At 37.9% G+C, this 124,814-nt stretch overlaps 3 protein-coding genes across 9 annotated transcripts; 1 reads left to right on the plus strand and 2 right to left on the minus strand.

The window, feature by feature from the left end:
• Window positions 1-25,923: 25,923 nt before the first annotated feature.
• Window positions 25,924-74,226, plus strand: bmal1b (basic helix-loop-helix ARNT like 1b). Of its 6 annotated transcripts, XM_077201764.1 has the most exons (21): window positions 25,958-26,065; window positions 37,725-37,789; window positions 51,955-52,019; window positions 52,726-52,873; window positions 53,231-53,251; window positions 53,560-53,628; window positions 57,937-57,975; window positions 59,180-59,206; window positions 59,325-59,482; window positions 59,995-60,074; window positions 60,165-60,257; window positions 60,350-60,467; window positions 60,941-61,090; window positions 61,182-61,428; window positions 65,495-65,601; window positions 65,681-65,831; window positions 65,914-66,002; window positions 68,057-68,153; window positions 68,249-68,345; window positions 72,526-72,610; window positions 73,406-74,226. In XM_077201764.1, the coding sequence occupies exons 4-21, from the start codon at window positions 52,734-52,736 to the stop codon at window positions 73,564-73,566; spliced, it is 1,929 nt and encodes a 642-aa protein (XP_077057879.1). In that variant the 5' UTR covers window positions 25,958-26,065; window positions 37,725-37,789; window positions 51,955-52,019; window positions 52,726-52,733; the 3' UTR covers window positions 73,567-74,226. The 6 variants fall into 6 exon arrangements, with proteins under 6 accessions (XP_077057880.1, XP_077057876.1, XP_077057877.1 ...); XM_077201765.1 differs by lacking the exon at window positions 53,560-53,628 and having other exon boundaries at window positions 25,924-26,065; XM_077201761.1 differs by lacking the exon at window positions 37,725-37,789 and having other exon boundaries at window positions 25,945-26,065.
• Window positions 74,227-74,454: 228 nt separating this feature from the next.
• btbd10b (BTB (POZ) domain containing 10b) lies at window positions 74,455-88,899 on the minus strand. 2 transcript variants are annotated; one of them, XM_077201768.1, is made up of 8 exons: window positions 88,705-88,899; window positions 84,064-84,261; window positions 83,698-83,974; window positions 82,453-82,555; window positions 77,522-77,642; window positions 76,448-76,645; window positions 75,989-76,099; window positions 74,455-75,355 (listed from the first exon to the last, which is right to left on the minus strand). In XM_077201768.1, the coding sequence occupies exons 2-8, from the start codon at window positions 84,215-84,217 to the stop codon at window positions 75,036-75,038; spliced, it is 1,284 nt and encodes a 427-aa protein (XP_077057883.1). In that variant the 5' UTR covers window positions 84,218-84,261; window positions 88,705-88,899; the 3' UTR covers window positions 74,455-75,035. The 2 variants fall into 2 exon arrangements, with proteins under 2 accessions (XP_077057883.1, XP_077057882.1); XM_077201767.1 differs by having other exon boundaries at window positions 83,668-83,974; window positions 88,705-88,874.
• A 578-nt stretch (window positions 88,900-89,477) lies between these two features.
• pth1b (parathyroid hormone 1b) lies at window positions 89,478-90,031 on the minus strand. The gene is made up of 3 exons (XM_077202057.1): window positions 89,975-90,031; window positions 89,788-89,887; window positions 89,478-89,685 (listed from the first exon to the last, which is right to left on the minus strand). Exons 2-3 carry the CDS (start codon window positions 89,877-89,879, stop codon window positions 89,478-89,480), a joined length of 300 nt encoding a protein of 99 aa, XP_077058172.1. The 5' UTR covers window positions 89,880-89,887; window positions 89,975-90,031.
• Between the last annotated feature and the right edge of the window lie 34,783 nt (window positions 90,032-124,814).

Below are 124,814 nucleotides of genomic sequence, written 5' to 3' on the forward strand. Positions count from 1 at the left end.
TTACATTCAATTAGACATTGCATTCAAAAGTAATTGTTGCAATTGTTTTGATGTACTTACCTAAAGGTAAGAAATTGTTTCATTAAATAAAATAAAAAAGTAATGCAATTATAAACTGCCTCATAAGGCACAAAATATATTTGTTAAAATTAATTTAGAGTTATGTTTTAAGTTCTAAGAAACATGGAGCACAAAAACACAAATAAACAGTTGTAGTCAAGTCAAGTCACCTTTATTTATATAGCACTTTTTACAATACAAATTGTTTCAAAGCAGCTTTACAGCGATAACAGGAAAGTAAAGTTGTAATAGTATTGTTAAATTCAAAATTAAATGTTAAATGTCCCCAACTAAGCAAGCCAAAAGCCAATGGCGAATAAAGGCAAAAAAAGGCGACAGTGGCAAGGAACCAAAACTCCATCAGGTGAACGAGTGGAGAAAAAAACCTTGGGAGAACCCAGGCTCAGTCGGGGGGCCAGTTCTCCTCTGGCCAACAAACGAACAGTGTATGATTATCATTTAGGCGGCATAATAGGTCAGAAGTCAGATTGGATCAGAACTTTCACAATATTTATTCAGTTCATCTGATTAGTGGTCGGAGTCATCATGCTGGTATGGAGATGAGTTTGTTGAAGTGTCCATGAGGCCTTCACAGTGTTGATGAGGCTGGCACTTCAAGGATGCGTTGTCATCGTGTCCATCTGATCGTCCTTCTTCAGATCTGTATACGGCCTGGATCTTTCAGTTTGCGGTAAACCTTGGGATAAACAGAGAGACTAATATTAGCGTAGACGCCATCCTTCTTATGATGTACTAAGTATGTACCCGACAGGCTTATTATGACCCCGACATGAAGCGGAGCTTGAATCAGCCTGAAGGGGTTGTATTCGCTATAACAATCGCCTCGCAATATCCTGCTTATTACATGGCTACCTACCAAATAAATCAATAATTTGACACAAAATATTGATTTAAAAAGGAGTTTATTGATTTAAAAACGATTGTATTGCTTCCGCTAAAGAAAATAGTCTGTTCCGTATCTACGGTTAGAATCCTGCGTCCATGGCAACGCTCTGTTTTTCATGGCAACGGTGTGTTATACTTAGCAGCGGTCTGTTATCAAGAAATAACATATCACATTCTACATTAGAATTCAACCAAGCCATGTAATAAGGTGCAGTAACAATGAAAGTATGGACATCTGTTTATCAATATAAATATATATTATTATATTTTTTATTATTTATATTATTATAATTATAATATAGAGCTTCTGCAATTGCCATGTATTGTGGTAAATGACCTACATTTAAAATGTCCTTTTACTACTATGTGTCATTTAAAAAGTAATAAGTTAAAGTTTATTATAAAGGAATAAAGTCTCAACCAACCGTCATTTTATTTAATGGGCATGTGGTGATCTGAAAAGTGTTATGTAACTCAACTCTCTATTGTAATAACTTATCTTATTGAGTAGTTATCTTTTTTAACTTTTAATCTTTATTTTAACACTTTGTAGTATTTTAAATTCACACTGTAGTTGGGATAGCCCCATAGTGTTTATATCTATGGGATAGCCCAAGTAAACATTTGCGCTACAATGTAGGCCTTTATATAACACAGCATACCTTCTTCCTGTAAGTGACTGCGATACTGGATGGATGGACCAGGCTTCCGCTGCCTCTTGAAGCCGAGCGCGGCGGTTAATATCGGAAAATATTAATAACTTTCCCAAAAAGTATTGGAAAGAACATAGAAAGTTAGGAAGAGTATCACAACTGAGTAGGCTACTAAGAAATTGGCTGGCTATATGGCCATATTGGTGTCGTTAGTCGCAGATAGTGGACAAAAAGCAGTCATACACGGGAGATATAAACATAAAAATAATTGGCCGAACATTTAGAACGAAAAATGGCAATAATACTATGTAAGAGCTTAAAGTCATGTTATAACGAAAAAAATAATAATAACATAGGCTACAATATGCATACTGTGTAGTCTAATATTAACTCACCCGTGTAACGTTATCTTCTGTAAGCTGTGGTGGTCAACCGTTGAAATTTGAATTTCAACCTAACGGGCTGCGTTGTTATAGAAACAACCCAATAAATGTTCCGAATAACCCAACAGAACGACCCACTATTTTAAATCCCAGCTATTAGGTACACAAAATAACCCAACGTTTTTTAGAGTTATATATGGGTGAGATTGTAGACTCAGGAAGAAATATGGGATGAAATATGCATCAGAGGGAAATGTAGACGTCATAAGCAGTTTCAAATTGTCATTAAATCCCAAGTGGTACATATCTAATATTGTGACACTCTGAACATCACAATCCAAAACTGCTGTATAACCTTCAAAGCCTGCAGGTACTTCAATTAATTTTATAATTTATTACTTAGAGATTTTACAAAGTGCAGCTCTGAATTTATTAGCATTCTTCATAATATATCACATGTGTGGGAACTTGCCGTCGGCTGTCTTCTGTCTTAAAAGCACTTTCAGTGTTTATACCACACTACTCCTTGTTTGCTATGACATATGATGCCTGTAGGAGAAAGGTTAAATGGGGAAATCATTCACAACTGAAAAAGACTGAAAAAAGAAACAAGGATACATTTCCAATGGTTTATTAACAAATGCATAATTCCAGTACCTCACAGGCAATATTTGATAATTTAACAAATCCACATGGTAAACTTCTGTTTAATATGTCCCTGCTTTGTGTTCAGTCACATTATTTAATAAAAGAATTTGTCCTACTAAAATGGTGACATTTAATACAAATCTATTGTGATAGGAAACAAAATTACCACCATGAGCTTATAAAGCGCGGGACTGCAGCAATTGTTTGTATGTGGGATACTATGGGACGGGCCCCAGGGACTATCCATTTACTTTTATAGAGGGACCGATAATTCAAGAAGCTCCAGCAACACCCAGACATTCTTATGTTGCTCTTTTACAACTGACACCAAAATCATGCGTGGACTCCTCTGAGTGCATAAGAAATAGGCTATAGGCAGAGACAATTGCTCCTATACGCTCATCTGTAAAAGCTCATCTTCCTTCAGACAGTGGGTGTGGTAGTGAATCTAATCTGTCCTTGTAAGCATGTCTAGCGTTATCTCATCTTCAAATTGTCTCATTATCTTGTACCTGACATTATCTCATCAAAGATGAGATAGATATAATAATGTTTACATCAATAAACATTTCACCCCAAACATTTCTTTGTGAAATCTGGAGATGACCTTGTCTTGATTGTAAATGTCACTGCTTTGTGTTGTGGTTGCATAAAAACATCCTCTCCTTTGCACTGTGGAGAGATTTTTTGCATTTTGTTCACCCAACAATGAAAATCCTGTCATCATTTACTCACCCTCAAGTTGTTCATAGCCTGTATGAATTTATTTCTTCTGTTGAACACAAAAGAAGATATTTTGAAGAATGTCAGTAACCAAACAGTTGATATGGGCTCCACTGACTTCCATAATATTTTTTCCTCTTAAAGGGACTTATTGGGACTTTAGCTTATTCACCGTATCCCCCAGAGTTAGATAAGTCCATACATCGCAACCACCGCTAGCCTAGCTTAGCACAAAAACGGGAAGTAAATGGCTCCAGCTAGCATACAGCTCCCAATAAGTGACAAAATAACGCCAACATTTTCCTATTTATAACAAGATCACATGAGACACAGCCATCTTTTAACCGTATATATACTTGGAACTATATTCTCAGAAGGCGAAGTACTGCTACTTGGGCGGAGTGATTAGCGCAACACTCTGAGTGAACTCTCTGCTCCTCACCACGGGGCTTCTCAGGTGCTGCGAGCAAATCACTCCGCCCAAGTAGCAGTGCTTCGCCTTCTGAGAATATAGTTCCCAGTATGTATACAGTTAGACGATGCCTTTGTCTCATATGACTTTGTTATTTGTACACACTGTGACTGTGCAAATCACAACATAAAAATAGGAAAATGTTGGCGTTATTTTGTCACTTATTGGGAGCAGTATGCTAGCTGGAGCCATTTACTTCCAGTCTTTGTGCTAAGCTAGGCTAGCGGTGGGTGCGTCAGACAGAGTTACTCTGGGGGATACGGTGAATAAGCTAGTGTTCCTTTAAGTCAATGTTTGGTTACTGACATCCTTCAAAATATCTTCTTTTGTGTTCAGCAGAATAAAGAAATTCATACCGGCTTTGAACAACTTGAGGGTGAGTAAATGATGACAGGATTTTCATTTTTGGGTAAACTATCCCTTTAAGTATCACTTCAATTATCTGAAATCACCACATTCACTACATTATATCTGAGTATAATATTGTATCTACACTGTAAAATCCAACAGTTGTTCTAACTGACGACTGGCAAAGTTGGCAGCGAGCAATTGCATGCCTTTTTTAGTTAATTTAGTTTTTAGCAATTTCCTTTAGCAATTTCCTTCACTTCATTTCACTTCACTTCTGTTGCTAGTTGCATTCACTCATTTGCCAAAGTCATCTTGAATGTTCTTTTGACAATCCAACTGAAAAATGTGAGAGAACCTCACATAAGCTGACTTCATAAATTGACATTGGTTTTCCTAAAATATTTTTGTTTGAACTCATCATTATGGTGATCATTGGGTCGGGCACTTGGAACTTCATTTATATTATTTTAATTCCCTTTCTAGTGATGCAGCAATGTAAGAAATCACAGTTATTTGGTTTCAAAGGAAGGGAAGTAATTATTATTTTAAAAGGTGACCTTACTTCTAACTAAATCATTAACTTTTCATGTCAAATAAGGATCTTTTAAAATGTTATTGCAAACACTTATGTCAAATACCTTCTGACAATTTAATTGGGTTGATATAATCCCTCTATATTTGTGCAATTGACCATACTTGAGTCACACACAGACTTCAACATTCAGCATGTAAAACACAACAATGTAATTCAATTATGTATTTGCATTCAACTTTTTGTTGTGCTACTACTGACACAAGATACAGTAGCAAATAAAATTGGCAAATAAAACAAATATATATATATATATATATATTAGCAATAGCATAATTTATTCATGCCACAATGCATATGTCAAGTCAAGAGTAAACCTAAAGTAAATTATCGTACTCTCTACAGTTCTTTTGTAGTTACTAGAACTATTGTGTAAGTGAACTATACTAACCAAGGATTTGTCATGACAACATACTATTCCTATTTTACTTTACTTTTTTTAGTTTGCATGCCTTTTTAAAAGTAGCCTAATTCTAATTAATTCGATTTCACAGTGTAAAGATCCACAGCATATTCTTCCTGTTCCTGTTTAGTTTTTTTTTCCAATATATATATATATATATATATATAGAAAAAAATGATATTTATTTATTTATTTATTTATTTATGCACAATGAACATTATTAGTTGGTGATTAATTTAGATTCAATATTTTGTATTTTACTCAATATTACTTGGTTTGCTGACAAAAACAAAAACATATAATTGTTTTGTTTACATTTGTATGTTTAATTTGTTTTGTTATTTATATTAATGCTTTGGAAATATTGTGTGCAAATGTGTAAATTAAATTAATAATATTAACTATTTTAAGTAATTTCTTTGTATTTTTTTTTATATTTCATCATATTTTAATCAGTAGTATTCTACAGCAGAATATAATGTGCTTGTAAATGTGTTTGCAGGGTCTTGCGTCCTCCCTACCTGCATTCCTTTGTTTTACAACTATATTATTGTGTAAGGTTAATCTTAATATGTTTCCTTTGAGGGGTCGGTCTCCAGCACTCCTTCAGACACACATCTGTGGACACAGACAAAACACCCACACCGAGCAACTTCCGAAACGTGTTCATACCTGGCATTCCTCTCTGTTCCCATGTCAGCACAGGATTTGCTGACATTTCCAGGATGAGAACCAGGTCACCGGGGGTCACCGAGAGGATTATTCCAATTCAACGCAAGCTTGGCAAAATAAAGGTCGAACTCTATTCAACGTCAGGCTTCAAACTTACATTTACCTTTCAGACCAGAGGAAATCAACCAGCTGCCATCAGTTTGACAGATTTGATCAGTAAGCACTATGCCCATATGCAGGTTCTTTATCGGCACTAATGGTTACACAAACAAACTTTCACATCCATGGAACCTTTCAATTGCACAAAAGGCTCTCAACAACAGTACAAGTTATTTGGATAATGCTCTTTGCACTACAAAGAAAATTTTCTTTAGAACTGTTAACTTGAGAACACGTTTCTTTGAAGAACCCAAAATATTAATTCTATGGCATCGCTACAAAAACAAATTGCTTTTTGGAACCTTTATGTTTTAAAGTGTAGTAAGTGCATAAGAAAGGAATAATTGATGACGGGCCATTGAATTATTAGAAATGGCCGTTACACTTTCGGAGTGCATTATTTTTCAATAATTCAATGGCCCAGAGTCAATTATTCCGCTTATACTACAGATACCACACCTCAAAATATTATTCAGATGTTGTATTTTAAGACATTTATCAGGTTTTTGTCCTTGATACGCTCTTGTGGGTAGGATTAATTTATTTTGCATTTAATCCCACGCCTTCTTTGCTAATTCCGAAACGTTGTTTTAGAGCTAGGAAAGAGGCTTGAGCAATTGATAGCAGAATAATGCAGTTTTTAGAGAGAGATAGAGATTAAGCATGTATGAATTACCCGAGTCTGTGTCTCTAAACAGCAGCGTCTCTATTAATAGCAAAACATCTCAGTTTACGACTGTAACCGTAGTTCCCTGAGAAAGGAACTCGCGCTGCGTTGACGGCGCTTTGGGAATGCCCCTGCCTGATTGCGTCTGAAGCATATTAAGTTGCTAAACTATTTTCCAGATAAAATCGTCAGAGCAGCACTGAAGACACGTTTCTGTGCGAGTGTGTGTCCGTAGTGTGAGTATGTGTGTGCGTTTGAGTGGGAGAGAGAGCAGGAAAAGGAAAGTATGTGCTTTCTGTACACAATAAAACATAATTTTGTGGCAAAAAACATGGAAAACATTTGTCGTTTTTATCCTATTCTTTACTTCCGGTATATTTATTTGGTTTTGGTTCTTTTGCTGTTGTAGGCTGTAAGGACCTTTGAAAAACTGAAATAATTTAGCGAAGTGATATGGACATGTAATGCGGTCAAGACTTGTCTGGAACTACTTTTTTAATTACTTTCGTAAAGCAATCAGATTCAAGCATTCAACAGCCCAGTAGTATAATACAGTAGTATAATACAGTAGTATAATGTATTCATTTCAATAAAAAACAGCCCTTTCTTCTCAGTATCCTATTTGACACAATGAGGAACACAGGGGTAGATCAAGCAGAGGGTTTGGCAGGTGTCAAGTGGCATTTAAAAAGAAAGTCAAATACTTTCTTATCTTACTTATAATCATATAATCTTGATTACCTGAAATCTAGAGGATAATGTATAAGGATTTCCCAGCACAAATGCCTGTCATTCTTTGCCCTATACATCATGTGGATTCTACGGATTCAGTTCAAGTATAACAGTTTAATACCAAAATATGCAGCTTTGTAAGAATAAGTGTTATGTTTGATTACTTTTAGGCCTGATATCATTTTTCTACCAGCTATCAAACCAAAGCACTCTAGCACATACTCCAGCAATATCACAATACAGCATCATGCTAAAAACCATCCAAAACCTTAGCAACTGAATTGAAATGACCTAGCAAAACTTCTCATGCGACTTTTGTAGGTACCACTCATATTGTCTTCAGAGGGTTTTTACATCTGTGGGCTGTGATGACGAATTACCTGGTTAATGTGTAACACATAAACCGTAACTTCTAGCGACTTAATACCGCTCCTGAAACCAGTCATTTCTCACAATGAGCATTGTTTGTTTTGACTGGGGCCCGTCCCTGTTGTGACTTGCATGCTGGCTCTTGACTCTACTGTTAGCTTTCTTGGGATGGAGGCAAACTGTGGATGACAGGATGAAATGTGGGGATTGGAGTAAAACAAGGTAAACTCACAGTTAGGTCCTGACTCACATGAGGGGAGTTCTTCTCAAGATGTTATGTTCAGGCAAAATTGTTCTCTTTGACAACCTGCAAAGTTCAGGGATAATACATTTTAAGTATGAGTTATCTCATTAGCCTCAGGTAAAAGAGCCTGTTGAGCCAATAAATACTAAATACATAATCCCTGAAATAGGAAAATGTTAGTAACAATGGCACAGGAACTTTTGACTGCATTGCAGTCATTAATATGGCTTGTTCAGGCAAGGATTATTATTTGAACAAATCCTTAACCCTAAGTATTAAACGTTGGTGTAAACATCTATTGGAATAGACAAGAGGTGTTCTAAATTACGCCTAATTTTCTAAATGATTGAACTAAAATAAGGATTGGCACTTTAATGGGTCAGTAAGCAACAACCTAGTAAAAATGTATGCAGTGCATTGTAATACAATGTAGTGAATTTTTAATGTTTTAGTTTTTCATTGTCTGTGTTGTTCCAGAAAGAGAATCTTTACAATTTGATTAGCATTCTGACTTGCACATTACTCAAGCTCACTTGTGCATTTACATCATTTTTAGCAGATGCAAGTTTTAATATTGGGCTATGTCTATGTTGTTTATACATTGCTGTTCAAAAGTACTTTGGGGTCCTATTTTCTAAATACCTTTATTCAGCATGGATGCATCTAATTGATTACAAGTTACAGTAAAGACATTATATAACGTAGCAAAACATTTCTTTTTCAATAAATGCTGTTTATTAGAATTTTCAATTAATCAAAGAATCCAGAAAAAAATTATAAAGCATATTGGTTTCCACAAAAATATTAAGCAGCAAAAACTTTTTCAACATTGATATTAAAAAGAAATGTTTTCAGAGAATTAACACATTACAATGATTTCTCAAGGATAATGACACTAAAGGCTGGAGTAATGATGCTGAAAATTCAGCTTTGCATCAAAGGAATTAATTTAATTTATATTATATATATATATATATATATACTGTATATACACCTTCCAGCTGGAGTGCCCATGATAACCACCAGAGGGCTCTTCTTCTGTCTACTTTACCGCTTTATGTACTACAGTTCCCATAACCCATTGCCTGGACTCATCATGTTCTGATTACTGTCACCTGTTTGTCATTATCTCATTTAAGTTTGCCTATTTAAACCCTGTGTGTTCATTCACTCGTTGCGAAGTCTTGTTTGTGTTACACTGCAATTCTTAGCATTTTATCCTTGTTTCTCTGTTTCTCAATCTTCTGCCTGTTTCCCCGGATTTTCCTGTGTCTTGGACTCTGTTGCTATCTGGGTCGTTTGCTCTGTGGTTTTGACCTTCTGCTTGTTTTATGGATTACACTAAATAAAGTTTGTGTTTGGATCTTCAACCCAATTCTTGGAGCAGTGCGTAACAGAAAGCATAACAAACTTATTTGCAAAAACATTACAAAATTTCATCAACCCCAAACTTTTGAACTATAGTGTATATTTGATTCATCTCATATGTATAAGGTGTAGAAACCAATTCATTCACTGTTCAGCTTCAGATCACACAGTTCAAGAGGGACAATCCCTGACAATTGTAATTACGATTGGGGTTTTGTTAAACAAAAACTTTAATAATCATTGTCTGTTGCCCTTTATTCAAGTGTGAGCATGGAAGGAGTTCAATACCAAATTTGTCAGTCACTTCATTTCTTCTGGTGAATTTTAGTGCCTTGTTTCCCTCCATTGCCCTGCCCCGTCCACAAGCTGCCATTTTACAAAAGTGGAAATCCACCGTGGTGAAGACTTTGCTGTCCCACACTGTGAATGGGGTCAAAGTCCACAGCAGGGCCCCACAGGCCCCGTACACCTGTCATTACTTTCATACAGCGACGTCTAATGAGGTGGAGCCCAGTGTAATTCCTGAGGACACTTCTCCGTGTCTCCACAGTGGGCCTCTGATCTTTCTGCTCTCAGAAACAAAGCTTTCGGAAAGCCTCCTGTGTCCGGCTCTAAGGGCCCCGTAACAGTCACTGATTCGGGTGAAGTGTGCTTGAGCAGGTCAGCCCATTGCCTTTGCTGATTGGCCCCCTGTAGGACTCTGTGGTTTGGGAAGGGTGTTCATAAAAAGCAGCCCTCTTCAGTGCCTGGCTGTATTAGTGACACAGCAGCGGGTTAGCAACACGACACAGAAAAGTGACACATTCCACAAATTGGCAAAGGCTATTATAATGTCAGGAATGGACTGATGTTACTTGACAAGGAAGGCGAACAAAATTGCATTAAATATGAGTGACTAACTACAAGAGAAAATGTTTTTTTATGAATATACTCGGAGGCATAACTGCTGTAAAATGATTGCAGTATTATTTACTGTAGAAAATAAAGTTTTGCAGTAAAACTGTAACTGATGCTTTAAAACTGTACGGCAGTGCATTTGCAGCTTGGTTTCAATGCTTGCAAAACATTTGCATTTGGTTGCAAAACTATTGTGTTCCCAGAGAAGCGTTGCATTTTATATAGTTAAGTTTGACCTCAAAGCTCATATTATTTCCATTACAAAAGTTTTACGAACGCAAGGTTTTTTGGAGGAATGCAAAAGCATTGACGTATTTTCTCTCCCATATCCTATTATTTTTTTATTTTATTTCTTACCTTCACAATGTCCCTTTAGGGTCTCTGTAGTTTAGTGTATTATAACTTATAACTAGAGATGCACCGACATGAAATTTCTCAGCCGACACGATAGCCGGTTGTTCTTAATGATATCGGCCTATACCGATATTTTGTTTTTTCTTATGGATAAAAAGAATCTCTCCCAAATAATGCTGCAAACTATACAGAGAACTCTCTCAGTTGGTACACTATAATATTAGAGGTTACAATTAACAACAGACCTATAATATTCAACTGATATTTATTTCCAGATATAATATTTACACTCAATTAAAGCTGAAATGTTTTTTATACAACTCAGTTACACATATAATGTAGTTTTCATAAGCACTTTTCTTCATGACAAATTTAGTCAAACCTACATATATAATAGCTCCTCTGTAGTTTTTTTAAAAGCTAACTAACAAACGGATGACATTCCTGAGGTAAATGCAACATTAAGGGATATTGTTCACAAGCTTTACAAGCAAGATTCAAGCTTCACAAGTAAGTTTTATTGACTATCTTTCCAAGCTTGAAATACTGATTGAGAGATTACATGAGACATGATACGGATTTCGGTAAGTTGGACTGTGACTTTGAACTTACCTTCTGATATTCATGCAGGTTTTTCTAGATATAATTTGTATTAAAGTGGAAGAATAGACTCGCGCTCCGCTTGAACTGAGGCTCTACAGCGATCTGTCCCGTCACATTTAAGAGCGTCAAAACGCCATTTATTGTTTGATTTTCATGATAAAATGGACATAATTTGAAAGATGACTGTTTTTGGGTTTTTTTTTTTTTAGAAGTAACAAAGCACAAAACTATTTGAGATTATTTTGTGGGAGGCGCGCAACAATGTTTATTACATGGGAAAACTGCAGATCTGGCAACCCTGGCTTGAACTACGGGTGATTCTTAGGGTCAAATAGAGCCTGCTTTTATGTAGCTGTTTTTAGCTGTTAATGCATTATTGTCGCAAAAACTTGCCTTAACTAACTCAACACGAGAGATTTTCTTCACTCACAGTGTGAGTTGCTGTCGGTCATGTTTTACCGCACCCTTTTGATTGACAGGATTTAATGGCACTAAACAATCGGCTGATGGTGATAGTGAAAATAATTTTATTGGCCTATACCGATTATTGGCCGATGCATCGGCATCTCTAATTATAACTGAAATTAAACTTTAAAAATGTGTCTTAAGACATGCATATTCTATTCACTTCTGTTGTTTTAATGCAAAATTGTGTCCTATGTCAATAGCCACTAACTGTACCAGTGGACCCTAAGCTATAGGCCCTATAGCTTGTACAGTATGTTGATTATGTGGTGTGTGTAAATATTTCATATATTATATCGATTATATATACTTCTAAACAACCTTTCTAATATTTGCAGGTTACGGATTACATCAAACACTTTGAGCTGCTGATATTCAGGTATTTTCGATGTACCCAGATCTGGCACATGAGCAAAAATAAATATTTTGCCTCTTTTGCCTGCAGTCTGAATATAGTCGAATACCGTGCCACCATGTCCAGCAAACTTGCCAGTGTTAATTCAGGTCCAATAGAGATGTAGTTTTAGTATCAGAATCAAATTAACACTGCCATGCATCTAAACTCTTCAACGCCGAACACAGATTATCTATTCTGTTTTTTTCTACAGGGTTGGTGGTAGGGAAATAATTACTTGGTAACCATTGCAGACTCTCTCATTACTGCCTAGAGACTCGCTCATTAAAAAAAACCAATGGGGAATTTCCCTGAGAGGACCCTCGAGATTCCAGCTGACCTCACTGATTCATGGATGAGAACGGAGAATGAACTTTCATGGAGAATACAGCCGCTTCATCTGGAGTACAAACTACCTTATGCACATGGGAAAGTTGTGAAAGCTAATGAACAACCCACTGCACCGTGTGCGTGTGTGTCAGTGTGTGTGTGTGTGTGTGTGTGTGTGTGTGTGTGTGTGTGTTTGGTTCAGGTAAACCCTACGCTATGGAGACAAAATATCTTCACAAAGATGGCAATATCCGAATTCCTTGTAATTTTGGGAAAATGTTTTGGCTTATAAATGTAAAATGTAAAAATGCAGAAACTTTTCTGTGATAGGTAGTTTTAGGGGTAGGGGATAGGATATACAGTTTGTACAATATAAAATACCATGTCTATGTAATGTCTCCATAAAACATGTAAACTCGTTTGTGCGTGCGTGTGTGCGTGTGTGTGTGTGTGTGTGTGTGTGTGTGTGTGTGTGTGTGTGTGTGTGTGTGTGTGTGTGTGTGTGTGTGTGTGTGTGTGTGAGTGTGTGTCCTGATAAACCCTTCATTATGGGCAGCCTAAACCTTACCCTACCTATCACTGCAAAACCATCTGCATTTTTACATTTTCAAAAAACATTGCTTAGTTTGATTTATAAGCTGTTTACCTCATGGGGACAAAAGAAAATGGCCCCACAAGGACAAGGATTTTGGGGACATTTTTTTGTCCCCATGAGGAAAACAGCTTATAAATCATATTAAGCAATGTTTTTTGAAAATGTAAAAAATGCAGAAGGTTTTCAGTATAGGTGTAGGGGTAGGGTTAGTGTAAGGGGATAGTATATACAGTTTGTACAGTATAAAAATCATTATGTCTTTGGAAACAGGAAAACCAAACGTACGTGTGTGTGTGTGTGTGTGTGTGTGTGTGTGTGTGTGTGTGTGTGTGTGTGTGTGTGTGTGTGTGTGTGTGTGTTACACCCAGTTTTGCTTCATTGTTTCTTTTTCTCAGCGCTGGTTTCTTAAAGCTCGTTCTCAGCTAGTTTCTGCTTTGTTTAAAAAGTGCCGGTAGAAACACTTCATACATGTATCTCCTAACAAGGTCACAGAATGTGATACTGTTCTTCCTCCAAAGCAGAAATGATATTGGTCTCAGTAATTCCTTTTATGTCCCAATTTGTAAGGATTGTGTTTCTTCTGAAGTGAGATTGAAAAATAAGATGTCATGAGCTCTATTCTATTAAATGCATATGGCATAAACAGCATTACATACGGCAATAGCAGACATTCATTCATGCAATTCAGATCTCAGGACTGGTGGTAACATACAACACAAATTTTATTTCTCGTGCCATTTATACGCCAAAAACAGTTTTTGCGTACATATAATACAGACTGTAAACCCCTTGGGTAGGATTAGGGGTATGGAGTGCGTGCGTATTACACGCCTTAGAAGTGAGTATCATATGCATATTTTTGGCGTAAATGGCACAAGAAATAAAATTAGTGCTATAGATACACACTTTCATGAAATCGTTGCGGGCTTTAACAAGGAGCAGTAGGTCCGAAATTTTAGGATGAGCATGCCAACCTTTGATATGTTGTGTCAACGTGTGTCCACATTCCCCTCCTACGACGACACAACGTTTCGTCGGGCCATCCGTCCCTTTGCAGATGCGCGCAGGGGTTCCTCTCGTCATTAAACTGCGGAGACATAGCCTAATGCCTCAGAAAATCCGATCTGCCTGTTTACATGATAGTCGCATTGGCACATATATGAATTATATCTGATTTGTTTCCACATATGAACGAGGCCTGAAACTGATCTCGAAATATCCGAATGCATGTGTTTTTTCCTGTTTACACGGTCATAGAACACATCCGATCTGTGTCACATATGAGCAAAAAATCGTAATTGGGTCACATTTCACTGACGGTGTAAACGAGGCCTAGATGACACAGGCTGATTGGTCCTTCTTGCCTACTCAATCTGCTTGCAATCACTTAATTCTCTATAGGCCACAGCTGATTGGCTCCTGTTGTATCAGTAGCCAATGAGCTCTCTGCTCAACCTTCAAATACTGGTCAGCATTTAGTGCAGCACACTTTCGGAAACCCTCCATGTTCAGTAACTTTAATGCTGGATTCTGACATTTATAGCCTTTTAGACTTATTTGCTCAGCAATCCCTCCATTTCCATCCATAAATGCAGTTTCACCCAGAGAAGGGAAGTCATATCAGGAGGGCTTTCTCAGTGCAAAGCTTATTCAATAAGGCTGGGATGTTTGCCATCCAGAGTACATTCCTCTGGCTCATTCCTCATCCACTTGCCTGCATGTTTGTTTGTCTGCATCAAAGTACTGTTAGCAGTGGCCTTTGACTCTCCTGAGGAAAATCCAACAAAAGCATTCACACAAGAAACCTGGACAAAGCAATTAGCCAACAATTGCTTTGTTTTATTGCTGTTTAGTAACTGCGTTTTACTGTTCGCATGTGACGTGTGAACCATTTGAACTTCACCTGTTTGTCATGTCACACATTTCTTCATGAAAAAGTGTTCATTCCAACACAGCTAAGCTAGTGGATATCCTCCCTCTCTTTAAGCTGTCTTCATGCCTCACGAGAAAGGCAGTGTTTGCACACCAATCACTTTTCTTTTCTGTCTCTTGAAAAGGAGCTGTCACCAAACCATCACACGCCACGCCAAGCAAACATCACCACACAGAATAGCCAGAAAGTGACTGAAACAAGAGAGCCATTTCAAACATTTCCCTTCAGCCGTGACATTGTCGTTTAAAGTAGCGCTACATTTTCGTTTGTGCAAACTTGACAGGTTTTCAGAAGACTGCAAAAGGCTTTGTGTCTTTGTACAGGTTGCAGTTGGTATAGTATTTCAGTGTTGTTTTTCTACACTGAACAAAATTATAAACGCAACACTTTTGTTTTTGCCCCCATTTTTCATGAGCTGAACTCAAAGATCTAAGACTTTTTCTATGTATACAAAAGGCCTATTTCTCTCAAATATTGTTCACAAATCTCTCTAAATCTGTGTTAATGAGCACTTCTCCTTTGCAGAGTTAATCCATCCAACTCAGGTGTGGCATATCAAGATGCTGCTTAGACAGCATGATTATTGCACAGGTGTGCCTTAGGCTGGCCACAATAAAATACCACTCTAAAATGTGCAGTTTTATCACACAGCACAATGCCACAGATGTCGCAAGTTTTGAGGGAGCAATTGGCATGCTGACTGCAGGAATGTCCACCAGAGCTGTTGCCCATGAATTGAATGTTTATTTCTATACCATAAGCCGTCTCCAAAGGCGTTTCAGAGAATTTGGCAGTACATCCAACCGGCCTCACAATCACAGACCATGTGTAACCACACCGGCCCAGGACCTCCACATCCAGCATCTTCACCTCCAAGATCGTCTGAGACCAGCCCCCCGGACAGCTGCTGCAATAATTGGTTTGCATAACCAAAGATTTCCTGCACAAACTGTCAGAAACCGTCTCAGGGAAGCTCATCTACATGTTCTTCGTCCTCATCGGGGTCTCCACCTGACTGCAGTTCGTCGTTGTAACCAACTTGAGTGGGCAAATGCTCACAGTCGATGGAGTCTGGCACTTTGGAGAGGTGTTCTCTTCACGGATGAATCCCGGTTTTCACTGTACAGGGTAGATGGTAGACAGCCTGTATGGCGTCGTGTGGGTGAGCGGTTTGCTAATGTCAACGTTGTGAATCGAGTGGCCCATGGTGGCGGTGGGGTTATGATATGGGCAGGCGTATGTTATGGACAACGAACACAGGTGCATTTTATTGATGCCATTTTTAATGCACAGAGATACCGTGACGAGATCCTGAGGTTCATTGTGGTGCCATTCATCCACGACCATCACCTCATGTTGCAACATGATAATGCACTGCCCCATGTTGCAAGGATCTGTACACAATTCCTGAAAGCTGAAAACATCCCAGTTCTTGCATGGCCAGCATACTCACCGAACATGTCACCCATTGAACATGTTTGGGATGCTCTGGATCAACGTATACGACAGCGTGTTCCAGGTCCTGCCAATATCCAGCAACTTCGCACAGCCGTTGAAGAGGAGTGGACCAACGTTACACAGGCCACAATCAACAACCTGATCAACTCTATGCGAAGGAGATGTGTTGAAAATGGTGGTCACACCAGATACAGACTGGTTTTTATAATGAGTCAATACATCATCAACACTTCTTCCAAAACATATTTTTGTTCTACCTGATTCACTATGGTAAGCCTAATATGAGTGTTTATATTTTAGACCTGTAGGGATGGTTTTCACGAGAAATTGCATACATACGTCACTTACTGCATACATACATCACTTACTGAGACTGTCTGTCTCGTCATATCCATTAATAGAGTTGCTCCAGCTACATAGGTTAGTTGTCACAACGAGTGAGAAATGTTGACATAGAGCAACTCAATCTCCATCCTCCGGGGAATCACCTGTTTTAAACAATTGCGGAACAGAGGAGAGTCTGCTGCAAAAACAAAACACGACAGAGATCGTAATAAAACAAGAATCAACATTGGCTTGGCTTTTCTGAGATGGCGAGAACTGAGGATTTGAAATTTCGTAAAAGCGACATGAAGATGATGGCGTTTTTATTACTTGACAGGTTAGCAAGGTATTTTATTGAACAGATAGATTGCCATATGTAGCTCTCAGACAGAGTTCATTGTAAAGCATTATCTATTATGAATAATAGCACAACCAAAACGATGTTCTTCTGCAAAATGCATGCAGTTTTTTATTTATTTTATTTTTTACATATATTGTACCTTTAAACCGTCAGCGATAACATTGTTGCAGCTTTGTTTTGTTTGCTTTGTGTAAAATGTTCTAGAATATGTCTATTACACTTGATTCAAATACTTATTTGATGTCAGGGTAGCAGCGAGCGTAGATATTTCTTTATTCAATTTTGCAGCAGAATGTCTTGTAATTCATTACAGGAAACTCTTACACCAGGGGCCAGTTCAGAGTCACTATCCTTACCCTATAAAATGTGCTGTATAATATTTGATAGACAAGTTTTAAGGCCTTGACATTGTCTACATGATCAAAAAACTGTTCACAATCTACTACATGCCTTATGTCATCTGATTGAGTTTATACATTTTAGCAGGTATCCTTTTAATTCAATTCAATTCAATTCAATTCAAATTTATTTGTATAGCGCTTTTCACAATACACATTGTCTCAAAGCAGCTTTACAGAAATTGCATTTCGGAAATGTACATAGAAAAATACAGTTAGTTAATCAAGTATTAATTTATGGCATAACATATCGCCGGCTTTGAGTCGTCTCTTCACAGGCGTCGAGTCGTCTCTTCACAGGCGTTGGGGCATCTGAAGTCTCCGTGAGAGGCTGGATACAAACTGGAGCTGACGAACGCTATTTACCTCGGGACTAGCGTCCCGAGATAACAGCAGAAAGGCAGATGGGAAATAATTAGCATAGCTGATGTTCATAATGTTAATGCATTCGAACCGATTCAGCAGTATCAAAGGTTAAGCATTAAGTGAATGCTTGGTTAAAGAGATGCGTCTTTAATCTAGTTTTAAACTGGGACAGCGAGTCTGAGGCTCGTACAATATCAGGAAGGCTATTCCAGAGTTTAGGAGCTAAATGCGAGAACGCCCTCCCTCCTTTAGTGGACTTAGATATCCTAGGAATGACCAGAAGCCTCGAATTTAGTGATCTTAAAGAGCGCGATGGATTGTATGGCGATAGAAGGTCTGTTAAATACACAGGAGCTAAACCATTTAGGGCTTTATAGGTCAGTAGGAATACTTTGTAATTGATACGTAACTTAATAGGTAACCAGTGTAGAGATGATAAAATAGGTGTTATATGATCATATTTTCTTGATCTAGTAAGAACTCTAGCAGCTGCATTTTGCACTAACTGTAGCTTGTTAATTGAGGATGTAGGACAGCCAGCTAATAAAGCATTACAGTAATCTAGTCTCGAGGTCATGAAAGTATGAACTAACTTTTCTGCATCAGAAACAGATAGCATGTTGCGTAGCTTAGCAATGTTTCTAAGGTGGAAAAAGGCTGTTCTTGTAATATATGAAATATGATTTTCGAAAGTCAAGTTGCGGTCTAGTATAACACCCAGGTCTTTTACTGTAGTGGACAAAGTAACAGGACATCCTTCTAAATTAAAGTTGTATTGTAAGGGATTTTGTGGGTAGTTTTTTGGACCAATAAGTAGTACCTCCGTTTTATCTGAATTTAATAGCAGGAAATTACACGTCATCCAGCATTTTATATCATTTAGACACTCTGTCAATTTAGATAAGTTAGTGTTTTCATCTGGTCGTGATGAGATATATAATTGAGTGTCATCAGCATAACAGTGGAAATTAATTCCATGTTTTCTTATAATATTACCAAGTGGCAGCATATATATTGAGAATAGCAGAGGGCCTAACACCGATCCTTGCGGCACTCCATAGTCTACTGACGTTATCTTTGATTTTTCCCCATTTAGACAGACAAAATGGTAACGGTCTGATAAGTAAGATCTAAACCAGCTTAATGCCTGTCCCTGAACACCAGTGTAGTTTTGTAGTCGATCCAGGAGTATTTTATGATCGATAGTGTCGAACGCAGCGCTTAGATCGAGTAGAACTAGTATTGAGATACAGCCTTGGTCAGAAGCTAAAAGTAAATCATTTGTAATTTTAACTAGCGCAGTTTCTGTGCTATGATGCGGTCTGAATCCCGACTGGAATTTTTCATAGATATCATTTTCTTGTAAGAAAGAGCACAATTGAGCGGACACAATTTTTTCTAGTATTTTAGACATAAATGGAAGATTTGAGATGGGTCTGTAATTTGCTAAGTTATTTGGATCTAATTGCGGTTTCTTAATGAGAGGTTTTATTACTGCCAGCTTGAATATTTTTGGAACATGACCTAAAAATAAAGACGAGTTAATAATATTAAGAAGAGGCTCTTCGACTACAGGTAACACTTCTTTCAGTAGTTTAGTGGGTATTGGATCTAATAAACATGTTGTTGGTTTCGATGCAATGATAAGTTTATTTAGCTCTTCCTGTCCTATAGTTGTAAATCGGTGTAGTTGTTCTAGAGGGGCCATAATTGAGGCTGAATCATAAGACATCATAGAGGATTGTATATTTACAATTGTGTTTCGGATGCTTTCTATTTTCTCATTGAAGTAATTCATAAAATCATTACTACTATATTGTAATGGAATATTTTGCTCTGGTGATGTTTGTTTATTTGTTAGTCTAGCCACGGTGTTGAATAAAAACCTTGGATTATTTTGGTTATTTTCTATTAGTTTGCGGAGATGCTCAGCCCTTGCTGCTTTTAGAGCCTTTTTATAACGTGACATACTGTCTTTCCACGCGATTCTAAAGACCTCTAAATTAGTTTGTTTCCATTTACGCTCTAAGTTACGAGTTTCTCTCTTGATTGCATGCGTAGCACTGTTGTACCATGGTGCTTTAGTTTTCTCTCTTACCTTTTTTAATCTAATTGGTGCAACAATATCTAGTGTACTAGAGAACATGGTGCTCAAACTGCTAGTCATTTCCTCTAGTTCATCTGTTTGTTTGGGTGCACTGCGCAGCTGAGATAGATCAGGTAAGCTATTTGAGAATCTATCTATAGTGGTTGGAAGGATTGTTCTGCCTGGTCGATAACGTTGCGCAACGTGACAAATTTCAGCAGTACGTATTATACAAGTTACCATGTAATGATCAGTGAGATCATCACTTTGCGGTATAATATTTATATCAGTTGGATTGGTTCCATATGATATAATTAAGTCTAGTGTATGATTTAGACGATGAGTGGGACCACTGACGTTTTGCTTGACCCCAAAGGAGTTTAATAAATCTGTAAACGCAGTCCCTAACGCATCATTTGTATTATCTACGTGTATGTTAAAGTCTCCAACAATTATTGCTTTATCGACATTGACCAATAGATCTGAGAGAAAGTATGCAAACTCTTTTAGGAAATCAGCATAGGGCCCTGGAGGTCTATATAGGGTAGCCAAGGCTAGAGATAATATGGATTTGTTTCTTGCATCTAAGAGCGTAACATTTAGCACAAGTACTTCAAACGAATTAAACCTGTGACCTGTTTTCTGAGTAACATTAAGAATATCTCTATAGATTGTTGCAACCCCGCCGCCACGACCGATCAGACGGGGCTCATGCTTATAACAGTATCCTGGTGGAGTGGACTCATTTAGACCGAAATAATCATTTGGTTTAAGCCAGGTTTCAGTAAGGCAAAGTACATCGAAACTATTATCTGTGACCATTTCATTTACAATAACCGCCTTAGGTGTGAGCGATCTAATGTTTAGAAGACCTAGCTTTAGAAATTGTTTTTGTTCACTGATATTTAGATTTTCTGGTTTAATTACAATAAGATTTTTGCTAGATCCTACACTAGATTTATTGTTTGGCCTCACTAAGCGAGGAATAGACACAGTTTCTATATAATGTTCTACACTACTTATATCAATTAAGTTGGGACAGCAAAGACTGTGATTTGGACTTTGACTTACTAGTCATATGGTGTGTAACGTCTTGGAGATGTTGTCGGACAGAACAGCCGCTCCGATTCTGCTGGGGTGCAGGCCATCAGCACGGTAGAGCCTAGGTCGCTCCCAGAACAGATTCCAATTATTTACAAAGAGCAGTTTCTGTTCATTACACCATGACATTAACCATTCATTTAGAGCAAATAATCTACTGAACCTTTCTTGTCCTAGTCGGTACGTGGGAAGCGGTCCAGACACGATGATAGTTGCTTCAGGCGATGTGCTGCGAACCGTCTCGATCAGGCTTCTGTAGTCCTTCTTCAGAACCTCCGTCTGCCGCAGCCTGATGTCGTTCGTCCCGGCGTGTAGGACCACAGCTCCGACGCGCTCGTCACCGTTCAGGATCTCGGGAATCTGTGCGGCGACATCAAGAACACGAGCACCAGGAAAACAGTGAGTGCGCACCTTACGCTTACCTGAGGTAGCACGGACATGACGGACCATGGAAGTGCCGATGATCACGTAATTTTAGTGTAATTTTAAAAACATCCCCCTTCAGATGTATATTTTTTGCTTCATATGTGAAATCTTATAAATTATTTTTATAAAGTGAACAAAAATAAATGTTCTATTGTTAGTAATATTTCAAGATGAACTTTTTAACATTTTTTTTTAAAGAAAAAATCATGGTAAAATGTGAGTATCAATGATCAAATATGATCCATCAGGCCAGAGTCGGCGCCACAGCAGATCTACTGGAGGGGCATTGGGTCATCGGCGGGGGGGCACCGCGGTTTGAGAAATATTTTGACGGAGTGGCGACATCATGGTCCAACACAGCAGAAATGCTATAAAAACATTTAATCATAGGCGTAATTTGCGGGTGGGTCATGTCCCCACCACTTTTTGCCATGGGTCGATATTGTCCCAGCCAGGGGCTTAGCCAGAATTTTATTTTTTGGGGGGTCCTGTCTTTAAATGAGGGGGCTATATATATATATAGTCAGAATTTTATATATATGGCCTATTCTGGTGTGTGCGGTGATGCGGTGGCGACTCGTGTTTGTAAGGGTGGCGCTGCCAATAAAGCACCTAAAAGCTGTCACAAAGAACCGGCAAAAGTAATGATTATGAATATGTAAAATATAGCAAGGAGATATTTTAATTGTTTATTAATAAACAAGTGCTTTCTTTGCCAGGGTCGGCTAAGATGAAGTTGACGATGCTGACTCGCGATCTTCAGTAGGCTAGTGAACGCGCCAGAGAGAAATGCACATTTCATACGGATTACAAAAGCAGAGAGCAGTCTGTAGTCTGTTTTCTTTCGTTTTGAATTATTCTGTTTAAAAGTAGACATGTCTGTAAGGCAAGTACGCTAGGCTACCTTATACGCTGAGTTTCGGTTCATTTAGGCTATGAGACGAGCTCCAGTTCACGCGCCGGCGCCTCCGTTTCTTATCTATCGTCTGCTATATTTACTTCTTATTTATTAAATCCAGGCAATTGGTTGATGAAACATTGATTAAAATTAAGATACAATTAATACAAAACGAAATTCAGGTTAAAGAAAGGTTTTGTGCTTTCTGTTTGATGTCTCTGTGAAAGTTTTAAACCATCTTTTAGTGCCGCTTTCAGAGCGCTCACGTCCGTAACGGAGAACACGTCTGTAACATTGTTTTTTCCTCATAAATAAAATAAAATAAAATGAATATTTTATGTACTGTGGAGACTGAGAGCCAACCCTTCTTACTTTGGTTTACGCAGTGTAATTCACATAATCACTAAAAAATATTTTGCCCCCTAGGTTATTATTCTTTAATTTTTTAAGAAATCAGAAATTTGAACTAGCCTACTTTTGAAACATCTCGCGCCACGGATGTAACAAATACTAATGAACAAATAATACAAATAAATAAAACATCTCCAGTTAACTAGCAGAGCATTCATTTCGTTCGTTTGTTAAATAAGAGGCGATCTAGCACGCTGAAATGTGTTGTTTTTGAAATCAAGTGATCAAAGTGCTCGTTGCGCTGCGATTGGTGTGGATACAGACAGTGTTCTCTTGTGGCTTGTGCGGAGACTCTCTATTCGTTCCGGTGATATCACAAAGTAAAATGCACACAAACCCTGTTTGATATACAACCACTGATAAACATAATTGGTTTTAATGAGGAAAAAAAAACTATATGAGTGGGGATTAGAACCCAGAACCTCTGACAGGCTTGGCAAAAGTGCTACCACTGGACCATTGAAATACAAACAAAACGTAGTCGGATCGGATCTATTTATTTCTTCACGTAAAAATTCTCACCACCAACACATAGATCTCGTTAAACGACAAATTAAACACAATGTACTATTTAAATCGATTGCTGTCCCAGCCACTTTTTAAAGCAAAGTTATGCCACTATTTAATATTAAAAAAATAACTAAAAGGGATATTTTATTAGGCCACGCCATGGCCTGTGGTAGGAGGGGCATCAATGACCGCTAGGGGGGGGGGGGGGGGGGGGCTCGGCCCTCGAATGCCCCACCATAGCACCGGCCCTGCATCAGGCCTTTGAGTAACATTTTTTTTTTCATTTTTCAGATATCATTGTATTGCATTGCATTATATGTTTTGCCTCACAATAAACAATAAAAAAAACTACAGCGCTTCTATACTGTTATGAAGATCTCATTAATTTGTATTACTGCCATCAGAATTTCATCTTAATATTTTGTCATATAAATATAACAGCAGCTGCACCAAACTGTAATGCAGTTTTGCTCAGCTTAGGCCTTTGAATAAAACTGAGGTGTGTTTTTAACTGAGTCGTTAAGTTACAGTCTTAACAGAGTGAATGTGTTTATGCAACTTGCCCAACGCTTTAAGACCGTCTGAACACCTAGTCAGACCAAGAATCAGTTGTGGGATTCAAATTAGTTTAAGCATTTTATGCAACTGGTCCCTGCATGAGTCAACAGTTTATTTACCCCAGTTTACAGTTTTAGAAATCCCAAGAGTATTCAGCCATCCTAATGGATCATCAGTTTGCCCTCTATATTCATTTGAAATTTCCCACAGGCTATTTTCCATATAGGGTCAGACTAAAACATGATAAAGGTGAACAGAGCCCATTTGCATTGCTGCATCTTGCCATTTATATTACTGCAACATTACTAACTTAAAATATGGTTTAAGTTAAACAAGATTCAACTCATTTTTAAAATCAGTTTAATGTAATTTAATTAACATCCAAGTTGATGTATTTAAAAAAATAAAATAAGGCAGCAACTTTTTTTTTATTGTTCATTTAGCCTTAAAATTGTAAACCACAAACTAATCAGATTCGTTTGCTCTATATTTGCTGCCCACCCTGAGTCTTCACAGTATCCATGAACAGTTGTTTATGTGTGTTATGTAGTGGGTGATATACAGTACAGTTTACAGTTACACTGTGTAAATAAGACGACGCTAATCCCACTGAAAGTCAGTCTAATGAACGGTTATTGAGAAGCTTTGTATCTGTTGATATCTCTGTATCTTTCTTTATTTGCACAGTCATAGCTTAGCCTATAACAACAACCAGCTTCTTCAGAAAAAAAGACTACAATGAAAAAATATTCTCAGTAAAAGGGGGTTATTTTATTTAAGTCAAACTAATAATTATTATTAGTAGGCAGGAGTTTAAAATCCTGGATATTTTTTAAACTTTAAAAATATCCATGAATTACTAAACTGAATCCATTCCTAAAGTGGCTTTATAATGCCACTGCAGTGTTTTGGCGCTCTCCAGCGGTTAACATGTGTAAGTGATCGTTTGTGCTGCTGTAAATCAAGAGTGAGCTTTATGTGCGACAGAGCAACATAACCTATGATGTCTTATAAAATGTTATCCACAATAATAAATGTTAACATAAGCAGACATTAACTTAATCTTCTTTACTTGAATGCAATCTTACCTGCCAATATAAGACTTGGTATTTTTTACATACAAATGATCATTTAGACGGAAGTGAATCAATCAAAACTAACTTTAGCTGGAAAAAAAACATTTTTCAAGAGCCACTATAAAACCAAACCAATCTCTGTTACCTTAAATTATATGTTTGTCTCTGTAAAGCTGCTTTGAAACAATCTACATTGTTAAAAGCGCTATATAAATGAGGATGACTTGACTTGACTGACATTGACTCGTATACTCGAGGAGTTCAGATGATGCTATTATTATTATGTAATAGCCTAGTACATTATTTGTAATGGGGAGTTATTATGGTAACATAGTTCCCGCAATTGCTGAGCACTGAGCATCTTTTTAATAAAATATTATAGTGCGTGGACTTAAATCTAATATATGGATTAGCCTAAGTACAAAATCCTAGTTTTTGTTCTCAGCTAAAATCAATTGTGCATATTAGTTAGCAAATTAGCAAAATAATAACAGCTACAAACACATTGCTGGGGACAAACCAGAAGACGACATTAGGAACAAATAGGCTATTTTGAATTCATATTAAAATATGATATACTTAAAAATAAAAATGTTTGATTTTTTTCTTTTTTTTAAAGAAACAAATGCCTGATAGCAAAAGTTAGTTCCAGCGTTTCATTCAAGTCACTCCACACAGGAGGGACAAAAAAAAAAAGGCATTTTACTGGAATAACTACGGAATAAAAACCGTACACCTGACTCTGAGAGTCCTTAGTGTTTGATTAACATAATTACAAATAAGTATTAGCCTAAATGACGTAGAGTAGCGTTGTTAGCGGAATCCACCACTAGCACTTTGTTTACTGTTGTTATAAAGCAGCAATGTTTTGATGAATTTCTATTGGCTACGCCATGTCCCCGCTTTTTCTCATTGGCTATTAGATGCATCAGTCTTTTTCTGATTGGACAAAGGAGTCAGCGCGACATCTGCACTGAGACGCCATTGGCCCAATAAGTAGGTTAGTGGTCCGCTAGTTATTAGATTGAGAGGAAAGTAGGTCATAGCAAATGTATGCTGATACTGTCCAGCGCTGTCCATATTCGCTTGATCATACATGTGCTTTTCTGCCTTCTTCATGTAAGTAAAACATGTTTGACCTCTAAACGTGCTGAACTGTATGCTGTTGTTTATGCAAATATTGCTGTACATCTTAATTAATTCGCTAGTCTCCGCGAGACGTGCTTTAAAGTTTTTAACATCTCGACCGGTTATGGAGCAGTATCATTTTAAAATATATTATTCCTGACACGGTTCATAAAAATGAATATGTTCATGTGTTAGTAGTACTACAGAAACCTACATGCTTCTCTTAAAACTCATGTCAGATTATATAAGGTCAGAGTAAGAAGTAAACGAACGTGTTAATTACGCATCACTACGCACAACTGTGTCATATTTCTGATGAAAACATTGGTTTAAGTCTTAAGCGGAGTCTTTGCATCTATAAACACATTACGGTGCACGTGCTTTCGTTGTACTGCGTGTCGCTCAAATATGCGCACGAGCGCTTGATCATATTCCACTGTGACGGTATGCGCGAGGTCACTGCAAACTCTCATCCCCTTTTCCTAAGGTAAACACAGAAACTGTATCTCGAATCACAATTAGCTGACTTCTAGTGGCTTCCTAGGCAACATTTGATAGTGTTATTGGCGCTTGCAGCATAATTTTTCATCATTCAGCATTACTTTGAGCATCAGGTGCGTGCAACTGTTTTGGGCATCATAATTACATTTACCTTGTACCGCAGTTTTGGGGATCATTGGACATCACGGTCAGGAATGAGTGCTTTTTAGGGAGCTCTTTTGGGAATCTCACAATTCTGCTCGCAAGTCTCATATTTTTCTCAGAATCGCGAGATATAAACTAGAAAAGTGTGAGAAAACAAGTCATACCTGTGAAGTAAAACTGGTAATTGCAAGGAAAAAGTCACAATTGTGAGATAAAAAGTTGCAATAATTTAATTCCGTGGTGGAAACAAGTTTCCATATCAGTTTTTATATTTCACAATTCTGACTTTTCCCCCGCAATCCGAGTATAAATCTCACAATTCTGAGAAAAAAAGTCAGACTTGCAAGTAATAAACTTGGAATTGTAAGAAATGAACTCAAAGTTGCGTAATATAAATGCTCTGTTGTCAGAATTTTCTTGGAAATGCGAGTTATAAAGTCCGAATTGTGAGATATAAAATTGCAATTTTGAGAAAAAAAGTTATAAACTCGCAATTCTGAGAAAAAGAAATAAAAATCTGAATTCTGAGTTATAAACTTGCAATTGCAAGAAATATTCCGTGGCGGAAACAAGCTTCCATATCAATGTGTATTTACACATCATACTTGTGTATTTACATATCATATTTCTTTATTTACACATCGTACTTACATTCAACATTTTGAGCTTATAGGCATGTGCAGTTTTGTTAACAAAGATACAGTTTACAAAGTATGTTTTTTGGTGTCAGAGGTGCATACTGCATAATGGAATTTTAGTTCATCCTTGATCTCCAATATAAAATCCTAAGGCAAATCCAAAACTGACTTAACTGACTTTTTTGTTTCAAGATGTTTCTTTGCAATTAATTGTGGAGCTTCATGGTATAATGGGGATCATTGGGTATCACAGTCAATAATGATTTTAGGCAGATGTTTTGGGGATCAATGTTTATTCAGCAAATTTTGGCATCATAATCTAGCTGTAGCTGCGTTCAACATTTTTGAGCTTGTACAGTAATGTGCAGTTTTTGGGAGCAAAGATACTAACAAAGTATGATTTTAGATAATAGAAGTGCATTCAGCATTTTTGAGCATAATAAACAAAACACATGCAGCAGTATTTTCGAAACATCATTGGTATGGTATTTATTTAGGCATCATAATGCATACAGCTGGTTTGTGGAAATCATAGATGTGCACAACATTTTTGGCATAATATGTAAAGGCTACAATTCTTGGACATCTTGTGCACATGTATTATTTTTAAGGCCAAAATGATGCATTTTGGCCAAACTACAGTGTTTTGTATAGGCTAGTAACTTCATCTGCACATCTGCTTGTGCAGTAAAATGTTTGTTCGATTTTTAAGGACTTTTTTTGGTTTATTTCTGTACAATAAACAATTTGGGGTCAACACTTTAGGCTATATTAGGTGTACTTACATTAAAAAAATATATATTATTAGGTATATATAGTGTTCATGTTGTATTGCAAAACACGGGTAATGTTAGGGACAGGTTTGGTTAAGGCTGGGTTAAGGTGTAACGGAGCAGTCAACAGTGTGATTAGATGTAATTACAGAAATTAACTACAGCTGTAATTACATGCAGGCATTTTTTGATTGTTTTATTTTACAGCACTTTACTTGTACTTACAGTGTACTTATCTAAGAAAGTACTAGGGTAACTATATGGGTTAAGGTTAGGTTCAGGGTCAGTATCTAGTCATTACCCATGCAATTACTAAAATAAGTAGCCTACATATTATGTACATGCAGAACAGGAAATAAATTGCTACCGATCATTTTTAAATAGGCTATAAGTACAATGTAAAAACATGTATGTACAAAATGAGTGCCTTGTATCAAATGATTAATTGAAATGTTTACTTTGTACATAGTAGTTAAATACACTTAATATAAAGTCGGATCAAATTTTTGAAATTAGTTTGCCACTTGATGTCAAATCCTAAAGCAAAACTAGTTGAGAATCTCTGTGCTTGAGTTTAATCACAAGCAGCTGATTTTATTTTATTGTGAGATAATTCTCAACAGTTATTTGTTAACTAAGACAAGTTCAGGTTCTGCAGTTAGCAAAGTCATTGAACTCCAAGCTTGTGTCTGTGGCTGGACTGGAGGAAGGCGACAACGGTCAGGGGTTTGAAGATTCATCAAGGGAAAATGAAATGCTTGAGAGAGAAGGGACAAGGGCCTGGCATTGATCAGTACTTTTTTTCACAAAAAATCCGATTTACGATTTAAATCGATTTTTTTCTCTCCCTACTTAAAATCAATCTGCAGATGACAAAGAAATTGTTCAAAACAAGTTTTAACTTTATTTTGTTTTAATATTCCCTTCTGGGATTTGATCTCCATTTAAGTGCAATCAGACACAACAAGCCAAAAAGACAAGAGGACAGGCCCTGTCTTTGAAAACAATGAAAATGTAAAATGTGTAAAAAAACAAAAAACTTGCATCACAATAAGTGTATTGTGATTGTCAAATTATTTGGTAACTAAACATAATTTTATTAAGTTTACTGGTATGCTACTGTTTTTATTATTGCTTAACACAAATTTCATAATTTCAATTCAATTCTTGTGATTTGATTCTGATCTTGATTCAATATAAATTCCTTTGGATAAATAGGTACAGTAGATAGCCTGCGTTAATGTGTTAATTGTTCTCCCAAAAAAAAAAAAAAATCACCTAATGCTGTAAACATTCAGAGAGCCCTGTCAGCTGGTATTATTAAAGGTTAAAACTAACTCAAATTAAATATAATGCGTTTTTTATTTCATAATGCGTCTAACTAACATGCGTGCTATGGGTCATTAAAAGCCATCCTGAGGTAAATGTAACGTTACGTGACATATGTTGTTCTCCAGCTGTTTTATGGACATCTTTCCGCGGTAGAAAAACACTGATCGATCGATTTTATTACATTTCGGTAAGTTGGTAGTAAAGAGTAACAGATGTTTGGTTCACGTGCCGCTTGAACTGAGATCTGCAAGCGTTCTTTCACGTCACATTTACAAGCGCCAAAACGGTGTTTATTGTTTGAATTTTGTAATAAAATCGACAGAATCTGAGAGCTGAGAATCTGTTTCATATCGATAGTAACCTGCTCTGTCTTGTCTGTCGGTGTCAGTGTCCTCTTTGCTTCGCGATTTTTCTCTGCGTGAGAAAATGGATGTGTGGCGTGAGAGCGTGTAAAAAGTGACAGAATTGCATCTCTCACAGTGAACTCGTGAGAGTTGGCGGCCCTGCAGATTCAGCTTGTAGCCTAAATGTTTTCGGCGGGTGTGCTTCTGCTGCCGCGGTCTTGCTCATTTGCCATGTTGTTTGTGTATCTCTATCATGGCAAGCGCTGAGCCCGGTCGGAACTACGGGAGCCCAGATGGGAGCGTCGGCGGTTGTTAAAGAGAAAACCGATTTTCATTAAAAAAAAACGGCGTAAACTACACATTCGAGTTAATCGATAAAATCGATTTATCGCCCAGCCCTAAAGGAGGGACTCAATCTCTTACAAAGGGCCATAAAAGATAAGCTTGCAACATTACGCAGAGCTTAGCGCCTACGGAAACGCTACAAAAAGAAGGAGCGTGCGAGGGCTAATTTCTATAAAGACCCATTAAAATTCATAAAGAAGTTATTCACCAGTGAGAAGAATGGCACTTTAAAAGCATCTAGGGTTGAGCTAGAGAGATATTTGGAGGAAACGCATACAGATGCAAAAAGGCATGAGCCTATGTCAATTCCATCAGACATCCCACCTATCAATCCACCAGAATACCAAATGGAGGTCTGTGCACCTAAGTGGAATGAGATAGAGCAGGTTGTGAGAAAGGCAAGGGCTTCATCATATCCTGGGCCTAATGGAGTTCCGTACAGAGTGTACAAGAGTGCTTCAGGAGTTCTACGAAATTTGTGGAAATTGATAAAAGTGGCATGGGAAAAGCAGGTTGTACCAAGAGCATGGCGCCGAGCAGGTGGAGTCTTTATACCAAAAGAAAAAGATGCTACAAGCATCAGTCAGTTTCGTCCTATTTTACTATTAAACGTCAAAGGTAAGATTTTCTTCAGCATTATTGCTCAGAGATTGTCAACCTACCTATTAAAAAATGGCTTCATTGACACTTCAGTTCAAAAAGTAGGCATTCCAAGGTTCTCAGGATGCTTAGAACACATCAATGTTATCTGGCAACGAATTCAATCAGCTAAAAAGGAGAGGAAGGAGCTCCATGTGACCTTCCTGGATTTGGCTAATGCATATGGTTCAGTGCCACATGAGCTTCTTTGGACAGCATTTGATTTTTTCAGGGTACCGATGTCGATAACAAATTTAGTGAAAGCCTATTTTGGAGATTTGCAATTTAGTTTCTCAACTCCAGAATTCAGCACTACATGGCAATGCTTAGAGGTTGGAATAATGGCAGGATGCACAATTTCTCCACTGGCTTTTACCATGGCAATGGAAAAAATCATTAGGGCATCAAAATGGGTAGTAGGATGAGAGCGCTTGGCTTCTGGGATGCGACTACCACCAATCAGAGCATACATGGATGACATGACAACCATGACTACAACGGTAGCCTGCACTAATCGGTTATTGGGCAAGTTAACCGATAACATTGAATGGGCACGAATGCAACTTAAGCCCTCTAAATCAAGGAGCATCTCGATAATTAAAGGCAAGGTGGTAGATAAAACATTCTTCATTAATGGTGAGGCAATACCAACAGTTTCTGAGAAGCCAGTGAAGAGTCTTGGGAGATGGTACGATGGGGATCTAAAGGACACAGTTCGAGTGGGAGAAGTTAGACGACAAGCAGTGGAAGGATTGAAGAGCATAAACAGCAGCGCTTTACCAGGGAAACTAAAACTCTTGTGCTTTCAGTTTGGTCTACTGCCGAGGTTGCTGTGGCCACTGACTGTGTACGAGGTTTCTTTGATAACAGTGGATAAGCTGGAAGCATTAATAAGTTCATATATCAGGAAATGGATGGGAGTTCCACGCTGCCTCAGCAGAGTGGGACTTTATAGTAAAGGAATATTGCAGCTGCCAGTCTCTGCTTTAACTGAGGAGTTTAAGTGCGCCAAGGTCAGACTGGAAATGACCTTAGTAGAGTCACGCGACAAATGTGTAAGGGAGGCAGCACCTGTGTTAAAAACTGGTAGAAAGTGGTCAGCAAAGAAATCTGTGGAAGAGGCAAAGGCTGCCCTTCAAATTGGCTCAGTTTAGCTCCTCCTAAATGGCACAAGGCAGCCCCTGCTCAAAGGAGGAAGCTTTTAGTCAACGAGGTGCGAAAGCAGGAGGAGAGGATGAGGTGTATAAAGGCCATTTCCCAGGCCAAGCAGGGAGAGTGGATGAGATGGGAGAGTGTGGAACAACGCAAGATGGGCTGGCAAGACTTTTGGTCAATGGAAGAGAGTAGGATCAGTTTCCTTATCAGGTCAACATATGATGTTCTCCCATCACCACAGAACCTTAACCTCAGGGTAGGAGAGGATCCCTCTTGTCCTTTGTGTTCATCACCTGCCACATTAAGGCACATTTTGACAGGATGTAAGGTGGCTCTTAGCCAAGGTTGGTTGACTTGGCGCCATGACCAAGTGCTGCGATGTTTGGCTTTAGCATCCGAAGACAAGCGTAACATGACAATAAGTTGCCACCTGTTCCAGCAAAACATTACACACAGAAGACAATATTCCTCCGCCCAGGCGAGCAACCACCAAGAAAAGGTGTTAAAACCAATTCTCACTCAGGACAACTGGAAGCTGCTAGGGACTGGAATATGCTGGCTGATCTTGATCAACGGCTTATTTTTCCACCTGAGATTGCCACCACTGACCTCCGACCAGATATTGTTTTGTGGTCTGGATCAGCACACATTGTTCAACTGATAGAGTTAACAGTGCCATGGGAGGATGCTGTAGATGAGGCATATGAGAGAAAGAAACTGCAGTATGCTCAGCTGGCCACTGAAGCAGAACAGCGAGGATGGAGAGTCCGGGTTTATCCAGTGGAAGTGGGTTGTTGAGGATTTGTGGCACACTCCACAACCCGGTTCCTCAGAGACGTCGGATTCAGTGGCCAAGAGTTGCGTCGCACAGTAAAGAACTTATCTGAAGCAGCAGAGAGGAGAAGCAACTGGCTGTGGTTGAGACGGAAAGAGTCTGGCTGGCTGTGCACAGGCCGCCATGCTACGGTTTCGAAAAATTCTTGAAAATTTGATGAGTCTGTTGGTTTATTCACATCACCATTTGGAAAGAAGCGTAAATGGATGGAGAAGCATAGGTTACTGTAAAGCTACGTCTTAGTTGGTGCTTATCTTGGCGAAAGCCGAGTACAAATCAGCATGAAGTTTTAACATCTACTCTCGTGTAATCGAAATCATGTGGAGCTTCATCAGCTCTGTTATGGTGAAGACATGGTCACTAAATATAGTGGAGTAAAGCTGTTGGGCTCATATACTTACCTTAAAACATGTATCACAAAAGTAATGTGATGTTTTTGTTGGAAATATATGGACTCAATTCAGGGCAGACATGTAGAAGGTACAAATGAAGCTGATTCATGGATAAAGATTATCTGGAGAAACTGTGGCAGTAGCCATGTACAGGGATCTGTGCCTTCCAAATGTATGTCCAGTGGTATTTACATGGTACTCAAAGGTACTACAGAGAATACCATGGTATTATTATGGTACATATCTAAAAACATGTGGTATATTACCACACATTCACGTTTGGCTTTGCAATCAAATTGCCTTCTGTGTGATTTTTTTTATTTATTTACTGTAAATATTTCTCACATTATGATAAAACAGATTATGCACACTACCGTTCAAATTTTTTTTGAAAGAAGTCTCTTCTGCTCACCAAGGCTGCATTTATTTGATAAAAACAAACAAACAGTAAACCCAGTAATATTGTCAAAAAAACAAAACACGCTTTTAGTGCCACTCACTGGACATTTCACTTTGAAACTGTTGCGAAACGTGCAGTACGCACTGTGCGCTTTGCAAAAATGTTGACACAGGTAAGTTTTTCGAGTGAGCCTGGGCTGCATATGATTCTTCAGAAATATGCGGATTTCGTGCTTATGAAACATTAGTATCCGTGTTAATAAATAATTTTGGCTGCTTAGCCTAATACTTTTGTGGAAACCGTGATAAATTTATTTCAGAATTTTTTTCTGTTTTCTGACGGTGTCGTGTTAGCGGCCCCTAAGTTAATAACTAATGATCTTCGCAATGGAAGTGAATCAATCAAAACTAACTTTAGTTGGACAAAAACTTTATCATAGAGCTGTGGTAAAGCCTAAATAATCTGTTACGGTAATTTCTATTATCACTGTAAAGCTGCTTTGAAACAATCCATAATGTTAAAAGCGCTTTATAAATGAAGGTGACTTGACTTGACTTGTCCAAACACCAGCCCTTGCAAAAATGGAAAATTTGCAGATATACTTTAATTCTGTAAAATTGCAGATAGTTTAAATAGTGCTGAAAAAAACTGTACTGAAAAACATCACACACTAATAATTACACACAATAATAATTCAAATCAATTACAAGTTTGCAACAGATTCTGTATTTATTGATAGTCATGGTGAAAATGTTTTCAGATAGGTTACAAAATTACAAGAGAGTGCAAATAAATTGAATTAAAATCAAGCATTAATGATAGAATTTAAGTAATCTAAAACTTGGTAACCATGTATGAATGCATATTTGTCATTTTAACTGAGCTTAGGGCTGGTGGTGGTGCTTATGACATTGTTGGTCATTCAGTGTTTCTGTCAAAATTTTTTTTTTATAATCATAAGATTTTAACACTACTACTAATAAGATTATAAACCGCACTAAGGATTGATGAGCTGCTGGGTTCATGAATATTTATCACGTTGTTTCCGTTCGCTCGAACTGATTTGCTGAAATCAAAACAGCGACAGTAATATGTGAGCGACAGCCAATGATTCACCGAAAATTGCTGTTTGCTCATTAATTTCTGCTTGTTTATTTTTTTACAAGAAAATACAACAAAGAATACGTCACTTCTGCGGGAGACTAATTCTTATCGTGGGAAGAATTTTTACCGGTAAATCGCAAATAAGATATCGACCATCCCTAGTGCTGCGTCACCTTGTGACATGTGCTGGCATAGGCAGAAGCTATAAAGGGAAGCCGGCATCCCAACAGCATCAGCACACAGTTTTCAGCAAGCGCTCTGTGTGTCTGTCAGTCTTATTTGGTGTTGTCTGTCACTTGTTGCATTCATATTTTTTTTAAAATGGCTAATAACCAGCAGTTCAGAGTGTGTGTGCATCGCTGCCCTCGTTACATCATGGGTAGGGACACACACGATCTCTGCATATGCTGCTTGGGAGTAGAGCATGCACGGTCAGCTTTTGAGGGAGCTGGCTGTGTACACTGTGAGGTGCTCCGCTCTCGCCTGGCCGTGTTTGAAGAGAGCGGCCAGGCTCGCGCTCCTCGCTGATTGGGTCCGCTTCTGCTGAGGCAGAGTGGTGGCTTCATTCGTGGGGTTCGCAGATGGAACTGGTGAAGGGGTTTGAGACGGCTTCAGCCCTTTCTCAGCACTCACGCACTGGATCCTTTGCTCAAGTTCTGGATACGGAATCCCTCTCTGCGTCTTCTTCCTCCCTGAGTGAGAGCTCTATGTTGTCTAGCTCTGAGGAGTTAGACATTCTAAGCATTGAAGCGAGTGAAATCGGTGACTCACCAGCCGTATCCCCGCAGTTTGAGAAGCTCATGGAGGCTGTGTCTCGTGCTGTGTCTTAATTAAATATCGACTGGCCAGCTGAGAAGCGGGAAGCACAGAGAAAAAGCAAGCTGGATGAACGCTTCCTGCAGTCAGAGCCACAACCTCCATGTCAGGTCTTACCCTTTTTCCCAGATCTCCACACTAAGGTGTTGAGATCATGGAAGAAGCCAAGTCGATCCAGTCCCACGGTCCACCACTATTCTTCGATCATTGGGCTTAAGGAGACTAGCTATGGGACCATGCCAAAGGTTGAAGAGACACTTGCTGCGTAGTGCGTATCTCTCCCCTGATGCTGTGTCGTCCCTCAAAGCTCCGACGCTGCCCACCAAGCCTCGTCGCACGACTTCTTCTCTGGTGGGCAAGGTGTACATGGCGGCAGGTCAGGCCGGCACTTGTTTGCAATGCATCCAATCGGAATTATGCAAGCATACCAGGCTGACCTGCTTAGGGACTTAGAAGAGGTAGAAGAAGTGGGGCCTGATGCTATTAAAGAGCTGCGTCGGGCGTCCTGGCTACTAAGGAGACGGCCCGCGCCATTAACTGCTCCACGGCATCTATGGTGGCTAAGGAAAGACACCTATGGCTGAACTTCTCGGGTATCAAGGAGAAAGACAAGTCTTTGCCCCTTGATGCCCTGCTGTCGCCTCCTGGCCTTTTCGGACGATGCTGTGAGGAGTGTCATCGAGAGGTTTCAGGGAGCAACGAAACAGGCGTCAACATTCCAGAGGTTCATAACTCGTCGAGATCAATCCACTGGGGCTGCTGCCAAAAGGCTCCTCGAACAGGCATCAACAGAAAGAGAGTGTTGCGCCTCGAGTCCCCAATCAATGAGCCTGGGAGTCGAAACAGCACTCTCACCCGAAGCTGAAGCAGGAGAAGACGGATCTGAGGAACGTCTTTCTCACTAAGAAGGCTTCGGGAAAGAGGTCCTGACGTGATGAGCAGGCCTTTGAGGGCACCCCCACCCGTGAGAGAGCGAATTACACCGGCTGAGGACACTCAGGAATTCGATTTGTTGACCCTGCCGCCCACTGTGCTTCAGGGTCCTCCCTGCACAGATTTATAAGGTTTTATAGCCTGGACATTCCGGTCACTCCGGTGTCTCATGTTCTTTTGCCCTAAATTGTGCTGGGACAGCTTTACACCAAGGCAGGCACGTGTCAGCATGGCGAAGTGGGTATTTCATTCCCCAAAGCGTTAGCTGCGCGCGAGGTAGCGCGAGTTCCCTCGAAAGGGAACGTCTCAGGTTATGCATGTAACCATGGTTCCCTGAGAGGGGAACGAGACGCTGCGTCCCCATGCCATACTTCCTGCATGCCTGGGGGCGGCTTGCTTCAGCCTATCAAAAGCTGATGCGCCAGATTCCTTTTATAGCTTCTGTCTACGCCGACACACGTCACGAGGTGACGCAGCATCAATCAATATGGGAATAGTTGCACACGTGCTTCAGACGGAGTCGCTCTGAAGGCTTTCCCCAAAGCGTCAGCTGGGATACAGCTTCTAGTTCCCCTTTCAGGGAACCATGATTATATGCGTAACCTGAGATGTTTTCTCAAAAACAGTCAGGGAATTCCTGAGGGGGTGCTTCGGGTTTAGGGTCAAGTCTCAAGCTCGAGCCCTCCACCAAGGACAGCAAGCAAAATATGTTTTATATCCTCTAAAATTCTAAGATTATATGAACATGTGAACTTGTGAATTTCAAGTATTGTTGGATTATAAGATCATGAGAAACAGTTCAGTTTTGTCTAAATGTTTGAGTTTTAGTGTACATTGATGGTAGAAGATGAATTCTTACCGAAGGTGAGGGATATGCAGTGAAAAGCATCTCTCCACTGAATAATCTTATTCAGCTTCAGTAATAAGCCTGATTCTTATGCTGTGAGATGCCTGATTATTTGCAAGGTGGTGTGCTGACCCAGAATACACCGTGACAGCTGTTTGATGGTGTTGACACTGTGCAGGTGAAGTCAGTGCATCTGGTGGTACAGTTAAGCAGCTTGCAATGGGAGCCTCTGTCCTCCCATGATCCTGTGCTAACAGTACACCATGTGCATAGAACCCATCTGGTGCCCCTGCAGTCACGGACATTACTCATCACAACAGCTGATACTGCCAATGACTCCTCATACAGCAGTTTGGTGGAGTAATGCTGCTTTCCTAACTTTCATATGCTCTTTATTTTTGTTTTCAACCCCCTCCCTGCCTGTGCTGTATCTATGGCCTTTGCTCTCTCAGGTCCAGTGCCTGTTTTGTGTATTTCAGCAGAAGCCAACGCTGTGAGGAAACAGCTATTCTCTGAGGTATGTGCATATTTGGAAACAGAATGTGAAATTCATGCCTCGATACTCCACCCAAAAAATAAAAGTATGTCACTATTTACTCACCCTGGAGTCGATTGGATGATTGGTGAATGATTAAGGAGATACATATCAGTGTTCCTCATTCAAAGCTGTTGCATGACATCAGATGAATTGAAATAGAGCACACTCTAAGTTGTAGCCTACTTTTATGGTGCTTTTTTGCCCATTTTGTAGCTCAACAACATCAATTTCTGGGTGAATGTAATGGAAAGGTGCCCAGGTCACATTTTGGATTAAAAACAAAAAATAAAGATTTGTTTTACATTGTGACATTATTTTCAGTATTGGACCAATCTTACATTTTCAGGGAAGTTGTCATAACTTGGGTAACTTAGTTACTTGGGTAACTTATAGTGGTGAGCAGAAACTACAACAACCATTTATTTGAGTTTAATGTGCATTTGCTGTTTTTTTTGTGTGTGTACATTTTACAGAATCTCTCTCTCTCTCTCTCTCTCTCTCTCTCTCTCTCTCTCTCTCTCTCTCTCTCTCTCTCTCTCTCTCTCTATATATATATATATATATATATATATATATATACTGTATATGTATAATTGAAAAAAAATAAAATTAGAACACTTATTTAAAAACTATATGAATGTGTCATTAAATTGGAATATTAATTTTATCCTCAGGAGGTACTTTAAATAAATATTTTATGTATGTTTCGACTGAAGTTTGTGAACCCCTGATTCAAAGAATAATGTCACAATGCAAAATAAATCTGGTCTCAATTTGTGTCTACACAATAAGAATTAACCTATTTATTTCATTTGGGTTGAAAATAGATTTTGTGACAGACTTTTGGAGATTCACCCTCAAGTATTAACTTTAAATGTAAGGAAACGAGCAGTATGATTATTCAACTAAAATTCTCCTTATCTGTTAAACAGAAGACAATCGTTTGGGTGATTAAAAATGATGACAGAATTAAAATAAATGTAATTACTTAATTAGTAATTTTCTTCATGAAGACCATAATCAACATAAATCACTTCAGACCTTTTCATGTCTTTTTAATAAGGATAATAACATTCTGTAAGTGAAAAGACTTACTCAAGTGACCTACATTTGCCGCCTCTTTTGTGTAGGTCTGCTTGTTGCCTTTCCTCCTGACATTCACACGCACAGCCTTTGGTTTCCTCTCTGCTTATGTAACTTACATTGTCTTGATATGATCTAGTGGTTGATTTACAATCAAAGCTAGTTTGACTCGTTTGTTTTTCAGAGCACTATTATGACTGATTTAAAAAAAAAAAAACTATTAATATATATTATTGAAAAACCAAACAAAAAAACTTACCTTTTACCCAGCTGTTTACAGGGGATAAAGGGGACATGGCGATGAAAAAAAAAATGAGATGGGAGTAAAAATTATATTTAAATGCTTTTGCATTCTCAAAACTTTTGTTCAACAATAGTTTTGCTAGCTAACGCAAATGTTTAGCAAGCAAACGCAACGTTTCTCACTTTCCAACACTTTTGAGAGAGATGCAAATGCAAAAGGATTGAAATATAATTTTAATTTCTTAAAAAAGTTACAGAGCACCTTTCCTTCTCTGCAAGCAGCTCCTTACAGTTCCTGACAGAAATGTCAGCGAAGTTCATGATGTGTAAATGTAAAGAATTCATCAAGGTCAGTCTCCAGTACTTCTTATAGTTGACACCCATAATATATTTGTCAATGACTTGTCACATTATCAGTGTACATTTCTGTAAGTTCCACATAGCAAATTACTAGCGTGAATAGAAGCAGGTGTCAGTCTGACCTATAACTCGAAAGAGAACAGCTAATGATTGTCCAAGTATATAATCGAATGTGGGCCTCTGGTGGCGTGTGGAGATAAGGGTGTTACATAGCAGGTTTAATTGGTGTCATGGCACCATGGATCTGTCAGGTCACCTGGATCAGTGTCAGTTGGTGAAAAATAGGTCAAAGATAATGAAGTCAAAGAAAATAAGAGTCTTAGAAGAGTCACAGCCTTATGACAATTGCTATGTTTACAGGCAACCAAATAATCCGTTAATGATCGGATTTACAGCTTAATTGGACTAAAAAGCCTTCATGTAAACATTTCAATCCGAATTAAATTTCGATCGGATTGGAAGGGGTGGTTTATTTCTTTTCTAATCCGATTGGTTTAGGACATGTAAAAACTGAAAGTACTGCGCATGTGCAATGACGTATAAATTGCATAATGACGTATAGCGCGTGGAACAAGCTGTTGTAGTTGTTGAATCGACTTGTCATTCTAAATTTCTGTGAAGTGGAGCAGGACATCGTCCCACCAGTCCTTCTTTCATACTTTCGTTCCGATTACCACAACAAATCGATTTGCCCCACTCAGTGAAACACCCACTGAGAATTCTGTTGATTGTGCCCTGGTAATTGGCGATTCTATTACACGGAACGTGAAAATAGGGACACCAGCCAACATAGTCACATGTTTGACGGGAGCCAGAGCGCCTGACATCAAAGCAAATTTAAAAGTGCTGGCTAATGCTAATCGTAAATTCTCTAAGACTGTTATTCACGTCGGCACTAATGATGTTCGACTCCGCCAGTTCGGAGATCACCAAAATTAATATTAAAGAGGTGTTTGAACTAGCAAGTACGATGTCAGGCACTGTAATTTGCTCTGGCCCCCTTCCTGTTCGAAGGAGTGATGAGATAGTTAGCAGATTGTCATCACTCAATGGCTGGCTGTCTAAGTGGTGTCCGCAAAATAATATAGAATTCATAGCAAATTGGAAAAGTTTTTGGGGCAAACCTGACCTGTTGAAAAGAGATGGTATTCATCCCTCCTGGGATGGTGCTGCTCTTCTCTCTAGTAATTTGGCTCATAGTCTTAGAGACAAAACATGACAATCTGGGGCTCAGGTCAGGAAGCAGACAAACTGGCTAAACCAACCGTCTGCTAGCTGCCTCGCGTCACCAAGGTCAGATAAATCCCATCACATAGAGCCTCTTTCACCTAGATATCATCATATAGAGACTGTGTCTGTTCCCCGAATTTGGAAATCCAAAAAACGTCCAAACCGATCTAAGGTTAAAAATGTAATTGATATTCAACAAATAAAAAATAGATATAATACAGATGAGCAAACGATAAAGCTTGGGTTGCTGAATATTCGATCCCTTACTTCAAAAGCGCTCATAGTTAATGATATTATTTCAGATTATAACCTAGATGTGCTGTGTATGACAGAAACCTGGCTAAAACCAGACGATTACATTGCTTTAAATAAGTCCGCCCCCCATGATTACTGTTATAAACATGAACCTCGCCTGAAAGGCAAAGGGGGAGGTGTTGCTGTAATTTATAGTAATTTTTTCAAAACCACTAAAAAATCTAGTTTTAAAAATACTTCTTTTGAAGTGTTGGTGCTTAATCCAGAAATATATAATGTAAACGATAAATCAAGTTTGAGAATTCTGCTGGCAACTGTATACAGGCCACCAGGGCACCATAAAGATTTTATCAAATAATTTGCTGACTTTCTATCAGAATTAGTATTGACTGCAGATAAAGTCCTAATTGTTGATGATTTTAATGTACATGTAGATAATGGAAAAGATGCAATGGGATTGGCATTTAAAGACATTCTTAACTCTATTGGAGTTCATTCGTCTAAATCGACAACATGTATGTTAGACCCTATACCGACTAAACTACTGAAAGAGATGCTTCCAGAAGTCATAGATCCTCTTCTTAACATCATTAATTCGTCTTTGTCTCTAGGATACGTAACAAAAACCTTTAAGCTGGCTATGATTAAACCGCTTGTTAAAAAAATAAAACTTGAACCTACAGAATTAGTCAATTACAGGCCGATCTCAAATCTACCTTTTCTGTCAAAGATACTAGAAAAGGCAGTATCCTCACAACTGTGTTCCTTTCTTGAAAGAAATGGTATCTGCGAGGATTTCCAGTCAGGATTTAGACTGCACCATAGCACTGAGACAGCTCTCATTAGAGTAACAAATGATGATGACTTATCATCCGATCGTGGTTGTATCTCTCTATTAGTGTTACTTGATCTTAGTGCTGCATTTGACACCATTGACCACAACATTCTCTTAAAAAGACTAGAAAACTATGTTGGCATTAGTGGAATTGCATTAGCATGGTTTAAATCATACTTATCTGACCGCTATCAGTTTGTAGCAGTAAATGAAGAGATGTCTTATCGATCACAAGTTCAGTATGGCGTACCACAAGGCTCAGTACTAGGACCGCTGCTGTTCCCTCTGTACATGCTACCTTTAGGAGATATCATTAGGAAACATGGAATTAGCTTTCACTGTTATGCTGATGATACTCAGATCTATATTTCTTCCAAACCTAACGAAACTCACCAACTCACAAAACTATCGGAATGCATAGACCATATTAGCCCGGTTCTGTCAACACTGCATTGGCTCTCTATTAAACATCGTATACATTTTAAAATATTGCTGATTACTTACAAAGCACTAAATGGTTTAGCTCCCCAGTACTTGAGCGAGCTCTTAACGTATTATAGTCCTTCACGTCTATTGCGATCTCAAAACTCCGGCCAGTTGATAATACCTAGAATAGGGGTGTCACGATTCTCCAAATCCTCGATTCGATTACATTTTCGATTCTAAGGTCACGGTTAGATTCGATTCTCGATTTTTTTTTTTTTAAGCACAGGTTGCTGTTGCTCCTAAAAAGCTGACATCAGTTCATCACAATCTCACACATCTCTGTTATTATCAGTGAAGCTGACTGCACAATGAATCTTTCATAATATATAGCCTACACTTTGTTTGTTATAATTAGAGGATTTGCCAGCTTACAGAATTCAGCACTGAACAAAAAGTCAGTTTTGAGCGGTGAGGAGAGTCTATCTTAAATGCTTCTGATTGGTCATTGCGTTCAAGAAATCAACACATATGTCTGTGATTGGCTAAATCGCTCAACGCTGCAAACATGTTATAAATAGAAACTCTGGCCTGTAAATCGTTTCTATTTTGTTTTAGTTTTTCTTGTTGCTTTTCTGCAACAGAAGAAAAAAATGTATTAGCTTTTATATGTTTTATTCATAGATATTTCTAGTTTGCGGAGTCCCGCGAATCTTTTTATTCTCCAGCACACATAGAGTGAGTGCATTACCGCCCGCGCTTGCACTCTGCCATCAAATCTATTCCCGCGCCGCACTCTATTGCGTTGGGAGTGCACGTCTATAGATCAAGAGCCCGGCCCGAGGATAGTGACGGGAAATATCGGCCAAGTTCGGGCTCGGGCATAGAATCCAAGTTAGAGGACTCACAGCCTTTCAACACGTGTGTTTTTTTCCCGCGCCGTGATGAGTCGTTCATGAACGATCCGTTCATTGCCTGTTTCACGCGACAAATGAACAAAAGACTGGGAAGGTCAAGTCTTAATGTTCCCTGTAAATTACTTTTGACTGCATTATAATGATTTCTTAATTCAGAATGTGATCAAGATTGCGTTGGATCTGTTTGGGGAATTTGCCTGTTAAAAGTATAACATTTAAAGCCCCTGAAATGACTAGAAAAAAGATTAGTTAATTTTGATGAACGAGATTGAACAATAGAGTCAGTAAAACTATCTGAACCTTCCATCACGGGCGCGACATGGGGGCGTGGCAGTATCGACGATTCCCATTTTTTATTTCGATTTTTGAGTTTGTCAATTAATTTAGATCGATTTCGATTTAAAATCGAAATCGTGACACCCTTAACCTAGAATATCTAAATCAACTGCTGGTGGTAGATCCTTTTCCTATTTAGCACCAAAACTTTGGAACAATCTTCCTAACATTGTCCGGGAAGCAGATACAGTCTGTCAGTTCAAAGCTAGACTAAAAACACATCTCTTTGACCTAGCATTCACATAACACTCTATAGACTTCTATAATTCAATATTAGGCTGCTTAGATTAGGTCAGCCGGAACTGGGAACACTTCCCTTAAATCCTGATGTACTCGTTACATCATAGGAAGAATGGCATCTACGCTAATTTTAGTGTCTTTGTTTATCCCGAGGTTTTCCCGCAGCCTGCCGGATCCAGACCGTATCCAGATCTGACGAAGGACTTTTGCCTGGACCCGATGACAATGCAGTGCTGAAGTGCCAACTAGCCTCTCCCTATGGAGGATCCCTATACCACTCTACAGATAAAGTGTTGTGGAATTTTTCGGTTCGCGTACCTACCCAAAGTGATAAGATAAAATAAAATTCTGCATCAAAATTTATAGACAAGACAAGTAGTTTGTTCAGGCATGGTTTGTAAGGAATTACAAACCTGCGCACATATATTCAAACGCACATAACTATAGAATCAATTCTTAATGCGCATGTGAACGCCATCAGTGTCTATCACAGGTTCGCGTTTAAAGTCTGTTTAGAGAGAACGGTGTCGTCTTAGCGGCCCCTAATTTAATAACAAATGATCATTTAGACGGAAGTGAATCAATCAAAACTAACTTTAGCTGGAAAAAACATTTTTCAAGAACCAATATAAAACCAAACCAATCTCTGTTACCTTAAATTATATGTTTATCTCTGTAAAGCTGCTTTGAAACAATCTACATTGTTAAAAGCGCTATATAAATGAAGATGACTTGACTTGACTTTCATCCTCTGGTTTTGGGCACTGGTAGAGGCATTTTACCACTTGACAAATATAAGCACATCATTTCATATGCTAATTGTCTCCTAATTAGTGCTCGTAATAGATAAATATTAAGTCTGCTGTTTAAAACGAAGAAAGCTGAAATGTAGGAGAATACTATGTGTAAACAGCGGGAAACTCAATATTCGTCAGTATGCGCATGTCAAAAAATCAATTCAGATTTGAAGCTTGTGACGTATAAACGCACACATCAACCCGATCACTTTATTTAGCGTTCATGGAAACACTCCTTTTTGGATTCATCAATCGCAATAAATTAATTCTGACTGAAACAAAAGTTGTGGGTGGATGACATGACATGCCATTCTACCTGTCCATGATGTCATATACTAATAAAAATTTATATTTGTTAAAAATATATACCTTTATGTTGTTCCTCTGCCAAGATAGTATTACAGCATACCATAGCTGCAGTTGGTGTCACCTCTACTTCAAATTTTTATCTAAACATCAAAATTGTCATATGGTGTGACTGTCCGGGCTATGTGTGACCTTACTAATATGATAATATATCTCAGCAAAGTATAAATAATTGATAGCTTTACAGTTTAAGTAACAGAATTGGGCATTCTTAATGGACACAGAAAGTGTTGATGCCTGTGCATGATTTTAAAACAAGTTCTGGCCAAATACATTTTGTCTGTAAAATGGGCGTCATATGGATTGACACTGCGATATATATTTTTAACTGGGAATAATTTGGACATCATTATGATGAAGAGGTCCACACTCAACCAGAAAGTTGCAGTGTCATCTTTGGAGTGGTTTGGAAGGTCAAGAGGTGAGTTTTGACTTTTTAATTTAATTTTTAATTAAAAAGCTCTGTATCTGATATGCTCACTAGTTTTGTGTCTTATGGTGTGACATTATTTGCATAAAAAATATTATTATTATTTTATTTTATTTTTTACAAATTTTACTTATAAATTATTAGAAATCATTGCTGCCATGTGGCAATTTACATGCTAAGTATAAGCTAGATGTTTTTAGTTAACCAAGAGATTAGCTTAACTGAACAAAACGTCATTTGGTGTGACACTGTATCATATGGTGTGACCATTTTTCCTAGTCACACTATATGATATATTTGTCACACAATATTACATACATCTTTTTTAATGATAAATAAATAAATATTCAAAACATATTGAATGAATTTGGTGAACATTAAATTACCTATACAACTAATGTATTCCTTTTCAATTGTATACTTAATTTAACCATGTTTCACCATGTTTGCCATGCTTTGCATATTAAAAGATGCAATTTTGTGTCTGTGTCAGGCAGAAATGTCAAGTAAAGAGAGGACACAACAATACAGGACCATGCAAGGAGAGAGGAGGTCCTGATGGAAAGGAGGAAAAAGTAAAAAGATCATGCCAGTTCACACAGAACAGACACCTTCTATAGGGATTGTAATCTGATCTAAATTATTATATGTCCATACTGAGTATCACAACTGTTCATATCCAGATTTGTGACAGATTTGATATCCGATTAGAGCAAAGATCTTTTACAGTGAAGGTTGGTAATTGTTTTTCTTATCCAGCATCAGTGGGGTTCCACAAGGCTCTGTTTTGGGCCCTGTCTTGTTTTCATTATATATGCTTCCCTTGGGAATTTTATTTATTTATTTTAATAAAAAATATGGTATTTCTTACCATCTATTTGCCTTTAAGACCTAATTGTAATGTTTCTTGTGCAACACTCCGTAGATTTCTGTTTTTTGTTGTAGGTTGTTTTTGTCTGTTTTTATATTTTTATTATTGATTTATGTACTTGGAATGTACATCACTTTGTGTAGCTTGTGTAGTTACTGTGTAGCCTGTAAAGTGTTCTATAAATAAATAAATAAATACAATAGAATGTGTGACCCGTGTCGTCTTCTGTAATATCTGTATTGGTTTCAATGGGTATACGCCAAAAACAACAACAGCAATGTGGAGGGGTTTGCAATAGAGATGTTTTTTGTCTTATATACAACTTGAAAGTAGCTGTTTTTACATTACCCTTCAAATTGAGCTTATTGAAAATACACCCAATGGAAACACGTCAAATAACTATATTCATAGCCTCATAAATTTCAGAAGGTCAAAAACACTTGTTCACACTGTCAGTCCAAATCCGATCACCTCAGTATTGTCTTAATTTACATTCCCTTCACCCCCACTTCCCCAATCTCTTCTCTCCACATGTTGAAACTTTTTTAAAATTCACCCAAAAATCTATATGGTTTGATATGAACAATTATTCAACACTATACATATTTTATATCATTTGAAATGTCTCCAACATTTGACTAATTGTAGATTGATAATATTTTTACTGTTTTACAATTATAATTGTTGTTACAACACACACTCTCTTCTAATTTTAAAATGGTCATGTTGAATGTTCTTGACGTGAGATGGTTGATTTACTCATATTTCTGAGTTTCTTAAATAACATTTAAAACATTTTAAAACAATGTTAGTATGACTGATGATTTTTATTCTTATTAATGTTAACTGAATTGAAGCAATTGAATGTTGAATGCATATAAAATACACTTTTTTTGCATTGACAAATTGTGGTGTGCTGCAGTTCCTCATATATTTTGACAATATAATTTGGTGTGACATTCAGAATTGTGACAATAAAAATAATTTTTAGTTATAAATCATGAAAAAAGTCAATGGAACACAAGATAAACAGTATCAGCAAGAGTCACAAGCATTTTGATAGATTTATAACGTAGTTTAGCATAATTCATATGAAATATCTGGAAAGGCTAAAGAGAGATGTCTTACTTTGCATGATGATTTAGAAAAGTAATACAAAATCTGCACAAAATGTTTTTAAATCTTAAGATAGTAATGATAAAGATTTATGCTGAAGTTAGTAACTTAGGGAGAGTATATCCCATTTTCATTTTATATAGGAAAACTTTTATGTCACACCATATGACAATTTTAGGCACGAATGCAACAAATTGGTGCTTAAATCCAATTTCCGATACAAAATCTAAAAGACCACATATATTTTTGGAAATTCGAGAGTCAGTACAACATAACTCAATATGTTTTAAGCCTAATATTATAAAAAAAAAAAAAAAAAAAAAAAAAAAAGCTTTTTTCAGCCTTAATGTTGTCAACCACCCATGTAAACATAGCCAATGAGACGTAATAAAAGTTGTCTCTTGTTTAGAGATGTTCCCTGGAAAACAGATTACATATGTAATGAAAAGCTAAGCAATCTCACATGAGTTTATATATAAAAAAACTTTTCAGTACTGGTACTTTTCAGTTAGGACAGTTACTGTATGTCAGCAAATTGCTGTATTGCCTATTAGGTTTACCTGAGTAAGCATTGTTTCTCGCATCGCTATTAACATGGATTTTTTTTTGAAGTTATACTGATGTGACTGCCTCAAGAACAAAGTTTAGACATGAAGGAGAAGGAGATCAAGAAGGAGATCAGGCATCCACTTCACTCACTGACTATATTTCACCCTCCATTAAATTCTGAATGTCTTCAGAAAGCTAAGCTAAGTTTTCATTTTCATGCACATTGCTTAAAAACTATTAGGTTATTGGCAACAGGTTTTTTTCATTGTTATCTGTACCATGCTTGTTGCTCAAGGCAATTTGCTCAATAGCTCATTGAAAATATGCTTGTTAATTTAGAATGTGTAGTACTGTTGTGAACACACTGTACAAAGCTTATCTGGGTATCAGCATCGTGCTTGTTCTTTAAGCTTATAGTGTAACTAATGGAATTCTACTTGTTGCTTTAGACTTACCTGGTTGTCATTGCCAACATGCCATGCTTAAGCCTATTTTGATATTAGCAACATGCTAGTTCTTTGAGGCTATACAGTTATTGAAACATGCTTGTTGCTTTAGGCTTATCTGGTTATTGCCAACATGCTGTCCTAAGCTTACCCTAGTACCAGCAACATGCTTGTTCTTAAAGCTGTTTAAGGCTTATCTGGTTGTTATTGGAACTTTGATTATTATTGCCAACATGCTGTGGTTAGGCTTATCCGGGTATCAGTAACATGCTTGTTGCTTAAGGCTGATCTGTTTATCATTGGAAACATGTTTGTTGCTTTAGGCTTATCTGGTTATTATTGGAAACATTGCTTTAGGCTTATCTATTGCCAAAATGCCGTCCTAAGTTTATCTGGTTATCAGCAACATGCTTGTTGCTAGGACTGGGCGATTTTTTTCTTCTCGTGCACTGGTTTGCCAATCAGAGTGATATCTCCCACCGATGGCTATGCTGATTCAGCTTGCTCAAATATTGCTTAATATTAACCAACCCTGTTGTACATTTTGACCAATTTAACAGCTGACTTTTCAAAGAACTATGACACTGGCACAAAGCAAAGGCGATGCACATACTCCAGCTGAACTAAGTTGTCACTTCACCTATTAATATGGAAAAAATAACAAGCCCAAAAATGGCTATAATAAGTGGAAATGGCAACGCTGCAAATGTGCGTTTGGTGAAGCAGCTTTACGAGCATAAACAGAAACAAAAAAGAGTGAGACGCGAGAGCAACGGTCAGACATGTTCTTCAAGCACATACATAGATTTTTACATAGAAAAAGAATGGAAAAGAATCGCAATGGAATGGAAAAAAATGTAAGGTTTAGTCAAATAAATTAACAAATATTACACATGGTTATATCCTGCTCTCACACACACAGTAGCCTGTATTACTCACATAACCTGTGATGGCACAAAGAAATGCGCAGCCATTTGCATTTGTACAACATGCGTGTTGCCTTAAAGGGATTGTTCACCCAAAAATGAATATTCTGTCAGTATTGACTCACCCTCATGTTGTTCCAACCCCGTAAGACCTTCGTTCATCTTCGGAAGCCCGAATTAAGATATTTTTGATGAAATCTGAGAGCTGGATCATTCCTCGATACTAGTCCATAGGCTTCTTGAGGGATTGAACTTGCCAGCCTCGAAAACTTATTAAAGACATCGTTAAAATAGTCCAAGTGACTACAGTGGCTCAATATTAAGTTTATCAAACGACGAGAACACTTTTTGTGCGCAAAAAAAACTAAAATCACGACCTTCTCTCTGGGCCTCGAGTCAGGTTACTAGTTTAACAGCGTATGATCTGTTGTTGTACGTCACACGCATAACACACATGACCAGCGTCGGCCAATAGTGAGCCTACGTGTGACGTAGCTCTACGCAATTACACTAGTTTAACTGACAAGAGGCCCAAAGAGAAGGAAATTAATAGTTAAAATAAAGTCGTTATTTATGTTTTTTTTTGTGCACAAAAAGTATTCTCGTCGCTTGATAAACTTAATATTGAGCCACTGTAGTCACTTGGACTATTTTAACAATGTCTTTAATAACTTTTCGAGGCCGGCAAGTTTGAATCCCTCAAGAAGCCTGTGGACTAGTATGGAGGAGTGATCCAGCTCTCAGATTTCATTAAAAATATCTTAATCCGAAGATGAACGAAGGTCTTACGGGGTTGGAACAACATGAGGGTGAGTAAATACTGACAGAATTTTTGGGTGAACTATCCCTTTAAGCTCATTCTGGTAAGTGCATTTAAAGGAGCGTGTTGCTCTTCTCCACTGCTTGTAACAGAAGTGCGTGCACCATTGCTGCTACTCTCCTCGTGTAAGGGACATGCTGCCCCCAGTCTCTGCTATTCAGGGGGATATGCTGCTCCTTTCCAATATGACCCAAAAGCAGAGAGATACTCAATACAATCTTTATTAACTAAGCTCAAATAACTAGCAACAAGCCGTAGCTAAAAAAATAGGAATGGCTGATGGCTGTCATGTCAACAAGGGCTTCACAGGTTATTATCTAGTTGACACAGTCTCTGCTGACATTCATGTTGATAATTTAGAGGCCTGTGGCGAACAGGACGGCCGAGGGACGTGAGAGAACAGCGCGAGGCCGGTGGTGCGATTGCTAATGAACAACACCTGTGAAGCACACTCGTCTCGCATCTCTCACGGAGGAGCGGAAGCATAAAGGAGGAGCGACGACGTTGATGATCGAGAGAGGAACAGGCCTGTATTTTAGTTGAGTTTTGTTTTTTGTATTTGTGTTTTATTTTAGCCAGCAGTCGTCCGCGAGGGGCTGCTGGCCGTTATGTTTATTTTAGGTAAGCCAGCAGTCGTCCGCAAGGGGCTGCTGGCGGTATTTTAGTTTGGTTTGTTTTATTTTGATAAAGTTTATTTGAATGTTCGCCGGTTCCCGCCTCCTTCTTCCCTGAATATTGCTACACTGGTGCCGAAACCCGGGAAGAGGGAGGAACGTGCTTTCAGAGAGTCCTCGCCGCTGTGGGGAATCCGCGGTGCCATCGAGGTGCCTCGGGGAGGAGCGGCCATGGACGCTCGAGGCGGTGCGCTGGAGTGAGTTGCCGGTGTGACGGTCGAGCTCGTTGCCGGCCACCTAGGTATTGGAGGGGCGGCTGCCATCCGGGAGGGAGAGGAGGAGTCGCCGCCGCTCGCCGTGGGCCGGAGCCTGCTGCAGTCCACCAATGAAGGGGAGGAGCGGGGGACTCCTACCGTCTGCCCAAGGCACCCGAGGAGCCGTCGCCGTCCACCGGGCGGCAGAGGAGCGTCGAGCCGTCCACCGAGGGCTACCCAGCGTCACCGCCAGGCACCGCGGAGAAGATCGCCCAGCTGGTGGAGGACCAGATGGCAACGCGTTGTGGGAACCGGACCAATTTATTTTATTTTTTTCCCTCTCTCCCCTCTCTCGATCTGTCGCTCCTCATGCTTCCGTCTCTGTTTCCCTCGGCTTGTCGGTCCATACCCCCCAGGGATCGCCGCCGGGGGGGAGTAGGCACAGGCTCATGAGTACCCCCCGGCCTGTGAGGGGCGATGGGGGTATGTGGCGAACAGGCCGGTGGTGTGATTGCTAATGAGCAACACCTGTGAAGCACACTGGTCTCGCATCTCTCATGGAGGAGCGGAAGCATAAAGGAGGAGCAACGACGTTGATGATCGAGAGAGGAACAGGCCTGTATTTTAGTTGAGTTTTGTTTTTTGTATTTGTGTTTATTTTAGGTAAGCCAGCAGTCGTCCGCGAGGGGCTGCTGGCGGTATTTTAGTTTGGTTTGTTTTATTTTAATAAAGTTTATTTGAATGTTCGCCGGTTCCCGCCTCCTTCTTCCCTGAACATTGCTACGAGGCCTTTGAAAATTGCATGTCAAATATGATACAGTAGGCTTTAACCTGGATTATTTCCAGGTTTAAAAAGAATACAATAACACAATTTTCACTGTTTTCCTCTGACTTTTGGACACTCAGGAGCTGCTGTCTGCTCACTTCATCATCCGTCACTACCGCCCCCCCGGTGTCCAGGTTATGACATGCTCAAGCTTTGTCTGGGTGGAGATTAGATATCCCTCTTTACTACAACTCTGTTCTCTTGCAGAGGAGGATCGCATCCGACGGCCTTGGGAAATGGTGAAGGAAGAGCAGCACTCGTCTATCTCTGTGGTGAGTTTAAGAAACATTAATTTAATATTTCTAATTTCTGCTCTTTTAAATAATGAAATTCAGATTCAAGGGATTATTTGTATTAGGTTTAAAACTCTGAACTTTAAGGCCTGGTTTCACAGACAGGGCTGTCTGAGAGAAGCCAGCTTCCATTGAAAATGAATGACTTCCGGTAGCTTTGGAAGCTCAAGTCGGCGATGTTCACATATGTTCATATGTACTGTATGCTCACACCGCCGCCGACTTGAGCTTCCAAAGCTACTGGAAGTCATTCATTTTCAATGGAAGCTGGCTTCTCTCAGCTGCAAGGTGCGTCAAATCCATCGGCGTCGCGTTTTGGGGGTTTTGAGCTTCTTGAGCGTCAATCAAAAAGTTGAAAGTAAACTTCTTTGTCGCTCAAGTCGGCGGCGGTGTGAACGTACAGTTAGTTCAATTAGGGCATTTAAGTGGCTTTTATAAACATGCCTTAGGAAGAAAAAAAACATTTCGGGATTACTTGAGACAAAACAATGGCACTGACAATTGTCAGTGCAAGTTGCTTTCAGTTAAAACAGCCCAAACATGCATTTTAGTTCAGGACTAGCTTAAGACTTGTCTGTGAAACCGAGGGTAATGTTTGTGAAATTGCAGATTGTCTTTCAATATGGTTTTCACAATAACATAATACAAGAAAAGAAGGGGTTACATTTATGTTTGTATTTTGCAGATAATCTAATGGCAGACCAAAGAATGGACATCTCCTCCACAATGAATGAGTTTATGTCTCCCAGTTCCACTGACCTGATCAGCAGCTCCATGGGAACGCCAGGCATGGACTACAGCCGCAAGAGGAAGGGCAGCGTCACCGACTATCAGTAAGAACGGTTCCTAACAGATCCTCTAACTCTGTTTCATGATCAGATATAAGCCCCAATGTTTAGTTCTTTCAGGGCATTCAACTTTAAAATATGGTAAACATTTTGACAGAAACTAAGGGCCAGGTTTACTAACAGCTTGTGCCAGTGCAACCCTTCTTTTGGCGTTAAAAACTACTCTCAGGACTTACTAAATACACACTAAATTAGCGTTGAAAATGCATGGGCACAGTAAGGCGTGGACAAAGAAAGTCATACAGATTTGAAACATGTGGGAGTCAATGATGACAGTTTTCATTTTTGGGTGGACTATGAGATTATATGAAATTGATTTTGTCATTTCTTTTCTTTTCACAGAGTCGATGGTTTTTCTTTTGAGTGAGTATAAAAACATCCAAATGATTTTTATTTTACAATAGTATAAGTATAATGTGAATAAGAATGTTTATTTTATTCCATTACAAAAAGCTATAATCATGGCATACCATGGTGCATGAACTGTATAAAACATGATATATAACATATTACCATGCTATCATCACTGAAACATCACTAAACCATGGTACTGTCAGAGTTTGTGCCTCTCTTTGAGAACAGGCACATCTTTCATCTAATTAAATAAAGAAAAAAAATTGTATCAACTCAACCGTTTGATTTTGAGAAAAATACCAATTTTATTCTCTTAGATCTGAGGCTTCATGGATGAGATTCCTCATCCCAAACTCACAGCACACACAATACCCTGAGAGTGAACGGTCAGTGAGTATGGATGAAGAGATGTTAACTAGACAAGCTGTCCAGTCTGTACTTACTTTAAGACAAATGTATTCCAGCACCTTTGTTATCCAAATTCTCACTTCACGCAGAGAGATGAGAGATTTTTCAAAGGTGAAAATTGTGACCATGTTAACTATGTGTTTAGTCCGCTTCTCTTGGTTCTTTTGATCCGGAGCAAAAAAAAAAAAGACTATACGTTTAGTAGGGGTGTCCCTGACTAAGGATTTTCATAGTTGAATCAGAATCGTCAAGTCTTCCCTATAGTCGATGTGTGATGTTGGGGAGGGGGCGGGGCTTTAACATTTTAAAGCCGCGATGTACAGCACATCACACGAAGATATAGAAGAAAATGTAGAAAAACAATAAATGAATAAAACTAAGAAATAACATAACTGGAGAAAGGCCACACTTCAGACAGGATTTGCATTTCACATGCAAATCAAATTACCGGTAAATCGGCTAAATTGCTTGTGCGAGCAGGCTCTCAGTACAGAGCGCAACATCGATGCATCGAAAAATAATCAACAATTAATTTACAGAATTAAATTAGAACAGAATATACCTTTCTAATAAATAAAGGTACAAAACGAAATAAGTCCGAATCAAGTCAAAAGATGCAGAACAAATGTGTGCAAAGTGCCTAAAGTGCAGGGGAACATTCAAAACACAAGCCACAAATACTTAAATTAGATAACCCTGAGTGATCAGTAAATAAAATTAAAATAAAGACATTATTAAAATATCGAAAGTATAGCGAGAATTGTCAACTTTGTCTTTTTAACAACAATAGAAACAACAATAAACGCTACACTCGAGTGACCGTTTATCTAATCATGTTCACTGCATCCAAAAATCAAATTAGAACCGGCTGAAATGTTTTGAAATCACTTGAACCCTACCTGATCGAGATGTGTAACGAAAATGTAGTCTTTCACTCAGTCTGTGTCTCTGTGTCCATTTGAGTCTTTTCGAATTGTGTGCGCGGATTCTAATATACATTCTAAAACGCTTAACATGAAAAACGTTTAACGGCTTAATGTCCTAGGACAGTTATATTAAAAGATCAAATTCTATTCACACCTTATTAATAAAGCATACTGTATAGCCTACAGAAAAGCAGATGAGCCCAGTATATGAACGCAACGCTTTTAATTAAACGTTAATTTTCCTCCCATTGTAAACCGTTATTATAAAGAAAACGCTTTACGTGACTTTCTATAGGAGGAACACGTTGCGTTCATATTCTGGGTTCATTTGCTTATCTGCACATAGTATGGTTTCTTAATGAGGTATGTACTATACATTAAGCCATGTAAAAGTGCCCTTTAAGCGTTTTAAAAGGTTTTTTCATGTTAAGCATTTTAGAATGTCCGGAGGAAAACCAACTTGTTAACGTTGGCCTGCAGAAGTGCGATCATGGTTTTCCTGATGCTAAATCCAGTCTGGGAAATTATCCTTTCTGATGGTGTGCATCCACACTTTAGATTTTCTTATCCCAGACATTTTTAAAGATTTAAATCCCTGCCGCCAAAACGCTCCTCTTTCGGTCACGTATCGAAAGTGAAACTTAAATCTGTCAAGGGGGTGTTTGGATTTATTCACGCACGTTAAAAATATTTATTAAAAGCTTCTTCCTTTGCACATTTGTATTTACAGCATTATCATAATAGGCTCCTATATTAACGTATTGACAGAAAACCGGTAGTTCTATGTGAAATCAGACATTGAGCACCCTTATATAAACTCTCTGCAAACTTCCAAAACAATGCTGCTGGACTAAAAGTGCTTATTGTAGGCACATTTTTTATGTATGTATGTATGTATGTATCTATCTATCACACACAATAACGAAGAACTGCTGCAAGGAGACAGCGATTCCAATGCATGTACCGAACTTTAATGGGCAACATAACGATTACGATGAGAAGATCCAGCTATTCTTTAGCATTCTGTCCTTTTAGGGTCACATCTTGAGACATCATGTCCTGTTTTTTGTTCATTTAGATGTCTTTGCTCTGTGCTGCATTAATATTTCAGTTGAACCGCACCAGAGTTCGTTTGGAAGCGGATTGAAGCCCAGCATTTGGTGTGCACCAGGCTTTGGGTGGCAGCGTTCACACTTACAGTATTTTATCCACACTAACAGAGCAATTGCATCAGAGTTCGTTTTAATCGAACCAAACATGCCTATTGTTAACACACCCTATAAAGTCACTAAATAAACACCCACAACCATTGGGCTGGCATTCCATGTTTTACAATAAACTATCAGACTCTACGCAATTAGGGGCAAATTCACTAAACAAGTATTTCTGCACAAAACCTGTGTCTTATTCTCCCAGCACCCACAATCCACTTTAACTGGGTGGTACTTGTGTGCTGGGATTAAAGTCTCATCGTTGATCACCCAAATGGCATATTTAAATGCTTTTTTCTGTGAAATTTATTCATGCCTTAAAGTAGCTTGAATGTAACACCCTGGCTTCATTTAGTATACGCAAAAACCAAGAATATGCAAATGAGCCCCGCCTCCACTCACTCATACAGGGTCATCTGTAAGTTGATGTATCAGAATGGTAAAGCGTTCTATGTATTGTCTCTACAACATCGAACAAATAACGGTAATTTATTATCTTTGGCTTGATTACGTTATCAAACAGCTAATATTGTGTTGCTAATGTTACACAAACCATGTCCACGTTCGCCATCTCAGAATCGGACCGCTGCCTTCTAAAAATCAACATCCTTAGAAACGCTTTGCACAACTTAGAACATCAGGCATATGGTTCATCATAACATCGTAATATACATCATATACATAATTCACCCGCTATATTGCCACATTAAAAACTTGATTTTCGCCACAGGGGGTCTTTAAGTTAATGTTTTGAGCTCATATATAACTTATCATAGATGATCCTTAAGTGCAGCTCTATTTGCCTGGCTAAGTTAAAGGTGCTCTAAGCGATGTCACGCGTTTTTTAGGCCAAAACATTTTTTGTCACACACAACAAACATCTCCTCACTATCCGCTAGCTGCCTGTCCCCGGAACACACTAAAAAAATGCGGTCTCTGCAGACATCCCAGGCTCCACAAACGGCTACAAAAGCAAACTGGGCTAACCCGCACCACGAAACATAACAAACTGTTCCAGCCAATAACCGACAAGAAGGGTTTGGGGGCGGGGTTTGGGGGGTTAGTGCGCGGATGAGGAGGAGGGAGGGTCTAGCTAGCCACCGTTTTGTTTAGTACTTCAAACGTCAACAAGAAGTGACGTCAACCGACATCGCTTAGAGAACCTTTAACGTTGGGCTACTGAAGCCTGTGAAGAGGTAAGCGGTAAGCAAGCGCTTAACAGAATTGCAGTACTGATATTGTGTTTGTGCTGTTACCTGATTTGCATGAATTGTTTTGTTAATCAGGTGCTCAAACTACACAACAGCGTGTGTACATAAAACAACACTATTAGCACAATTTACAGTCACAATTAATCCTTTGTGAATTCACCCTTTTAATAACTGTTTCAGTGTCTAAATATCATGCAAAATAGCAGTTATTTTATGCAGCTGAGAGTTTGATGTTCGTTTTTAAAAATAACATGCAATGAAGAGTTTCATATTGAAGGGTTTGTAAACAACAAGAGGTTTTATTTTAATAAAACTGGCATGTACTTATAAAAAGTATGAAATTAGGAATTTCAATTGATTGCAAACAAGAACAGATGCATTATATTTATTGATGCAGTATGTGGCTTAAAATCGTAGGCATTACTTTAAGTAAATAATTGAGGTCAGAGGGATTCGGGTAAATAAAAAGCTGCTTAGCAGAAGAAGAAAAACTGCATTAGATGTTATCAGTGTCTGGCCCTCAGGTAAACAGCGTGTAATGTTTCTCTCATTCTGGTCAATTATGAAACCAGCCATTATGAAACAACCAAGCTGGAGTTGATGGTGCGTGAAATGGGAGTTATATCATATCTAGTCATAGTATATTGTTTCTGGTACCATATTGTGGGATCCTTGTAATGACATTTCATGATGGGAAATTAATAAGATGTGCCCATAACCTAATCATTTATGAACTATATTGACAATTAACAAGGAAGTGAAAAATGACTTAGTTTTAAAGATTACTTTTCAGAAATATTAGGTTTTGAGAAATATGTTGTCCTTTTAAATAAGTATAAACATATGTGACTTTCATGCATTTTAATCCAAAGTACTTTATATTGGTTGACTCTTGAACTATTTAAGCTAATGTATTTGTTTACTGTTTATTTTTTTAGGGACAGTATGGACACAGACAATGACAAACAACTTGAAAGGTAAGCTGAATTATTGATCAAGATATATATCTCATATATACACAGTATGGTCTAAATGTCTGAGATCACATGTGATATATTCAGTTCAGTCATGAAACTCTAGATGGCACAGGCTGATAGGTCCTTTACATGTAATCTGCAAGCAATCACATCATTTACTGCATGGCCATAGGTGGAGTGTGTGTAAGGCCATAATCATAATATTTAATCATAAAATTTCTCCATAATAATAGCATATTGGCGAAACCGATTTGGCAAGCAATCCAGTGCGTGTCTGTCTTTCGCTTTGGAGAACGTAAAAGGTTTCTATTTACAACTTGTTTTTGCAGCCTTGAGAAATGTAGCCAATCACAAAAATATCTGTTGATTTCTTGAACACAGTTGCCAATCAGAGGTGTTTAAGTTAAGTGATTTTCTGTTAAAATGAACAGTGGTTTGTGAACATAGATGCTTTAATAACAAATAATTTATCATGATTGTTTATGAAGGGGTGTGTAGGTTGTGACATGTAACTTGAAACTATTTCATGGAAATCTATTTAAATATGTTCTAAAGGGGAAGCGCATCTCCTTATCTTTGTCCAGGAGTTGGTTCACCCTCTGCCTATGTACATGACACAAGCTTATTGGCCTCTGCTGATTCTTCAGCCAATGAGATTGCTTGCTCAACATTTAAATAGTCTGGTTCAGTGTTTGCTGTAGGCTAGACCAGAGTTGCTCTGAACCCCTCCACCTCCCCCAGCTCCACCTGCTTAGATCTGCTACAGGATTTGTGTCTATTCATGCAGCCGCAGCATATCTTACATGCTCACATCAGTGTGTCTGTGTATCTATTAGCCGTAGCAAGTCCATTCTTGTTCTGCAGAAGCATAAATACAGTGTTTTTTACACAATAATCAACAGCAGCAGTGTAGCAAATAAAGTCTAAATAAAATAAAAATACATTAACATTGCCATATTCACAATTGAAAACTATTTCAGTAGTTGTCATGATTGAATTACATACATACCTGTGGTATATATATATATATATATATATATATATATATATATAAATATATATATATAGAGAGAGAGAGAGAGAGAGAGAGATAGAGAGAGAGAGATTTCAAAATAAAAGGGTTCATCTGTAAGTGGTGTTTATATTTAGCTTACATGATTGATTAATTTCCCAGATGTCAAGTTAATCATTTGTTAATCAACAGGGTCGATCAGCAGATGAAGAATGCAAGGTGCTGTAAATCAGAGCATTTCTGTATTTTTTATTATTATTAATGGATAAATCCTGTTGTAAATCATATGCAATTTTTTCCAATTGTAACATTGTTTTGGTCTCTTGGTTATCTACAGGGAGGCTCACAGTCAGATAGAGAAGAGACGCAGAGACAAGATGAACAGCTTTATTGATGAGCTGGCTTCATTAGTGCCTACCTGCAACGCCATGTCCCGCAAACTGGATAAACTCACTGTGCTGCGCATGGCAGTCCAGCATATGAAAACACTTCGAGGTGAAGTTCGAACCGTCTTTCCCATAGAGACATTATGGCCTGGCTGGGACTTTAATATAATCTTAATTCTAGACGTGCATTCAAGTAGATTTGTAGCCGAGTACAGTAACATAAAAGTGATTTCAAAAGTTAAAAAGAAAGAGTATGACATTGTTATTAAATTTATGTTTTATTCACAAACATTATATCACCAATAATGGTTTCAAAACAAACTGAGTGAAAAGATTAAATGACCAGTTTGCATTAAATGGATATTATTACTGCATATTATTATGATATTGTTTTGCAATGTAAAATAACTTCATTATGTGTTTTATTATATCTGATATTATTTATATGATTATTACAATATTACACAGTACTTTTGTGAAAGAATACAAAAGTTTCAAGAAAGAACACAAAGTTTTCTGGGCCCAGGGGATACCCAAATGTTTTGCAATTGAACGCAAGTGTCTCATACTCTTACAAGTACTAATCAATTACTCATGCTTATTTTTTACTGTCTTTTTAAGGTGCTGCAAACCCTTATACTGAAGCTAATTACAAGCCAGCCTTTTTATCAGATGATGAGCTGAAGCACTTAATATTAAGGGTAGGTGACCTAAAGAAAATGTGTCTTTTTGTGTTATACTGAGTGATCATCCCTGGCTGTGATTCATTGGTGATTCACTCTGGGTCTCAGGCTGCTGATGGTTTTCTATTCGTTGTGGGCTGTGACCGGGGAAAGATCCTTTTTGTGTCAGAGTCTGTCTACAAAATTCTAAATTACAGTCAGGTAAGGCCTACTAATTCTTCATAACATCCATGATATGACTCAGAAGTCAGTGTGTGACTCATATTGCCTACTGCTTTCTCCCCATCTTACAGAATGACCTGATTGGCCAGAGTTTGTTTGATTATTTGCATCCAAAAGACATTGCAAAAGTCAAAGAGCAGCTCTCGTCATCTGACACAGCACCACGGGAGAGACTCATTGATGCTAAAAGTAAGTTAGTACTTGCTGCTATATGCCTTAAATACAGCATTATGCAAGCAAACCAGAACAGAACAGATTTTAAAACACTAGGCAGCATACATTTTTGGCATCATACACATCCCGATTTTGCAAATGGTTACACACACTCAAGTTGTTCCGAACACAATAAACTCACACAGAAACATGCGCCTCGTTTCTAGGAGATGCATGAAAAAGGAAAACAATATGTGCTCTAAAATTGGCGCAAAATATCCTCTGACTGGATGGAATCTAAAAAGGCTGTTCCATCATGCACTACACTATTTTATGGTATTTCTGTCAACTCTACCCAAAATCTACAGACTGGCTCTGACTTTCAGCAAAAAAAGACTTTTGTTAAAAAGTTGAGTAGTGTATTCCAGCCTTTAACTACATACTTTTTACATACATACATACTACATACATAGTTTTTAAAATGATCTGACAGAGCATTATCTTCTCAGCTGGGCTGCGAGTCAGGACAGACATTGCCCCTAGTCCCTCCAGATTGTGCTCAGGGTCCAGACGCTCCTTCTTCTGCAGAATGAAGTGCAACAAGTCCCTTGTCAAAATGGAGGAAAAAGATTTCCCCTCGACTTGCTCCAAAAAGAATGGTAAATCAGTTCTTTCATTTGCTTCGAATATTGTTAGGTATTCAAAGACAACGATTCCTCATCATAACTTTTGCCTTTGTTCTCCCTGTAGCCGATCGTAAGAGCTTCTGCACCATCCACAGCACAGGCTATCTGAAGAGCTGGCCGCCCATTAAGATGGGTTTAGATGAAGACAATGAGCCTGACAATGAAGGCTGTAATCTCAGCTGCTTAGTGGCCATTGGCCGGTTACATCCTCATATTGTCCCACAACCTATGAATGGAGACATCCGGGTGAAGCCGACAGAGTATGTCTCGCGCCATGCCATTGATGGGAAGTTTGTTTTTGTGGACCAAAGGCAAGTGGTGACTACTTAGCGCCCGAACATGAAATATGGTTGCAGTTTAAAGGTGTTTAAAGGCTTGTGAAATTTCGCAAGCAAAATCCAAATCTGTGCAATGAATAATTTTGCCTGATGGACTTCAAGTGGCAAAAAATTGTCGAATCAGGTTAAAGTTGGGTGAACTTTCACAGCGCCAACCAATAACAAGCCTCTCGGTATGGCAGTGAAGGTAGAAACTACGGCACTACACTTTGTCAAATCCATAAATGGCTGTTTGGAAAGCAGTTGTTTATGTTTTGTTCGTTTGCGAGCTGGCAGGAATAGCTTTGGATGGCCTGCTTTCTTTTGCAGAGCTGCAGTAAATGTGACCGCACCTTAACTAGGTTAAATTACCTTAAACAATGCCAATGCACTACAACATGTGACATGGCTTATATAATATGGTATACTTTTCCAGATTCTAAATTACATGAATGTAAAGCTCTGTTTACTCCTGGTATTAAGATGAGATTTGGTCGATCAGATCACAAGTAGACGAGTGAGACACATTCCCGTTTACACCAGGTGTTTTAATCTGTCTTTTTTGTCCACTTTCAACCACTTTTTTGAGGGGAGGGTCTGTGGATGGGTAAATGTGGGGGATTTTTCTGATCTTTTGATCTAATGGACAAAATAAGCTAGCGCAAGTTACATATGAACACGACTGAAGACGACGGAAAAACATACGGAGATCATCAGCTTTCATTTCTGCTCTGAAGCCGTGAGACCAGTCAAACACTGTGAGTGTATGTTAGAAATCAGGAATGGAGAGAGAACATTGTGCTTGGTACGTTTTCGTCTCCAGACAAAACTTGGGTTTCCAATAAACAAGGTTTAAATCCCGAATGGCTAGCGCACTTCCCATAATGTATTAAGTCAGCAGACGGAGAAAAGACGGTCTTTTGTGGCTGTTTGAACACATTCAATCACATGAGCGTCTACACTACGAAAGCAAAAATTCCGAATCTGTTTTCCACGACCTCTAGAAGTGGTTGAAAGTGAACAAGCTGAAAAAACTTTAGACCCCGTTTACACCAATATTTAGCGTCGTCCACTTACGATCCGATCAACCAAAGCGAAACACACCAGGTGTAAACAGGGCCTACGTTTAAGAAAACTATTAGATCAAATGGATTATTGGTTGGGAGATGTTTGTTTTGTCTACTGATGGATAAACTGATTTGGGATCAGAAGTTTGGTGGTCATTGTGACCGAATGACCAATCCTGATGTTAGCGTGACAGTTTTGTTAGCGTGATTTGGTTTTGTGAGCACAATGCGGATCAATATCCAAATATAGAAATGGATAAATGACCCAGGTCATGACCTGGCTAGAGGCCGAAATGTAGGACACACACTGCACCTAAAAATACTGCACAATGCCTCTGTGACAACTGAACAGTTTGTCTTTTATAGTGTATGGTATACTTCGCAGGTATACTTCATTTTCCACATTACGCTCCCTCTCAGTCAGTTGTATTCTGTTTTTTTATTGCTTTTTTATACTACCAGACATGAGAGATCACAGGGCAGCACTCATTTTCAGGACATTCGTTCGGAAGGATAGAAGAAAAGTAGCGGATCCGCCATTGCATGCAAAGTTTAGAAGAAAAAAAAAACAATGGAGAAGAATATACTGCTTTGTTTACCGAATACAATGATTGGACGAACATTTTATGGTCCTACTCCTTTCAGACAATATACAGTATATATGTATATACACTATACAGTGCCTAGCATAAGTGAACCGAGCCATGCTAAAGTTGACTAAAAAGAGGAATAAAAAATTATCTTTTGGAAATTGATCTTAAAGGTGCAATGTGTAAAAATTTTGAGTATCTATTAAGAGAAATGCAATATGACATCCATAACTATGTTTTCAGTGGTGTATAAAGAACTTACTTTATAAACCGTAATGTTTTTATTACCTTAGAATGAGACATTTATATCTACATAACCGCGGGCGCCCCCTTCTATGAAGGTCGACATATTGTGACGTCATGTTTCTACCGTAGCCGAACGCGAACAAACATCGCTACAGAGCGCGTTTCCTCACTACCTTGAAATAGAAGCAGCAGAAAGCTAGAAGCTAGCCATAAACACCGTGAGTAGTGACTTTTTCCTTGTCAGTGGTGTAAAATCTGTAGTTGGATTGTTTCATGTAACTTAATTCTTCTCCCTCGCTGTGTTATGGCTTTCCTATGTGGGGATAAATGTGCTGATTACGTTCATGAGACAGCTGATTAGTAGTCTTGTCATTGACCGTAAAACAGTAACGTTACAGGAATCACCAACCCTTCGATCTTGGAAGCAAGTCGATCGCGAAGAGTTTTCAAAATAAGAGAAACAAATCCTATTGTGTGTAGTAAATGGTGTCTAGGGGATGCGGAGGCGTGCACGCTGTTACAATCATGCCATTTTTGCCGAGCGCACCTTTGGGCTCATGCGGACGCGTCAAGTTTAAACAAGGCTTTACCCTTTAACCAGCTCAGCCCATAGACTGTAAAAAAAGATGGACGACGCCCCTTCGTTCTCTTCCATTGGCGAGAAGTGAAGCCGCCATTGTCCCGATATGGCGCTGACATCTTGGGACTTGAGTCTGCGCAGTTGCGATTTCGGGACCAGACATGCGCAGTAGAGAGCAGGAAGTAAATCCGCGAAATCAACGTCCCGCTCTGGTCCCGCCCTCACTCTCGCTGAATCAATCGTAAGCACGCGCCTCTGCTGCAGAACAAACCATTATGTCGGTGTGAAATAATTAATTATAGAAATTTAGATATTAAATTTAAAGCTCCAATCTCCTCAGTCCTCCAAAGATCCCGAAAAAAAGTCCGTTGTTGCTTCAGTGACTACTTTGCTCAGAGAACCTGTCAATCACAGCTGTCAATTATGTAGCCTACGCCACAGCGCTGTTTTTATAGCATCAAATAACTAACTAAAAACAAACTTATTTTAAAAACAAACACTTGAAATTACATCAGTGTGATGAAAACTACAGTAAATGACAGAAACTATCTTTGGAAAAAGATATGTGAAGTGTAATTTGATTGTTTAGTTGGTCTCACGTCCCATTGAATAACACGGGGAGGCGGGGTTTATGAGCTATACTAGGACCAGTCACCGGGGGGCGATCGAGTCAGGGCTTTGGCTTCACTTTTCAGGGCTTGTGCGGCACGCTGGGCTCAGCCACAGTAACAGCCCATATTTAGCCTGTTAGAAAAAATATATAGTTGCATAGTTTCATGTGGTTCTTCTCCCTCGCTGTATTATGGGTTTGCTATGTTGGGAGAAATGTGCTGGTTACGTTTGTGAGACTATCAGCTGATTACTATCATTATATTATATATTAAGACCCTTGATCCTCACCTGACTATTGCTTTGTAAACTTTATACATGATTTATGGTTTACAATGGACTGTGGTACAGAAACAGTGACAATGTTACACACTCTTGGCTTACTCTGGCTATTCTCTGCTGTCTCAGACGACGATATGTTTGTCCCATTTTAGCCACCATAGCTTCTTCGAAAGGGAGGGGTGACCGGTGGGCTGAGCCCTTAGTGCAACTCGCGACCGAACCGCTAGATGTCGCTAAAAATCACACACTGCACCTTTAATGCCTTAATAAATAAAATGAGGAAAAATCCAACCTTTAAGGACACCAGTTTTATTTGTGAATGAATAATGTGTCGTAAATAAATAAAGGTTCTTCCTTAAAATACACCCCTATGTTAAATTCCAATAGAGGCAGGCAGATTTTTATTTTTAAAGGCCAGTTATTTCATGGATCCAGGATACTATGCATCCTGATAAAGTTCCCTTAGCCTTTGGAATTAAAATATCCCCACATCATCACATTCCCTTCACCATACCTAGAGATTGGCATGGTTTTATTTCAGTTAGCCTAATAGCTGGTTTGATATGCATTGAGAGATGATCTTATGGAAAGTACCCCATGCCTAATCCATGTATAATAGTGGCTTGCAAGCACTGTAAAAACACTTGTGCTCCTCTGTGTGTAAAAGATTCCTCTTTTCATTTCAGGGCCACGGCCATTCTTGCTTATCTACCTCAAGAGATGCTGGGCACGTCTTTCTATGAGTATTTCCATCAGGATGACATCGGACATCTTGCTGAATGCCATAGACAGGGTAACAATAGAGCACTTTCCTGAGTGCAGCGTGACCAGACTCGTGTCATGATTTCTGATCTGTACGTCTCTGTTTGCAGTTCTGCAGATGAGAGAGAAGATCAACACTAACTGTTACAATTTCAAGATTAAAGATGGTTCTTTTATAACTTTAAGAAGTCGATGGTTCAGTTTCATGAACCCTTGGACCAAAGAAGTAGAATACATAGTCTCAACTAATACAGTTGTCTCGTAAGTAAACAAAATCTCTACTAATAATTCATGATATCAATGTTCTTACGGTTTGGTTTACTGACCTGAATGTGTTTTGAAGGGGCAGTTCACTTGAGGGAGCTGAGCCTCACTATCCTCAGCTCACTGCTTCCCCTCAGAGTATGGACAGTGTCCTTACAGCCGGTGACGGTAAGCAGATCTCATTTACGCAGCAAATAAATGAGTGAATGTTAAACCATGTCATAACCCTGTGGTTCGGGAACCTGTGGCTTGCCGGTTGTCTCACCTTTCACCAGAATTTGATCATTAGTTTCCTGCCGATAACGCAAAATCAATCTACCGAAGTTAAAAAGTCAAAACTAAAAGTCAACTTACGATAATATTTCAAGTTTTTGTGTATGCAGAGCTGAGTGCTAGCCTGCCAAGCCAGACCCACATCAAGATATTAGGTCTGGGAACTCACCATTGGCATGCCTTAATCCGAGGGGTGGGATAAACGGTTGTCTTTCAAATTCAATAGGATAGCGCTACAACCAACCAAAGCATCGAACGGTTGTGGCTGAGTGAGTCCCATGCGTTTTCTGCGTTTTCCGTTTTTCAGCGGAGCTAGTAGGATATATTAAACTTTTGCCGTATCCGGTTGGCAAAACTCCGAACACATCTTCCTTTTTTAAGAATGACTTAAGTGCCGTTCTTTGTTCTTTTCTCAAAGTAAAGCTTAACTCCAAGTCCTCCAGAGTTGCGGCCAAAGCCAATTCGAAACACTGCTGTTCGCCAGCAGCAGCGGTCATCTTCTTTGTTTTCAAGTAGCAGGGAATTCACACGGAACCGTCTCAACTCTGCAGTCATTATGTTAAGCCCGCCCACCAACTCTATACACGATGTGATTGGCCTGACGAGAGTTTGTTTTTTCCAGCTCGAAAGCCAACAGAGAGTTGCTAGACTACCCTGGCTGCAAAATAAATTTTGCTACCGCTAGGGTGCGTCTAGATTTCTAGGAGAGCTGTGTGCAACACCAATAAATGGAAAACCACTTTTATTTATATGTCTAGCTTTAAAATGTTGTTTTAAAATGGCAACCACATTTGATTCTCGAAATGTCAGCAACCGAACTCACACGCCCCGTATTCTATTCTCACGCAAGCCATGAAAATCACCGGTAGCCATAGTTAAGTAAATATCAAAGAGATCCATATAGCTGGAAATTATTATCACAGTCGACAATTCAATCAGAACGTTTAATAATATGAATGGGATTTTGGACAAATACGATTTTGAAAGAGTTACATTTGTCTTCCAAAATCCTCTTTTGCATAATCAAAAATGTAAAAAATAAAATAACATTATTTCATGACGTTTAAAGCATTTTTCCTCTAAATTTGTATATACTTAATGTTTGGTACTGTATAAAACATTTTCAGAATACATTTGAGTCCTTGATTTATTGATTAAACAAAAACTACCTTCCACGTTTTACAAATCTGCTTTAAACCTTACATTACAGAAGGCTGCTGAGAATTGGGAGGGGGAAAAAATGCTGAATAGTCATGAAAATGTAAAAAAAAAAAAAAAACTTTTGGATGTTTCTTTACAGTTTTGTGAGATTCATCCTAAAAGGATTAATGTACTCCAATTAAACTAATAAACTTAATATGATGCACATGCACATTTGTCAGTCATGAAATAGGTAAAAAAATGCATAGTTTATTATTAAGTATTTGCATCTATTTTATTTGAATAATCACATTTTCAAAAATGCATTGCCTAGAATCAGCATAAATGTATTCCTTGTAAAAACATGACTAAAAAAACTTAAAATAAATCAAATAAAAGCTGTGAAACAAGCAATATTCAATTAGTTAATGTAATTGTATAGACTGAAACAAATGAGATTTATTGATGATTTATTGATGATAAACATAGTTCCACCTTTACACTATATATATATATATATATATATATATATATATATATATATATATATATATATATATATATATAGTAGTCAACATTTTAAGTGGATCAAAAGCTTTCATCAAAGTTACACATGAATTTTGAACAATACCCGTTCTTGTCTTAGGACAAATTTGCTGACTACTGTATATCTATATATGACGGAAAGAGATTGCTAGTACCACTGTTTGCTAAAGAAGACTAGACTACAATGGTGGAATCTAGCATAGCACTTTGATTTTTACGGATATACGTCGGCAGTCGGTGTCTTGTCAACTGTTCTACTGCAGGCGCAGGGAAGACTGTTCCCGGAATCCCTGGAAGAACGAGACCCGGAGCAGGAAAGATCGGACGCATGATCGCAGAGGAAGTGATGGAGATCCAAAGGTGAGTGGATTAATTTTACGCCTAATAATCTGCGCTTGAGTCACACTCTTGATGACATTGCATCTGGTTTCATCTTTCATTGATATGATTGACAGAATAAGAGGCTCATCCCCCTCTAGTTGTGGCTCAAGCCCCCTCAACATCACCAACAGCACACCCCCTCCTGACACATCGTCCCCTGCGGGCAGGAAGGTAACGTTTAGGCTTCAGTCTCTGACAAACATAAACAGGGATGTGTGATATTGACCAAATTAGTGTTGTCAAAGTATCGACTTCGGTACCAAGTCGATACTGAAATTTAAAAAATGTGACGCTTTGAGCGCTGTTGAAAGTAATCGTAAACACATCTGATTGGCCATCATGCTCACGTACTCATCAAATATGTCTGTGATTGGCTACAATGATCAGCACTTTCAAAATTCAATTCAATTCAATTCAAATTTATTTGTATAGCGCTTTTCACAATACATATTTGCTGCTTCCCAATTCGCCTACTTATGCTACGCCCTAAAAGTATGTACTCTTTTTGTGAAGAAAAAGTACATACTTTTGAGTGTGTAGCAAAAGAGTAGGCAAGGGACATACTACTTCGTCATCTTTAACGGACAGCTCTGTCGCGTGCATCACCGTAAACTGCCCTGTCAATCATCTCGTCACAGTTAAAATCCTCCATTCAATCTAATATAATGTCTTACCGTTTCGGAGAGAAATGTAGTAGCTCGTTCATCTGCCAGTCATGGGTCTTTCATGTGGAGACTCTCACTCTTCTCATGTGTTTGCAATTTGAATGCAATGATGCATTTAAAATTTAATGGCTAAACGTATCTTTACAAAAGTTCACAATGCTGCTGCAGATGCAATATAACGTAGCCAACATTGAATAAATCCATTTTCGTCAGGTTAGATACTGATAATTAATCACTTAAACCCCTTTATCTAAACCTCTCTACACAACCGCCGGACTCGCGCGTCCTCCATGTCTGTAGTTTTTTAACACTTTTCACTCGTGTTTGTAGTTCTAACCGAATCCTCGTCCAACGCGCGATGGGTTGTGGGCAATATCAGCCGTTAGAGTGCATCGATCTGCACTTCGGATTCTGACCGGATATAGTAGACCATCCAGGTCTCTTGGAACACTCATTTCAACATACTACGATTTGGGACGTACTAGTTCTATTTTCAACTACTATTTAGGACGGATAGTATGCGAATTGGGACGCAGCAATTGTTTCAAAGCAGCTTTACAGAAAGTGCATTTCAGAAATGTACATAGAAAAATATAGTTAGTTAATCATGTATTAATTTAGGGCATAACATATCGCCGGCGTTGAGTCGTCTCTTCACAGGCGTTTAGTCATCTCATCGCAGGTGTTGGGGCATCTGAAGTCTCCGTGAGAGGCTGGATACAAACTAGTGATGTGTCGTTCATGAACGATTCGTTCATTTTGAACGAATCTTTAATATGACTCGGGACCATAGACATCATATAGATAGACGCCCTATCGACCGCTACTGCCTATTGGCGCGGACGAGCCGTGGGGCCGCCATCTTAAACCGGTCACCCGCTCCGCTCAGTGCAATCTGTTTGGCAGGTGCAATGAGCTGCCAGCGCATTTAATTAATCATATCTCACTGAATACCGAACTGATTTTCACGCGGGTACTTTTGCTGCAAAGGTCATACACGTAGCTACGATACAGGACACATTGAATATTTTACTCAAAAAATACAAACAATAGTACGGTAATGTTAAATGTTAAATCTTACTTGTGAAAAGTAATCCCCGAGTGATGGTCCGCCGATTTGAGCAGGAATATGCTCCACAGTGCTCTGGCATCTACTGCTGCTATGCAACGCAAATAGGAGTATGACCGGTTTAAGATGGCGGCCACATTTCTTGCGCCACAGCGGCCAATGGGGCATCTAGTCTCTGTATGATGTCTATGCTCGGAACTACCGAGTTGTCTCAGAGAGTGATTCGTTCATTTTGTGTCGACCGCGCATGCGCATTGCGCAACATATGGGTTCTGAAACTGTACTGGAAACAGAAATGATTAGTTCATCTCTCTCGAGTCTTCGGGTTCGGGACGGGTCCGAGTCTTTCGTTCTTCCTGTCAGTCCATAGAGATTATGCTGTCAGTACCGGAAAGAGAATTGATTAGTTCATCTTTCGAGTCTCGAGTTCGGGTTCGGCCGGGTCCGAGTCTTTCGTTCTTTCCTTCAGTCCAATAGAGGCTATGCTGTCAGTAACGGAAAGAGAAATGTTTAGTTCATTTTTTCTAGTCTTCGGGTTAGAGTCCTTCGTTCTTTTGTCACGTGACTTGTCACCTTATTGAATAGCCTACTAATTTACAACCTTTTTACAAACAAGCACATAGTTAAGGTATTAAATATAATAGTACTTAATTAATGTATAATATATAATAAAACATACCACAGATGCACAAGAAACATTTAGAAAAGAGAAGGACAGGGACAATATAAGATGGAACTTTTATTTTACAGATAATGTTTTGCACATATTTTGTATTTTAATTCCTAAATATAAAACAATATACATTCAGACGCAGTCAATAATACGAATATAATGTTGTATTTGATGCGAGATACCAGCGGTCACGTGACAGAAGAACGAAGGATTTAAAACCCGAACTCGAGACTCGAAGAAAATGAACTAATCATTTCTCTTTCCGCTACTGACAGCATAGTCTCTATGGACTGACAGGAAGAACGAAGGACTCGGACCCGGTCGAACCCGAACTCGAGACTCGAAAGATGAACTAATCATTTCTATTTCCGGCCTTGCTGCATCACACACACGGCACGGTCGGCCCAGCAGACAGATCCGAGTCAGACACTGGCGAGTCGACAGCTAATGTCTCGAAACACGAGAGGAGAACTAACCTGATAAATATGAAGTTGCACAGGAAAGAACGTCTCGGATCAGGAGGTGAGGTGAACTAACAGAATCAGACTGCAATAGCCTGAACTTAAGACTCAACAACTAATCAATTAATAAAACATTTCGGTTTCTCATAATTTGGCTTTGGCTGCATTACCCTATAGTTTATTTTTATTCTTTTTACAAATGTAATCGACGTTTTCGTAAGTACAAGATGTCTTGGAATATTTAACATGCCATTTTAATTATATTATGCTGAAATGAACGAAATGACTCGAAAAAAGATTCGTTCTTTTTGCTGAACGAGACTCAAAGATCCGAGTCAGTAAAATGATCCGAACTTCCCACTACTAATACAAACTGAAGCTGACGAACGCTATTTACCTCGGGACTAGCATCCCGAGATTACAGAGCAGAAGAGCAGATGGGAGATAATTAGCATAGCTGCTGTTCATAATGTTAATGCATTCGATCTGATTCAACAGTAGTATAAAAGGTAAGAATTATGTGAATGCTTGGCTAAAGAGATGCGTCTTTAATCTAGTTTTAAACTGGGACAGCGAGTCAGAGCCTCGAACAATATCAGGAAGGCTATTCCAGAGTTTAAGAGCTAAATGGGAGAGCTAAATCCCTCGTTTAGTGGACTTAGATATACTAGGAATGACCAGAAGCCTCGATTTTAGTGATCTTAAAGAGCGCGATGGATTGTAGGGCGATAGAAGGTCTGTTAAATACACAGGAGCTAAACCATTTAGGGCTTAATAGGTCAGTAGTAATACTTTGTAATTGATACGGAACTTAATAGGTAACCAGTGTAGAGATAATAAAATTGGTGTTATATGATCATATTTTCTTGACCTAGTAAGAACTCTAGCGGCTGCATTTTGCACTAACTGTAGCTTGTTTATTGAGGATGCAGGACAGCCAGCTAATATAGCATTACAGTAATCTAGTCTCGAGGTCACGAATGCATGAACTAACTTTTCTGCATCAGAAACAGAAAGCATGTTACGTAGCTTAGCAATGTTTCTAAGGTGGAAAAACATTGTTGTAAACAAAACAAAACATGTTGTAAATATCAATGACGCTCTTTAGCGTGCGCTTACACAGATACACGCGGGAGTGTTAGAAATCAGGCGTCTATCAGCGGATCGGTTCGCTGGCGCTGATATACATAGACTTCATGCTGATATGCGCCTGCTTGTGCTTTCAAACGCTCCTACTTTCAAAAAACTTTCAAACACTTCGGTGTGCTCTCAAACGCTCCCGTGTGTTGATCATTGTAGCTAATCACAATGGCCAATCAGAGGTGTTAATGATTCCACTCAACAGTGCTCAAAGCATCACATTTTTTATATTTCAGTACTGACTTGGTACTTTGACTACACAAAAAATTAGACATATCGCACAGCCCTAAGAGGTACAGAACGTTAATGCATCTCCTGATTAAATGTTTTCCTGAATGCTCAGTTTTCAAATGCTGGAACTCCAGACATTCCTTCTGCCGGGATGATGGACAGCATAGGATATCCTTACTCCAACAGCTCTATTTTAAGTAAGTTTTAACCCTCTGGTCCTCTTCGCGTGTCGGTCAAAAATGACAGAATTTTATTTTTTTCAATGAAATTAATGTACAATATTTTAGTTCGATAATGTTTTTTATTTAATATTTTGTATTTTTAGGGGATTTTATGGTACTAAAATATATTTTCACTGTATTTATAATCCATTTATTCACCTTTTGAGCATAGACCTGAACATAAAATTTCCAACTTAAACTGTTGTAAATTTTGAATGTTTTAGATCACAGACTTAAGTTTGATCTCTTTTCAAAGATGACACTTGGCAGATTATTGCTGAAGTGAAAAAAGTTTTAAAAAGAGAACCTAGAAAAAGTCACAGAACTTTACGTTTATGGTTATGAAAAATGCTATATTAAATTTTCATATAAAATACATATTTTCAAAAACATGTTTTACTCTAAAACTGTGAGAAAATCAAAGCCATAAATCTAAGTTGTGCTCAAAATTTGAGCCTGATATCTCAAAAAAAATTGCTTTCAGTAAGATTTTATTTGGCCGCAGTACCAAAAGTTTTCACTAGGTGAAATTCGTCTCCCATTCATTTCTTATGCGGTCATTTTTTACCGTGAGGAGTACAAGTGTGACTATTTTTTTCAGGACCATTTAACCTGTTCGAATCATGTCCATGATTTTTGTGTTCACACAGAAAGTGCCAAAACCTTTACCAAGTTTCGTACCATTCCGATGAAGACAAATTAAAAAAAAAATCAAATGTCCACTTTTTCGTCAGTATTACTAGATTTGACAATACTTCCTCTGGTCCGCAGGTGATCATTCACACATCGGTATGGGTGACATCACGGACGAGCCTGGTTCCAGCAGTCCCAGTAGTGATGAGGCTGCAATGGCGATCATCATGAGCCTGCTGGAGGCGGACGCGGGCCTCGGGGGTCCAGTGGACTTCAGTGACTTACCCTGGCCGCTGTGAGAGTTCACCCATCATCTCTACCACCCGTCACACTGTATCCTGCAACATAACTCCATCCCGTTCACCTTCGAACCAGCCATGACTTTGACAATCAGCACATCTGGACAGTTTGTTGTTTTTCTTGGTGACTCAATGCCTCAGGTAGCTCCACCCATAGCAAATCTCATTGGTCCAGAATCCCATTCCACAGATGTATATTGCAATGTGTCAAATTTTGTTACTATTTCACTTGCATCGCTCATCATCCTACAACACACCATTATCAGTGCAAGGATATTGTTTAATGGACAGAATGGAGCACATGTCAGTTCTATAAACAAAAACAACTAACAACCAACAATCCTGTTGGGCTTAGAGATGATTTCTATATGCAGCATGTCAGTTATTTTTTGTGTTTCTGCATATTTACTTTAAAAAAAACCAACCAATCTTTAACATAGATGTAACGGTATGTATTCTAACATGTATGATTTATTTTATCTGGATGTATATGATTTAAATGAACAAAAGGGCAGTGACATTTTTTTTTTAAATAAAAAGTATTTCCTTCTCTTTATATTTATATTATTTTTTTGGAAAACTATTTGGAGTACAATCTTCATTTCATGTGAGTACACCATTCAGATAAAAAAAAAATTAAAATTTATTTTTGTTGTAAAACGTTGATTTAGAAATTGCGTTCTCTCTGTGTTTACATTAAAACTAGTTTTTAATCTGAATTCTAAGCATTCCCAAACCTGATTGGGAAGTTTTGTGCAAAAGAGTACAGGTAATAAAATGGCTCTATCCAATTATATTGCCGAGGATTTGAGAAGCAAAATACTCTATGCATCTATACTGTCTTCGATATCAGCAAAACATCAAACATATTGTCTCAAACCCAGTACATTACATTATATGTCTTTATTAATACAATGATTTTCAAGCGCTTGAACAGACAGATCTTTAGCAGATAAATTAATGTCCAGCTAAGAAAAACATTGCATTCATTCACCAGGCAAATGGACCTCCCGAGGAGACCAAGGGGAGAGCTTTCCAAAAGAAAAAGTGGCACCAAACCCAAATGCATCAAGTGAAAGGAACTTCATAATATTAATTAATATTTAAACTCATTGCGCTAATAATATAAGTCAAATGTAAAAGAACGATAGTAGCAATAATTATAATCATATAATAGGCCCAATTACAAAATAAGTGAGGTTGCTAACTTCATTTCAAACAAAAAAATAATAATTTTCCTTTGGTCAAGTAAAAAAAAAAAAGAAAAAAAGAAAAAAGAAGAAGAGAACAGCGAAGACGAAACGGGAGAGCACTGACCATGCCAGCATCCCAAGTCCATGGAGTATTTTTTTCTTTTTAAATACAGTAACTAGACAGTTGAGGCTCTAAGGCTGTGGAGGAGGTGCAGAAGGCAATCTGGTTATAGTGTCTCTGGTTCATGCTGAGCATGCGGTGAAGGACGTCTGCTCTCAGACGGCAGGCGTCGGGGCGTCGGGGTCGGGCTCGTTGCTGTAGTGGTGACCGGGGGGAGGGTGGTTGGGAAGAATGTCCAGTTCATCCACCTGTGGTCCGGGGTGCATCACCACAAGCTGGTCCTGGGGAATGTCTGCCGCTGCCGCCGCCAGGTTCGTGATAGACTTGCTCTTCACGCACTGGAAGTCCACGTGTCGACTCTTGCCTTCCTCCTTCTCCCAGGACATGCGGATGAAGGGTCTTTGGACGTAATTGTAGATGACTTCAGGTCGACCACCGGGACGCTTCTTCACCTTCTCTTTGTATGTTGGATAACCTACAGATGCAGATTTGATATTCAAAAGTTGTGTCTTCTGATATGTAAACATAACCATCATGGACAAGTTCACCAAAAACGAAAATTCTTTCATCTTACTCTCCCTCAAGCAGAACCGTGGCCTTAACTGTAACGTACAAATCAAATATTGCCCCTTTTGACTGGAAGTGGACACTGATGTATTAGCTAATATTTGGACATTATGACTTGATCTAATTTTATTGACTCTGCTTTATCACTGGATAGTAAATAATTTGTAGTAGGTTTTGAGTAAATGTTGTGTAAAATTTACACAAAAGTTCACTTTTCATTACAGCTAATTTTGTGCATCTCATTGGCTATAATTGAATTGTATTATGCATGTATTAATATAATAATGTAATTGTATCGGCCACCAGCCGGTCTGCTGTGTAGATATCAATATCATAACAGAATGTCAGATTGGAAGACAATGAACATCATTGGTGTTCAGGTTTAATTGTTAAACCTGACACATGTTGCCACCTTTAATCCTCTGCTACTGCAGAGAACATTCATTTTGGGGTGAACTTTCCCCTTAAATTATTAAAATAAGATTGCATATTTGACAAAATGGGTATAAAAAAAAATAGTATGTGGAAATAGGATTCTTACCTTCAATGCCCAGCCTAATTTTCTTAAGTCCTCGATCTTTTAAAACTGATTTGGCTACATCACGGTTTTCAATGTACTTGAAGAAACGATACAGCTTTGTACTGTATATAACTGTAGAAGGGAAAAAAGGAGTATATTTGTTGTCGTCACAGTTAAAATCACCAGTGACGCACCTAAACAAAAATATCATTTTTACTTAACCTGTTAGTGATGTCTTCATTATTTAATGTAGCCTATGTTTGAGTAATTTTTTTACAGCCTTAGTTTAAAATGTTAACATTTTAACCATGACCTGAAGTAAAAAAAGTTTATATAAAACTGCCTTAACCAGAATTGTATTTCAGCTAAATGAAAGATTTAATTTTGGTTTCAGTAAAAAATAAATAATAATTTGTGTGCATCACTAAAAACACTCATGAAATGTTTTCAAGATAATCTTAGAAAGATGTGTGTGATTACTTTGTGAATACTCCTCTCCCATCTGAGGCGGGTACTCCTCGTCCCAGTCCACCACATCATCGTCTGTGAGCACTACGATGTGACACTCCCTCTCTCCGCTCTGAGCGCTTGCCACCATCAGAGGGAGCACCATCTCCTCCAGATAGAACTCAAACTGCCTCCGAGCGCCGTCATTGGACAGCTCATGCATCAGCGCACCTGACGAGACAAACTGGGTCAATGAACAACCACCTGTTCAAAGCAGGGAAATCTGCCAGCTATGAGGCTGAGAACACGGTTAAAACATCACAGTTGTCAGATCCCAGCACTGGCATGGACATTGACATTAGAGATCTCAACGGGCCGCGGGACCCGACGGGACTTAAGCAAATGACTTGGGTCGGGTCGGACCTCGGACTTAATCTTTTCCACTCAGTGAAAAAAAAAAAACATTTATTAATCATCGCTGCTGTTCACCGTAAAGAAAGTCTGGCTGCTGCGTGCAGCGTGCATCGCGGGGGCAGACCTGACGCCGCAGCGTGCACGCCTTTAGCCTGGAGAAGAAGATGGAGTTGGGGAAAAGTAAACTTGCGGCAGGTGAATTCACCGTCGCTACTACAGGAGTGGGAAAATCAGAGGTCTGGAAAGTGTTTGGAGTGGTGCTGGATTCTGATGGAAATTCTACAGGTTATGTGCAATGCTCAAAATGCAAGGTGCTGATGAAATATGACAGCAAAAAAAAACAGGGTCGTCCAGAAGATTTTTATTTGAGGCATATTTAGTAGCCTATATATATATATATAAAGTTTGTTTCAGTTGTTTGTAGGCTATTGTTAAAAGACGTGAACAAAGGTTGATTTGAATTCCCACCTGCTGGTCATGATAATACGTGTATGAGAAAAAAAAGAAAAAGAAAAGAAAATCGGCGTCGGGCCGGGTTCAGGCAGATAATTCATGTTTATGTGTCGGGTTACATCAGGTCCAGGCTTTAAAAGCCACGGGCCGGGTCGGGTCGGGTTGTAATTTTCAGGCCCGTTGAGAACTCTAATTGACATCATCAGAATGGGCTTTTCAAGAAGCAGAGGATTTACTCACTCAGGTCTCGACACTTGATAGTACTGTAGTCAAAAGAGATGCACAGATAGTCGCACGCTTCCCTTAGCTCGGGAATGGAGATTCCATCAGGACAGCGGATTATCCCAGATTTATAGTAATCCTGCCAGTCAGAGAAAGAACAGAAAACACACAAGATGCCATTACAGAAGCTTCTCTTCATTTTGTTTTGGAGTCTCTTACAACAGTGTCAAAAAAACACTTTCAGTTTCTCGTGATATACATTGCAGCATCACCTCTTTTCTCACAGTGTCTGAAACGATCAAGGATTCATTCAGTCTAGCTAAACTCCTTTCTGAGATCCTGCTCTGCTCTGATTGGTCAGATGGCCCAGTCCATTGTGATTGGTCTACTGCTTACAGCGTGTGTTGGAAACAAAACGCCATAACCATATCTAAATTTCAACTCGGGGCCCCGAGTCCTCATTCTTTTGAAGTGGATTTGCTTTCGCAGCGCAGAAAACAACGTCTTCTCGACATGTCGACAACATGAACGTGTTCGAGGGCGAGTCAAAGTAGACGTTGTTAACAGGGTTCCTGCACACTTTTTAAAGTCAAATTTAAGTCTTTTTAAGACCTGAAGAAATTAAAATTAATACCATACATTAGGGGTGTGCAATATTGACAAAAATATATCTCGATATTTTCAACGTTTTGTTGATAATAATTAGATGATATTTTACTGATTGTGTTTTTGTGCTGGTACAATGGCTGGTTTAGGCCTGTTGTGGACAGCAGACTCACGAAGATATTCATATTTTTCATATTCTATGCAGTGGTCAGTTCACAGCGGTGACAGAAATGATTAATTAATGTGCAATATTTGCCACCTTAAATTGACTTCCAGGGGCATTTTCACCTATATATGGACATTTTTATAAACTTATTTAGAGTTATGCATCACCTTTTATGTCTAATACTAACATTCAAATTATTTAAATTAAATTATACAGTAATTATACTCATTTATACAATAATACTTAATTACACAATTATACCGTACTACCGTTACCAGTCAAATTAAATCATTCAATCAAAATCCATCTTTGCAGTGCAGAGGTGACACAGAAGCGGCATCAGAAGTGGCATTAATATTTACACTCCATGCTATGAGATATAAAAATATATAAAAAAAATCAATATTCAATATTTAAATATGAAATGATTTCTAATTTTAACGTTTTAATTAAAGGGTACTTTAAATATGAAACTAAAACTGCCAGTGGGCGGCAGCAAGTCAGTCTTAAGCGAGTTGAGGGAGTCATTCATTCAACCGATTTGTTCAAACGGCTTATTCATTCGGGAAAGAAACAAGTGAATGTTCATTGAATCGTTAAAATGACTCGTTCAAAATGCGGGTTTCACTGTAAAGAAATCATCGTTGTCTGTTGCATTGAGACTCTGCTACGGTTTCATTTTGAAAATCTAGTCGGCGAAATAAAGGGAAAACAAACAATATGGTGTATAAAACTAAAAGTACTAAAAGTAACTCACAATGTTAATTTATTTTTAATTTAACTATTGTATAACATAAATGCACACTTGTGCACGGGAAAACGGCACTCACTGATGTGATATTCTAATATAAGAACATAATATGATATAAATATAAGACAAAAACTAATTTGGGGACATACCTATAACTGCACACATCACGCAGTGAAAGCACGAGAGACAAATGCGATGTCAGCTCACAGTGCCTCGTACATCGTGAAAACAATGATTACAATATCATAGACAATACACATCGCACACCCCTACGCACATAAAGAATGAACTTACGACTGAACTGACATTTGCCAACTTTCTTCTTCTCTCCTCTCTCGCGTGCAGGAGACAGACGTTATTCTGCCGCGAATGTGATGCGAATTGTCACGTGAACAAGCAAATCCACAAAGATGTAATAATAATAATAAAAAATACTACGCTAATTAGATAGTTTTAATTTGGAAAACATTTAGATATGTCTAAGTCGAAGTGGCATCTAAAATTTAAGACCTTTCATAAGTAAAAATAAGCCTTTATAAGACTTTTTATGGCCTTATATTTTAAAAATCTAATTTAAGACTTTTTAAGGATCCGCGAGAACCCTGGTTAAGTAGCCAATGAAGGCCATAGCCGTGCATTATGCGAACATGTTACAAACCTATGTATGTTTGTAATAGGAAGTAAGACTGGAATTACCGACGAGTCATTTTTGTGCAACTATTGAAGCGCAATAAGAAGTGACAGAACTAAATTCACGAGTGCACGCTTACGCTGTGTCAGTCAGCGTGGTTTTTTTTACTGCTTATTGTGCTTAACACTTTAAGATCGAGGACGTACCAAATTCATTCAAGTTATATTGCGCTTTTAACTTTTTATGCCGATCTTTATATTCTCATTCATGTGTTTCATCACTCTGAAGTGTCAATAGTGCTGTGATGCTCGTATAAAAATATACAATTTTCATATTTTACATTACAATGCTGTAAATTCTCTTGCAGCATTTTAAATGGTTCATTTTAGCTTTTAGTGTATTATTTGTTATTTATTTAGACGGAAAAATACAGAACTTTAATATCAGCCATTTATTGGTTACCGTCCATAACATTAAGCTAATTTTCCGCAGAAAAGCAGTCAGAAGTTTAATATCGGACACATCTGCTACTGTGCCCATGGAGCCAAAGAGCTCACAAAGGTGACGCAGGTTCAAAACCAGACGCTGTCCGAATCCCATTCCTTATCCTCTAGTGATTACTATAATGCAGTTCAGATTGGTCCTGCAAATTGAACGCTTCCCTGTTAAAGCTCTCATGCTCAACGCATCCTCTCTCTTGATTGCTAGTCAGTGACATTGTTTGAATGCACTCATCTGAGTTTATTGATTGTCTACAGTGCTCTGAGGTACAGCAGCACAATAAACACTGCCCCGAGACGCATAACAGACACTGTGGCCAAAGATCATTACACTAAAGCTGATGACAGGCTTATGCTGCACTTAACAGCATTATTTAAAAGCTATTGCTGGAAGCTCATTATGAGATGTTCCCAGAGACGAAGCAGCCCACAGTGCAAGCCTGTGACCAAACCACACACCTGTCTGAAATACACAAATCACTTTGTCTTCCAATTAATAAGGTTTGTTCTGCTATCTAAACAAAATTAGGGATTTCCTCGGGCCTGTTTACAGCCGTTTTCTCTGATGGGATAGCTATCCGATCGTGAAAAGACCAGGTGTAAATGCCCTCCGAAACGCTTTCGAGAAGGACTTAAATCCGATCAATCAAACCACTTCAAGAGGTGGTTTGAGATGTAGTTTTAACAACCAGCATTTACACTAGTTTTGTTTGGAATGCGTGTAAATTTTACTCCTCCCAAAATGTAAAAAATAAAATAAATGTATGAGAGTGTGTTTATGAGCTATATGACATGTTATAGTCGGATATAACAGCGCCACGTGCCGCAGATGAGAAGCTGGGTATCTTCAGCAAGCCGATGCGCAAACTGTCGCAAATGAAACAAAGTCGCAAACGCTTAAATCACAATCATCGTCATTAAAAGTAGTGAGACTAAATGATCTTACCAGTGCTGATGCTGCTCTCTCGCCTATTGTGGTCTTTGATCTTGAAATTAGCCGATGATAAATAAAATGAAGCTCATATCTGTTCCTTTCATTGACGTGGGAAAGGAAGAGCGGATTCATATCCGTTTTGTGGAGACAACCGTTTTATGTAATAAAGCTACGTAAAGTCGTCATATTAGAACTTATAAATGAAATATTTATTTTGGAAACCAGAGCCTAGAATTGACTGTAGCTTCTTGTTTAGTGCGTCACACATCAGACACAAAGCATCATGCCATACGACGCCACAGGCAGGGAAACGCACAGGTATCGTAAATAAAAATGAATAGTGCTGTCAATCGATAAAAAAATCCTAAATAATTCACACATTTTTCTGTAATTAATCGCGATTAAATGCACCAAACATTAAAATTTGAATTATAATTATATTTTTATGTTGTATAATTTCACACTGAAATGTAGAAACGGCATGAAGACAATATTTTTTCATATTTGCTAAATGACATTTCTTTACTAAGTACTAATACTGCTACTGATGTAAATGGATCTTAATTTCTTGGGATGAAATAAGTATTTATAACCATTCGGTATGATACATACAGTATGATTGAGCCATCATTTTTTAATATTTAATAAAAAAAATATAACTTTTAATTTAAGTGAACACATAAATCCATCATATTAAATGTCACATTTAGCTGTGCCTTTAAAATATAGCAGGGCTGAACATTGAGGCTTTTTCTAGTTATACAGATCGAATATTAAAGCTACAAAACAAACGTGATACAGTCAAGAGCAGCGGGTGATTTTCTCTGTCTTTTGTTGTTTGATTAACATTACTGACATACTGCAGCAGATTTATTAGGTTGCTGTCACTAAGATGATCCAGATCTGACACGCATCCTATGTCCTCAACTCTTTACAGTTATTTAAGACTTAACTCTAAGACAATTTTGCATTTCTGTCCATTCAAGTGTGAAAGAACTCAATGTGCGCTCTCTGGAGCCACTTTATAGACATCCTGCCAGTATATATTTGAGTTCTCGATTGTGTCTTATCACGCTTGAATGGTTTAAAAGCACTTGAATGAATGACAGCGCAATCATATAATGTAACGCTAGACAAAGGATGCCAGTAAAAAACAGATGCTGCATTAATTGCGTACAATATTTTTAAGACCTTAAAATAAAAACAATATATATATTTTGCAAAATTAGCGCATAAATAGACAGCCCTGAAAATGAATCATTCTGTACATGCAAGCCACATCCGGGCTGTGACCCGCTTTAATGTGTGCAGAGAGACAGTAGTAAGACGAGTGAGACAAGATATAGTGACAAAAAACCCACCAGAATTGCCCTAAACACAGTGGAGCTGATGCCCTCTGCCACCTCATACTCTCCTTTATCGTTGGGCCGGGTGAAATTGTGTTCCCGCCCAGATCCAAACATTCTACAAGAAAAACAAAAAACAGACATGTGTTTTAGAAACAAGAATGGAAATTTTTTTTTTTTTTTTAAATAGACAGATTACACATTATTTTAAAGCGGAGACAAGTTAAAGGGTTCGGTCATCTCATCGCCCTCTTTTTTCTTTTCTTTCTTTTTGTGTGTGTAAGCACAAAGAGAGATATTAAAAGTAAGTCCCATTTTGGTTTCCTTCAATGGAGGACAAAAACAGAGTCTTAAAATGTCTTGAATTCATTTGATCAAATTTAAGGCCAAAGTATATTAAATGGTGTCACAAAAATCTTCATTGTCATTTTAAGAGGTCTTAAATTCTGGGGAAGGAAAAACAGGAATCACAATATATGCTAGTTCAGTTCATAAGTTTACATTCCCTTTGCACAATATGAAAGATGTTAATAAGCTTAACAAAATAGGAGGGATCATAGAAATATTCATAGTCACTAAGATGATGCAAGAAAATCGAAGAAAGTGCAGGATCTGAAGGATTTTTCCGACGAGCGATGGGCAGTTTAACTGCTCAGGACAAACAAGAGACTCTTGAACAACTATCACAAAACATAGAAGAGTCGTTGACCATCAACACACAGTATAAATAATACTTTGTGTAAATTAAGTTTATTTGTCTAGTATAAACATCTGTCATGTGAAACAGCTTACTCAGGACAGTACTGTTAAAAAAAAAAAAAAGTCTCACATTTTTATGATCCCTCATTTTGTTAATTATGAACATCTTGTATATTCTGCATGGGTTATGTAAACTTGTGAGCTGAACAGAATAAAACATGTCTTTTTGTAAGTTGTGCAGTTAAATGCGTGAGATACATGATTTATTTTAAGATTGTATGGGTTTGTTCTGTTAGGGAGATGCTGTATTAATTTTATTTGTGCATCTTACAAAAAAAGTTGTAAAAGTTTGTTATTAAAAATGTGTCTATATGCATGCACATCTTTTTTTTTTTTCTGGGACACCTTACGTCAGATTAGCATTTCCACTGCAAATGCAATGTGGTCACAAACCTCAACATTTTCATACATGTTTTAAACGACATAAAGGTGTTAAGTAGAAACAATCAAAATTATGAGGTGATCTTTAACCCTTTATCAGATGAGCGGTCTGCTCCTAACCTGCCCAGCATGGTGTTGGGCTGCGCTGTGAAAATCGAGGGGTCCACCACGAAGCGAGTGTTGTCCACGATGAGCGTGACCTTCTCTGATGTGCGGATGCTGCGGGCTCCATCTTTGACGTTCTCATAGACGAAGACCATTTCACCCATGCTCTTGTAGGTGCCCTCTGAACTGGACAAGCTACTGTTACGGCTGCTGGCCACCCCACTGCTGCTGCTGCTGGGAGAGATCCTCTGAGGCCTGGGACTGCTGGGTCGAGATGAGCCGCCCTCGCGATCTACCCACGTGACACACAACATGATGACAAACCACGGGACTTATATGAACAGCCAAATCGGACCTAAACGACAAAAAGAGTATTCTCACCGCTGTTGTGTTGCCGTGTGGGTGAGGTCACGTTGCGAATACAGGGTGTGAGCTGGCCTTCTGCGCGCTCGTGTGAAGAGTCCCGAGAGCGGTCACTGGAACGCCTTCGATCTCTGGATCGGTCACAGCCTCCGCTGGCACCATGCATGTTCATTTTTCACCTGGACAGTCTCAAGTCCAGACTAACACATCTGGCCACTGCAGGAAGCGGAAAAAAAAGAGAAACACCTCTGAATACAAGAACCAGTGTCATAATCCAGCGACTCTCGAGAGGAACAGACTCCCAGTGTGATTTAAGGTGAAATGGGTCCCACATCACCATAGAGAGCTAAAGTCACGATTGTTCACATCTCCGCATAGCAAAGCGGAGTCCAGTCCAGTTATTATTAAAGTTAAAGGGATAGTTCACCCAAAAATGAAAATTCTGTCAGTGTTTACTCACCCTCATGTTGTTCCAGCCCCGTAAGACCTTCGTTCATCTTCGGAACACGAATGATGATATTTTTGATGAAATCTGAGAGCTGATCACTCCTCCATAGGCTTCAAAAGGATTGAAACTTGCCGGCCTCAAAGTTATTAAAGACATCGTGAAAATAGTCCAAGTGACTACAGTGGCTCAATCTTAAGTTTATCAAGCGACGAGAATACTTTTAGTGCGCAAAAACAAACAAAAATAACGACTTTATTTCTAATATACATTTCCTTCTCTGTTGGCCTCTAGTCAATTCACGTAGTGTGATTGCGTAGAGCTACGTCACACGTAGGCTCACTATTGGCCGATGCTGGTCATGTGTGTGATGCGTGTGACGTACAACACTATTACAACTATTACACTAGTGAACTGACTCGAGGCCCACAGAGAAGGACATGAATAGTTGAAATAAAGTCGTTATTTTTGTTTTTTTTTGCAGACAAAAAGTATTCTCGTCGCTTGATAAACTTAAGATTGAGCCACTGTAGTAACTTGGACTATTTTAACGATGTCTGTAATAACTTTTCAGGGCCTGCAAGTTCAATCCCTCAAGAAGCCTATGAAGGAGTGATCCAGCTCTCAGATTCCATCAAAAATATCATAATTTGTGTTCTGAAGATGAACAAAGGTCTTAAGAGGTTGGAACAACATGAGGGTGAGTAAATACTGACAGAAATTTCATTTTTGGGTGAACTATCCCTTTAACTAGAACCATAAAGAAACATTTGCTTTAATTAAAATAAATTTAACAAACTAAATAACATGTTAAATAAAACATTTCACATTTTCATTTACTTTTAACTTGATATACTAAAAACTAAAACTGACATTAAAATCAATAAAACATTTTTTTTAAACCAAGACAAAAACCCACAAAGGTTTAGTAAACAAAAATATTAAAAATAGCCTCTATATATATATAAATAATTGTAGTATTTTTGACACATTGCCAAAACAGCCTTTAATGTAATGTAATTCACATGATACTAATATCCAAATAAACAGCAGAGTGTGTATAGGGCAGCAGATGAGACCGATCAGGCATGAGAGAGGGTGGGTGGGTGTGTGGGTGTGTGTGTGTGTGTGTGTGTGTGTGTGTGTGTGTGTGTGTGTGTGTGTGTGTGTGTGTGTGTGTGTGTGTGTGTGTGTGTGTTCGAACAGCTTCTGTTCCAGTTGATCAGGAAGTGCCTGGGGTAAACTCAGCTGGATGTCATGAGTGTAATACGCAGGAGAAACGGGGCCTGGGCCCTGGTGTTTGTCATGCCACAGAACAGACTCGTTGTGTGCATACACACACCTGTAGAATATAAGTGAACAAAGCAGCAGTTTATTTGGACCAGCTTGCTCCTTAGAATCACAACCTGTAAGAATGAATAATTGTTGATGTAGCCTATATATTTTCTGCTAGGTGTTGAAAATACGAGGTTGTGCGTTTTATATTGGGTAGGTCACCGGCTAACTCACATCATTACAGTCTTACTGAAATACTTCTGCTAATCAGTTGTGGGCCACTATTACCTAAAACTGGGTCTATTAATGCAGATTGTCTGTCATTCTTACTACTTTGAGTAAAGATTAAGGATGGAGCATGATTTGTTTTGTAAACTTTAACTTTAATGTTACATCAGTCATTCACGTTAGTGCTCGGCTAACATATGCACTATTATTGATACGGTTCCTGCATGTGCACCGCAATAAATTAGAAATATAGGCTATACATCGGTTTTATGATGAACATACACTTGTTAAATGCTGATGGTGAGGAATTACAGCAACATCTCATAATGTAGCCTACTTCAAACTGAGTAATGTATCACTGAGTAACGTCCTGCTCGAGTCATCCTTGCGAGGTTCTGGTTGAATAACTAGTTCATCGTACTCGAGCTCGGATTGAAATGGTAAAATCGATCTCATCGTTACGGTCTTTACAGTAGGTACAATCAGGACCGAGGAAGGCTGTGGGAGCTTCAGTTACGATAATGGGAGTTTAGCTTCCGACAAGCGCTGTAAGCGGTAGACCATTCGTAACAGGTTGTGCCATCTAGCCAATCAGAGCAGAGAAGGCTCACGGAAAGGAGCAATTTAGAGAGACTGACAAGTCGTTTGAGAATCATTGAATAATGTGGTGTTTCTGACCTTTGATGCAAGTAAACCTGTTGTAGGAGATTCCAAAACAAAATTATGCGCATTTAAAATAGCATAATAGGGGCACTTTAAGACGAGATATGAATCAGACATTTGTCTGCAGGACCCCTCCCTCTGTGCACAGCACTTCTGGGGTTTTCTAATGTTCAGGAAATTCCAAAGATAGTTGTCCATTCAAACCAGTCCCTTAAAATAAAACAGAGAGAGAGAGAGAGAGAGAGAGAGAGAGAGAGAGAGAGAGAGAGAGAGAGAGAGAGAGAGAGAGAGAGAGAGAGAGAGAGAGAGAGAGAGAGAGAGAGAGAGAGAGAACCCCTTTCTTCCTGACCCGTGCACTGCCCAATTAACAAAGCTGAGGACTTTTCTGATAAACCCGTGGCCAGTTTGTCATTCTTACATATTGTGCCAAGTAAGAAGTACCCTAAGCTAAATATTATATTCTAGATACAGAGACAGTGCATTCAATACAAATATTGTTAATGCACAAAATTATGAGTCAAAAAGCCTGCAAAGTCTCAGTTAAAGGCAAAACCACAAACTGTCATCCTTTGAACTCTGTAGGTTAAGTGACTCACACAAGTAGATAAACTGGTTGATTTAGTAAACACTTACAAGGAAGAGAATTGCTTCATTTATCATCCTGCGCAGTGTGTGAGTAATCTGCACACACTTTACTGAACTCATGTGATTCTGGTCGTGTCCTCCAAAGTACAAGCAGACCTGTTTCTTTCCCCACAACGGAGATAAATGACCAATGACTTGATTTATCACATCAATCTCTTTTATGTTACATTCCTTTGCTATCAGAAATGTTTGGCCTTGGCCATGAAAATAAAGTTTTTGGACACTTAAGGCCATAAATTAAACATTTCTATATTTTGGCTACATTACTGTCATTTTTAACTATTCAGGATGTGATGTTACAACTATGAAGTGATTTATTTTTGAACTATTTCATATTTTAATATATAGCCATTCTCTTCATTTGTCGTTATGATACACAATTTAGCGCAAAAGGGAATTGGAAATGATTATATGCTTTACTGTGGAAGGTTAGTAATTTAAACAGGGAAAATATAAAATAAAATTGCTACAGTTATCACCTGTTATTTGGTCAAACTTATTCAATTAACTTGTTTACCATTTTAAAAATATATATCCTAATATAAAAGGGAATATATATATATATTATTTTATAAATGTATTTTTATAACGTTACCTATTACAGTACAACACCAACTAGTTTTATTTTTTTGTACACATAAAAAATGACTATGGTGTTAAAAAGAATCAGCATTTTTTGGTAACACTTTCCAATAAGGTTTCATTAGTTAACATGGACTAATAATGAACTGCACTTCTTTGTTAATGTTAATTTCAACATTTCAGTTACTCGAATTATTAAAATCAAAAGTTGTATTTGTTAACCTTATTTATAGCACTGTGAACTAGCATTGAACAGCAGTATTTGTATTAACTAAAGTTACCACAGATTTAAAAATGCAGTAATAAATCTATGCTCATGGATAATTCATGATACACTAATGTTAACAAATGAAAGTGTTAGCGTTAACGTTAGCTTTTTTAGTGTGTGAATCTAATTCAGGATTCAGAGAATTAAGTGCAAAATATTGTTTATGGCCACTGATGTGTACATAATCATGTTTCAGAATGTTATTTAAAATGGTTTTTAAGAACTCGTCTGATCTGATAAACAAAAGCGATAGAACTGACATCGATCCAACTAACGTTAATCAATGACTGATCGAAGTCTCGCGGATGGTGTGTCATCCTGCCAGAGAGCTGATGCATGCATGACAAGAAAAACAAAGAACAAAAGCCAAAAAACGCTATCTGACACGCTTCACTAAATAAATGTGTGATTATATGTCTGGTTTGTTGTAAAGCAGCGTGATCATTTTTACACACAAAACCTAAGCGGACGTTAAACAGAACTATTAGCTAGCCACCGAAGCTAGCCAACAAAACAACAGCCGCTTACATTAAAAACATATACAAATTCTTACCTTTTTACAGTATCGTGAGCATAGTTTGTGAAATAATTTAATACTGGTGTCCTTCCGTGGGGTAAACTGAAAAAAGGACCATCAAAATTTGAAGAGGACCAGCAGCTTTTCCTGAAAATGCGAATTTGATCTACACCAACTGCTGACAGGAAACGCGACTTCACTAAAGTATCGCGAGAACTGTGTGACGTAGTCAATGCGTTTTTAAAAAAAATATTTTTTTAATCAGATTACAAGTTGCTTACAATAAGAAAGAAAGAAAGAAAGAAAGAAAGAAAGAAAGTCAGAAAGAAAGAAAGAAAGAAAGAAAGAAAGAACAACACAAATTGTCTTAGTTTGTTGTGTATAATATAGTGTACAGATAAACAGATCCAGTTGGTCCACATTTTAGTGCAATTGCTGGATGTCTAAAAAAAGTACAAATCTTTCTTTAAGAAAAAAACAAAATTGAAATAGTGACACAGAAACGAAACCAGTGACTGAAGGCGAAGGCCTACTACAAGGTTAAGACATTGTCCTTTGTATGTCCTACACAGGGTCTGAACATTATGCTTTAATATTTAAATAACAACAAATATTTACAAATAAATAAAAGTAATATTTGAAGATAAAAAATAAATAAATAAATAAAAAAGACATGAGTAAAGCAGTGCACTTTCTTTCTCCAAGTACAGCAGTATATTTTAATTGACACTTACTGTGTCCTCCTCCTGCACTGATGTTACCGAGAAAACACTTTTCATTATTTAGAGTTCGTTAGCTTTTCAAAAACATCAGTTCCAAATCCAGGTCGCACCTTCCCCCTTTCTTAAACGTCTGATAGATGGGCCGTTGTTTTTCCCTTTTTTCTCCTTTTGGGAGTCATTTAGTGAGGGAATGAGGATGTTGTTCAGCTTCAGCTGAAGCCAGTCCTGTCTTTCTAACATCTCCTTGTGCTCCCGAACGTTGTGCATGAGCTGAACTTCACTGATTGACCTCTTGCTGTTGCAGATGGAGATATGGAGTGGTCAGGTTTGAATTGAGATTACAAAGCTACAAACAACACCAACATCTCGGACCAATATGTTGCATATTCCATATTACCTGAGTGGTGCTCCCTCCAGATACAACAAACTGCAAAGACCCCACAGCACAATGATAAGCACGGGTTTCTCCAAAGAACGTATGGGTAACATAGTGATACCTGTAGGGTAAGTTATAGTAAAGAGACTTTTCATTTCTTATCATTCACAAGCGTCTATGATAGTGAGGCAATGGCCTCTAAACTTACCAAGTCTTGTTGTCTTTTATTTGACTGCTTTTGTATTTGGTAGCTGCTGTACTGAGAGGGTCCATGTGTTGTTAGGTGTCGCATTTGTGTGTTGGGACTACTCTTCCTCTTTTTATATGCACAAGCCCCCTCCCGTTGGTCATTGATGAGCTATCCACATTATTGATGGTGATGTCATCCATGCTTTGATGAAGACTGGCATGCACATGACGACACATGACTACCAACACCCCCCACTAATTCTGTTTTCAACACCTTGGTCGAGACCCCTGTGATCACAGTGCTGTAGAACTAGTGCCATGTACGGCTATGACGGCCAGGCAGGGTGCCACCTTCCACAAAGTAAATGTTTCATTATATTACCTTCAGAGACTCGAAACACAGTTTCACACACTCTTAAAATTAATCATTAATTATTATTATTAATCATTACGCATAAGATAGATCTTAAATGTGTTTTTTGTATATATTTTTATATATTAATTTTAATTAATTTGATTTAGATTTTTCAGAAATCAGCAGAAAAAAACATTTAAGATCTATCTTAGGAGTAATAATTAAGAATAATAATAATGCATAGAGAAAAATAAAGGCGTCAATATAAAAAAATATTTTTTACTGCAAACTTTTCTTACACTTCAGTTCATTGAATCTGACGCATTAGTGGCACTGTTGTGAAACGACAAACGCAAAACTTATATGCACCTTTGGCAAGGATGATATTTTTGATTATATAGCCAACCTTTTTACCCAGCTACTCATGTATCATATGAAAATGATTCCCTTAATTAGGAGAACAGAGTAAATTATATAACTAATTTCTCGTGTTTTTTTTTATAACACAACACATCATATGATCATATGATTTATTGATTTATTGTTGTATGCCATTTCGGGATTCGGTCTTGTGGTTTATCAGGTCAGACTGAGGAAATAAGACAAAAGTTTGGTGCCAAACATCATGGAGCAAGCAAGGTCCACCTGAAGTTTAAGTGATCTATGGGAGGTGTATAACCTTGTCATACTCTCATGGGACGCATTAGGTAACCATGAGAGAAGTTTTCTAAATGTGGAATAGGAATGGGTATGTCATGACACATGCAGTAAGTCCTAGAAAGGAATCAACCTGAAAGAACCAAAACAAATGTATATTATCATTGAAAACTCAAGGGATTTTTGTTATTATATAGCCAACCCTTTTTTTAACAGTTGAATCATAATTTCAATAATACCCCAGTAAGCGTGTCAGCGCTACTCAGAATCTGAATTTTAAATTCAGAATTAAGAACTTATAGTAAATATTAATTTATTTAGCATCAAAAGTGGTGCACAATACATAATAATGATAGGTACAAAAACAAACAAACATAAAATACATCGAAAAAAAATATAGAAAACAATTCTATAGTTTCTATAGAAATTCTATAATAAAACAATCCAAATTACATTGAAAAAATCTTTACTACTTAAATACTGGTAAATGCAAGACTATACAATTTTTAATGAGACGTAAAAATAAAATTAGAGATATCAAAGAGGCTGTTCAATACACAGTAGTCAACATTTGAAGTGGATCAGATGTATATGTAAATCTTCCTGACTTAGAGTTGCTGGTATAAATCTATAAGTTTTCACTGTAACCTTGAAACTCAGAGCATGGCTAACCTATTGTTTCTGTATTTAGCTAAAGAAAGTAATTTTCATGCATAGCAATAAAAAAATTACATGTTCGTTGTTTCATGTTCTTGAATCACATAGTTGAGTGGATACAAGTAAACAACATTGGTTCCAGCACGGAGCCTTGAGGAACATCACAAGTGATCGATTAAGCAGTTCACAGCACAGGAATCTATTCGATTGATACCATTGCCTCTCCTATTTTTCATCAAATGTTTAATATTTACCAGTTAAATTAATATTCAATAATTATCAATGAGAGCTTAATAATTACAAAATTACAGATTTGGGTTAAGTCAAGACGTTACCCTCAAAACCACATTGAAGTTGTGTTGAAGCCTGCCATTGCTTAGACAAGGTCTAGGATCTCTTTTAAAGGTTGTGATGAGTGTCATGAAGTATTGTAGTTATTAAAGTGTCAGATGAGTTGAGGACATTGAGCACAATATATCACACACATTGTCCCTTGTTTTTTTTTGTCATTGCGCCAACCAACAAAGAACAGAAAACATATCAAATGTAAGCTGTGTTGCTCTGCAAAAACAAACACAAATGTCAATTTTACATAACGGGGAAAAAAAGTGAATTATTTAGCAGCACATATATTGGCATATCATAATCATTCCTTTCTAACATATGTTTCTGCTTTCTTAATGCTTTATGAATATAAAACAATTGGTAATTTTGCACATAGTTAAAATAAGAAAATTTAACTTACTTGTTGCAAGATCCATCGCATGTAAATATGCTCCAATTAAAGTGGCAACAGGCACAGACAACGTACCTCATGTCATACATTAATAACTTATGTGTTTATGCACCTGAGAGAGGATTGGTATGTAGCACAGACTTAACTCAGCGCTGCACATGTTGAGTCAACCCAAGCAAGTTGTTCTCATTACCTCATGTGGTTACAATGTTTGTCATCTCACTAATGGCATGTAGCAGCAGTAATGTGCGGGGGAACCGCTTAGGATTAAGGTGAAGAATTGCTTACAAACTATTAACCGGGGTCACCCCCATGTAACAATGACAGACATGCAGCATGAAAATCACGCAGGTCTTATTTAAAATGGGCTATAGACATAAAGACGTTTAACCTTTGGCTGAAGCCAGTCCTTTGTTGGGCCTGACAATAATTGGTGAGTTATTTTTAGCTGGGCATGTGTGAGAAATTGAAATTATGAATATGCAACCTCACATGCATTTCAGCTATTCTTTGTTAGACATAAATAATGAATTGGCTGGAGAAGAGATGAAACATATTCTGTAAACGTCTTACTGCCGAAAGTGATTTTATAACCTTGTGCTGCTCTAGTTCACTACAAAAATCCTGTGCCCTGTATTTGTGTAATGGATTATCAAATTTTTAAAGATCGGAGAACTTCCCATGAACATTTTGCCATTATCTTGTATATTTTTATTTTTATTTGTAAGCTGTTTGCTATGGAAGCTTGTTTCCACCACAGAATAAAACATTTTAGAAGAATTTTTTTTTAAATTTTATCTCACTATTGCGAGTTTACATCTCGCAATTCTGACTTTATTTCTCAGAATTGCAAGATATAATTCAGGATTGCGAGATATAAACTCACAATTGCGAGAAATAAACACAATTGCATGTTTATATCTCACAATTCTGACTTTATAAGACGCAATTGAAACTTTATATCACGCAATTCTGTGTTATAAAGTCAGAATTGCGAGTTTATATCTCACAATTCTAGCTTTAACTCGCAGTTGTGACTTTATATCATGCAACTTGTGAGAATTGTGAGATGTAACCTCACAATTATGAGAAAAAAAGTCTGAATTGTGAGATAAAAAGTCGCAATTACCTTTTTAATATTTTATTCTGTGGCGGAAACAAGCTTCCATAGTTTGCTTCACATTTGTCCCTACACAAGAACAGATGTACAGGATGTACAAATGTAGTGTACAGTATGTGCCACAATTAAGTCAAAATAAAGTAATATGCAGTTCATTGAGGATATTTTGACCTTTTGTGGCAACTTTTTCCCAAAAGCAGTGCATGTTGATGCACTACAGGATACTGTCACAATGGAAACCTGTTTGCACTTAAAAAAAAAAAAACATTTAAAGTATAAAAAAAAATTGAATAAGGAAATTTTAAACAATAAAAAATGATGAAACACAAAATAATGGAAATGGTTACAGGCAAAATACAATGGTCAAAATAAATTGTAATTATTATTAATTGTATAAAATTACATGTGACAGCACCCAACCTGAGACCTATGAATGAAACATATCCATGTCCTGAGAACACAGTACAGCCTCTCCATTATAATGTTTTATTGTGATCAGAGTTGGGGTGTTACTTTTAAGTAATGCCTTATGATATTGCGTTAGTAGCGTTACACCCTAAAAAAGTAACTAACTGAGTTACTTAGTTACCTTTTATGGAAAGTAATGTGGTACATTACTTTTGCCTTACTTTTTCTAACCTGGGTTGGCCTTGCTTGTTAGTTTTTAATAATAAGTTATATTCTTGGCAAATGTAAAGGCCCTTTAAGACCAAAAGTGAAATGAATAGGCTAAGCCTCAGAGACTGAAGGACATGCAAATTCACGCCTGTACAGTAGAGGGCGCTGCGCAAGCAAACCTTTCAGCTGTGCTGCCATTCTGGATCGCAGAAGAATAGGGCACAAGAGAAGAAAGTTCAACACTCATACAAACAAACAAACAAACAAACAAACAGACAAACAAATAAATAAAACACAATTGTGATGTTTATCTAAAGCTATTTTGCTTCTTAGTATGTAGAATTGGATCACCGAAGACATTGGTTAATAAAGTGAGATTAAATGCATAAAGTATATTTGTATTATTTAACACATGTATTAAATAATTGCAGGTTAACATAATATTCCTAGTTTGAATTTAACTGTTTATATTCATTTTTTGTGGAATATTGAATCTGTTTGTTCAAGTGAGAAGAGTAAATGAAAGCTCACATTTAGTCTAGAACTACAATTTACCGTCGTTTACACAAAGCCTCTGCACCTACTTACGATTTATGGGGACAGAATAAGCTGTCTGTCTGTCAATAAATGGGAAAACAAAGTAACTTGTGTTACTTATTTGAAAAAGTAACTTATTTGTTGTGAATTTAAAAGTAACGTATCACTTTACTAGTTACTTGAAAAAAGTAATCTGATTACGTAACTCTTGGTACTTGTCATGTGTCGCCCCCAGCACGGGTTGTGTTCAATTGTTACAGCATTTACTATGGGTTTTTCTTTTCTTTTATCAAAGTTTGACAGCAATTGAGTAGAGATATTAATAAAAAAAAAAAACAATGCTAATATTTATGCAATTGGAGTTTTGTCTCAAAACCTAGCTAGTGAGTCATAACCCTTGTACCAACTTCCTTGATTCTCCCTTACTTCATGGATACTGTACCTTGAATGATGATTTGATGTTACAACAATCACAAAATGGAGTTTTCATATCAATACAGTTGTTTATACAAGACCCCCCCCCCCCCCCCCCCCTTTTTTTTTTCTAGGTCAGACATACTAGTTTGAATTGTATTTCAAAGTTCTAAAAATAAATGACCTGTAAAATGTCCACAAGGTGTCAGTATATGATAATATGTAAAAAATGCTCATGGCTGAAACGATTGGTACTTTCGGATTGATTAATTAGTAAAAACAGATCTTATCAACAAGTCAACAATTAGTCATGTGTATGAAAATGAACAGTGCTGATGTAAACAATGAAATACTATTTTTTCCCCTAGTGATGTGTGTTCAAGATGAGAGCTTGAATGTGCACTTGTATAAATTTGAAAACTGCCCTTGCAAATAATATATCAATTACATAAAAGACCCATTATTTTATATGTTTTTTGATACACTTAAGTACACCTTTAAAAAGTTAACATTGTAATAATGTCAAAAAGTTTTACTTTAAAAGCCCACATTTTAAATCATCTTTTGTTATGCTTTAAAGAACACAATAAATGTAAATTAATTATCATTTTAGCTGTAGTGTGTTATTCAATATTACATTTAAAGTTAGTATATTTTAAATGTACTAAATTACAACTTCATAATTGCAAAGGTTTAATACACATATATTAAAGTACTTGAGAAACAAGTTTCAATTGAAATTACGTTTTGAATAAATGCTTGTTGTCAGTACATTCGGCAGCACACTTTAACCATATCTCAAAGGCAATAGGAGTAATTGTAAAATTACACATACAAATGTACTGAATTCCTGCTTAAGTGGGTTAAAACAGCATTGTATTCAATATAAATTGAATCTATAGTGTAATTTCGTTAATTGCAGCCGACATGCAATTAAGTGTCTGAAACATTTAATTCAGTTCATACTTAAGTAGGCCTATATTTTAAGTAGGCCTATACATGCAATTAAGTGTCGAAACATTTAATTCAGTTCATACTTAAGTAGGCCTATATTTTTGAAGCATGATAAACTTGTTTTTCCACAAGGGTACATTTCAGTTAGTTTTCTTTTGTTTTAATATTACTTGAACGTGTGCCTGTGCTGAATAAAATAAAAGAGAGACAGACAAAAGGACAAGGCAAAAATTCAAGTCCGTCGTCTTTCATCCAGGACCTGTCAGACTCTGTATCACATAGTCTTCCAGTCACATTCTTCTCGCCAGTGAGCATGACCTATTCTGCTCCACAGAGCAGGGTTGTGTCCATGCATAGGGTATTAAACAGATTCCCGAGGCAGTAGAAACACCCTGACACTCTTTCTGCTAATCCTCAGGAAGAAATGGAGAAAGTCTACACCCTATCAAAGGCTAAAACATAATGCTTGGATTTCACATAAGGAGCAACTGCATGCCTTTTCCCTTGTGATTACTGGCCACTGTAATAGGATTATACTCAATGCTGCCATTCAGATCAAGATGGAGCAGCTATAATGAAGGGAAAGCAAAAACTCACGTCCCATTTATATTAGACATGGGTCATACATATACATCACCAATTAGACGGAGCTCCCCATTCATTACAGCTGCTCTCAGTGTTAATGTTCATGAGATCATTTTTCATGTAGACTGCTTGTTTGTGTATTTGTGTTATTTGCATACCCTGCTAACAGAAAGCCGACTTATTTTTAATTGCATCCATGGGTTAGAATCCAGTGCTATGATTTGATGAGATCTGTGATTAATTACAATGAAAATAACAAGCCCTCTGACAATATTCACGCTTTCACTTAATTATTAGTAAATCAGACAAGAAGTCCTTATTAGCATTTTAATTTTTGGTGGTGGGTTGTAATCACTTGACGAGATTATGTTGTATTAGGTTTTAAATGACTCAAAAACATCAATGGAAAACAAAAGGAAGTGTGTGTAGTGAGCCATCATTGTAGCTGCATTTGACAGCCACAAGGCACTGTTTCATTCGCTTTCACAGTCGAGAGGATTTAACTGTGGGAAAAACTCTTTCTTTCCATTCTTTTGACTCGTTCAAAAGTCATTCATGCTTGATCGCATTGAGCTCTTCCTCCTCGTTTACCAGCTTAATATCAACCCATAAGAAAGGAAAATCACAAAGGAGATCTTTAAAATATCTCAATTGCTTTTGCTAGACTGCAATGAGTTTAAATGGGCACCTTTGAGTCTCTTGCTTTTCTTCAACACGAACTTAAAGCCCCAACACTTAACGAGTGGATCTCTGAGCTGGGCTGCGTTCCAGTCCACTTTTAGACACGCACTTGCGAACTTCCCTAAGCACTTCCCCTCGGAGGAATCCCTGCTGCCATTTTAAAGTGCGTTCCACTTTGTGAAGTGGACGAGGGAAGTTTATATGGATGATCCTCGCTGCTCTCTCCCTCGATTTTGACCGAGGGAGCGAGTCTACTTAATATGTATACTTCAGGCAGCTCCATATACCACAATGCAACACAATTGTGATGTCAACGCATATTGCTTTTAATTTACCCCACCACAAACAGCTCTATGATATATTTATATTTTTAAATGTAAACAACTCAAACGCACCTATGTACTGTACATATAGAATGCTGCATTAAAAAATTTCGTAAGGGAAAAAAATAAATAATAAATCAACCCCATAGGGAATCTAAGTGATCAAAGGCTTAGCACGTTCCAATTCAAACTATTGCAAAGGTTCCGCCAGTAGTGGGCACTCATGCAACGTAAGCAATGACGCACATCCGAGTGAACGAGACGGAGGGAAGTTAGCGAGTGAAGGGCATGACTATTTTGGACTGGAACACAGCCCTGGTGTGAGTGAGTGGAGGCGGGGCTAATTTTGCATATTGATAGACATGTGTATACTTAATGAGGCATTTGTGTAGAGTTACATTCAAGCTATTTTAAGGCATGAAGAAATTTGTTTTCAAGAATAAAACCATAGACTGTAAAAAAATATGGACGTAGTGTCCATGACGTCACCCGTAGGTTTCTGAAGAGTGTTTTTGAAGCCTAAAGTGAGCGGAGTCGGCCGTCGCCATCTTGGCAGTACGTCACTGTGCGTCACTCCCGGATAAACGAAAATGGACAAAAAGGCGGGTTTTGGGTGCAGGTGCCTGGATGCTAAACTACGCCCGCCTAGCTCAACGTGATCGAGTTTGCTCAGGCTAAGGAGGTAATGTGCTCCTAGCCTCGTGCTAAAGTCACAGCTGACTTGAAGACTAAGGCCTAAAGCCAATAGTTAAAGTTCATGTTTTTGCCCTTCGAAATACTATAATAGTTAAAAGACATAACTAAACGTGAGACCATGTGTATTGTGATGCATTATTATTCTGCTAAATAAAAATGTATTATCATGCAGTAACTTAAAATATTTGCTGAGCGTGTGTGTGACGTGATTCATGCTCATACATGTCAGGCAGCGCGGCATCGCATGTCAAGTTCGTAGAGAGCTTTGTTCAGTCCATTTTAAATTCTGATAGATATTACCTAAGAAGTTCAAGTAATGCACTAGAAATCCGCGCTCATTTAAGGGAGGAGAAAAAGCACTGACACCTGCAGGATTTCATCTGACGGTACTTGTTATTTAACATTAAAAAAAGTTAAATAAGCATATTATAGTCTATCTGTTCTGTAAGATCAACGGTACCGCAGAATGAGTGTGGCCTCTATTTCTTAGACGTTTTTAAATCTGAACTCCAAAAAGCAACGAAATTGTCAGACATCCATGAGTGCATGTTCACAGAGGAAAAATGAAAAACAGCTCTGGTTGTTCTTTCGATACTCGACAACGACGGAGTCCAACGGCGTGGGCGAAGGTAAGGCGTGTATTAAATTTTGTGAAATGATCCCCAAAAAAGTATAAATACGGCAGAGATGGCAAGTTCAGCAGCTGGAATCAGCTGAGATGACGCGATGGCTAACAGAGCAGTCAAACGGCTAGACAGGAGCGCAATCTACCTGTCACTCAAGTGGCCACGCCCTTGATTATGCAGCATTTTAAGGCTTAATATAATTTAAACGGATGAGTTATAAAAAAAATCACCCCCCTCACAGTTGTTATGAAGGGCAAAATTAGCTGTATAGACCAAAACAACTTTAGACGCCAGGCTGTAAACATTTTTTTTTTTCTGCGGTAAAGTTGGGCTTTTTAACATTGGGGAGATACAGATTTGAATCACTTTTGCTGCCAGCCTCAAGCGCCAAGTCGATGAATTGCAGTTTAATTCACTTCCGTGTTGATTTCGAGAGAGAGACAGGGTGGTTGCCGCTTGAATAAAACGTTTAAATATGTAATTTTGGTGATCAAAGATGAGTTTTAAGGGGTACAATTATTGACTACAAGGGGACTTAAAAAATTTCTCAACCAATTATTTCAGGACAAATAATCTAGTCATTGTATAGCTTTATGTCAACAACTGTCACATTTGTGTCAACTTTTATTGCTCCAAATATACTTTGGAGAAACATCTAACACTATGCGTTGATATTTAATTGGAGAATAATCGAGAATGCCACAAAGTCAAATAATTCAATGAAATGAAATGTCAATAATAGAAAGTAGATTAATCTGACTTTTACATTCCATTTTATGTGAGACAAAATATTGGTTGAAAGAATATAAAACAGTGGCTGAGTGGAGCAAAAAAATAAAAAAAATATACAACATATAAAATCATTAATGGGAGAGGGAGCACATGGAGTAATATAAATTTATCTCCATGAGGGATTCATATAGCCACAGGTAAAGTGTTTGAATCAGAGTATAACGCTAATTTATTGCTGTTAATTAGATAGTCATTGTGGAGAGAGATTAAGAAGAAAACTGCCACATTAAACATTACGTCTGTTATCCTGCAGGAAACATTTAAAGAGAGGAATCACTCTCACTTATATGAGATCAGGGTGATGTGGGAAATCATTACATGGCAACCCGCAGTGAGCAATCAATGCAGTTTAAAGAGCCATGATACCATGTGTGGAAAATAAATGGACTATGCGGGGAAATGCGGCGACTAAGGCTGTCATATAATCAGGTAATCAGAGCGAGGACAATTTAACACATTTTTGTTGAATTGATTCTGAAAAAGATGCACTATGCAGAACCCCCAAGGAACTGCGTCTTTATTTATCATTAATTTCCCCCTGTAATCACAATTAGCGTGAAAATGAATAAAAGTTGTTGTTGCCTCTGGTTTTTAATTAGAAAATAAATAAATAAGCACACTCAAAACCAGTTTTTACAAAGATATTGATCTCCCGTTCAATGAACCTTCAGTTATTTTTAAAGCCGGTCGTCAGGTGGAGGACATAATCAACCAATAGACATAATCTAAAATCCTCCAGTCTTCCCTGAAAAAGCCTGCTTTTATACCCAGGCATTTATTACCTGGGTCTGGGATTGAACCAAGAGAACACAGTCACCATATGTTAAAGTTTTATTGCTGTCACACCCAAAATTAAAGCACACAACGGATAGTAATAAAGTATTCACAGAGAAATCCTCTGCCTTTGTCCTTACATGAACTCAGCCTTACTTCTGTGGAAAAATCAAATGGCTGGTTCTGCTTCAGCTTGTGCAAATTTCATGCAATACATGACCTCTAATTTCATATCTGGGGTGTCAGTCTTTAAAAGCATCTCAAAGCTTTCTGACTGTCCCGTATCACTGCCTAATCATCACCATGGCACCAGCACGGGATGTTCCATCATTCGCGGATTTAATCAAATTCAGTGTGATATCTGGCAGAAACCAGGAAACGTGCGGTCTGTAGATACAAATGAATCATCGTTATAAGTCAGTCCTCAGAATCTGTATGTATAATAGTCCCTTATTTGAACAGCAATAGGAAAATGTATTGGTAAATTTTATCTCAAAAAAGAAAGAGAAAGAAGATAAATATAAGCCCACCTATTCCGACAGCCCAGACTGTGAGCATGAGTGTCACCGAGTGGGTGTTAACAAGGGAGTGTGAGATTCCTCGCCCTCACTGCACTTGTGAAGTTTACACGCTGCAGTCTGATGTGACAAACCTCCTTGCACCTTATGGGTTGTACCACACCACATCAGTGTAAATACCATCCCACTCAGAAGATAACACCATTCAAAGACAGACACTGCAGAAATATCCTTGCAAATTAAGCTTGCATTTTATAAAATGTGTGCAATATACAATGGATATAAAAATTCTACACAACACTGTTGAAAACGAATGGTTTTTGTGATGTAAATAATCAAACAAAGATAAACCATATGCAATGCCATGGAAAACCAAAGTGACACATTTCATTGATGCTTTGTAAGCTCTTTTTGGGCCCATAGCTCGTGTATAGCATGCAACCAAAAATATGTCAGAATAATCTTAAGAACAGCTGAGATTTATTTGGAATTAGTCCAAGTCACTTCAGATAAAAACAGGTATGAACTATTTCACATGAGCTTGATGATTAGGTCATTCGGAACCACACAATTATGAAAGGGTGTGAGCAAGTTAGGTAGTTTTAAGTTTATATATATATATATATATATATATATATATATATATATATATATATATATATTATTTATCTTTTTTTCCCCTCTGTTTTCAGTGTTATTACATAGGTTTACTTTTAAGGTGCAAAATATCATTCTGATATGATTTATCTTTGTTCCATTTTTCATCACAAAAAACAAAAACAAAAAACCCAACAGCTTTATTTCCACTATCACTTCGGGGGAAATTTAAAATGAACATTTATAGTCATTATTGATAGATGAAAATGGTTAAATGCTGCTCTGTCATGTCAACTCTCAGAGGCTTTGGCTCTCTGTTCTTTCTTTTGATATATTGCATGTTCAGATATTCATACAATACAATTCTGGGAACCATGAAAGAAAAGAGTCTCTGCTTAAAAAAAGAGTTTTACACCAGACACTCTTTTCCCAAATGCTGTAGCTTCATCTTCCTTCCAAAAGATGTCACTTTAGCTCTTTAAAGCTCCATATATGAGGGTTATTTAACTGCTGCTTGTAATAAATCATATTTTGCCTTAATATAAATCAACAGGAGTATAATTCTTAACAGTGCTTTAGATAGTTTGTAATGCAGTTGTTCTCATCTGAACAAAATGAATAGGACTACATAAAGGAAAGAAAAAAAAATACACGTGGGGTCTCTTTAACAATATATTGCATAGCTAGAAAATATAGACTTTTGCTCAAATTTCTTGCCTCAGGTAATCTTACACTTAATCTCCTCTTTCACTAGAGATCCAATCAAATTTCTGCAGTCAAAAGTTAGAGATTTCAAACATTTCTCATCCAAATCTCCCTAGACCAAATTATTTTGTCTGCTATCCACTCCTATTTTATATATCTATATCCTCTTATAGCATTTCAACAATTTTCTTTTTTTATTCTGTATTTATTTATTTATTTATTTTAAATCTGAGACAAAGTTGATGCTGAACGCTGTAAAGCCTTACACATGAAATAATAATCAGAAGAAAAACAATTCTGAAAAGGAACAGTTTATTGAACAAATTTTCTAAAATATCTATATATATATCAGTTATCACTCTCTATCTTCCAAACACATAAAACATATAAACAAAACAGATAATGCAATGCAATATAGGCTAATGATGATTTAGAGATGAACAAATAAACGAAGCCTGATAGATCATATTTGATACTAATATATATATTTTTTTAAAGATGATATATGGATAATCAAGTAACCCTAAGTTGCTTCAGTCCATTAAATCCTCATCTTGAAATATTATTAACAATATAAAAGTTATTCTGTTACTTTATACAAAACAGTAAAGATTACACAGCAAAACGATTGTGTACAACAGGTTTTTCAGCAAATCTTTGACCATGATGATAATTTAGAGGCCTATCAAATATGACACAGTAGGCGTTGAATGAAACATCTTAGAACTACAAAGCAATGGTAAGAGATTTAACTTCCCACAATATAGTACAAAAATATATCTCATTAATTAAAAGCTCAGGTATTATTTAGAAAGCTAATTAGCCTTACTATAAAAATCCCATGAATAATTGTGAAATCTTATGATTATTCTGGTCTCACAGCAACATAATCAAATATCCATTTTCCACAAATCAAGTACAAAGTTTGTGCATGCTATTTATTTTCATCTTCTGTGTAATGACACACCTCACACTTGCAGTTCAATTTGATAGCAACAGTTTGTTGAGTGTGAGTTTACTGAGACATCCAGAGAATGTACAAGAGTAAAGCTAGAGGAAAAAAAAAAAACAGAGGCAAGCGAGCGCTCCGTACAGAAATAAACAAATCTCTTGTGAGTATGTACCTGCAGGATGTTTTTGTGCGCTGAGCCATGTCGAATCCAGCGAGCCGAGAGAGAGCGAGGAGGGAATAACACGTTTCAAACCAGGATTGTGCCTTTCTGACGCTTGACTGATGGACAGTCTGACTGACAGCTTACCCTGGAGCAGTAGACCATCAATATGCACAGGTATGCCTGTCATGCACCTTATGTTATGTGAATTCATGCCGGATTTGATCAAATTAGGATGTAGGGTATCAAAACTACATTCTAACCTTTCTACCTGATGATTCAGGTAATACTCACACTTGTACATTCATGCATATGCATGCGTAAGCACATAAATGTTCTCACACAAAACAAGCACGCATAGCAGCAGATGTTCAGGAGTTGTGATTTAAATTCTGTGCTCAGACAAATCTATTAGCAAAGCATACTAAAAAGGGATAGAAAGTAATCCGTAGAATGCAAATATAATTGAGAAAACCTGTAGCCTGAATAAAATAAATTAGAGTTGGTATAAAGGTTAGCTGATTTGAATAATTCATTCCTATTAGCTTGCTGAACCAAAACAAACCTGTCCCTGATCTCTAGTGATAAAACAAATTAATTCTGTATAAAATGTCCTTCGCTTTTACAAATACTCCTTTATTCTTCTATATACACTAGTAATACTGTTTCTTTTCACTACATACTTCACATAAAACGAGAAATCCATCCTCCGCCCTGACTATACTTCATTGCTAAAGTTGATTTGATTATTCACACATGCAGGATTAGTTGGTTTAAATAACCCTTAATGGACTAACAGGAACGACAATCCTTCAGAACTTCAGGCTTTATGAAAGGTTCATTGCCAGACATCTTATCAGTACAATGGGCAATTAGCATTCAGTGATCTGACTGACCACATGACTGGATATCTAATTAATCGATGAGCTTCCCTAGAGAGGCTATTAAAGTCATTGGCACGATGGATAGACGCAAGTCTTGACTGCATTACAGTTACATATCACCTTGCCAAATGATTTCAGATGCTCTCCAACTTACATTCCACTAACTATAAGTATCTTTTAAACTAGATGTCAACTTATTCAAACCCGAACCCTACCAGTCTACTAATACTCTATTAACACTCTAATGAGAGTTAGTTGACTTGTAACATGTGACATGAGAGTTAGTTGTCCATCACTCGTTTCTGATACGATACTTCAAAATGAGCATAAAAACAGGGTGATGGAAACATAGCTACTGTCAGGGAATGGCTGTGTATAATACAGGCACGATGAAGAACAGCTTTGGAAATGATCTTTAATGAAGAACTCTCAGGAGAAACACTTGCACACGTAGCATCCAACAACAAAGACCGTCAGAGAATGGGTGAAAACTCAGGACTTAAAGGGGTGGTATAATGCCCTTTTCACAAGATGTAAAATAAGTCTTTGATGTCCCCAGAGTGTGTATGTGAAGTTTTAGCTCAAAATACATTTTTTTTTGATGGTGAGCAAAAATGCACCGTTTTTGTGTCTGTCCCTTTAAATGCAAATTTCAAAAACTTTTAGCCTTTTATGTTCAAACCGGAGTCAGACAATGATGGAGAGACTCGAGAAGAAGTGACAACATGTAGAATGCAACAGAGCATTTCGAATAATTAGTTGATGAATTTATCTAGCTTATGTCTAGGTATCTTCTAGTCATTATAGCATATCTGTCATTATAATCTATAAATCGCGTTCTCGTGGGTGGGGTTTATGTAAATTTTAGTGTTAGTGAGTCCCTACCAGCCGTTTGTTGTAGTCCTTAAAAAGCAATTTCTTTAAAAGAAAATATCTTCATTAGCTTTGAACTTTGAACGTTGTAAATTTGCAGAAGTTGTTTATGCTTCAACAGCAACATTAGACACTAACTAAAGTTAGAAACGTGAAATCATAATCAACCATCCCTTTAAATGCAACTGACAAACAGAGAAAGAAACATGGAAAGACAACCAAAAAGAGTCCAATAGGAGAGGGTGGGTGCCCAGGAGGCTGACGAGGGCTGGGGAAGGGGGTGGCCAAGCTGACTTAGGTGGGACAGGAAGCGGTGGTACAGGGAGCCAAGCGAGGTGCAGGCAGCTCTGGGACGGCCTCCTTGGCTGTGAACGGGTAGCCAGATGCTGAAAGAAATACATTTTTTTAAAGAATCTTTTGGAAGAAAGGGGAAAAGGATCTTTGATTAGAGCCAGATACACTAATGTTAATTTGAAGCCCTATACAGCTTTTTTTCTAATAGAAAAAAAGTCCAGAGACAAGAAGTAATTCTAACTTTCATCATTTTAAATTTTCCAGTGGTCAAGAAAAAACTGATCGAAAGTAAATTAGAGCCATTGCTTTGTCATTTTTTCGAAAAATTGTAAATGAGTTTTTATGTGGTCTTCCTCAGATCTTTAGAGTAAGATAAAACATATTTAGAGGGTTTCTGTTAATTTTTCTGAGATTTCAAAAGCTGTTTTAGAGTTGAATCCTGGGAAGCCTCCTGGAATAGATGGTCTGACAGCAGAGTTTTATAAATGCTTTTGGTATTTGATTGGACATGATTTTTATGAAGTTTTATTATCATGTATTGATCAGGGGATTCTTCCTTTGAGCTGCCGAAGAGCTGTCTTGACACTAATCCCTAGAAAGGAGACTTGGGTTTTTGAAAAATTTGTGCCCTTTTTGCTTTTAACTGGATTTGAAGATATTGTCAAAGGCTAGAACAAATAGATTAAAGCAATTCATATCAAGTGTGTAATTTATGAAGATCAAACCTATTGTATTCCCAAACGAACAATTTTTGATCATTGTTTTTTGGTAAGAGATTTATATCTATTGGAAAGAAAAAGCCTTTGATAGGGTAGATCATATATATCTTTTTAAGACTTTAAAGGCCTTTGGTTTTGGGTTAAAAAAAACTGAAACAAAAGCTAAATTAGCTATAATATAAAATTATAATTTTCACTTAAAGGAGCTATTATGTAGAATTCAGAAAACCTTGTTATTAGCGACACCGTTTGCCGTTAAGTGAACTGGAGCCAGCAACTTATTGCTCATGTTCGCACTCGTGCTCATATAAAAATGACTGGACTGGACTGGACTGGACTGGACTGGACTCGACTCGACTGCACTGGACTGGACTGGACTCGACTCGACTGCAGGGAAACACACAGTGAACATACGACGATGAACCAGCACAGGATTGAACACACAAGGAGAATAAATAGGGAGAGAAGACAAAGCAGTTAATGAGTGAGGACATGTGGGGCAAATGAATCAATAATCAGGTAACAAGATGGGAGGGGCTAGACAATCGACAGGAGAGCACATGGCATAAGGAAACCCATGACAAGCCACGTGTTCACACAAAACATGACAACATGAAAGCACACAGCTAGTGAAAAACACAAGCTGTGTGCTACACAGCACGATACAAAACATGACGATGTAAACACGAACCGAGTGCTACACAAAACACAACAACACGCAGTGAGCGAACTCGAAAGCGCACGCTCACACGACAAGATAGAGCGCACGAGAACGAGCCTAAGCTCATCCTGTGCGCTCACAACAGAAATCAAACACGCGGAGTATGGATGTCTGAATCCCGACAGAACCGAAACCAAACTAGACCAACGTGCTGGGATCCAAACACCACGCCCCGCACGTAGACAAGTGAGTGCACGGCTCGAAAACTGCGCACTCAGATAAAGACAAGACAAAACCAGGAGTGTCAGAGCTCTGTCACAAAACCAAGAAATAAACTAGACAGAAGTGACAGAACCCTCACAGTAAAGTAGGAGAGACTGAACAGCGGTGAGAAAACAGCTGTTAAGAAAGCATCTGATCATAGTATGTGGAAATGTTTGTACAAGCTCTGCAATTCACTGGCATCATGCCGACATAATATGAGGTCATTATGGTTATTTTGAGACTATAGTTTGAATTAATCCCTTTTGTTTGAATGACAGATTCACATAATATTACAGATTCAAAATAGCTCTTTCGGCATTATCCTGAACATTACAATGGTTTCATGTGTCACTGAATGGAAGAGAGGCTCTTGGGAGCACGTTTAAACATCACATCCCTTTTATTTTTTTAATCCTTCACACAAAAATCAGTCTACAGCTTTTCCTAGACAACCTTGGAAGTCGGAGACAGTCTAGTTTTTTTTAAGTTCCGTTAAGGCTTTTCAAAGATTGGCAATTAAAAAACAGTTTAATACATGAAAATTCTTACACATAGCCACTTTAAGATATGACTAAAGACATGTTGTTTATCAATGTTTAATTTAGTTAACTTACAATAAATAAAGACAAGTTTGAATGACCTTAATGTTAATTATGATGTTATGTAAAAAACATTTTTTTCATTTTTTCATGGGGGGGGGAATCACACACTCCGGAAACTACTGAATTGATTGAAGGGCGGGAGAACAAACGCGCAAAAAAGGTGACGCCCAGGTGAAGCTGAAAGCTAAGCGCCAAGCGAATTATGGCCAGTATGAAAAGTAGAAAAAAAGCGTGGTTGTCCTCGAGGATAGATATCCAATTTGCAAAAAATTTGGACGCAAAGTGGCTGCAAAAAGAGGATATATGACACCATCCCTCCTGCAGATAAAGGTATGTCCCGATTTACGTGATGCAAAGGGAATCCCGGAATCCAGTCATGAAAATGGAATTCACTTAATGCAGATGTCACGTTAACATGTAAAATAATGGATGGATGAATACATGGAAAGTAGAACTGTGCAATAAATCCAATCGCGACATGGTCTGTGAATATTTAAGCTAAGCACAAAAATACTGCAAGTAAATATATAACCCTATTGTTCTGCTGAGCTGCATTTGTCTACTACATACTGAATTACTCGTGACGTTCATGGTGTTTTCAGCATCTCACAAACAATTTGAGGATATGAATACATGAACATTTCCAGAGCTGCTCTGAGAGAACGCCTAATGAGCATTTTCATAATTTTATTTGAGAAAATCCATTGTCAAATACACTTTTAACAGGTCTTCACAACCCGTCAAAATAAAAGTTCGGTTTTACTAGGAGAAATTATGACAGAAATATATTACTATTGTTGGCATACAGTAGAACGTAGCCTACTTCTCAAAATAATAATAATAACAACAATAATAATACATTTTATTTGAACATTATTTAAAGGAATATATTTTTTTGTCCATGGTTTAATTTATTAAATCTGTTTTTGCAGCGCTTCCCCAAAAAATAAAAGGACACAAGTTTAAATTTACATTTGATTACCACCAATATATTTGGATTAAATCATAAAAAGTAGGGGTGTAACGATACACAAAACTGACGGTTTGGTTTTCCCACGGTTTTGACGTCTCGGTTCGGTTCGGTTTAGAAAGCTAAAAAAAAAAATTAAACAGTGGTTTAATGAAAAAATGGTGTCTTTGTCTTTAAATTAATTCAATTACAATTAAACGTTTTGCAAGGATTAAAAATCTGCTAATGCTGTATAGGGAGCCGCACATTACTATAACATTAAAGGTTAACAACAGAGCCTAAATTTAGATGCTATTTATTTTTTAGATATAATAATCAACACCCAACACATTGTATGAAAACATGTAAACTGAACATAAGGCAGTTTTTGCATTAACTTTACTCTAATTTGCTATTGAAATATAATAATTTACACAGTTGCTGTCATTTTCATTAAAGATATTTTAAACGTACTTTAAATAATCAAGATATAATTAACAGGTTAAGTAAAATATAATATATAGGATAATACAGTGCATTTATTTAGTGCAAGAGTTAATTTCTCTAGGAACCAACACGTTGTGGACACTTAATCACTAGCCTGCTGAGGTAAATATAATGCTAGTGACAAGCTATGCAGTTTTATTGACGTCTTTACGCTGCTGAAACACTGATTGAGCGATTACACGAGTTATGATGCCTTTCAGTAAGTATACTCTATTTTTCAACATACCTTCAGGTGTCCATTCATGTTTATTCTGTAACTGAGGAAGAGATGATCGCGTTTACTCCGCGCTGCCGCTACTGTTACAATCCGTGGTGACAGATAGTTTTAAACTGTGGGTACAGATTGTCAATTTACATCCAAGTGCACAGATTGGTAAACTGTGCCTAGTTTTGTAAAACTGTGCACACGGTAGTTTATTTTTCTTCTCTAATGAAGCTTGGCTGTCCATCTAGTGAAAAATGTTGGTACTGCGGCCAAATAAAATCTTACTGAAAGCTCATTTTTTGAGATATCGACCTAAAATTTGGAACACAACTTCTTCAGATTTTTGCCTTACATTTTCTGGCAGTTTTAGAGTAAAATATATTTTGTAATATATATATTTTATATAAAATATAAATAATTATGTTTTTACATTGTTCATTTTCATAAACTCAAACTTGTATAACTTTTTTTCTGTTTCACTTTCATAACTTCATAATACTTCACTTCAACATTAATCTGGCAAATGTCTTCTTTAAAACAAGACCAACCATAGGTCTATATTCCAAAGCATTCTTGAATTACAACCATTTAAGTTTGAATAGTGATTTTCATTTCTATGCGAAAAAAGGGGGAGTAACAGTTAAAGGGTTAAACGATATTAAACAATTATTTCTATATCTATAATATCTAAAATATAATTTATATATAAAAACTCTCCTACAGTCCAGTCACCATCGGTCGCGACTCGCACGTATTTTCATTTAAACGTCACTCACTGACGTTTTCCTAACCAGAAAAAAAACCGATTGCCCTGCTCTGCCTCTGATTGGCTAGTACTCATTGCCATCTGGGTCAGAGCCAATTAGAAGCAGGATGTGGGTGGGAAAAAACTCTGTGTATAGGGAAAGGGGAGAGACAGAGGGAACAGGCAAGACAAACTCCTACGTTTAAATAACATATAGAAAATATCTGCTTGACAACGAGCTGAGAACAAGCCCAAATAAGCAACTACACTTTAGAAACAAGCCCAAAAAAAACCGCGACCCGCGACTACCAATATTTGTAAGCGACTTTACAGAAAAACAAGCCCAAAGTCGCTTATAATAAGCAGACTTGGCAACACTGATTCCAGGTCCAATCAATGAGCCGGGCTGGGCGGGGCCGGGGTAGCTTGCAGGGCGGGGCATGTTCGGTACGTCATGAGAGTATCGCTATTCGAATCGTGGGTTCTGTATCGCGTTTCTTCGGTTTGGTTCGAATATCGTTACACCCCTAATAAAAAGAAACGTTAATTTTCTGAATAAAATACATTTCATAGGACAATATTATTCTTAAACATTTTAATAAATTATTAATGTTAAAAATAAGTTGTTAATCTAATTCATTATTAATTATCGAATTTAATTGATTAGACATGTTTTATTGAAATTTTAATAAACAAACAAATTATTTCAAGTTTGTTATAATAAAATCATTTGTTCAACCAAAAAAAACCTGTTTCCATTAATTTAACTGTCATTTTAACTGATGATAATAATAATAATACCCATAATTTAATAATACAGTTTATTTATTTAACAATTGATTAATACTGTAAACCGTGATATTTTCTGAGACGTTACCATACTGTGAAAATCTTATACCATTACAACCCTACACGGGAGGGTCCCCCACCCCACCCCCGCTGTTAAAAAAGTAACTCAGTAACTTTTACTTGGAGTCAATTTTAAATGAGCTACTTTTTACTTTTACTTGAGTAGATTTTTAGACCGGTACTTTTACTTGTACTTAAGTAAAATTTCATTGAAGTAGTAGTACTTTTACTTGAGTAGAATATTTTATTACTCTTTCCACCTCTGATTATATATATAGGCTACTATTTTATTAATATTTATTATTATATACTATTTGTGTAATGAGGGCGCAGATGCTGAGGGATCCATTTGCAGCTTTAATGAGAATGGTCAAACAGGCAGGGTATATCAACAGGAGACGGTAGCAGCGAAGATAACAAAGAGAAGGTCGGGGTCACAGGCAATGGTCAAGGCAGGCAGCAATAGACAAATCCAAAGAGCAATCCGGGTCAAGACAGGCAGAGAACAATCAGAGGTTGGGGTACACAATCCAAGATCAGTATTCAGAACAGCGAACTCAGAGATAAACGCTCATTATTGAAAGCCAGGGCAATGCAATACTTCGCAGAGAAGTGGTGTGTGGAAGTGGCTTTTATGTGTGTGTAAATGACATGCAGGTGTGTGTGCAATTAGTGTTGTGCAGGTGTGTCGCGTAATCAGTCCCAGGTAAGAGGCATGATGGGAAGTGAAGTTCCTAAAGGTGGTTAATATTCCGGGGAAGGATCCCTCCGGTGGCGGAGAGGGAGCGGTGCGGAAGCCTGCTCCGTTACAAATTGTTTCTATGGAGAGTGTTATTTGCTTTTAGACATACCGAACAAAACGGGTTTAAACCAGAAACCGAGTTTCCTATTAGACCAATACAAGAATGCACTTCTGTCAAAGACACAACACAAAGAACACAAATTCTTTATTTCTGTGTGGTATTAAAAGTGGCTTAAAAATATGTCTGTTTTTCTTTTCTGAAGTGACAAAAAAAATGCTAGGTGCTGGACATCTGGATGGATGGATGAGGAGGTGACGAATAAACAAACATTCAAAGCAAAATACAAAAAAAATATATGTGGGGATGAAGACAGAATCCATCACGCTTTAGAGCTCTGTTTCTGTGTGAGGTTGTGACCTGCACACTGACTCGTTATGTTTAACATTCAGTCAGCAGAAAAGTGGAATGGCTGAACAGCATTTAGTGGGCTAAATAAATTGGGTGGGGGACAGTGGCGTCATGCCCATTCAAAGTGCCCCCTCAGATTTTTCCTCCCTGATAATTTTTTTGTCACAACTTTATTCCTATTATGCTCCATAATGACCAGAGCTTATAACGACTCAAATGTATTCTTCTGGATGTGTAATAAATCGGTCAGCATCAGCCCGCCCCTTTTTCCTAATATGGTGTCTGTGTAGTGTATATCAAATCTAGAGGCTACGCGCGTATCGCTCTATAATCTTTGCTGTGTATGTTCAAGCAACTCACTCGTCTCGCACGTTGAGCTGGCAATGTTTTACAGGTGGTCTTGAAATGGTAAGTGGGCAAAGCAACAAATCGGCATTGAATTAGTTATCGGATGATATTAAAAGGTAGTGGGATTATTTGTGGTTGACCTGGAAATTTAACTTGATCAAAAAGTTATGGATTTGATATTAGCTGCGAACTCAGAGCATTAACTTAAGTTGTGTCAGTGTAAGGTTATCGATAGCTAGCCTAGTCTAACCGTAAACTAGTTGTCAAACTTCTTTCAAAGTCCTTCATCACATATTAATATTAAAATAACTTAATTTCAGAGCACCACAAAGTCAGACCTCAGCACCTTTATGTACCCTTAATGTATGATCGTTCTTAGGTCACATACCAATTTAAAATCATAACATAAAAACTGCAATGGTACTGTTTTTAAAATCATGTGTAGTAGGCCTAAGTGTACAGTAAGTTCGTGTGTAAACATGCTTTAATGAAGTAGACTTCTTTGAGCTTTGAGTTTTGAGTTTGAGTTATAGAGATTTTAGCTTACAGTCCTTTCATCAACCTGTCTTTAACATAAACTTACAAAATAGATACTTTAACTTAGTCCTCAGATAGAGGAGGGTTGCTGCTAGCTCTGTTAAGGTATCCCTCCCAAACTGCATTGAAATGGTATGTTTAGCAGCCAGAATTTAAAAATTTTCAGGGGGAGAAACCCCCTGACCCGTCCTAACATGAACCATATCACCCGTCAGAAAACAATTGCAATGTCTCAGATTGTGCCCCCCCAGAATTTTGGTTTGCATGACGCCCCTGGTGGGGTACCTGGGACGAATTTATTGCTGGGCAGTGAGGCTTATTGCATATATACATGCACATACACTCTCAGTGATTGGCTCTCCTCTGCACATCCCTTCATATTGATTGATTCTTTGAGCTCCATCAGTACGTAAATTCTTGGTAAATTAAAATACTTTTTTTATGTGCTGTGCAGTGTAATTATGCAAGCTTATGCCAACAGCAATATTTCAACTGCATTTTATTACTCACATCGGTCTCATTATTCACTAATGTATTTGTGTAAGGCACCAATAGGGCATTCCTACAGTTTGGTGGATTGTGGGCTGCGCAGGTTTGTTAAAAAAAAACAAAAATACATCGGTAGCACTTTATTTCGATGCTCCACTTTAGACATTCCACTAACTATAAGTAACTTTGCATCTACATGCCAACTAATTATCATGAAAGTATTAGACTGTCTGCTTAATATCTGCCAAAACTTTATTGTGATGCTCCCATCAGATATTCTACTGACTAGAAGTAACTTGATAACTACGTCAACTTATTCTACCAACCCGAACCCCTTACCTAACTCTAACCTAACAGTCTACTGCAGTTTTATTTATATATAATTTAAAATGTATTTTAACAGGGTGGACATGTCATGTTGTATGCTATTACATAATTCTAAAAATGAGGAAATTAGGTTAAGGTTTATGGGTAATACTTAACATTATGACATGAATGCAGAAATAAAATTTTGCAGAACATTTAGAACCAACTGAAACTACACATAACCAAAAATAAAAACCTTTTAAACAGAAAAAAACATTCATGTTTTAACATTAAATGTTTTTCATATTTTTAAAATAAATATGTATTTATTTTATATTATTATAATACATAACTGAATTACTATGTTATTAAACTGTAATAACTAAGCAAACTGAATAATTGAATGACTAAGTGACCCTACAATAAGTCTTCTTTCAGATCAACAAAAATGATATGCATTAGCATGACCTGGGGTAGTGTCACACAACAGAAGAGAACAGACAGGTGATCGTAAACAAAGTTTATTAATAGGATGCAGGGAACAAACACTGGTCGATGGAAGGGTGAATGTGAAGTCAAGCAGTTGCACTGTGACTTAACTGGGTGGAATATGATCATCACAGGTGCAGGTGATTGAAGAATGGTACAGGCTGATCACACACGACAACAGAAGACAGAAGAGAGAAGAGAGAAGACTGACGACTGAACACACACGACAACAGAAGACAGAAGAGAGAAGAGAGAAGAGAGAAGACTGAAGACTGAACACACACGACAACAGAAAACAGAAGAGAGAAGAGAGAAGACTGAACACACATGACAACAGAAAACAGAAGAGAGAAGACTGAACACACATGACAACAGAAGACAGAAGAGAGAAGAGAGAAGACTGAACACACACGACAACAGAAGACAGAAGACTGAAGACTGAAGAGAGAAGTCTGAAGAGAGAAGTCTGAAGATTGGCATCCGAAGACTGGCAGTCCGGCAGGTAAGTCTCAGGCTGATGAGTCTGTACGTGGTTAGACGAGACCAGACAATGGTGTGCAGGTTGTGTGTGGTATATATAGTGCAGGTTGATGAGGAGGTGCAGGTGCGTTGAATCAGTCGTCCGGGGAGAGTGAACGAGTGGGCGGAGCGTGCTGATCTGGTGGCGATGGGCTGATAGATGGTTGTGTCACCGTGACAGGTAGGTGTTCACTGCTCTCTAGAAGTGAATAGAGAGCAAAGTCTAATGTGGCTGCACCTTCAGAATGAAATTTTGATGGTCTGAATGTTCCTGTTCTGTGCACACAAGTTGTACCCCATGATTAGTGAATGCAACCCATCAACTAAATTTCATTGAGGGTGACTGACTTGCCAAACATAATATGCAAAAGTAACATTTTGTCCCTGTGAAGCTGAAGCGTAAAGGTCACATTCAGTCCAGTCACCCAGAGGTCTGTGATTAATTATGAGCAGTCTGTGCATTGAGCGGAGGAACGTGGGGAGGCTTATTCTGCAGCGCCAACACACCAGCCAGAAGTAAATAAAGCATAACTCTCATCTGACTTGCCATCAGACTTTTAAATGGCATTATAATCAATAGCTGTGCGCTGCGTTCCTTCAAGTGGTCTTCAATGGCTCCACCTGCCATCAAAGCACACAAGGGATTTCAGAACAGAGCACGTCCCAGTGAGTGATTTCCTCATCTTTATTCATGTCTGTTCTTATGATAAAACTGATTTGTGTACCGACCTCACAGTTAAATGAATAATATTGACTTTAGAAGAGCTGAACCACAGTGCAAACATTTACCAAACCAAATATCAAAGTGCATTATCTACAAGTAGTGAGGGGTTTAGTTCCTTATCTATTTCTAATGGTGAAACACAGTCTAGGACAGGGTTGTCATGCATTTCTATTCAATGGTATAAAACAGTCTACATGTATTATATTATTAGATTTAATATGAATTTAAATATGAACTAATTAAATTACAACACGGGCATGTAGTCTACAACCATTTCTCAATTAAATGAACGTTGCTGCACATTCTTTAAGTAATTATTCAAGTTAATAAAGAATGGAAAAATGCATTAATATTATTCACATAATGTAATGCAGCAGGTCTATTAGTCTATCTTGACACTCTAAGGTCTAATGCACAAATTCAATATTTTGACACAAATCCAATTTTTTGTCCATTCACTTAAAGGGATAGTTCACCCAAAAATGCAAATTCTGTCATAATTTGCTCACCCTATTGGGTTGAACGATCCCTTTGAGACATAACTGACTATGTTTCTATGCAATTCTATGTTAAAACTATGTCACTTTTACCATAGTGCATGATTTATAAACAAATACATGTTGCATTATATAACCAGCTCCATATGTATGGCTTCTCTTACATACTAAACTTGCTCGGAAGCTCACCTGGTGCAGGGTGCTTAAAAACATGCAAGTATAAATATAATTTTGCAGAAATATCACCACATGTATGTTTTTCCAATGAGCCTGTGTTGTGAAGCCCAAAAAAGACTTTGATTGATTAATTTTATTTATACAATTCTTATAATCAAAATTATATGCAATGCATTTTGGCATGGGACACATGTGACGCTGCCCTTAAATTTTGGTCAAAATGATGTATCTTATAAGGCAGCATAAGGTTGGAACAATCTAACATTTGAAGCTATGATGCCTTAAAATACTGTCTAGATAGGCAGCCTAGGTAGTACAGATCTACTGTTTCTGTGTCAGTCTGTCAGCTAGTGAAAGCAAGCACCTCAGTTCGCCTGACAGGGTTCTCTCTGACCCAGGTTTTCAGGTCTGTTATAAGGACAAACAAGCTGATTTGTACTGTGCTATCATACCCTTCCAAAACAGCAGGAGCATAATGAAGCCATTTGTCAAATCCACTCTATGGGAACAGCAGCAAAATACGAATCCAGCAGAACCTGCCAGTTTTTCTAGAACAAAGCAGGTAGGAAATAGAAGTATTCTTCTAAATGTTTTGAAATAAATTGTTATTGCTTTTGGCTATTATTCCCTTAGGTGTGTTATCAATGGCAGTCCGATGAATAGCTGAAACAAAACGGGTTTGCAATGAAAATACTTAATTATTTAGGGTCCCAGTTGAGCTGGTAGACGCATTTAGAATGATGTAACAATAAATAGCCATAAATTAAATTCACAATTTGGTCCTGTTGCCTCAATTCAGTCTAATTCTCTCTTATGCGCTAGACATGTGCAACTCTCTCCATGTGCTGTAATAGATGCATAGCAAGCTAGAAATCTTAATCGTTAAACAAAAACTTGACAGGGTGATAATGAAACAGTGGTACATGCTCAAGCCGCTTAACCAGCCAGCAGGTGTTTCCAAAGCCACTGCATACACTTTGTCAAACACATAACAGTGCTGTTAGATGGTGATGTGCAAATGAGCTTTGTTAAGCAGTCATTATATTGTAATGAATAATGTTGCTCTGGGGAAGCACTAATTCAAAGTTGGTTAATTATCACAGTCATCTCTGTGACGGTGCGGTACTGTAATGCTTGGAGCGGCCCACACTTTCCCTATTCATCCTTGTTGATATGGAACGTACTGCTGGTTTATTCCTCTTGAAGATGAAGGATCTCTCTGAGGGGAGTCAGATATGTCCTCAGAAGCTAATCGATCTGCCCTTTTTCTCCAGGGGAAAAGCGAGATGTTCCCTGTTTCCTGACGATTATATTTGTGTTGAGATTTAGGGCAACTCAAGCCGAACTAATCTATATTGCCCTGTAGTTTTTCACCTGCAATGGATTACATTTATCTTTTCTGGCTCTCACACCCTCCTTGGCAAACTCTCCCCACCTCCAATTGGGACCATATCCCAAATGTTCGTTTTACATACTCAATCTGCATAAGAAGATACTTTTTTTATGGCCAGTTTCACTCTGCACAATCAATCTTCACCATCAACTACTATACATTTTTACAAATACAACTGGAAGGAGAGACCCCTTGGGGTAACATGCTTCGCTTAAGGGCACAATGGTGACAGAGCAAGAGTGTGATCACAGTTATGCTTTAATTCCTACTGATAATTCATACTGACCCTTTTGACTGCAACCCAGATTCTTAAGCACTGAGATACCAACTCAAGGTTACAAGCTTGATTACCTGGGTCAAAAATATTTTAACATATCTTTGCTAAAAGCCTGCTGTGTAAAGCTGAAGTATGTTTCAGTTGCCTATTTACCGCTACATCCTTGCACAATTCTGTTATGCCCTCAAAACACTTTTACCATAGTGCATGATTTGTAAGCTAATGCATTTGACGTTTGCACTACATAACAATGTATTTATGTATGTATACATGCATTATGTATGTATTCAACAACTATTTATGTATGGCTTTTCTGACATAGTAAACTTGCTCTGTAGCTCATCTGGTACAGTATTGCAATTGTGATCCGTTCAGCTTGGCTATGAGTCTTGAGAAACGCGATTTTTTCGATTTGCAAGAAGGCAAGCCAAAATGGCATGATTGCTTCAGCAAATGTGTTTACATCTCATGTTTGCTTTTGTTAACACTATTGGTTATGTTTAGGGTAGTGTTTAGTGTAGGTATTACGTTATTTTCAAATGTAATAAAGCACAATCGTTTTAGTGCCACTCACTGGATATTTCATTTCCAAACTGCTGCATTGCAATACTGTCACAGATCTGCACTGCGTACTATGCCCCGTGTCTCCATTTCCTACTTGTGTTTATCTGCCTCGTCACCCACAGTATCATCCATCATCCTCACCCCCTGTTGTTAGCAATAAACTCACTGTTCACCTTCCATCTTCCGTATGGCAGTGCTTCTGTAACAAATACGTGCAATCAATGTAATAAAATGTTGCTAGATTCAGATAAAACTGAGTGTGCTTTTAGTGCCACTCACTGGACATTTCACTTTGAATATATTGTGTTGCGAAATGATCAAGAAGCAATGTAATATAATCATAATATAAAACATCATTTTGCGGAAGTATCGAAGAAGAAAATGGCAATAAAAATAACAGAAGATGAAAGAGGAAACAACAAAAATGGATGTCCGAGAAGTTCAAAGGTACTTACGTTTACAATCCTGCGCCTGGACATGACCACAACGCATCCCTGAAGGGTCAGCAGCGACTATCAACACTATGCACTGTGAAGGCCTCAACTACAGGAAAACGTTTTTTTCAGGACAAAGTTTTTTCCTCTGTACAGATGAAAACGTTATCAAAATTATTCCCTTTCACACGAATCTGAGAAACGACTAAAAATGCTGTATTCAAAGTTTTCTGTTTTCAGTTAAAAATGTTGTTGTGTAAGCTTAACAACTAATGATTTTTACAACGGAAATTAATCAATGCTGAACCTACTTAAACTGGAGACTGACTTTCTTCTAGAGCTTCTGCACAGCCAAAACAATCTTTTTTTGCGTTCATTTCCTATTATCACCGTAAAGCTGCTTTGAAACAATCTGTATTGTAAAAAGCGTGATATAAATAATGGTGACTTGACTTGACTGCCATTCACAAATCCCTTCACAAAGCCTCGTGGGATAGTGAACTGTTCATTATATGCACACTTCAGAATCTCGCCGGAAGAAGTAGGTCATCTGGCTACTTTTTGCCTACTCTTTTATGAGTTCTGTGAATTCGGACATACTTCTTTTGTCACATACTGTTTTTCGCCTAATATATAGCAGGGAACCTGTTTATTTTTATGATAATGAATTAACATAATATGATACCAGTATGCAGTTTCAAGGAGCATAACAGACCATTTTTGTACAGTGTGGCGAGTCACCTCTGGCATTAATAGCCATGGAAACCAGCACTTAAGCTCAACGGCGTGATTGTGAGCACCTGAAGCTCGTTTCTCCCTCAATCAGAAGGGTTCTTAAGCAGCTCTGCCCAAAGGCAAAAAGTAGAAGGATCTACCAAGGAGAGGTTAATACTGTGTCTTTTCTCCCAATTTTTTTCTCCTTCCAGAGACCGACTAAGGCTTCCAGCCACGTTGAAGAACATCAGCCAGGATCACCAGCACAGAGAATGACACGCTCCAGGGCACAGAAGAGATAACTGCACAGCTAAACTCATTTTAGCATTGTCTAAATCAGGGATGTCCAAACTCAGTCCTGGAGGGCCATTGTCCTGCAGAGTTTAGCTCCTACCCCAATTAAACACACCTGGACCACCAAGGTCTTATAGGCCAGAAACTTCCAGGCAGGTGTGTTGAGTCTGGCTAGAGCTAAACTCTGCAGGACAGTGGCCCTCCCGGACTGAGGCCATTTCTCAATACCAACTACGCAAACTTCGGACTTGCATCCTTGGTAGTTCAGACTTGCCAAGTTCGACTCAGGAGAACGAACTCCCCAGGACGAGAGGACGCAAGTCTGGTTATTCTGCAAATGGAACAGCGGCGTTCTCGATAGCGTCACTCAGCTCGCTCTGGCTACTCTGGTTATCTCTTTATGTATATTTTAGGCTGCAATAAAACGAAATATGGTATAAAATACAACTCCGCCTCTTTTCATCAACAATAAAACGAAATATGTAATAAAACACCACTCTGCCTCTTTTCATTTAAAAAAAGTCTTAAACATATTAATGGCCACACAAATGTGGTTCAGGCAATGCATTGATTATCTTCAATGCATATATTTATAACAACACGAAATATAAAACACAACCCTGCTTCTTTTTGTTTTCATTTTAATATTATGAAACATTTTTGATCATTAAAACTGACATTTAACAAACAGAGACGGGGTTGTGTCATTTTATTTTGTTGTACATGTACAGCACATACAGTGAAGAGAATGTATAGTAATAATATACTGTACAAATATATAAAAAAAGTTTTAATGATCAATAATATCCAGTATAAAAGTATAAGTAGCCTAATAGGTATAAAAAGCTATACAATGAGAAATAAAGCAAACAATTCAGTCAAACATAAGTCAGCTCTCTAATAGGCAACACAGTTAAAGTTAAATAGCCTAAATATATAAAGTTAAGAAACTTCACTTTGGCCTCAGCCAAAACGATTTGCCATGGAAGAAACTAAAGATTAATGAGACCAAAGATCGACTTATACACAAGATAAATTATATCTCATGTTTAATCACTAGACTAGAGACATCAGAGCCAGTGGCAAACATCAGAAGGACTAGCCGTGGAAAAGCTGTTCCAGTCGGGGTTAATGAGTGCTGAACCCAGTGATCGCCTAGATCTCACTACTTCGAAAACGTCAGATACATTTATCAAATAGGCGCTATCTTTATAAATAAACCATAGATTTGAGCTTTAAACAACTACATTCCTGAAAAACTATTAAAATTACATTTCGTATTTTTATATTACGGGGAGGCTTTCTCCTCTGCTATTGACGCTTGCTGGTTGGTGCGAGATGCATTCTGGGATACCTGGCTGTCTCAAGTCCCCACAAGTCACCTCTCGATGCATCCTCTGTAAAAGGGGCGGATCAAGAACACATCTGGGGATTTGAACTGGACTTGGCTAGATGTGAACTTTGAATTGGAACAGTACTTGGGCAGCGACTGATGACGTTTCACAAGTCCACAAGAACACAAGTACAGACAAGAACGCATATTGAGAAACGGCCTGAGTTTGGACACCCCTGGTCTAAATGAAAGGCTCCTCCGGGGTAATTAAGTACGGGAGCTCTCTTGTCTTTGCCTTTAAAGGTCACCTACTATGCTCCTTTTTTACAAAAAGTATTATACATCTATGGTTTCCCCAGAATTGTGTCTGTGAAATTTCAGCTCAAAATACCCCCCAGATAATTTATTATAGCATGTCAAATTTGCCCCTTTTTGGGTGTGAGCAAAAACGTGCAAATGAGCTGCTGCTCCCCGCCTCCGTTCAGAAGATGGCCGATCCTTTACACAAACTTCAGATACAATAACAAAACACCCGAATTTCACTCATCAAGAAACTCAGAAATAACCTATAGAAGGGGAGCGAAATCTGATCGACTTATTTTTTTGACATGCTTGCAGAGAAAGGCTTACCAAAGCAAAGTTACTGGGTTGTCACTTTTCATTTTCTCTGTGTTGGTACATGTAGCTGCACCGGGGACCCGATTAAAGCACGTTAATATGGAAAAAGTCAGATTTTCATGATGTCCCCTTCAATTTTCCCACCCCATTACAACAGGTAAAATAACTGGAAGTGAATGACACTAGAAGCCTTGCAAATTCAACTTACCAGTGGCCATGCTATGTTAAAAATAAGGTGGATACTTCACGCAAATTGTTCATGACAGCGTATATCTAAAAATTTATACTTTGAAAGGGCTTTGAATGCAAGACAGGTGGAAAAAACAAAGCGTGCAGGCTTAACAGGACAGGCTGACAAGACTCTGTTCTCCTTTATGTAACTAACAGTCTGTGTGCAATTAATCATTCTGGCACCTCCCTTATTATTAATGCCACACTTCCTTTGTGAACTCATAACATGTGACCTTCACATCATGTATCACCACAGAGGAAGAGTCTGCAGCATGTGTTTTGATGTACAGTACTCGTGGCTGTGGATTTTTACTTGTTTCTCACTGCTGACAGTTCTCTGAGAAGCTCAGGCATATTGACACTAGCGCCCACATAGCATGTAGCTGAGGTTTGTTTCTGAAGTCTGCTACATGTACTGACACATGTCACCGAGCATAAGCAGAGACACAAGCCTCATTCTGTAGCGAGAAGCGGCTTGTAAGAATCACTCCTCATCTTGACCGGTCCAGTCAGCCTTGCGTAATGCAACCAAGTTCCTGAGCATCTGGCCCGCTCTGAATGGGAGGAGTCACCTTGTGTAATTCTTCAGTCTGTTACTGAGGCGGAGACTCGTCCCACTCCTGTAGTCTGTCAGAAGACATCAGGCTCACAGCTGACACTAGACTCACTCAGTCAGCCCGCTGACTGCAACCGTGCAGGGTTCGCCTGCTGCACATTAGTCTAGTCAAGTCTGTTTCACATTCACTGAATCATAGCCAAAAAAAAAAAAAACAATGGCAGAAGATTCACATTGTGGTGCAAATTTTTCACGTTATTTTAAATTGGTTTAGCTTTTTGATCTGTGTAAGAACTGTGGTAACACTTTAGAATACGGTTCCTTCGTTAATGAATAACTACACAAGAACCAATGAGTAACACAATATTAACAATCTAGTAACTATTATTAACTAACAAGAAACTCTGATTAACGAACTAGTAAGTAACAGCGCACAGATGAAAGTGGTAGTTCACTATTAACTAATCAATAACTACTATTTTTTTAATGCTTCCCAGAGAACTACTGAAAAAGTTTATTAACAATCTAGTAACTACTATTAACTAAAAATAAACTCTGATTAACAAATTAGGAAGTAATAGTGCACAGATGAAAGTCATACTTCATACTTTTATGGGAATTACTAATTATTTGGATCCGTATTCTAAAGTGAAGATCATGGGAACTAACTAGTAATGACTCAAGTGTTACTACATGATCTAGTCATGATTTGTGCAACCAAACACAAAAGTAATTTCAAGCGTTTGAGATTTTTGGTGAACTTTAGTATACTTTTAGGAAATTTCTTTAGAAGTATAGTAACACTTGAGTCATTACTAGTTAGTTCCCATGATCTTCACTTTAGAATACGGATCCAAATAATTAGTAATTCCCATAGAAGTATGAAGTAAAACTTGAGTCATTACTAGTTTGTTCCCATGATTCTTACAGTTACTAATGAAAAGCCAATAAAGTGTAGAATCTTCTCACTCACAAGACACACACACACACACACACACACACACACACACATATATATATATATATATATATATATATACATATACATATACATATACATATACATATGCTAGGAGACATACATAAAAAAATTTTTTTTGTGAGGTAAGTTAAATAATAAATTCAATCTATATGCTATTTGGATGGCTGATGACTCAATATGTTCCAGTTGTCACCGTGACTCTAGTGATTCAATGCCAGTCCAAAGGAATGCCAGAAAATTGGCCACAGGAAAAGTAAGGTCCCGAGTCCCGACAACTGCATTTAAAAATCCATTTCTTTAAAATTATTCAGTTGATAAATAGACAGCATAGGCCAATTATTAACAGCTTACATATTGATAATGTAAAGAACCTTGTGTATTCGTTTACGGTAGCAGTTCAAATGTTAATGTAGTGCTAGTCATTTATCCTGCATTGGTTATTGATTAGTTTTGTATGAATTATGACAGTAGTTCTCTGGGAAGCATAAAAGAATACAGTAGGCTAGTTATTGAAGTACCACTTTCATCTGTTCACTATTACTTCCTTATTTATTAATCAGAGTTTCTTTTTAGTTAATAGTAGTTACTAGATTGTTAATAAACTTTTTCAGTAGTTCTCTGGGAAGCATAAAAAAATAGTAGTTATTGATTAGTTAATAGTGAACTACCACTTTCATTTGTGCGCTATTACTTACTAGTTTGTTAATCAGAGTTTCTTGTTAGTTAATAATAGTTACTAGATTGTTAATATTGTGTTACTCATTGGTTCTTGTGTAGTTATTCATTAACGAAGGAACCGTATTCTAAAGTGTTACCAGAACTGTTTAATAAAAACTGTTTGTTAAAAACTGCAGTTAATATGTGGCAAATTATTCAGGGTAGTAGTGAACCTACAGCAAACCTTTGGTTTAAAAAAAATAAATAAAAATTAGACTTTTTGTGTCAAAACTTTGCCAAATCTAGATGTTTCTTCAAATATGATGAAACAATGAAGGGAAAATAACTATTTTAGATATGTGGACTTTTAGAAAATACAGTTTCTATATATATAAATGTATACATTAGTGTGTGTGTGTTCTGTGGTGACTAAAATGGCAGCAATATTCTGTTAGATCTGTTAGTTGATAACATGTTGGTAGTTGATTGCAACAGTGAAGAGGTTGTCACTACAGGCAACCAGTTTTTATGGCAAATCTTTTGCAAATGTGCAGCAAATG

Source organism: Siphateles boraxobius, unplaced genomic scaffold (genome assembly GCF_051911475.1).
Source record: "Siphateles boraxobius isolate OS27281-9 unplaced genomic scaffold, OSU_SipBor_1 48, whole genome shotgun sequence".
Lineage (NCBI taxonomy): Eukaryota > Metazoa > Chordata > Actinopteri > Cypriniformes > Leuciscidae > Siphateles > Siphateles boraxobius.

Excerpts from the sequence above, each read along its gene's own strand:
- bmal1b (XM_077201761.1), top strand. The coding sequence starts at position 26,043 with ATGTGCTTTTCTGCCTTCTTCAT. Across the intron at positions 53,629-57,936 it reads CAATACCCTGAGAGTGAACG|GGACAGTATGGACACAGACA; the intron begins GTCAGTGAGTAT and ends TTATTTTTTTAG. Across the intron at positions 68,154-68,248 it reads GAAGTGATGGAGATCCAAAG|AATAAGAGGCTCATCCCCCT; the intron begins GTGAGTGGATTA and ends TATGATTGACAG.
- btbd10b (XM_077201767.1), bottom strand. The coding sequence starts at position 84,217 with ATGAACATGCATGGTGCCAGCGGAGGCTGTGACCGATCCAGAGATCGA. Across the intron at positions 82,556-83,667 it reads GACCGCTCATCTGATAAAGG|AATGTTTGGATCTGGGCGGG; the intron begins GTTAAAGATCAC and ends TTTTTCTTGTAG. Across the intron at positions 77,643-82,452 it reads CTGTGTTTAGGGCAATTCTG|GATTACTATAAATCTGGGAT; the intron begins GTGGGTTTTTTG and ends TCTGACTGGCAG.
- pth1b (XM_077202057.1), bottom strand. The coding sequence starts at position 89,879 with ATGTTACCCATACGTTCTTTGGAGAAACCCGTGCTTATCATTGTGCTG. Across the intron at positions 89,686-89,787 it reads CTGGAGGGAGCACCACTCAG|CAAGAGGTCAATCAGTGAAG; the intron begins GTAATATGGAAT and ends CATCTGCAACAG.